Here is a 142,898-nt window from a genome sequence, read left to right as displayed (position 1 = left end):
GTGCCTGGTGCCTGGAATCAATACCTCTTGGCAGCACCCAAGGCCCCCTTGTCTTCCTGCCCCCACCCTGGGCAGCCCTGCCCAGCACCTCGACCTACCTCCCACGCCCACCACAGCAGGCTGGAAGCCAGCACTGAAATCCTCAGGGAGCGCAAACTCATTCCCTCCCCAGCGGCTCGCCTGTGCTGAGCTCACTGTCGGTGGGAGAAAGGAGCCTCTGTTCGAATCCAGACATCTCCCCACACTTGCCACCCCATGGGGGCAGCTCACATGGCCTCCTTGAGCCTCAGTTTCCCTGTGCGACTAAGGGAGGGATGAATCCAACTTACTGGATGGCCATGAGGTTCCACTGTCAAACACAGTGCCTGGCAAACAGCAGGGACTTCATATACACTAAGTCCCTCCTCTCCTTAGTCTGGATGCTTAATAAAGCAAGTTCAGGGCTTGCTTAATAAAGGCAAGTTCAAGTTAACTGTTATCACAGTTAACAGCAACCATGTGAAGGAGGCAGGGGGACCAATGACTCCTCTTTACAGATGGGAAAGTGGAGGTTTGGGGAGGGTAACATGGAAACAGACTTTGAACCCAGCACCTTATGACTTTAAGATGCTGCTCAGGGCTGCATCTCAGCACTTGGGCTGGAGAGCCTCTTATAGAACATGTCACCCAACCCACGCACCTGTTCACAGGTGGGAAAACTATGGCTCAGAAAGGTCAAGGGAGCACTGAAGGTCAGAGAGCTAGTCAAAGACGGGGCTGGGTGTCTACACTCCAAGCCTGCGGGGACTGGAAATCTTCAAAGCCTGTGATCTGGAGAAGGCTGTGGCAGGATGGTTCCTTCTCTGCAGCCACCCACTCGCTTGGCCCCTGTGCATTAGCGGGCAGCTGCCATGTGTCCCTCCAGCGACAGGGCCTGTCCTCAGCACCCTGCCCTGGGGATTGATATCCCTGTATCAGATTTGACCAGGATATCGTGGCTTCTCGAGGCTTCGAAGTGTGTCCCTGCTTCCCAGGCCCCGCCAGCTTCAGAGCATTGGGACAGAGTGTCCTAGGAGGGGCTAAGAGAGGTGAGGCCCTGCACCAGCTGGGGCTGTAAAGTCAACGCAGGTAGCAGAAGGGAGATGAGAGAGGCAGCTCAGCTGCACCTGTTGGTGTTATTATATTGTTTTTGAAAAAAAAAAAATCCAGATTTCTATGTGAAATCTCCTCATTGAATCACTTAAAACACTGAGTCTCAGATAAAACCTCCCTGCAAGCTGAAGAAGGCCCCTCCAGAGAGGGCCCTCATGGACGGAAGGGCGCCTGTGGTGAGGGAGCAGGGAAACTTGGGGATGAGGGAGGGGAATTTGGCCCTAAACCTGGAGCCTCAGTTCCCTGCGCTGTAAAGCGGGTCCATCGGTCCAACCCGGCTGGGTGACTCTGCAAATGCTTCTCGGGCTCTCCAGAATTCCACAGGGCCGGGCTCACCCTGGGCTTTCTCAGGCTTCCTGGTGGGATGGGGTCCCCAAGTGGCCCACTCCTGCTCTCCGCAGGCTGGCACTCAGGCCAAGGACACCCCAGTGTGCACCCTTGGATTTGCAGCCATGGCTGCAGGTTTGGGGCAATTCCTGTGTCTTCACTGACACTTTCCTTTTCTCTCCCCAGCCCAGAAAGCAGGTGGGAAGGCCCGCATGGGAAGGGTGAGAAGGGAGAGCTGGGAACAGGCTCTGGTTCAGAGGTGGGAGCAAAAGGAAACCATTCCCACCTCAAGTCTTATGCATTTCACCCAGGGCACGTCCAACACCACACACCTCTCAGCAGCTGAGACAGCGGACGGGACAGCCACAGGGCTTGCCTGGACTCAGCTACCCACCCTGAGCCATCGGGGCAGCCTGCGGCCGAGAGGAGTCGGGGTTAGAGAGTCCCCATGCCAGCACCGAGTAGGATGAAGCCACTGTGGTAGGAAAATGTTGCATCTCCCCCACGCCCTGCCAAGAAGAAAGGCCACATCCTAATCTCAGGAATATTTTGCAGAGCAAAAGAGACCTTGCAGATGTGGTTTAATCAAGGACGGGGAGATGGGGAGATTACACCAGGCTGCCCAGGTGGGCCCAATGTGATCACAAGGTCCCCATAAGAGGGAAGCAGCACTTTGGGAGGCTGAGGCCAGTGGATTGCCTGAGCTCAGGAGTTCAAGACCAGCCTGGGCAACATGATGAAACCCCATCTCTACTAAAAATACAAAAAATTAGCCGAGCTTGGTGGCACATGCCTGGGACTGATGGACCCGCTTTACAGCTACTCCGGAGGCTGAGGCAAGGAGAATTCCTTGAACCCGGGAGGCAGAGGTGGCAGCAAGCCAAGATCTGCCACTACACTCCAGCCTGGGTGACAGAGTGAGACCCTGTCTCCAAAAAAAAAGATGGGGCAAGGCAGGAGGTCCGAGTGGAAGAGATGGGGTGGCCTCGCTGCTGGCTTTGAGGATGGAGGGAGGGGCCCTGAGCCCAGGAGAGCAGGTGTCTTCCAAAATCTGGAAAGGGCCAGAAAGGGCTTCTCAGAAGGCATGTAGCCCAGGCGACACCTCGATTTTGTCCCATAAAAGCCATTTTGAATGTCTGGCCCTCAGAACCGTCAAAAGAGTAAGTGTGTGTTGTTTTCACCTGCCCCATTTGTGGGAATTTGCTACAAGCCCCATAGCAAAATAATCCAGCCTTGAGTTCATGTCCTTTGTAGGGACATGGATGAAGCTGGAAACCATCATTCTCAGCAAACTATCGCAACGACAAAAAACCAAACACCGCATGTTCTAACTCATAGGCGGGAATTGAAAAATGAGAACACTTGGACACAGGAAGGGGAACATCACACACCGGGGCCTGTTGTGGGGTGGGGGAAGTGGGGAGGGATAGCATTAGGAGGTATACCTAATGTAAATGACGAGTTGATGGGTGCAGCACACCAACATGGCACATGTATACATATGTAACAAACCTGCATGTTGTGCACATGTACCCTAGAACTTAAAGTATAATAATATATATATGTGTGTATATATATATGTGTGTGTGTGTGTGTGTGTGTGTGTGTATATATATACATATATATTAAATAATCCAGCCTGAAGATGGCGTGGGGCAGGAGCAGCTGGGGCATGAGGGAGCCCCAGGCACGCCTCCCACGGGACACTAAGCTACCCCTGGGGAAGACCGCATTCCTAGCGTGGGCACAGCCGTGGGCACGGCGGGGTACTCCCTTTCCCACCACGCCACACACGGGCCGCTAGGAACGGCTAGCCGGGCTACCCAAGGCCAGTCTACGACATCCCGCCCCTTTCTCTCCACGATTGGTCCAGATGAACCAGGTCCAAGCCAATCAGTGCATGGCCTCCTCCTGCCCCCAGAACAGGCATAAAAATGGGCCAATCGGTCCAAAGGCCAGAACCTCTGCTGGCTCTGCGGGAAATCCTGCCAGAGACGCCTGGTACCACTGCAGCAACTTTGCGATCATGAGGGAGTTAAAAACCAGAGGAGGCAGGAGCAAGAGAGTCGCCAGTAAGGGACGATGAGCCCTGAACCAGAACAATGGCTGTGGAGAAGGGCCAAAGGGGGCCAGAACAGGAGGACTCTGGAGAGAACCGGGAAACCTGGAGCTCTGTGGCACTGGGGAAGAGAAGACAGCCTGTGGGGAAACTGAGTCACCACCCTCTATCTCATCTACATTCTCCCCACAGCAGCCAGGAGCACGCCATGTAAACCTAGGTCAGACCACCACCCTCCACTGTTCAGAACCTCCTGACAGGGTCCCCGCCCAAAGTCCTTACCCAGACCAAACTCCATACTGTGGCTTCAAGGTGCTGCACACCATCTGGCCATGTGGCCTCTCTGATCGCCCTGCACCCAGTCTGCTACTCCCTGGCCTTGCACAGTATTCATGCGCACCAGGCCCATGCCTGCCTGGGGGCCTCTGCCTGGGATGTGCCTACCGCCTGGAAGGCCCCTGTCTCAGACGCCTACTTGGCTCACTCCTCCTCTTGCAAATGTTTGCCCAAGAGTCACCTTTCCAGTGAGTCTGTCATTGACCATCGCCTCGCCATCACTCCAACCCCTGACATCTCTCCCACCCCACTTCCTGCTTGGGTTTGTTCCCTAGAGCTTAGTGCAGGCCATTTATTTGCCTATTTGTTTTGTTAATTGACTGTATTAATTGACTCCTGGAGGGCAGAGACTTTTCCTTTGCCCAGGGCCTATGACAGTGTAGGCCCAATCAGATCATGGCCTCCACCTGCCTCCAGAACAGGCATTAAAATGGCCCAACCGCCTAAAGGCCAGAACCTACACAAAGTAGGTACAAAATTCATACTTGACTCAGAACCGGGAGGCCATCAGATGGAAGCTCAGCTCTGACCCTGATAACCCCCTCCGCACCCACTTTGGTGCCTGGAACTTGCTCTGGGGCGCCCTTCACCCCCTAGTCACCCGTCAACGGAGCCAGACCTCTGGAGTCTGCACAGACAACTCTGCCTTAAAAACAGCAGGCATTCCTGGGCGCCCCCCTCCCACCACCCCGGCCCCGGGGCTCTAGTGCACACAGGCACGTGTACGAACAGGCCGGCAGGAGCAGATTCCAGGAGCTGAGGGAGCAGCCTGCGAGCCCAGAGAGGCTGCCCACCAAGGGGCACCAGCAGCCCCCGCCCTGCGACAGCCCCACATCTGCTACCTGTGCTCCTCGGCACACATGCCACACACACACATGCCACATACACACATGCATGCACACATGCCATGCACACATGCCATGCACACACACACACTGTGTTTGGAAATTCCAGAATCTTATAATTTTGAAAACCCATTTATTTCAGCTTAGCCCACATTCTGTTCTTAAAGCCTGGGTCATGGACAACTGTACCTTTCCAGAGCCTCAGAATCTCCAAGACTCAAAGCAGAAGGACCCGACGAGATTGTCCTGTGGCAGAGTCAGCTGGTAGACCCCAGGACAATCCTCCCCTTCTTTCCCTGAATTTCAGCTGGGCTCCCAGAATAAAGCCCTCACTTTCAGCCTCTCTGGCATCTAAGGGTGGCTGTGTGATGAAGCTCTGATCAGTAGGATATAAGCAAAAGTGTCCCACATCAGCTTCCAGGAGCCTTTCCTAAAAGACATCTGATACCCACAGTCTGTCCTTTTTTCTTCTTCCCTCCTACTTAGAACTTAGATGTGATGGCTGGAACTCTGGCAGCCATCTTGGACCACAAGGACCAGATTTCCTCCTTGGTTAGGTGGAGCCAGGAGCTAGAAGGAAGCTGTTCCCCATGCCAGATCTGTACCACCTACCTTGAGGCTTAAATATGAATGAGATAGAAATTTCTCCTTTCTTGAAGCCATTGTTCTTTGGGTTTTTCATTTACAGCCCAACCCTCCTATTGCATAGATGGGGCAAGTGAGGCCTGAGTCAGGCATTGACCCATGCGATGAGTCAGGGCAGAGCCAGGGCAGAACTAACAGCACCTGCCTTGACCTCTTGTGAGCCCCTAGGATACCTTGGTTCTGACTCACCCTTAAGTCTCAGGACTAGAGGTCTTCAAGGGTCCAACAGCCCAACACCTGCCCCTTTCACAGCATTACTGGCAGATGGTCACCCAGGTGCTGCTTGGACATCTCAGGTGACTGGGAGAATGGTTCCTCCCTGCCAGTCCAGCCCAGTCCTGCTGAGTTCCAACTGGGAAACCCGGGCCACACACAGAGCTGGAATTGGCCTCCAGTCCTTGGCCCCAGCCTACCCTCTGGGCTCACACAGGGGCAGAGACCAGGACTCCCTGAGGCTGCTTCTCTCCAATCTCATGGGCATTTGCTGCCCTGCCACTCTCTGAATTCTGCTTTTGGGAAGAAGTTCAAGCAGGAGAGAGCAGGGAAGAAAATACAGACTCACTGGGGCCTTCTCAGACTCTGGGTTTTGATCTCAGTGGATAACAGAGCAGCGGAAGCTCACCCAGGCCTCCCATGTCACAGGAAGGGACCCAGCGCGTGTTGAGCCCTGGCTGTAGACCATGTAGAGCGCTGAGTGCTTTTCATACACTGTCTGCTTCAATTTCCATACAATGCTCTAAGGAAGGCCCAAATATTCACCCCATTTTACAGATAAGGAAACTGAGGTGCAGAGAAAGTTGCCTAGGATGGCCTTGCTAAAACATTCATCTTCCACCCAGGTGTGTCCCACTCCAAGATGTGCACTCTTTCTGGGCCCAACCATGCCCCTCAAACCTGGAGCAGGTCTCAGTGCTGGGTCTGCCACTGGCCCACTGCTCCTCAGCATCCCACGCCCACCCCATGTCCCAGTCAGGACAAGACTCCAACTTGCAGCAGAAATTATGAATAAGGCAAAAGAAAGTTGTCCTGGCCCCTGTGCATGCCTTAAGTATTTAAATTCTTTTTCATAATTATCTCAAATAGTAATTATTGCAGGAGCAATGCGCTTATCGCAGACATGAAACCACCTGCCTTCCCATTTTTGTCAAAAGTGGAAACACTGACATTATTTTTGCGATTCGTTTCAATAGCTGTTTTCACTGTAAATACCACCTTAACCACAAGAAAAATACCCTGGGAGACGCTGGAGGTATTGGAGGTTTCAGAGGAATTATTCCAAGAGGGCTGTGGGTGTCTCCCAAGCACACAGAGAGAAAGGAACGTGGAAAACTGTTTCCTCTCCAAGCCAAGGGGGAAAGTGCACCCCGGGGAAAACTCTCGTGGAAGGGGGCTCACAGGTGCCCTCCAAGTCCCCTTCCTCCTCTCTGCATCCAACTGCCATCCACACTGCCACCTCCACCCACCCTGGGCTGCCCACCTACTGGAAACACCTCATTCCCTCTGAAAAACATCAAAATCAGGAGGCTCCCTCCCAGGCACCATCGGGAACTAGGGGCCGCAGCTCCAATAGGAAGTTCGAAGAATTCAAAGACTAGAAGGGACCAGATTTCCAAGAATGCAGCTTTCCAAGATTACACAGTCTGGCATGGGTGTGGGCGGGGGGAAGTTGGAGAAGAAAAAGGAACATCCGGAGCTGCAGCCTGAGAAACCACCTGCCCTAGAAGGGAGGGCCCCAAGACATGGTTGGATGAGCCGTGAAGGGAAGCAGGCATCTTGGATTCTAGTCCTATGCCTGCCACAGGGTGGCCTTGGCCAGGCTGCCAACCCTCTCCCGACCTCAGCGTCCCCATCTGTCAAATGGACAAAAGTCTTGAGGGGGCCCCTCGGCCTCTCATTCCTGGTGAGTATATGGTGGGCAAACACCTCTTCTTCCCAAGCTTCAATGTTCTCCTCCGAATAGCAGGTCTCTCCCGACTCTAAGCCCCCAGGTCATCAGTGCAATTGTCATGATTACTAGTTATTGTCACTGGGCATTGACTAAGTGCCAGGATCTGTGCATGCATTATGCGTGTGTACCTGGCATACAGAAGATCCCCACACCATAGTCCTACCATCACTTTACGAGGGTGCAAACTGAGACTCAGGGAGTTGCCCAAAGTCACACAGGTAGTTGTGTGAGGCACACATGGTTGCAAGAAGACAACGTTCCCGAGCACTTGCGATGTACCCCCCTAGAGAGGAAACTCTGCTTGCTGCCACTTCACAGATGCAGGCATGGAGTCTTGAAGAGATGAGCCTTCCAGAGCAGTGGAGTGGAGCTGTAATTTCAGCAGGCACTGTTCATGCTGCTTAGGAGGGAGGAACTTTCGAAGAGAGCTGTGATGCTGGGTACAAAGAAGCAGCAAGGGAGGGGTCCTGTCTCCAGCCCCGGCTACCTGGGAGTCCCCAGGGTGCTCAGATTCAGTCCTCACCCTCCGCCCTCGTCCCAGCCGTGTTCTCTGCTGCCTCCGTGTGGTCGCTGGGGTTGACGCAGCCTTCCGGAGCCACGCAGCTCTGGGGCTGTGGAGCTTTGGGGCCGTGGAGCTTTGGGGCTGTGGAGCTCTGGGGCTGTGGAACGGGCTTGAGTAAGGAAGGGGTGACTGTACCGGGCAGAAGGCAAGGGGGCACTGGGGTGCAGGGCACAGTCCTGCCCGGGAGTCTCGCTCACTACACTCCAGCCACGCCTCTTGTCAGCACATTCCCACTTCCCAGCCTTTGCTCCTGCAGGTCCCTCTGCCTGGCGCACTCTTCGCTTCGCTTTTCACATCATCCCATTTCCTGCCCAATGGCAGCCCCGCTGTCTAACCAAGGCCCCTCGCTGGTGCCCTCTGACCCCAGTCCTGCTTTGTTGTTCATCTTCCTACTTGTCTCCATCTAACGTCATACTATCGATTTGTTTATTTGTTGACTGTCAAATTCTCCAGTAAAATAATATCAGCTCCAGTGTCTGGCACACAGTAGGTGCCCGATAAAGACTTTTGGAAAAATAACTGCATGAACATTTCCACTAAATAGCTGTCCCAACTTGTTCACCCCCATACGGCAGCTGTGAGTAAAACTGGGAGACTTCTTCATAAGCTTGGGACCTGTCTTCCCAAGGTCCCGGTCCTGCCCACAGATCTACCAGCTCCTCCTAACCCTTCTGCCCCAGGACAACCCTGCAGAGAATTAGGGACAGCAGTGGGGATCCCCTCCAAGCTGAGCCACCCCATCTCCTAACAGAATGCTGTCTCCAGGGGTTGCTGTTCATCTCAGGGTCCACTGATGTGTCTGGAGCTGAGCATAGGAGCCAGAGAGCTCAGAGAATAAAGCAAAACTGGATGTCCCCTCCCTCGTTGCAAGTATAGACCTTTGGTAATGTGGCCTGACGGACACAGTCATCCACTCAACAAATATATCTTCATGCTGCTCCATGCTGATACAGAGGGGTCTATAGAAATGAATCAGGCATGGACATTGCTCATGCAAGAGACATACGGGCTTGGCCCACTTCGTCCTACACACCTCTGTCTGGCCATGTGGCTTTGGGCAAGTCCCTTATCCTCCTCTGCTTCAGTTCCATGTAGGTACAGTGCGAGGCTACTGAAGATGGTCACAAAGCCCCCATCTCACTGATGTTGAACCTGTCCCTGCTCTGAATCTGTGCCTTCATAAGCACCCACACCTGGTGTGCCCACCTGCCCCCTCTCCTACTACTGTTCACCTCCCACTTGCTGCTCAGGGCATGGAAGCCACAGCAGGAAAGAGGGATGGATGGCTCAGGGGACAACCAGGGGCACCGAGGGCTGCCCTCCACCTGCCCAGCACCTTTCGAGGATGGCCCGACAGCTGTTGTCATCACTCTCTCCTGGGAAGAAGGAGACAGCCGGCCCAGTCTCCCCATGAAAGCCTCCCTTGCTGTGTGACAAAGTAGGGGAGACTCCTCCCCATGTTTGCTAAGCACCTATGTGTGCTACACCCCATCCCTGATGTGCCCCGCATGAGAGGCAGCAGTGCCCATTTTACAGATGGGGAGCCTGGGGCTCAAAGTGTTTTGCAACTGGCCCCTGCCACCTAGCTGGTTTGCATCTCCAAGGCCTCAGTCTTGGCCTGGCACAGACTTCACCACTGTGGCTCAATGTACTGGGGCCTCTCATTTTCCTTTTCTTCCCAGGAAGAGAAAATTTTGGACCAAATACTCCCTGCAGGGTAGATCCTGCTATCTTTCTCAAGACCCTGAATCTCTGTGCTCCAGTGTAAGTCTCTGGGCTCCTGACGCTGTGAGTCCAGTCCACTGTAGCGAGTGATGGTCATCACCACCTTGGGTGCTGTGCTAGAGCTTAACTGCACTGTGTGTCCAGTCCTTGCCACAACCCGATGGGGCTGGTACCATCACCAGCCCCATCTCACAGATGGGAAACCTAGGCCCGGAGAAGTTAGGGGACTTGCCTGGAAAATGGCAGAGCTGGGATCTGAACCCAAGCCATCCGGGTGCCTCATGGCTACACTGTACTGAAACTCTGAGGGCAGGGGTCCTGAATTCTGCCGCTGAGATTCCAAAGCAGCGATATTATAGACACCTAAGACAGTGTCATCTCCTTAATGGGATGTTCCCGGGACTTCCTCCTCCTGCTCTCTGGGAAAGCCTTCAGGCCCAGAAAAGGATGGCACCTGTCTGTGCCTTCCAGAGAGGTGGCCCAAGGCGCCCTGTAGTCTCTGGTTATCTCTGGGCAGCCACTCCCCTCGAAAGTGCGAGGGGGAGGTGGCTCCCTGGAGGAGGGGTCCCCTAGGGTTAGCTTGGCAGGTCCCTCCAACCCAGGTCCCACTCACACAGGCACTAATGGCACTAATGGGGGAAGCCAGGGCGGAGCGTCGAGGGGACCATCACGCACCCCAGGGGCAGTGGGCAGACGCAGCAGGGCAGGCGGCCGGCGCGGATGGGTCTTGGGCGCGCCTGGGAGACCCTCAGGCCTCGCGCGTCCCCGGCGCCGCAGCGGCCCCTGGCGGCGGGCGACCTCCGGCTGAGGCCCTGGCCTTGGGCGCGGGCGGGCCCTTCCTGCTTAGCTGGACGCGCCGGGCGGCCGGGGCGCCGGGAAGAGGAAAGGGCGCTCAAGGCCCGGCCGGGAGCGGCTCGGGGACGGCCGCGGGCGGGCAAGGGCGGAAGGCGGCGGCCGGGCGGCTGCCAGCGGGAAGAACCGGCCCCTTGGCCGGCCGAGCCTCGCCAACTGCTGGAGGGAACCGTCCCCACAGGGGCCTGGCGTCCCGGCCCCAGCCCCGGCCAGGGGCTGCGGGTTGAGCCCGTCGGAGAGCCTGGCGGGCTGGAGAGCGACCACCCGGGATCAGGGACACTCCTGCTGCAGCGCCGTCCTGGGGCTACCTGGGCAAGGAGTTGGCATCCCATCGCCCAGCTGTGCTCACGAGCAGGTCCCCCTTCCTGTATCGCCCGGCCCTAAGGGGGAACCTGAGGCAGATGGGATGTCTCCAGTTGTCGCCACGCCTAGGGCTGCCATGTGTCACTCCCCGCCAAGCCCACATCCTGCCCCAGTGGGCATGGGAGCAGGGAGGTGGGCCAGGCACTGGTTTGATCAAAGCGAAGCTGTGTGCAGAGGGAGTGCCAGGGCTAGGGGCACAGAGGACGATGGGGGAACTGTCTAAAGCCACTTGAGGTGAGGACACACTCCTGCTTCCCGGTGCCCTGGGTCCTGATGCCCCTGACCTTCCACTCCTAACCTGGTACACTCTGCCCTTTCATCATCTGCTTTACAATCTAGTGAAGCAAATTGCAAGCTGGGGGCTGGGAGCAGGACGGCCAGAGTAGGGCCAAGTAGAGGCTACTGGCCCCTCAAGAAGCACAGACTCCTCCACAGAAGGGGGCCCCCCAGAAAGCAGGCCCTGGGTCTAACAAAGGGAGGCGGATGCTGCCTCTGCTGGAGCCTCCTGCCTCTGTTTCCATGGCAACCCCACTTCCAGGACAAAGCAAAGGCTCAGCATTCCCAGGACACGTGAGCGGGCAGGGAGAGAGCCTGGGCCTTATGGAACAGAAGGGGAAACTGAGGCCCAGAAGGGCAGCAACTTGCTCTCAGTCCCCAGGACATGCTCCGGTTTCCCCCATCACAACACCCATCATGCCAGGGTCTGTCTCCCAGGGGCCCCCAGATTATACTCCTGCAACTAAATATATAAAGCAATAGCCACAAGTGAACGTGCCTTGAAGACACTCATACAAGAGTGAGGAGGCGGATGCCAGGCGTTGGGGAGGGTATTGTAGATATGGCAGTCAGGACAGGCCACTCTGACGAGGTGGCATCTGAGGAGAGACCTGAGTGACGGGAGGGAAGGAGCTTTATGAACACTGAAGCCAGCATGTGCCAGGCAGAGGGACCAGCAAGTGCAAAGGCCCCGAGGTGGGAATGGGCTCACTGAGCTGTGGACACGGCAGAGAAAGGGGAGGGAGAGGAGGTTCGGGGGCGGCAGTGCCAGGACTCTGTGGGTCTCACAGGCCGCGGCAAGGAATGTGACTGTATCCTGGTGTGATGGAAACCATGGGGCTGGGAGCTGAGAACAGTCATTAGTCATAATAGCTTAGCCAGCTGTGAGAAGCAAGGTAGTGACAATGGAGGGTGAGGGTGTGGAGAAGAGAGGAGGCAGAGGCCTCCGAGGAGGCGATTGCAGTGACGTCGGTGAGAGACGCAGGTAGTGGAAGCAGGCCGGGGCAGTAGAGGTAGGGGAAGAGGCAGGAAGTGGCGAGTGCTGGAGTGGGTGGGCGGAGGGCTGTGCAAGACTCACCGCTGGCTAGGAGGTGAGGGGACCGGCAGGGGCCAGGCTGTCCAGGTTTCTGACTGAGCAACTGGGTGACCAAAGACACCATCTCCTGCGTATCCCCTGATCCAACTGGCCTTGCGCCTCCTCCCATCTCCAATTCCTTCTGCTGCAACCCCTGGATTCAGATTGCTGCCAGCAAACCCACTAAAACCACCTCTCCCCTTACCTCCTGCCCCTGGAGCCCCAGCCCACGTTTGGGGCCCTTGTTGAGGAAGCGCCCTCTCAAGCCCCAGGTCTGGAGATACAGTGTGCAAAGGATGGCCCAGCAAAGACCATGTGCGTTGGTACTGGCAAGGGGAGCTCCCCAAAAGAAAATGGGGAACACTGCAGGCGGGCACATTAGCTGAGGTTCTGTGGACATGTGCTATCCAAGAGCCCCAAAGGGTGGCTACTAAGGCAATGCCCATTTACAGTTGCGGAAACAGGCCCCAGGAGGCAAGATGTCCCAGCCGATGTCTCTCAGCAGGACAAAGACGCTAGCAGTGTTCACTTGGGACCTAATCTGCAGTTGCCTCCTGCCAACCCCCAACCCCGGCCCACCCCGCACCCCAGCCAGCTCCCAGCCCTCAGGCTTTGCTGGGCCCCTGCAGGGATGGCTCAGCACCAGACCTAGGGCGTGGGCCTGGTGACCAGGTCTGGGGGTGGGAACATCAGGGCATAAATCCTGACCCAGCTGACAGTGCCCCGGGGCAGACACAGAGGCCCTACTGTCACCTTCCTGTCCCCACCCTTCCTGGTATGTTTCACAGGGTCAGAGGTGCTGGGTGGGGTGAACAAGCACATAAACCTTGGCCCCAGCCAGGTCAGCCTTGAGCTTCCGACCTGATAAATGGACAGAGAAGAGGACGAGGCCTGGCCCTGCACTGACCTTTAGGGCCAAGAAAGAGTGAGTCACAGAGGGCCAAGCTGCAGTGGGGATATCCAGGGGCCTGAGTGGAAGCCACAGCCAAGCCCCATCCAGGAGCATGCAGAGAGGGACCTGGAGCTGATACCTCAGGTGTTGGGGTGGGGTGTCCAGCTCACAGGCCCAGCCTGGGCCTCCTAACCCCAAATGCAGCCACCACCACCCCCAGCCTGCTCCTCCCTTCAACTCTGGCTCCAGCCTGGACATTGGACAAACTCCGATTGCCACCTGAGTAGCTGGAAAGGACCCAGCCCTTCTCTCAAGCAGTTCATGAGGAGGGGGGCGGGTGGAGTGTGCACGCACACATTTGCTTATTCATTCGACACGCATTTGTTAGTGCCTGCTTTATGCACGGTGCTAGGTGCTGGGGACTCAGATCATATTTAGCTGCATCAGTCCTGAGAAGGACTACCTGCAGGGATGTGTGAGGGTGGTGGGGGCACACAGCAGGCAGATGCCAACTCTGTGTGGGGTGCTCAGAGCTGAGCATTGCAGGATGCGTAGGAGTTTGCCAGGTACAGAATGGGCAGAGGCGTGGAGATGAGAAGGGTCTTGGAGGGTGCTAGGAAGGGCTGATGGCCAGGGTGGCTGGAGTGCAGGGAGTGGACGGGGAGTGATGGGCAATGAATCTGAAGGGGGCAGGGACCGGAATGTCAGGCCATGGAACTGGGACTTGATGCCGTGGCAATGGGGAGTCATGGTGGGGTTTACACAGGGGAGAGGCCAAAAGCTCAGTGTCCTCTCTGCTAGCTCAGCCCCAAACATCTTCCTCTCACCTCCTGACGCAGCAGATAAGGACAACAAGGCTCAGAAAGGCCAGGTTTCCTGTCCCTCCCCGATCCTCAGCCCCTCATCACCCGTGGCTGGACTCCCTGTGTGGCCTGGGCCAAATATTCAGCTCTTCTGGGCCTCAGTTTCTGTGTCTGTAAAATGGGGATCATCATGGAAGGAAGGATGAGTTTAGTGAGGTAAGAAGGCTACACAAGTAGCCCGCCTGTCTCCCTCAGGGGAGGCAAGACAGACTGGTTCCGGACCATTTGCTACCCCAGGAAATGGCTGGGCAAGGTCTCTCTGAGAGCTGGAATGACCAGGCTGAACACAGGGCTGTAGGTCAGGCATCTGCTAGAACCCAGGTACTAGAGATCAGAATGCCCTATATACACACACACACACACATACACACACCCAGAACAGTGGCAGACACCCCCTCCCCTCCTCAGATGCATTTCACCAGGTTCCCCCACACTCACAGCCACGCGCCTACAGAGATGCAAACTCACACACAGCTCCCGGTGTCCTGCAGGCCTCAGGGTAGCCCTGGTCCCAGTGTGCTAGGGACAGTCCCACCTCATATCCACTGCCTTGGCCTAATTAGCAGTGCCCCTTTCTTATTCATGTCCATGTCCACAATAAACTATCTGATAAACCACTACATAGCGGACACACTGGTGTTGCCTTTCCTCTCCAGAGAGGTTCTCAACCATGCATGTGTGTATGTGTACATACGTGTGTACGTGCAAGAGTGTGTGTGCATGTGTTCATGTGCGTGTCTGCGTGCATGTGTGTCTGCTTGTGTGCATGTTAGTGTGTGTGCGTATGTGTGTGCCAGAGACGCCTTTGGCAGTCTGGGCAAGCCTGTAGGCTCTTAAATGCCAATTAGATTTAAATTATAGTTATCAAAATACTAAAAGGGGTCTGTGTAGTGGCGCTACGTGGGCTTCCTTCTTAACCCAGTGAATGACACGGTCTAGCAGCGGGTCTAATACCCACTGCAATTTCAAAGTACTAAGGAAGGAAAGCGAGATTGCGCCATCTCTGAAATGAGTAGTGCTACTGTAGCTCATTGCGTTCATAATTAAAGGACATGCTATGTTCCAATTAGAGTACAAAAGATGTTATTTCTGCCCATCCACGTTCACGCACCCCCACCTCGATTTCTCTCCAGGTCCTGGAAGCTGCTGTGCGACGCGGTCCTCGGACCCGGCCACCTGCCTCGCCCCGGCCGGGCCTGGCCTGCACTGGCCAGCACCGGCCCGCACCGGTCCGCACCGGTCAGCACCGCCTCGCACCGGTCAGTACCGCCTCTCCGCTGTCCGCTCCTGCGCAGCCGTCCGCAGTTCCGCATGCCACCGCCAGGTGTCGCTGCACACACGCCGTGGCCCCGAGGCTCCTCTGCAAGCCGCTCCGCGAGGCTCTAGGGGGCCCCCAGGGTCCTGTTTCCCGCGGCCCGCAACTTATCTGTGCACGGAGCACCCCCACGCTGCACTAGAAACTTCCGCTGCTCCCCCAACAGCTCACTCCTTGGTGCCTTTGAGCATGCTGCCTGCAGTGCCTGCCCTGATCTCCGGCTGGGTAATTCCTGCTGCACGTCAAAACCCACTGGAGGCAACACCTCCTCCAGGAAGCCTTCTCTGATGCCACTATAGTGGCCCCTCTTGAGTTTCCACATCCCCCTGTGGCTGCCTCATCATTGCAGTGACTGCCAACATGGTTGTGTCTGTTTCTGTGTCTGACTCCCTACTAGAATGTGAGCTTTGGGAGTATGGGGAGGGCCACGCAGTGGGCTGTTTTGTTTTTTAAGTAGACTTAATTTTTTAGAACAGTTTTAGGTTCCCAGGAAAATTGAGCAGAAAGTACAGAGAGTTCCCACACACTCCCTGCCCCTACACGTGCACAACCTCCCCTCTATCAACATCCCCAGCAGAGGGGTGCATGAGGGACCTGCACTGCCACATCAGTGTCACCCACAGCCCATGGTTTACGTGAGGGCTCATTCTTGAAGCTGTACGTTCCATGTGTTTGGACAAACGTACAACGACCCTTATCCACCATTATTGTATCACACAGAATAGTGTCACCGCCCAAAAAATTCTCTAAGCTCCACCCGTAATCCCCTGTGCTCCCTTCCCCCTAACCCCTGGCAACCACAGATCTTTTTACTGTTCCCATAGTTTTGCCTTTTCCAGAATGTTGTATTGTTGGAATCATACAGTGTGTAGCCTTTTCAGATTGGCTTCAGATTGGCTGGGCCACATGGCAAAACCCCGCCTCTACAAAAAATACAAAAATCAGTTGGGCGTGGTGGTGCATGCCTGTAGTCCCAGCTACTCAAGAGGCTGAGGTGGGAGAATCACATGAGCCTGGTAGGTTGAAGCTGCAGTGAGCCATGATTGCTTCACTGCACTCCAGCCTGGGTGACAGAGAAAGACCCTGTCTGAAAAAAAAAAAAAAAACAAAAACAACCAAACTGTTTTCCAAAGTGATTGTGCCATTTGCATTCCCACCAGCAATGAATGTGAGTTCCTGGTGCTCCACATCCTCACCAGCATTTGGTGTGTTAGTGCTTTGGATATGTGCCACTCCAGTAGGTGTGTGGCAGTATCTCATGGTTGGTTTAATTTGCAGTTCCCTAATGATATACCTATGTGGAGCATCTTTCAGGTGCTTATTTGCCATCTGTGTATCTTCTTGAATGAGGTGTCTGTTTAGATCTTCTGCCCACTTTTTAATTGGGTTGTTTTCCTATTATTGAGTGTTAAGAGTTATTTGTAGATTTTGGATAATAGTCATTTATCAGCTATGTCCTTTGCAAATATTTTCTCCCAGTCTGTGGCTTTTCTTCTCATTCTCCTGAGCAATGAGGTTTCCCTTACAGAGTTGAATCCCTGTGTGGCCCTAGGCAAGTCATACACTCTCTCTGAACCTCAGTTTCCACCTCTATAGATGGGGCTGGGAGCCCTCCCTCCAGGTTGTAGGTGGGAACAGGATCTGAGCAACGCAGAGCCTGCCAGCACAGAGCCTGGACACGGCAGGGGCTGCCGGTAGATGCTGGTGGAACTGAGTCACCTCCATTCCCTTGGGGGTGCATTTTGCCCACAGTTCCATCATTAAAGCCCCTAGCTATCAACGATGGTTCCATCCATGGCAGAGCAGGCCAGGCCAAGCCAGCCCACAAATCTGTTTGCAGGAAGATTCCTGTGGTTGGAATCCCTTGGTCTTAGGAATGGGTCAGAGGAGCAGACCCCAGGGAGCCCTTGGGATCATGGACAGACCTACTGTTCAAGGGAGGGGTGGCCACTCTGCCCAAATTCCCTCAAGGACCACCCCTCACTCAGTATCCTATCCTCTCCCCACTTGGTCCCCACAGACCTCTGGCCTCTGCTCCCATCGCACCTTTCCCTCCAGCCACACTGGCTGTGGGAAAGCCTTGCAGCCCTTCCTGCAGTCAGAAACACCTTTCCCCCGTGCCACTTGTCCAAATCCACCCCTCCATTAGTTGCAGGCAGAGCGGCCAGGCTGGGGCTGCAGCCACGAGGGGGCACTGTTGCCCCGCAGCTGCGTCAGAACTCATCCACAAAGCTGGAAGGTGCTTCTGTCCCACCAGCTTGCAGAGCAGCAGGCGAGGAGAATGCCTGTCTCACAAAGCTATGGAAGCTAAACGAGGGGAACGTCAGTGGCCCCATCCCACACCCGGGACCTGCTGGGGCTGCTCTGATACCTCCTGCGATGGGTGCTCACTGCCTCCAGCCAGGCTGCCCAGCCCTTGGCGGGAAAAGTTCTGCCTGGAGAAAGGGCTTTGCAATGGACCCAGTCTATTTTGCAGAAGCCATAAGGTCCTGTGGGGCAACAGGGTCTTCCAAATGAAAACCGTTGAGAAGAACAGATTTACCTTGGGAACCATAAGAAAGAAGCAGTTTGGGGTTTCCAGAGAAGCCCAAAACCTAAAAGGGCACGTGAAATTCCTCAGTGTTGACATGTTGGCTCAAAACTTTTCTAAATATTGTACCCAAGCCAAGCAATGACCCACTTGAGCCTACAGCCCACAGGATGGGATGCTGGTTTTGGGTGTAGCTCAGTGACTCAGAGAAAGCAGAACCCTTAGCGCCCGTGTGCAGAACAGCCGGCAAGCAAGCGCGGCACGCCCCTCCACTTGGCACATCTCAGGAAGTGGGATGATTGATGGGGACGCACAGGCTTTCTGGAGGGCAGCCTGAAAAAATGGGGTCAAAACTGGAGTACAGACACCCATGATCAGCAGTTCGCTCCTTGGTTGCATGTCCAGGGAAGTCCACAAATGGGCCCCCTTCACTGCAGCAGAGTCTGTGGGGTGCGTACCTGGGAGCAGCCTGGACACGTGATCCCAGGGAAAGTGTGGGGTGCCCCTCGGAGGACTCCATAGCAGGCACCAGCAACAGACAAGATGTGCGCCAACAGGAAGTAACACTTAACACTGCTGACTACACAATCAGGGAGCCGAGTGGCATCCGTAACACCAGGCTGCAAAGCAACTGCAAATATGTGCACCGAAGAGTGCACTGCAGCGAGTGGGGAGGAAGAGAAACTTCACAGTGGAGAGAACCAATCAGCACGACCTCAGCCAGGTGGGCAACGCCAGCATCACAGGGGATGCCTCATGTTGACAGCAGCTGCCCTCCATTGGATGTGCTGATCAGGGCACTTTACCTCTGTGATCTTCCTCCCCAGACCCACAGTCCCAGTCTAATCATGAGAAAAGTGTCAGACAAACCCCAGTAGCGGGCATCCTACAATGTATCGGGCCAGTCCTCCTCAACTCTCAAAATCGTCAAAACCAAGGCAAGAGCCAGGCATGGCGGCGTGTACCTGTAGTCCCAGCACTTTGGGAGGCTAAAGTGAGAAGATTGCTGGAGACCAGGAGTTCAAGACCAGCCTGGGCAACACAGAGAGACCCCCCCCCCCATCTCAAAACAAAAGCAAAATCCCAGAGCTAGTCTAAGAAACCGTAATGTGTACCCCAGAGGAGGTCCTGGGACAGAAAAAGGACATTAAATAAAAGCAAAGGAAAGCTAAATAAAGTATGGACTTTAGTTAAGAATGTATCAATATTGATTGACACATATCTCACTGTGCACATATAGTAATGTAAGGTGTTAACAGTAAAGGGAATTAGGTGGGGGACTACTCATAATTATCTTTGTACCTTTTCTAGAAATCAAAAACTATTCTAAAACTAAAACTTTATTTTAAAAAATACATGCCCACTGCACCACAGTACCCATTTTCTAAACCAATTTTCAGCACAGAGATACACAATGAAGGTGTTAGGATGGAGGCCGGCGGGGCAGGGATGGGGATATTGACACAGCCCCCAGGGACAGTGGTGTGGGTGAGTGCCAGCCTTCACCCCCTAGCTCTCCAAAAGTAACCCAACAGGAAGGCCAGGGGCCCCAGGCACTCCCCACATGCCCTCTGCATGCCCTGATGGTGGGGCAGCTGCACAGACCTGCCCATCATGGTGTGCCCATCTCTAGCTGGTCCCAGGCTGGCCATGCCCAGAGAGGACAGGCAGGCTGACCCAGGTGTGGGCCCCACAGGCAGCAGGAAGGCCCTGGCAGGGGAGGCCAGCAGGTGGGCTGGGTGCTGCCCTAACCGTGTGGGACTAACACATATGAGTGTGTCTGGGGTCTGGGGACCTGTGTTCCATTCCACACACCCCTCCTCAGGGCCGGGAGAGCAGCGCACATGCGGGAGGGCGGAGATCATGAACATGGGTGTGAATGTCGCTGCTGTCGCTGAGATGGGTCCGCCAGGCTTGTCCAGTCTGAGATGGGTGAGTCACTGGCTTGTCCCTGAGATAAGAGAGGGGCCCAGGCATGAGATACAGCCCAAATGATACGACTGGCGTCCCAGGACCCCACACCATAGCGTTCCAATATCCCCAGAGGGATCAGCTCCAGCAGGGCCTCCCTTATAATCCGTTCTCCAGCCTACAGCCAGAGGGGTATGGGGAAATGCAGTTCCAAGGCTGTCATCACTGCCCCATGCTCCGGCTGCTCCCAATACTCTGGGGATTTGCTCAGAGCCCTGGTGGAGGCTCGCGGTGCCTTGCTGACCCTGCCTCACCCCACCCCCTCCACCCTCATCCCTCATCCAGTCCTTCCAGGCAAATCAGGCTTCTCCACTTCAGAAGCTTTGCACATGCTGTTCCCTTGGGCTGGCATGCCCTTCCCTGCTTTTCACTGCATCCAGCTGGAGTTTTTTTTTATTATGTTCAACAGAAAATTCACAATCAGGTCTTCGGCCTGCCACTCAGCTCTGCCTGCCCTTCCCCTTCAGGAGATAGGTGCCGCTTTGTGAGCTGCCATAGGCTTTCTGCCTCCCGCTTAGCCGCCAACCTCCAACTCACAGCTCAGACTCTCTCATCCCTCTGCAGGGCAGTGTAACTCAGCAGTCCAATTCCTCTGTCTTTGTAGTCATCATTCCCTCAAATTTTTCCAATGCCTACATCAGCATTCCCAGCCACAGCATTCCCTCTACCAGCATTCCCTGTGAGTGTTCCCGGGCCACCACTGGTGCCATCTTTAGCAATCGTGCTGCCACCTTGTGCTGGGGAATATCTGTGCCCCAACCACCAATGAGCTCCAGTAAAAACTCTGGATACCAAAGGCTCAGATAAACTTCCTTGGTTGTTTATCCTCTTTGTGTATTATCATACATCATGTCTGGGAAGAGGTCACACCATCTGAGACAACCAGAAACTCCATGTTTGGACCCTTCCTGGACTTTGCCCTCTGTGTCTCTCCCCTTGGCTGGCTTGGATCTGTATGCTTTCACTATAATAAAATTATAATAAGTATAGCACTTTCCTGAGTGCTATACTTTTCTTTGAGTCATTCTAGTGAATGGTTGTACCTTAGGGTGGTTACGGGGACCTCTGACTATGTCACCAATTGGTCTGAAGGGAGGGTGATCCTGGAAACCCCACTCTCGGCTGGTGCCTGAAGTAAGAGCAGCCTGGTGGGGACTCCTTCCTTAAACTCTATCATTTGCTAAACTCCTTACAGTTGGTGACAGAGTTGGGACTTTCTAGACCAACCCTGACTCGCTGGAACATGTGGTTTGGGAAGAGTAAAAGGGTAGGAGCTGAGGAAACTTTCATTCCTGGTGGTGGCTGTGCTGCAATCCATTTTTTGTCTTTTTTTTTTTTTTCAAATACACTTGCAGGTAGAACCAATACAATCAATTTTTTGTAAGGTAAAAGTTATCAATGGAATTTAGAAATGAGGGATCCAACTCCTAAGCAGTTGGCTCACTAGAGTATAAGGAAATGCAAAGAAACAACAAAAAGGGAAAATGTGAAATCTCTTAGTTATTGTTATCTGCAGTGGTTAAAAGGTAAGTAAGGGTGAGTGTAGGAAGGGACCCTGGTGCTGAGCCAAGATTCTGGTCAGCCTGGACCACAGCCTCTAGCCTGAAGCCCTACCCAAGGAATGTGTGGGGTAGATTCCGATGCTGGGCCAGGGTACAGTCAGCTGACCCAAGGTGTAGCTACTGGCCTCAGAGCCTCCTCCGAAGGGAAAAGTGTGCCAAGACAACAGATAGTAAAGGTTTTCATAAGAGCATGGACAAAACAAAGGGGTAGGACCAAGGAGAGAGTCAAGGGACTCATCCTAGCAGGGTGGAAGCTTTTAAACAGGTGTTAAGAAATAAGATGAATAAAGTGGATATTGATGAGGACGAAACAACAGCCTCAATGCAGCACTCACAGAAGCTGGATGGACCCTGCCGGCCGCCCAGTGTGAACAGGCCCTAAAAAACCTGCTTTATTCATTCTAGTTCGGAAGATTTTTAAAACCTGGGAGGCCTAAAATGACAGTGAGAATTCTGATCTCGAGTTGCCTGAGGCAGTGGTCTCACAATCTAACCAGGAGAAGGCCTGAGTCTCTCGGCCCACCCCCTAGCTGGGGACCCAAAGCCGTACACACACGGGTGAGTAAAATGGCCGGGGGAGGAGAACAGACTCCGTCTGTGGGAGCCTCTGCTCTGTGATTCCAAACCCTGTCAGCGAAGCCCGAATGGAGGCTCTCGTTCAATGGGGAGGATTTAGAAATGTGATGGTTGATGGAATTAAGGTGGATACTTAGGTGAAAACTGGAATGTTGGAACAAATTCTCTGTGAAGTGCCTGCACCTGCTTTATCGGAGCATATGCTGGGGATAGAGATGGTCTGGCTGGGGAATGCTTCTCCCACCGATTGCTGTAAAATAGAAGGCAGGTAAACCTGCCCTTCTGGCAATAGTGATTGAAGACCAGCATCTGGTCAGCTGATTCAGACTTTGGAGGGTACACACTCCACGTCCAGGAATATTGCAACTCCTTCCCATAAAACTATCCCCAAAAGCGCTGGAGTCCTTACACAGACCAGGCTGTATGGCAAAAGCCTGTTAGTGCCACCCAGGGGTGACCACTGGGATTTGGGACTAGAAAATTTTCATTTGAGAGACAATGATTGGATTTTGACTGAGGCCACCCTTATGATTGAAGGCTATAAAATAATCTAAAAATCTGAAATACACATAATGTTCTGGACGATGTCAAAGAAACACCCTAATGGGGAGAATTTCCTTTTTTTTCTTTTTTTTGTGAGACAAGGTCCAGCTCTGTCACCCAGGCTGGAGTGCAGTGGTGCCATCTCAGCTCACTGCAACCTCCGCCTCTTGGACTCAGGCCATCCTCCCACCTCAGCCTCCTGAGTACCTGAGACTACAGGCGTGCGCCACCATACCTGGCTAATTTTTGGATTTTTTTGTAGAAATGGGTTTTTGCCATGTTGCCTGGGCTGGTCTCAAACTCCTGAGCTCAGGCAATCTACCCGACTTGGTTACAGGTGTGAACCACCACGCCCGGCCCCAGAGTTTCTTAATAAAATGGAAATGGTTTGTGCAGGAATGTGCTGCCTGGGGATGCAAAGGGGTACTTGGTGTAGTCATGAGCAGACAGGCTTTCCCCTAGGGCCAACTTTAGAACCACCCGAGGGGCTGCCAGATCCTACTGTCACTTGGCTGATGCTCTGTGAGTGCTCTTGACTGGCCAGTGTGTATAGATGATGGTTCCAAGGTATGCGGACAGCAGTTTGGAAGGCCAGCCCTCCAATGGAAGAAGGTGAAAATGAATCAGCTCGGTGGGAGGGACTGCGTGCTGTTCAGTTGTGTGTTTGTGTTTTTACTGATTCGTGGGTGACCTTGTCAGACCCTATGGTCAGGCAGGAGGGCAGCGGAAACCTGGCCTATTAAAGGGATACCCGTGTAGAGCACAGCCCTGCAGAATCACCCTGGGAATCTGAGGGGTGCATTAAAGTGGGACATGTTGATGCCCATCAAAGGAACCCCCTTCCAGGATCAAGAAGTGATTGGGATGGCAAGTAGGCGTCCCAGTGTGCTTGCTTCGGGTGGCCCCCTGGGTCCACGAAATGAGTGGACATTGGGGCTGCAGATGAACCTAGACACATTCCTCTTGCACCCCCTAGGCACAGTTCATAAGAGCTGTTCTTTCTGCCAACAGACAGAGAGACAGAGACTGCCGATGGCTGTGTGGCAGAGTCCCATGAGGGAAGGCCTTGCATGGAGCTGGCAAGACAAACCAAACATAGAAGCCCCAGGAGGCCACCAAAGGGCCCTGACAGGGAAAGACAAGACACTGACTCTCGCCTGGGCTTTGCCTCCCTGGCAGCAGACGCTCGAGGTACTATAAAAGTGTGGCGATGGGAGACAGTGCACGAATTTGCACTGCCCACTCACACTTCTCCAGACCAAGGGACACACTTTACAGCCCTGAATGTCCCACGAGGGGCAGAGCACTCTCATCCTTGGCGTAAGGTTGGATAGAGAACCGGAACATGTAATGGATACTGGTTGTCTAAAACAGAGGTGGTGGGGCAGGAAAGAGTGACTTGCACGCCATCACAAGTGTGTGTCCACCCCAAACATGAGAGGGGCCAGGAGAGGGTCCCCGCTAGATAGAGTCCAACGCCTTTTCTTTTCTGTTTTTGTTTTGTTTTGTTTGAGTCTCACTCTGTCGCCCAGGCTGGAGTGCAGTCATGCGATCTCAGATCACTGCAACCTCTACCTCCCGGGTTCAAGCGATTCTCCTGCCTCAGCCTCCCAAGTAGCTGGGATTACAGACATGCACCACCACATCCGGCTAAATTTTTTTTTTTGTATTTTTAGTAGAGACGGGGTTTCACCATATTGGCCAGGCTGGTCTCGAACTCCTGACCTCAAGTGATCCACCCGCCTTGGCCTCCCAAAGTGTTGGGATTACAGGCGTGAGCCACTGTGCCTGGCCTCCTATGCCTTTTCTAAGAGAACGGGGGAAGGGAGGTTGCTGGTAAGACTTTTTTTTTCTTCTCCACATCACCTCGCCTTCCTCCTTTCCTATCTGCTGCAGTGGCCCCAGGACCAGGGCTGCAGCTGCAAGTGCTGAGGTAGCAATGACTCCTAGGCAGGAGGGTGCACCTCTAGCTCCAAAGCTTCATGCCAGAGCTCCTGAGGGCTGATGGAGTGGATGGTGCCTTCACCCCATCCGGAAAAATCAGGGCTGCTAGTGAGGGCAGGCACATTGCCTGGTGGTGGAGACAGCCCACTAGTTCTACACCTGTGAAGCCCCATCCTACACCAACCGGAGTGGACTGTCAGGGAGGCACTTGCTAGGCTGGCATTGCTTCTGACAATCCGGCCCAACAGCATGGCCGAACCTCATGGCCCTTCCAAAGGTGGAAATACCTGGATACAAATGGAGAAAAAGAGGAACCGGAGCTGAGGGTAAAGCAACCAGTACGTGGGTTATGTAGTGAGGGAAATCCTTTTTTTTTTTTTTTTGAGATGGAGTTTCGCTCTTGTTGTCCAGGCTGGAGTGCAATGGCACAATCACAGCTCACCACAACCTCCGCCTCCCTGGTTCAAGCAATTCTCCTGCCTCAGCCTCCTGAGTAGCTGGGATTATAGGCATGTGCCACCACACCCAGCTAATTTTGTATTTTTAGTAGAGATGGGGTTTCTCCATGTCGGTCAGGCTGGTCTTTAACTCCCAACCTCAGGGGATCCGCCCACCTCGGCCTCCCAAAGTGCTGGGATTCCAGGCGTGAGCCACCACACCCGGCCGGGAAATCCAATTTTACGTGAATCCTACATTACAGTACTACCTTAAGAGCGGCGTGGAGGGCATCGTCTCAGCTCAACTACACCAGATGCCTGAAAGGGTGACGCCAAGGCCGCCTCTGCTTTTGGAACTTGACAAGGTCGAATGGCAGCCTGCAAACCTGAGTGGCCTCGCCCTGGAGGACATCTGCTGGTCTGATGTGGTGATGGACTAGATAAACTGCTATGACTGAGGGGGACTCCGGTCTTCCTTTTTAGGTGACATCCACCAGACTGCAATATGGTCCTACCTGGCACGGTTGGTAAGGTTATAACGTTGATGGTGATGGCAAATGTATTGAAACCCTGAGTTCCAGCCTCCTCAGGATGTAGCAACGATGGAGAATGACACCTGCGGAAGAGCTAGGTGGAGCCAACCCCGGGCTAACGCCTGCACACGGTGGTTCTTTACATGCTTCATAGGCACGGGCAGCCCTGCCACAAGGGAGGAAGCAGGCAACGCTGAAGGAGCTGCCCAGACAAACCTGACTATTCCACTGCGAGAACGCTGGGGCCGGGGCCGGGGGTGGCCTGCAGGGTGAGCTCTCGGCCCCCAGAACGTCCTGGCTGGCACTGGAGTACCAGCGTTTCCAGGGGCTTTGCTGCCTCAGTTCTGACCTCTGCGAGGGACTGGAGACTTAGGGCCACCCACGCTGACAGCCAGGTGGTCAAGCTCCCAGACACATCTGGACCCCAAAGGTGCCCTGTTCAGCTCTATTCTGTTGTGCTGCATCCTGAGGACACGGGAGCTCCGTGACTGGGCTCTCCTGGATTCTGCTCTAGAATTCATCAATGACTTTAACCTGCTTCCTTTCACCATAAACTGTCTGAGTCACGCAGGTGAATTAATGAGCCTGAGGGTGGACGTTAAGGACCCCCAAATCTGTAGCCCATTGCTCAGACGTCAGGGTGGTCCTAGGGATGCCTGAGCTTGTTTCTGGTGTGCAGTTCTTGGTCTGCAGTGAGGGTAGTCTTGTAGGGGCTATTCCCTGAAGCTGCAGTTTGCCAAACTTGCCGGCATGGAATTCTAGAATCACCTTAGAAACTCTAAGGTCCAAAGAGAAGTTGTTCTCCAAGACCCTCCGTATGGATGCGCTGGGTGCCAAGTTCATTTTATTGGCTCGATGGCCTGTGCAGGAAGAACAGCTGGAGCCCCTGTTCACAGGGGAGACCAGTGAGGGGAGGCGAAGTCACTTGCCTGAGGTCCCAGAAGGAGTAACCGGGGCTGGGTAGGAGCAGGAACCGCTGCTGCCAGCCAGGGGTGTCCCTAACCTGCCTGTCCTGTTGAATGGAGCCTGTCACCTACTGGTTCCCGCTGGTGGGGACTGTGCACCACAAAGGTGCTGGATCTAGTTTTTCTGAAAATCAGCAAAATAGAAGGAACAGAGACAGCCCGGCCAGGGACAGGGAAGACCTGGCTTCTGCTTCACCCTTGGGGATGGGGGCCAGCGAGGAGCAGGGACAGAGGGCCCCCACCGCAGGCTTCCGGCAAGAGGCTCCCAAACACCTGTCCTTTAGAAGCCTGAACAAGTCGCCACCTCTTAACACTGGGAGAGCTTGTGTTGAGGAATGAGAACATCTGGCCATCCCGGGCCACGCGCCCAGAAGGCGGCCTTGCTGAAGCCAAGTGTAGCCGCCCCCTTCACACAGGGCGTGTGCTCCCCAGTGCGCCCCGACAGGCCTGCTTCCCTCCACCCACAGTGAGAAACACTTTCTACCAAAAGCCAGAGCTAGCGTGCCCACGCATAGGTGCACACGCCCCATGTACTGTGGTTTGGTGAAGCAGTTCTTCTCTTTACAGGGTGTGAAGCACTCATATCTCATCTGCTCTATTCTACGTCATTTTAAAAGTGCTGGCTGCCGCCCCCTATATTTAACTCTAGACCCACGGAGCCCGAGCAGGGTCCTCAGAGCTGGGTCCCGACACCTGCTCTGATGCTCGCTGAGGGCTGGGGGCACATCGCTTCCGCTCTCAGTGCCTCAGTTTCCCAGGTTCCTTCAGGCTCCTGCCCAGGTCTACTGCCTGACCTGACGGCTCAGCAACAGGGGCCAGGACAAGTTCTGGATGACATCCAAGTGACAGGCCATCAGTGGAGGTCTTCATTTGGGGAAGGCAGAGGAGGGAGGAGGGAGGAGGAGGGAGGAGGGAAAGCTGAAGTGGTAAAAGCAGAATAAAGAGCCTGGTCAGTGACTGCTCACACTGGGGTGCCCTCACCCCAAAGTGAACTTCAGGTTCGGGGCTCGTTGAGAAGGACATCAAGGTCTTCATCAATGAATTGACATGCTGGCCAGGCCATAGAGCCCTGTGACATCTGGACAACGTTGTCAAACTCTAAACACTTTACAAAAGTAAAGGGACCAAGAGGCGTTTTCCTCTGTTACTTTATAACCCTTTCATACTAGTTGAACTTTTTTTTTTATAATGTACATGTACTACTTTATAATTAAACAAAAAACTTTAAAATGATTTTTTAAAAAAGAAAAGAATGAATCACAGTGGAACATGAAATGGAATGTCAACTTTGGGGACGGGTCATCCAGAGGAGTCCAAGAGCCCCAACATGGTCGCGTGTCTCTGGTCCTCAGGTCATCACCCAGCCTCACCCACAGGGCACCCGCCACGGCCGTGGCCCACCGTGCAAGCTTCCACTTGGTGCCTGCGTGGGAACGCACCACCTGCCGTGGAACTTCCTCCTGCGGGGCAGAGGAGGGGTCCAGAAGCCCACAGGAGTCAAGTCAGCAAAATTAAGTTAATTTACAAAGTTATAGTAAAAACCACAATAGTGACCCAGTCCCTCCCACGCAGTGTGAGCCCTGGACTGCGCCACACCCGCAGGTGGCCCGTGCTGGCACCTCACAGGGCAAAGGTGGTGAAGAAGATGTGCATCTTGGCCAGGAAGGTGGTGACGGAGCCCTGCCTCCAGAGCTTCATCTCCACGTCCAGGGCAAAGTCCCGGGGCTCCAGCACGGCCCGCTGCAGGTAGACCACACCCGTGTAGGCGTTGAGCCTGCGCGTGCCAAAGTAGCCCTCCTCGTTGCCCTTGATGATGTTGAGGGCGATGGTGTCCCCCGTGAAGGCTGGCGCGGGGCCAATGCGGAAGATATGCGCAGGCACCAGGAGGCCCGTCTGGAAGTTGAGCTGGTAGTGCGTGATGCGCGCTGGCGAGTTCTGGCACTCCAGGAAGTCGTGGCACGTGGTGCGCTCGCACTTCCTGCAGGGAGGATAGGCCAGGTCACCCACAGCTCGCCCACCCCCCTCATCCCCAGACAGGGACACAGATGGCACAGCTCAGCGGCAGGATCAAGGGCCAGCTCTCTCCCTAATGGCCTGGAAGCCTCAGGTAAGTCCCCTTACGTCCCCTGGGTCTCAGTTTCCTTGCCTGCGAGATGAGGTTAATAAAACCTTCACAGGCTCACTGGAATGGGTGAATTTAGCATGGCACTGGCCAGGCTCGTTAACAGCTCTTACCTGTCCCCATGCTCCTTTTTTCCTCCCTCCTGCCATCCTCCCATTCTTCCTTTCTCCTTCCTTTTCCCTCTCCCCTTCCCTTCCTCCTCCTTCTCCCTTCTTCCCAGTGCACCCAGTGTCCCTCCCAGGGTCCCTCCCAAGTGCTGGGCCGTGTGGCTGGTGGCAGAGTAGCGGTCTGTCAGTTCTGAGGTTAAGTGAGGTTAAGGGGCTGCCGCTGGCACTCCTGATACACTGAGCTGGGGAGTGGCATGTCACAAGCAGCCTTGTGGAGGGGTTCATGTGATGCGGAGCTGAGGCCTCCTGCCCAGAGCCACATGAGCAGTGGCAGGACCCCGCACCCTGGACAGGCAGCCCCTGAGATCCTGAGCCAGACCACCTAGCTACACCACTCCCAGGCTCCTAGCCCTCAGACACTGCGTGACAAAGAGTAAGTATCTGTTGTATTCTGGTGCTAAATGTTGGTTGGGATAACTGGTCACACAGCAGTAACTACCATGTGTGTGTATGAGGAAGAGGGCTGGTGTTTTCTGTGTGTCTTTTCCCCTTCCTTCTCTCAACCCTGAACTCTCTAAAAGCTACTTATATTTGTTTTGGTCACCTAGCCCACAGACCCAGCAGTCAGGGGCTGGGAAGAGAGGGAGGTGATCAAGGCAGGCGCCCATCTCTCAGCCTCTCCCTGGATAGTACAGGACCAGGACAGGCTCCCTGGGACTGGGACTGGGGTGGGGACACTCACGTTTTGGAGACTTGGACATAGTTGGGAGGACACTCGAAGCGCAGGCAGCGGAAGCTACCCTGGATGTTGTGGCAGGTCTCAGCCTCGGAACAGTTGTGGGTACCCAGTGCACACTCATCCACGTCTGGGGGAGAAGAGGGGCAATGGCAGGGTCCCCACAGCTGGGGGACCCAGCCTGAAACTCCCCAGCCTGCATGAAAGGCCTGGGCCCCACAGCAGCCGGACCTGTGACAATAGCCCGCGTGCCTCCCTGCACACACATGCCCCATCTCACCTGCTCGGCACCCCGCAGCAGGGGGCCTGGCTCTAAAGTGTCAATCACCTCATGTCATGCCCTCCCAAGGCTTCTCGCGCTCCAGAATAAAGCCCAGCTCCCTCCCCTGGATGCCAAGCCACACAGTGCAAGGCTCTCTGGCCTCTCTAAGCCCCTTCTCTTCCACAGAGGCCACAGTCCTGCTGGACATCCTTGGGCTGCCCCAATAGCCTGACCCTTATCCTACCCAGGGCCTTTGCTGCTGCTGGAACGCTATCCCCAGCTTTTCCTACTGCTGGCGCCTTCTCATCTTTTAACTCTCAGATCTTGAGTCACCCCCTCCAGGATGGCCTCCCTGACCACTCTACAGTGGTCCTCCTGCCCCATCACCCTCCATCCCACCCCATTTTATCATCCTCCTATGGCTCCATGCTCTGCAACACACCGAGGCTGTTTGGTATGGCTGCATGTTTTGTATGTTTCTACCGTCCCCCCTCAACCTGGGCTCCAGGAGGGCAGGGGTGTTTGTCTTTCTCATTCCCATGCTGTCCCCAGTGCCCAGTGGAGTGCCTGCATGGAGCAGCGCTCAATACTTCTTGCTGGATGGAAGTCCAAGACCCATCACTTGCAAGTCCCGACTCCGAGACGCAAAGCTATGAGTCAATGTCCCCCATGAGCAACAGACGTGCTCACACTTCCTGTACATTCAGAAGCAAACATACATATGCAACTCCAACAGGCACATAGGTTCAGCACACACGTGAGCACACGCACACCCCCACAGGTGCACAGAAACAAACACACAGAAGGCCCATTTGGGACAAAGAAACATACACATATAAACGTCAACAGACATATGAATAGATACCATATTCATGGTATTCTCAGAGAAGCAGGGGTGGGGTAGGGGTGTGTGTGGGTGTGGGTGTGTGTGTGTGTGTGTGTAACCCACAGGCACCCTGGAGGACAAAAGGTCTTAGAAATGGGTTCTTGAGAAACTTTGAGGATGAGCTGCTCAGCCCAGAGAGGGCCGCCTCAGGAGGCCTCCAGAAAGTCCCGTGGGGTAGGGGCAGGGGGTGTTCCAGGGGCAACCACAGAGGGCTTCAGTTTTTGTTTTCCAATCCTCCATATTGACACGATTTAGGAATTTGTCCTCACTCAGTCCTCACACCAGCCCTGTGCAGCGAGGGTCACTGGCTTCCTCAGAAAGAGGAGGGTGTGGAGGCTCAGAGAGGGGCAAAGCCTTGCTCAAGGTCACACAGCAGCGAGCGGGGCAGCAAGTCAGGCATGCCTGATGCCAAAATCTGGGACCCAGTCATGATGCCAAGCTGACTCTTAACAATAACAACAACATAATAGTAATAATACCAATAGTCAGCCTGCCTCCAGAGTTTACTGCCTGACATCCCTGTGATGCTTGAGGGACTCTGCACCCACGCCAACCCCACGGGGCAGGTGCAGGTGTCCACAAATGTGCCCAGGGTCACACAGCTGCCAGGGCAAGGCCAGGACTCAATACCCCTGGACCGCCTCAGACTCTGGGCTCTTGGCCACCAGGCTCTCTTGTAGCGGGTCAGCTCACATCTATTTACCTCTCCAGGCCTCACTTCCCTCCCTCCGTAAAATAGGCCCCAGGGTGGCGCAGAGGTGAGTGGGAGAAAACATGGCAAGAGGCCAGGCAGGGTAGAGCCCAACCGGGTGGTCCCAGGCTGCTGATTATTCACTCGTGGACTCCACATGGAGAGGGCCTCCTCCTGCTCCTTGGCCTATGCCCCGGGTGGCCCGCTCCAGTGACCCTGGAGCTTATGTGGGTGGGGCAGGAAGGATGTGGGAGCTTTTTGCTTTGGCTCTGGGCTGCTGCTGATGGAGATGCCCAGAAGGGAAGGGCCAAGAAGGGTGAGCGGCGACAGCCTGGCCTCACCAAGCTCGCGGGAGGCGGTCAGTCGCAGGTCTTCCCTAACGCCCCAGGGCCTCGCCCATCGGCGCTGCCAGGCCCCTGGAGAGCGCAGGCTAACGTGGGAGCTGGACTAGGCCTCGTATCCAGGGCTGCCATCACAGCCTCATCAGAGACAGCCAGGGTCAGCCACAACTCAGATGTGCAAAAGTGGGTGACAGAGCAAAAAGGACGAAACAGGGGAGTCCTACAAAATTCAGCCCCGGAAGAGAGGCTTCCAAGGGCTTCTGAAGGACTTGAGGCCCAGAAGCCCACAAGAGCTCAGGGGCAAGACCGAGAGTGCTGCTCAAAGCTGGCCTGCCCCATCGAGCGGCATGCAGAGATGGGCTCTTACTACACAGAAACGACCGGGACTCAGAGTGACTTTCAGCAGTGTGTGTGTGTGTGTGTGTGTGTGTGTGTGTGTGTGTGTGTGTTTATATCTGCTAAGGGAAAGACTGGAGGGAAATGCATGCAAACATGAGCAGTGGTTCCCTCTCAGCTCAGTCATGGGGTCAACTGCCCAATGAGCACCTACTATGTGCTGGGCATTGCTCTAGATGCTGGTGAGCCGGACAGATAGGGCCCTACCTTCATGGAGTGCGCATGCCAGGTGAGAGGGCTGAGTCTAAATTCCTTCGGATTTTCCTGTCTTTTTCTTTTTTAACTTGGAGAGAGGCTAAAGGCTAACGGAGACATTATCCAACACATTCTTTCCCCCAAGCCAGCCTCCCCCCACCCTGTTTGAGCCGAGAGACCTCAGGGTTTGGCCCGAGCCAGAACAGGAGAAGAGGACAGCCTCTTAGCTCTGAAGGTCAGGAGCTGCAGAAGTGGCTACATGGAGTGACCTGTGAAATGGATGAGGCCGGGGAGCCGGCAGCCCCCACTGTGCCCTCGCCCTCCATGTGAGTCAGAAGGCTCTTCCAGAAGTAAGGTCTGGAGAGCAAGCGAGGGCGGCAGATGTGCAGGTGTGGGGCTCTACCTTGCCCCAACCTCCTGGTGGGGCTGGTGGCACACTGGGGGCCTGCAGAGGGGACCTGGCCTCGCCAGTTCTTCAACACAGAGCAAGTCGTCCGGGCAGAGGAGCAGCCACCCCAAGAAGAGGACGCAGAGACGGGGTGGCGGGCAAGCCCGGGCAGGAGAGAAGCGCTGGGGTCAGGTGCACCCACGATGGGCATATGCCAGGTCCCGGGAAGCCCTCTCTAGTGGCTAGCCAGGCACATGTGGGCATCCAGGTGTCCTGAGCACCCCCAAGGTGTTTGGTGTAGGTCAGAAAATAAACAGCCAGGGAGAGTCTGTCCTCAATGTAGACAGGTTTGCATCCTGAAACTCCTCCAAGAGCAAATGTCACTGCAGTGTCTGATGGGGCTTCCTTGAAGTGGCCACACTTGTGTTCTGCCACCAGGAGGAACAGGGCCTTGGTGTCACATGTGAAATCACAATCCAGAAGGATAAAGTTGTATTTCCTGCCGAGCTGAGCACATGGTGAATAGAATCCTTACCTTTTACGGAGTCCATACCGACTTTTTTTTTTAATTAAAAAGAAGAGGGCTTTGCAGCCAGCAAGACCTAAGCCAGCTTCTGTGGGCCCAGCAGGCCTCCCAGTCAGTGATTTATAGGGTCTTCTCACGGTCTTCTGATTTAACTTATGACTCTGATATGTTTGCATCCACCCACACAAAGGACTCCTTGTGCATTGGGACTAGGTACACACATAAGGGCTGGAACCTAGGGTCACACTGCACTCTGACCTGCCCCATGCCACGCCACTCCACCCTGCCCTATGCTGCTTTCTGTTCTATGCTAATGGAAAGGAGAACACAGACAGCTGGCTGAAGTCTATCGACTTGATCTCAGGATCCACTGACAGGTAGCAACCACCAGCCTGCACTGTGCTGAGCTAACTCCAAACCCTTCTGGGAGCTAACTCTGACCCCTCTGCTTTTGTGGGCCAAGAAGATGCCCAAGGCTGGGCCAGGACCCTGGTCACACCCCGAAAGCTGCACCCCAGGGAACTCCAGGTTCTCAGCTCCATGTGTGGGGAAGACCTGGCCACTGAAGTCAGGAGGAGGTCTGAGCTCTGCGGCGCCAAGGGACCGAGGGGCCAAGGGAGCGAGGGGCCAAGAGGCCATGGGGCTGAGTGGTTGGTTCTCCTGGGGCAATGACCCCTTCTGTGTCCTGGCCCCTCACCTTGCCCTGGTGGCTTACCAGGCCCAGAATCCGGTGGCAAATGGCACTGAACTTAGAATTATGACTCTCTAGCAGAGGAGGAACATTAAATACCACAGAACACGGTCTCTATCCAGGGACACAGTCCCCTCTCTTGCAAATTCCACAGGTGACTGCCCAGCTCTTGTACATCCTCGATAGCAGGGGAGTGGGGGACCCTCCCATTGTGCAGCCCCTCCCAGCTCTACACAGCTCTGATGAGGAGAATGCCTTTCTGTACCAGGGTTGGGAAAAGCCTCCCCATGACACCCTTCTCTACTCCCCAGGATCCCGCCCTACTCTCTGGGTCCACAGACCTGCCTGATCCCCTTGTCCCTGCATAACACTGCAGAGACTCGGGACACTGCCTGGGACCCCCGCGGCTCTTCTGCAGTCTCCTCACTGGGCAGGCTTCATGCCTCCGTAGAACCACCCCATAGTATCCCTGTTCCACTCTCAGGGCAGGGTCCAGAGCTGAGCACAAGCCTGGAAGATTCTAAGCTGGACTGAGCAGCAGCAAGATTGTCACATTCTTCATCCCAGGCACAACCTCAGTTAACATGGCCACTGGTAGCATTGGCCATCCTGCATTTATTCACTGGGTGTGGGGGCTCCAAGTGCATGCAAGCTGTGTGAGCTTTTCTGTGCCTGCTTGGAGCCTGCCCAAGGCCCTGATGGAGGCGGGGGCGTGTGGGGGGACTTGCTCACCCTTGCAGGACCTCCCGTTGGCCGTCATGGTATAGCCCTGCTCAGGGCATGCACACTGGTAGCTCCCTGGCACGTTGAGACAGCGGAAGGTGCAGAGGATGCCGGCGCCTTGAGCACACTCATCGATGTCTGTCAGAGAGAGGTTCAGCCCCTGGTGAACCTCGTCCACCCACAGAGCCCAGCCACTGACAGTCAGCCTGTCCCTGTCACAGCCATAGAGCTTAGGGGCCCATTTTTTAAATGAAGACAAGGGGACTGAGAGAGTAGAAGAGAGTTGCCCAAGGCCACGAAGCGAAACAGGACTCCCACTCCAGTGCTTATGCCCTAGGGCTGCTCCGTGACTGCTACTACCAGCTGAGGGGACAATCAGATGCCAGTCATGGGCACCTATGTAAACTTAGGTCTTCATCCCCCTGAAGTCAGGACCATTCTTCCCATTTTACAGTGGAGGAGACTGAGGTCAGAGTGGAGAGGCAATCTGCCCAAGGTCACACAGCCAGGAAACTGCAGGGCTGGGGCTTGAACTCAGATCTGATGCTAAAACCTTTCTGTGTCCATGGCCCAGGAGGGACTCTCGGGGAGCCTGGCACAAGGGAAAGGAGTGACTCTCTGGAAGGGGGCCCTTGGACAGGGGAGAGGTACCTGTGCAGGTGTGCCCATCCTCAGCCAGCTGGTAGCCCTGGCGGCAGTAGCACTGGTAGGAGCCGTAGATGTTGGCACACTCCTGGCTGCAGCGCTGGGCCTCACACTCATTCACGTCTGCAGGGACACCAGCAGGCAGTCATGGCAGGGCCCAAATCTGCCTTGGAGAGCCCATCCAAATGCTGTCTGACAGCCAGGCCCACCAAGCTCCCCGGCCTGGACTGGGGTTGACCTATGCGAGGGCCAGCTCTCCTGCCAGGCCTGGTGACTGGGAAGGGATCCATGGCCTCCCAGGGGTCTCAGCCAACTCACCTCACCAGGAGAAAATGAGGAAATTGCCTCCAGGCTGGGGAGGGGCTGGGAAAGACCGTGCCAGGTAAATGGGGCCAAGACCCCATGGCCTTCTGGCTTGGCCCCTCGCCCCCTCACTGAGCAGCCTGGTGGCCTTACTCCACACCAGTCCCCACTGAGCTGGGGCCAACAGCACCATGAACACACATGGGAATAATGTTACAGCCCCTCCCTCAGCCACAGGCGCGTCCCGTACAGGTAGGTACACAGACCTTGGATGCCTCAGATACCCTATTTGTGGGTACAGATGACACAGAGACTCAGCCTCTCTGGACTGAGGGAGCTGGGGCCCCAGGACCTCAGCAGGGGAATTCAGGGCAGAAAACAACAGAAGGAAGGTGAGAGTGGAGGCCAGAGAGGGTTGGGCCAGACAGAGGAGGAAGGAAGGGCCAGCATGGGTGAAGGTGTGAGGGTGAAGGTGTAAGGGTGAAGGGTCACAGAAGGCTCTGGGCCTTCCACGGCGGGTCTGCCCACTACAGATACCAGGTGGCATAGGGTCAGAGATGAGGGCCAGCCTACCTTCACAGCGCTTGCCGTCCGCTGCTAGCAGGAACCCGGAGGCGCAGGAACAGCGGTAGGAGCCGAGTGTGTTCTCACACGTGTGCTGGCACAGGCGGCCTGGCGAGGCCCAGCACTCATTCACGTCTGTGGGAGGGCAGGCAGCAGGTACAGGCTAGGTGGCCCTAAAGCCAGCTCCCTCCACCCCCAAGGGCCATCCAGGGCCGAAGGGGAGGCTAAGTGGGAGAGGGACCCAGAAGGAAAGACAGGGAGAGGCCAGGACAGGGAAAGAGAGAGGCAAAGAGACCAGGTGGCAGGGAGGCAGCAAGGGTATTGGAGGAAGGCGAGAGGAAGAGGCCAGAGGGACAGACACAGGCAAAGCAACAGACAAGAAGAGAAGGTGACAGAGACCGAGGGAAGCAGGAAAGACCAGAGTAAGAGGGGCAGAGGCACAGAGATGAGACAGGAGGGACTGAGAAGGTGGGGGCGGGGGCCAGAGCCAGGCCCTGGCAGGCCCAGCAGGAGGATGAGGCCAGCTGGAAGGCGACCTTGTGGGCTCCAGCAGGTGGGCCCCACTCAGGCAGTGGAGGTGCTGGGCATGGGGAGGTGGAGTGCACAGAGGGCAGGGGCCCAGCCAGGTGTTCCCCAGGGGTCCTGGCCACCAGCCTACCTACCGATGCAGCCCCGGCCGAAGGCATCCCGCTGAAAGCCGGCTTTGCAGTCACAGCGGTAGGAGCCAGGGAGGTTGTGGCACACCTGGCCCTCACCGCAACGGTGCACACCCGTCTCACACTCATTCACATCTGTGGGGGGTGAGCAGGATACCTTGAGGCCTGGGGCTCCCTCCACACACACCTCCCAGGGGTGGGGAAGCGGGCAGGCCGGGCTGGCTGGCAGGGCGGAGGCGGCTGGCCTTACCCACACACTTGGCCCCATCATCGCTGGCGTGGTAGCCGCGTGCGCAGATCAGCGGGTTCCTCTGGCATGTGTAGGAGCCCACTGTGTTGATGCAGCTGAAGCCTGGCCGACATGGCTCGGACAGTGACGTGCACTCGTTGATGTCTGCAGAGGGAGGTGTAGGTGACAGGGAGCCCGGCATGGTGTCCTCCCAGGCCCCAGCCCCTCCCAGGGCCACACTGGGAGGGGGTCGGTCCTGGGCTCCAGACCTGCCCTGGTCAGAGTTGCAGGGCCAGACTGTCCTACCCCTGTGCCCCACTACCCAAGGGATACACCTCCCAGAACCCAAGCACCTGATGGCTGGCCCTACGCCCTCTCACATCTGCCCAACAGAGCAGCTGGAGGCAGGGCGGGATCGAGGCTGAGTGCTAGGATAACTACACCAACCACGTGCCAGGGGTCTAGCTGCCCGGGAAGCACAGCACATTAACAAGAAGTTTTAGAGGCACAGAGACTAAGCAAACCCTTTTTTGGAAGGAGTTGATGGGGGGCGCAGAGCAGGTAGAATCTCAGACCCACTTGGGGACTAGGCCAGCATCTGTAAAACTGTTAAGTCTCAACCCTCGAGTACGGCATGGAATCACTCTAGGAGGTCTCACTAGCATTCTCTGAAAATGGGAAATTTCAGTGGGTGTCACATGCAGTACTGTGTGGGGACACTGGTGTTGCAGTTCTTCCTGGATGTGTGTAGATGTCTGTGCCAGGTCATGATCTATCACATAGCCACTGCTGACTGGTTAAAAAAACGGGATACTCATTCACATCCAGTCCAACCCCACAGATAGCTTCACAGAGGCCACTGAATAATAACTCAGCCAAGGTTTCACAGCTCAAGGTAACAGGAGCAGCTACACTTTGGGGACAGTGGTGCCTCCAGGGTTGAACACTTGACATGCCCATTCACAGGTAGGGACAAGGGGGCTGGGAGAGGAATGGAGCAGCAAGCCAGGCCTCCCTGGTCTCTAAAGCCCTCAAAGCCCCCACAGTGCCTCCAGTAGAGCCCTAGGCTGGAGATCCCCAGCCCTGCAGCCCCCGCTCACCCACACAGTTGCCTTCAGGATCCTGCAGGAAGCCATCCATGCAGCGCTGCCGGGCCTGGCAGTAGAAGGAGCCCTTGGTGTTCTGGCACAAGAAGCCCGGCTGGCAGGTGTGCGTGCCCATCGCACACTCATCCATGTCTGCAGCGGAGAGGCTGGGTGTCAAGGGCTGGGGGGCAGGTCCTGCCTTTACACTCAGCAGCCCTGCCCACACATCCCCGCCCTCAGACCCATGACCCTGATGGCCACAAAGATCTCCCTGGGAAGCTGGCACAGCCACATTGTTGCCGGCATGGCCTTTGTCCCAGGAGTAATAACAACGTGACCATGTTTACTGCGCTTCTCTTTGGTCCCACCATTGTTCTGAGCACTCCGAGATGGATTTATTTCCTTAATCCCCACACAGCCCTAAGAAGTAGATGTCATGACAAGCCCCATCTCACAAAGAGGGAAGCTGAGGCAGAGACAAGGCTCTACCGCTGGGGAGCACTGCACCAGGACCAGAACCCGGGGGACTGGCTCCCAAGCCTGCTTTGTTAGCCGCTGTCCCACACTTGCAGGGGGCGGAAGTGGGGATATCCCCACCGTGAGCCTAAATCTCTAAGGTAAGGTCATGTGTTCACACTTTAGGGAGGTAGCACAGGTAGCAAGAAGGCTCCAACCCCGGAGACTGTCTTTCTGTTTCTGGAACATGCCAAGAGTGCTTCCTCCCCACACCCAACAGGCCTTGAACCCTGCCTGAACACCCTCCCCAGGAGCTTCTCATTCAGGTCTCAACTCCAACATCACCTCCTCCAGGGGCCTCCTTGAACCCACCACTTACAGGGGCCCCCAGCCCCCAGTCACTCTGCCATCTCTGTTTGCCTGTGTGGACCCCGCTGCCCCAACCACAAGGTCAGAGAAGGGCCACAGCACCCCACCCTGGATCCCTGGTACCCAGGACCCAGCAGGCACATAAGAGCAGCTCAAGAAGTACTTGTTGAAAGGGTTGGATGAAACCCCTCCCTCTGCTTAGAAGGCTGGAATTTTCCAGTGAAAGGGACAGAGTGAGCCCTCTGTGGGCTCCACCTCAGTGTACAAACCAGGCCACAGCACGGGGGATAACTGGCACCCAGACACCAGCAGGCAGGAGCAAAGCCGGGGTGGACCTAGCCTGCCCTCACCCTGCCTCAGACTCCCATCTCCGCCCCAAACACCACCATTGTGGGGTCTTCCCACCAGCAGGAAACCCAACTAAGGGGAGCTTGCTAGAAAGGAGGGGATGGAGAGGGGCATGGCCAGGCCTAAGCGTGGCCAGGGCAGGACAGGGGTGGGACCAGGGAGAGGCGGGGCAAAACTGGCCATGGGGCGGGGCCTCCAGTTGGTCCTTCTGGGCCCTTCTCACCTTCGCACTCGCCATCCTTGAGGGCATAGCCTGGCTCACAGGTGAGTGCCTTGTCGCAGTGGAAGGAGCCCAGTGTGTTCACACAATGCTCACCCCGGCTGCACGTGTGCAGGTCCGTCACACACTCGTTGATGTCTGCAGGGAAAGCGAGGCCATCAGAGGCTGCAGAGTCCCCAGGACAGTGGCTGAGTGCAGCCAGCAGACCTTGGGCCACCAGGAGGGAGAGAGCTCCAGGCCCTGCCCTCAGGGAGCTCACCATTCAGAGATGTGGCTGATGTCTCGGCACCCAAACATCCCTTCATTCAACAAAGATTTATTGAGCACCTGCTACGCACCAAGCACTGTTCTTGGCACTGGGTGTACATCAGTGACCAAGACAGAAATCCCTGCCCTTGTGGGGCAGACACTCAAGGGGAGAGGACACAATAAATACATAAACAAACATAAATGGAGGTGGTGATGAGTGCTATGGATAAAACAGAGCAGGACGCAGGAGACAGGGAGTGCCCAGGTACAGCGGGGGGCGCTGGGCGGGATGGGTCAGGGATGGATTCTCAGAAAAGAAGACATCTGAGCAAAGATGTGACAAGATGACAGACTGGGCCATGCAGACAGTCCAGGCAGAGGGGTCAGGGATGTAAAGGCCCTGAGAAGGAAGCCAGCTGTGCAGGTTCAAGGGCCCACCAGGAGGTGGGTGTGCTGCAGGGGAGAGAAGGGAGAAAGAGGGTGAGCAGGAGGAATGGAGGGAGCCATAGAGAGTTCCAAGCAGAAGAGAAAGTGGTCTTATTTATTTGGAGCAAGGATCCCTGGCAGGGGCTGGAGAATAGGGGTGAGGATCCAGGCAGGAGATTCAGTGGCTCGGACTACCTTCAATGGGCTGGGAGAAGCGGCTGGATTCTGAAGTATTGTGAAGCTGGAACCAACAAAACCCACTGATGGATGAGATGAAGGTGAGGCAGGAAGAGGGGCCCAGAGCTTCTGGCCAAGCAGCTGGACAGGTGGCAGTGAGGGCCGGCTGTGAGGTGTAGGCTGTGGGGGAAGGTGGGAGCCCTGCTGGCCATGAGAGTTTGAGGGTGAAGAGGCAGCTGAGGACATGCCTTGGAGTTCACACAAGGGGTCTGAGTGGGAATACTAACTTGAGAATGGTCAGATGGCTGAGGCCACCCAGGGGAGAGATCACACGGAGAGGAGGCCAAGAACCAGCTCCTGGGAGATTCCAGGGATAAGCAGTTGGGGAGAGAAGAAGCCAGTGAAGGAGAGAGAGGACGCATAAAGGAGGTGGGGAGCCACAGAGGCTCAGAAACTGTCCCCGGGCCACAGAGGTCACCAACTCAGAAACCACCCCCAGGCCACAGAGGCCACCAACTCAGAAACCACCTCCAGGCCACAGAGGCCACCAACTCAGAAACCACCCCCAGGCCACAGAGGCCACCAACTCATAAACCACCCCCAGGCCACAGAGGCCGCCAACTCAGAAACCGCCCCAGGGCCACAGAGGCCACCAACTCAGAAACTGCCCCGGGGCCACAGAGGCCACCAACTCAGAAACCACCCCCAGGCCACAGAGGCCACCAACTCAGAAACCACCCCCGGGCCACAGAGGCCACCAACTCAGAAACTGCCCCAGGGCCACAGAGGCCACCAACTCAGAAACCACCCCCAGGGCCACAGAGGCTACCAACTCAGAAACCACCCCAGGGCCACAGTGGCCACAGAAGCCACCAACTCAGGAACTGCTCAGGGGCCACAGAGGCCACCAACTCAGAAACCATCCCAAGGCCACAGTGGCCACAGAAGCCACCAACTCAGGAACTGCCCAGGGGCCACAGAGGCCACCAACTCAGAAACCACCCCAAGGCCAGCGCTAAGCCAGTGTGGAAGGCTGACCCATTTACCCCCTCCTGGTGCTGCACCTTGTGGCGGCGGTCAGGTGCACTAGTCCCCTGCTTATCCATCCATTCCACACACATAACTCTGTGCTAGGCTCCTGTAACCAAGTGGGTGTGTTGGCCCCAGCCCCGGCCCTCAAGGACAGGCAGGTGGAGGCTTGGGGGCTCTGGCCAGAGAACTGCCTGCTGTGGTCTGGACCATCAGAGCCACTTCTCAGGAGTGGTGACATTCGAGCTGAGTCTACAAGGGTGACTAGAGGACCAGGTGGAGAGGTGGAGGCCAAGGCCCTGGGGAAAGAGACCCTCCCAAACTCACAGGTGAACCAAACAGTGTCCAGGCCAGGCAGACCCGGGGATGGCTGGGAATGGGGAGGAGGGAAAGGGAAAGCTCTGGGCCAGTGGTTTCCAAGGAAGGCTTGGCTGGGCAAGATAAAGATTTCTGATTTACAGGCTGGACTTACAGAGGGAGACCATTCCCAGGACCCCAGAAATGCCCATAACCCAAGAGCCTCCCACAGCCTGGAGGAATTATGGTAATAACAGCAGCACCATGAGCGGAGGCTCACCAGGGTCAGGTGGTTTAGAGGACATGGTTCTGCAAGCCCCATTTCTCAGAGGAGGAAATCAGCCTCCCAGTAGTGCTGTGACTGGACCAGAGTCACACGGACAGCCATGTGGCAGATCAAGAACGGAAGCCAGAGTGCCTGGCCCAGAGCTGTACCCTTGTACCCATCATTCAAGCACTGCTGCAGCACCACTTCATGGGGGGTTCAGAGCTGGGGGCTGCCTCCCTCACATCTTGCAGCCTGGACCACCTGCAACACTTTTCCCTGTGCCCAAGACAGTCTTCAAAGTACAGACCACAAAAGGCAAACGGTAAACACAGGGGAGTCCTTGGCACAGGTCACACCCAATACTGTCCCACTTTGATTTACATACCTCCAGTGATGGGGAGCTTACTACCTCTGCAGGTTGCCTCAGTGAAACATTGGTTGAATCATAACAATGATGTCACAAGAGTAGCAACTTCTTTAAATGGACTAATTCATTTAATCCCCACAATGACTCTTTGAGGTAGGTGCTGTTATCTCATTCACAGATGAGGAAACTGAGGCTCAGAGAGTTTAACCAACTGGTTTAAGGTCTTATGATTAAAAATTGAAAGAGCCAGGATTTCAGCACAGGCAGGCAGGCTGGCTGCAAAGGCCACACTCTGGATCCTAGCATGAGCCTCGCATCTCACCTGCCTGGGTTAATAAACAAGTGCAGAGCAAACAAATGAACTGCAGGAGAGCCCAGTGGACATTTGTGGATGTACAAATGACGGAAAGAACGCGCAGCAGGTACTAACACGACGGGATGAACACGTGTGCGAGGGGCATGGAAGGATGAAGAAGAGGTGCTGACGGGTTTGTACAGGATGAACAAGGAGGGAAAGAAATAAAGGAATGCGTGTGAGCTCATCAATTTTGCTGAATGGAATGTGCCCTTGCTCTTTCATTCCCAGAACCCACTTTGCAGCTGCCTGGGGATCCCTTTTAGTATGTTTTATCTCCAGGCAGCTAGACAAGCCTGCGTACTCAGGCACCGCGAGAGGGCAGGGCATCATGGGAGGGGTGCTCGTGGGCCCTGGTGGGATCCGCCTTCCCAGACGTACACACACGGACCCAACCCAGACAGGAAGAGCTGGCTGGCTGCTGGCAAGCAGGGTCAGGAGGCGCATGTTGTGCCGACGGCTAGAGGCCTAGGGCAAACATGTCTGCAGCAGGCATTCAGCCCAGCACCATGGGCCCGTGTGCCCAGTGCTGAAAGGCGAGGAAGGAAGGGGATATGTCCAGGCTGGACATGGTCCCCAAGCACAGAGAAGACAAACGGGGCTCTGGTCACATGCCCTGAACGCACTATGTTCTGATCCTACTTCTATACCTTTATTTGAGCTGTTCCTTCTACCCTGCATGCCCTTACGGATTTCCAAATGCTAACCCGATGCCACCAGCTGGAATGACCTCGCCCTCTGCGCGTGTCTCTGTGATGGCATTTACCACAGTCTGCCCTGAGTTCCAGCTACTTTGGGTCTATCTCCGTTTGGGACCACAAACTGGAGGACGCAAGGGTTTACAGTTCTCTGAAAACATCAGAGGCTGCAGACATGTACGCACAGAGCACTCCCACAGCCACGGCGCCTGGCCCACATGGGGCCTAAGAGAGGAGAAGGAAGAGGCATCACTGAGCACCAACCCGGGCGATGTGCAGGCCAGGTGCCGGGTATGAGCCCTCACCCAGTCCTCTGGCCCCACGGTCAGAGGGGAGGAAAGGCAGGCTCAGAGAGGAGAGCTCCGCTGCTCAAGGTCACATAGCAAAGGAACGCCAAGCTGGTATGCGAGGCGGGCTCTGCTGGACCCCATCCTCCATCCACCAGCCTCTGCGGCGGACCCTGGGGAAGGCATGTAGCTGTTGTAGCATGCTCACGGTGCCCAGGCTCTGTGCTACCCCACATACATGTCACACAACCGTCAAAAGAGGATCAACAGCCTCCTTACTACAGATGAGAAAACCACAGCTGGGGGAAGACAAGTCATTCATCCAAGGCCACGGAGCTTCTGGGGGTCCTGCTTGGCTAGGCCTCCTGCCTCCAGACCCCACACGTGCTATCCTGCTCCCAGCATGTCTGACCCCCTCATTTTCCTGCAGCCCAGGTGGGGTCCCTGATCCACCAGGCCACACATCCAGTTCCCTGACACATAGACATATCCCTGGGGAAAGCAGCCTCCAGGTGGAGCTGGCAGCCAAGCGGGACAAGACGCCAGGACACAAGGGCACGACATAGAGCACGGAGATGCCGGCTGTGCTGAGAGCTCACATGCAAAGGGCAGGCCCTTTGGCATGTGGCCACAGTGTGGTGGGCTTGGCGTGGAGCAGAGCGGAGAGCTGTGACGGCGGGCGGCAGGCGGGGCCCTGGCTTACCCACGCACTTCCTGTGCGCATTGAGGATATAGCCATCGGCACAGAGCACTGTGTGGTTGACACAGTAGAAGGATCCCAGGGTGTTCACACAGAACTGTCGCCGGCTACAATCGTGAGCACCCATCAGGCACTCGTCTTGGTCTAGTGGCAGCCGCAGGAGGAAAAACAGAAGGACTGTTAGAGGGACATGGGCTGCCACGGAGCATCCAGTGACAGGAGAATGAGACCCAGCAAGGGGCAGGGGCCTGTCTGGGGCCTCCCCGCCTGACTGTGTGTAGCTGGGCCTTGGGCCCAAGTGTGAGTGTGCAGAGCTGGTCCCCACTGCCCCAGTAAGGACGGTGGTGAGGTGAGACTCAGAGAGGGTGGGTGGCTGCCCACGGTCACAGTGGGGACAGGACCAGAGGCTGCCTCCCGTACGCACTCGATACTTCCCACATCCACAGCCGCCAAGAGAACCATGCCACCGAGAGCTTGCAAAGTCCAGTACTTAGGGGACCAGGCCAGCCACATAAACCAGGGAAGGGCCCACAGGGGCTCCAGGACACTGAGTGTCTGTGCTCCATCCAAAAGGGGACAGGGGTGTGGGCCCCTTGTATGCAGATTTCACACCAAGAGAAACCTAAAATCTGGAAGTGTTTTAATCATTCTTGTGCTCAACACGTTTGGAACTCACTTGATTATTTCCAATGCAGCAGAGTTGAGCAGCGCTCCTCCGCAGAGCAGGTGCCTCTCTGAATGCCCATGGCAACCTGGACCCCAGCTTTCACTGCCAGGGCTTCCAGAGGAGGAAGGGGGTCCTGGGGATGCGCAGACATGGGCTAGGCTGCATGACCAGCACAGGCAGAGGGGCCTCACAGGGCTGGGCCCAAAGGAGGCCTGCCCCAGAAAAGATGCAGCCCTTACATCTTCAGGGCCCTGGGAGATGGGGGGCGGGGCCCAGAGAACCCAGCACCACCTGGACCGAGAGCTGCCCCCAGCATCGGAGAGGAAGGCCTGCCGGTCACTGCCACGTCATGTACCCTGGGCAAATCGACTGTCCTCTCTGGGCTCGTAGGACGGTGTTTGTCCACATCAGAACAGTCTTGGCTGGGGATGGACACGGGCTTTCAGCTTCTGGGAGGGATGTGGGTATTCACCCAGGCAGACTTGACTCTATTCTCCCCCAGACACCCACCAGGGTCTCATCTCTGAGCCAGAACAGCCATACTTCCTAGACTCTGCATACTCCATTTCTGTCCTGCCCCCAGGCAGGAGGTAGAGTCTTGAGACCTCTCAGCTTGGTTCTTCAGAAGCCATTCACTGTGGGAACCAACCCAGCAGGTGCTGGATCCAATGGCCTCATTTTACAGTGGGGGGTCCTGGCCCACAGAGGCCCCACAAAGACAAGACCCAGACCTAGGCAGGGCCACGGGGGTGGAAGGAATGTGATCCTTGGACAGCTAATCATCACCAGTGTCCTTCATTTGGGAACAGATTCAGCCAGGCATTCCTGCTGTCCAGCCTCCCTCCCACTCCCCATCGGGGACACTTCTGGCTGCCCTTAAAACAACCGGCATTGCTTCCCCTTCCCCCTCTCCACCCAGGCCTGGACATGGCTGCACAGACCAGGGCAACCCTCAAGGGCAAGGTGAGTGGAGGTGGTCTCCACGGACCAGCAGCATCCATTATCACCTTATCAGAAGCACAAATTCTCAGGCCCACCCACCCAGACCTATTGACTCGATCTTTGGGGATTCGGCAGAATCTCAGGACTGCCTGTTTGACCCAGGCCTCCAAGGACTCAGGTGCACACTCGGCAGGAGAAGCACTGCTCCAGGAAATGCGGAGCAATACCATGCGAGGACCCCGGGCCCCGTTCCTATGCAGCCACACTGCAGGCCCACCCTGGAGTGCATGTATACACCGCACGTACGGTGAGAGGGAGTGACTGTTTAACCTGCTCCACTAGGGGTGCTCATCATAGCAGCCAAGACTTTTCCTGCACAAACTCAGCAAGTTTTAAGTCTTAGCCACCCCCACCTGGAGGCCCCCATCACAGGCCAACTCAGGTTTGCACAGGTAGGAGGGCACCCCAAGGCACTCACCTTCACAGGACACGCCATCCGCCATGATGGCATAGCCGGGAAAACAGGAGCATATGGCTGAGCCCCCAACAGTGCTGCACACCTGCTTGCAGGGTCCATTGTCTGGAGGAAACCACACAGAAATCAGAGACCACCAGGCCCTGGCCTTGGTCCACACTGGCTCATTCCCCATCCCTGGCTCTAACCTACTAGTGAGACACAGAAACAAGGCCCCTAGAAGGCAGGGAGGCTGGGAGACAAGGAACGCCACTCCTGGTCCTTTTCACAGGTTCATCCATTAAGTCTGCTCCAACACCGCCTGGCGTCGGGGACAACGTTCTGGGTCTACCTCCCCCACCACTCGGATCCCAGCCCATGCCTTGAGTGACAGCAAGAACAGTGGGGAGATGGAGGAGAAGAGAGAAGGAGGAAGAGAAAGGGAAGGGGGCAGGGAAAAAAGCAGGGGAAGGGAATGAGGAGAAGAACAACAAACAAGAGGACTTTCTACACAGTGCTGAACACAGCCTCCACAACAGGTCGGCAAACCAGGATTTGACTACCTCAACATTACAAGAATGGAGACAAAAAGCAGCTAACTGGCTGGTTTGGGGTCACACACCAGGCCCTAGGCTGTCCCCACACCACATCTCCCCAGTGACTTCCTCAGCTCCTCACTCAGCCCCGGGTAAGCCCATCATCCCCAAAACAGAAGCACACACTTTGGCAGGGCCATCTTGCACATACCCAGCACCAGACAGCTCACCACTTGCAAGCAGCCCAGACCCACCCCCTGGACCCTGGGCCCTGTCCTGGAGACACCACCCACACTGCTTACCTTTGCAGGTATTAGGCTGAGGCAGTGGCAGCGGGATGGTGTTAGAGGCCACTTGGGAAAATTCTGACTTCAGTGCAGGCTCCTGTGGGGCTTCTGGCTGTGGAGGGTGACCCTCTGTCATGGGTAGAGCAGAGTGGGGGTTGCAGGGAGGTCTCAGGTCTTCAGCCAAGCCTCAGGCACTTCCAGGCACCTGCCCTTCTCATGCAGGGCACTGACATTTAATCCCCCACCCCATTTCACGGGAGAGGAAAATGAGGTTTGGAGTGTGCATATACCTTGGGAAAGATCAGTCTCAGCTACTGGGGGCAGAGGGGGTAGAAGGAAAGGAGGCAAGGAAGAAGAGAGGGGGGAAAGGAAAAAGAGTGTCTGGATTAAAAACCAATCAATTCTGGGACCAGCGGCTGGGAGGAAATCCCTCAGGATCACCATAGGCCCAGCATTGGGGAGATAGCTGGGTTTTGGTGAGAGCCTCTGTGGCCTGAGCCTGTCCCTGCGCTCGAATATGGGACAAGGTGCTGGGGCCAGGTCCCTGCAGATGGAGCCCCAGGAAGAAAGCTTCTATTTTTCCTGCCTTACAAATCCCCTATCACTGGAAGCTTCAGGCTTCTGTGGGTTCCAACGTGTGGGGTAGCAAGAAGTGAAGGACCCCACAGTGTGCACCCCAGGAATGCCACACCCCCTGGCAAGATCAGCCTTTCCCATAGCCCCTGCCCTGGCCATCAGGGCCCTTACCTGGGCGGCAAGTGCGGCCATCATCCTGCAGTGAGAAGCCAGGAAAGCAGGCACAGTGGTAAGAGCCCACAGTATTGATGCAAAGGTGCTGGCACAGCTCTCCCGGGAGGAGAAGGCACTCATCCTGGTCATCGCCCGGCAGGCTGTTTGGCAGCTCGGCCTCTGTGCCCAGTGACAGGGCCTCTCGGCCCGCCATCTCTGCCTCTGAAACTAGGACAGGGGTTAGAGCTCAAGACAGAGCCAGCTTGGTCAGAGTAGGTGGCTGAGACAACCAGCTTTGGGAAACTAGTGCAGGTCCTCATCAAGACCTCTGTGTGCCCAGCAGACAGCAAGGATGGATGAAGCAGGATGGATGGATGGGTGGGTGGGTGGATGGGTGGATAGATGGATGGATAGATGGGTGGGTGGGCAGGTAAATAGATAGATGGATGGGTATAGATGGATGGGTAGATGGATGGGTGGATGGATGGGTGGGTGAGTGGATGGGTGGGTGGATGGGTAGATGGATGGGTAGATGGATGGGTGGGTGGATGGGTAGGTGAATGAATGGGTGGGGGGGTGGAGGGGGTGGATGAATGGATGGATGGATGGATGGTTAGATGGATGGGTGGGTGGATGGGTGGGTAGATGGGTGGGTGAATGAATGGGTGGGTGGATGGATTGGTGGGTGGATGGGTGGATGGGTGGATGGGTGGATGGGTGGATGGATGGATGGATGGGTGGATGGGTTGTAACTGGATGGGTGGATGAATGAAGGAGGATGGATGGGTAGATGGAAGGATGGGTGGATAGATGGATACATGGGTAGACGGATGAATGAGTATTTGGCTGAATGGATGGATGGGTGGGTGGATGGATAGATGGATGGGTAGATGAATGGATGAGTAGATGGATAGATGGATGGGTGAGTGGGTGGATGGGTGGATGAGTGAATGGAAGGATGGGTAGGTGGATGGATACGTGAATGGATGGATGAATGGGTGTGGGGCTGAATGGATGGATGAATGGGTAGATGAAAGAGTGGATGAGTGGATGGGTAGATGGACGGGTGGACAGACAGATGAACAGATGGATGGATGGATTGGTAGGTAGGTAGATGGATGGATGGATGGATGGATGGATAGATGGATAGATGGATGGATGGATGGATAGATGGATGGATGGATGGATGGATGGGCAAATGAATGAACAGACCTCAAGCAGTAAGAATGAACCCATCAGAGCCAGGTCCAAGTCTTCATCACTGAGTCCTCTACAATAGGACAGGGTCAGATCCACAAAGAAGCTCTCACTAAAGTGTTACAATGGATTCAGACCCCTGACCTCAGTGACATCAAGGAGGACCATCCTTAGCAGCAGAAAGGGCTCCAAATCTGGGCTCTATTGGATCAGATGTGACCACTGACCTGGGCCTTCCCTAGCTGGGTCAACTTGGGCAGCACTAGGCCTCTCTGTGCCTCCAGATTCTGGAATAAACCCATCTCCCAGGGTTGTGCTGGGGAGCAGGTGAGAGTGGAAAAGAAGGCTCCTGAGGCTGAGCTGCCTTGGGAAGCTCTTTGTATGACAACTGTGGGGAAAGCATGCAGCCAGGACTTCAGGGGGAGGCCTTCAGCCCCTCTAAGCTCTGTGCCAGCCCAGGGCCTCCTTCCCACCCCACCCAGGCAGCAGAGCCCACAGAGAGAGTAGCTGCATGAAGTCACGTCTGAGGAACGTGTTTCATACGGAGGGTGTTTACATTAAGCTGCAGCCCAATCAGTCCCAGCCGGTGCCTCCAGGCAGGGCCATGATGGCTGGCGGTCTGGTCCTGCAGAGACTCAGCACTGCAGGCAGGCGGCGGACAGACCTGGACCCAGGGCTCCTCCTAGCACACCACAGGCTAGACAGTACCTCCAGGATTCAGGCTCAGCTCACCCTCACCAGCATCTTCCTCACAGGAGGAAGCATGGATCTCTGGCCAGGATCGTGCCTGGCTCTGTTGCCCACCTACTCCCTTCCACCCACCTGCCTTTGACTTTTGAAGCCGGACTTCCTCCCAAACTCTACCTTCAGCCAGACTCTTCTGGGTACTAACCTGGCCTTCACACCAGTACTCAACCATTCCCCTTAGAGCCAATCTCAGCAAGTAGCACTTCCTTGGACTGGACTTACTCTCTGTACCCACATTGGATTGGCAAGGGTGGTTGGTACATCTGTTTTGGTTGATCTGCCCAGGTCTGGCCTGGTCCAACCCCCACACACTCACCCCTGCCTCTGCCTCACCCTGATGGGAGATCCAGGTATCTGTTCTCCCACCTGTACCACACAGGATATGAGCTCTTCCTGTAGGATCTCCTGAGCCCTGGCACCTGTGGACAGCAGGCATCTTAACCCCTACGCACAGACTTCTGCCATCTTGCATTATAGTGACAGAGATCTGGGTCAATCGGAACCAAGGCTGACTGGGTCTAGATAAAACTCAGGGCATCAGGAAGGCTGGGGCAGAAGTGGGAGTCATTAGAGCCAAGGTGTCCAGTCCTGGCTGTGCCAAAGACCCGGCATGTGCCTGGGGCAAGATCCTGCCCTTCTCTGGGCCTCATCTTCCCCCTCTGAGCTGCTGAAGCACGGCAACGGTAACAGCAACAGTGGTGGCAATGCTGAATGCATCACTAGGCACTGCCAAAAGCCCTTGACAGGCATCCTATCATTCATCCTTGCACTGAACAAGGTAAAGAATACAAGACCATTTGACAGATGCCACAGTGAAGGCTCTGAGAAGGAGCCTTCCTTCTGTGTGACCTGCCCCAGGTAAGCAAAGGAACTAGGATTCCAACCAAGTCTGCCTGACTCCAGAGGCCAAGAGTTTAATCTTGATACCAGGACCTCATCTGTGGCTTTAATTCCCACTCCATGAAGTGCCCAGGACAAATCCACAGGGGCCCCAGATGACGGTCCATAGGAACAGCGAAAAAACTGGGCTGATGGTTCTGGAACCCACCTGGACATCTGGTCTCCAACCAGTTGAGGCTGAACATGTGGACACCAACAAAGCAGGCCTGCCAGGACTCTCACGGCACCAGCCCCAGGGCCACCAAGGCCCATGTACAAAAAGGACACCTGCTGACTCACTGGGGCACCCTCATCAGGCTCCTGCAGACCCACCAGGCACAGAGGAGGCTAATGGTCATGGGTCCAGGAGACAGCCCTGGCTAGGGGACAGGGACTGGACATGGCAACTGGAACAGTGACTACAGCACAAGAAGGGAAGAAGAAGGGGGTGACACCAAGGACAACGAGGATGGATGCATGGATGGATGGATGGATAAGCAGATGGATGAACAGACGGATGGGTGGGTGGGTGGATGGATGGATGGATGGATGGATGGATGGATGGATAGATGAATAGATGATCAGACAGATGGATAGATGGACAGATGGACAGATGAATGAATGAATGGATGGGTAGGTAGATGGATAAATGGATGGATGGATGAGGGATGGATGGATGGATGGATAAACAAACGGATGGATGAGTGGACAGTGGATAGGTAGATAGATACATGGATGAATGGATGGATGGATGGATAGATGGATGGGTGGGTGAGTGAATGGGTGGATGGGTGGGTAGGTGGGTGGATGGGTGGATGGGTGGATGGGTGGATGGGTGGATGGATGGATGGATGGACAGATGATGGGATAGAGGATGAATGAGGGAGTGAATGAATGAATGGATGGAGAGATGGACAAGAGGATGGGAGGATGGGTGGGAGACAAGTGCAATGGATGGAAAAGGAGCAAACTGATAAGTGGGTAGGGAGGAAGATGTATAGACAAAGTAGACAGGGAGGAAGATGTAGAGACAAAGAGAGGGGAGGGTGGTGAGTGGACAGTGAAAGGGTGATGGGTGGTAGTTGGTGGTTAAGTTGGTGGAGTGGGTAGTCCACAGAAAACAATGAAATCACCATCCTCAGAACTCTGTTTAGAGCAGAACTTGTGTCTCAAGCCACAGGTGATGATGGACCCAGGGTCCCCACAGAAGGCCAGAGGTCAACCAGCCTTCGCCCCATATGCCGCAGCCAGGGAAGAGCAGCACTCACCTCTCCGTGGTGCAGCTGCGGGCTCTGGAGGTCGGCGAACCTCAGGTACTATGAGAGGCTCTTCACCCTCACAGCAGGAGAGCATGACATGATTGCAGGGATAGCCCAGGTTAGGATTGGACTCACACGACTGGCCCTCGGCCCGCACGCGGAGGCCCAGGCCACAGCAGTCACAGCATTGCTGCAGGGAGAGACAGTTATCACTGCCCAATCTCTGGCCCCAGCCTGGAGCTAGGCTCAGGGGAGGGACTGATAAATGGAGATGAATTCACCATTATCTTATCTCCTCTGCCAGACTATGCGCTCTCCCAGGGCAGAGGGGTCCTCTGCCTCTATTTCCCAAGTCTGGCACAGGTAGGACTAATGTAAGTCTTTTGAAACAGATAACAAGTAAATGGCCTTTTGTTGAAGGAACTATAACCCCCCAGCCACACTCATTATCCCCTCATGTTTACTAGCAAACCCCAATTCTATTCAAGTCAGTTAAAAGATGGCATTTCCCAGGGGCCTTTGCAGTTAGAGATAGATTCACTCAGCGGAGCCTTCAGGAGGGCTTTAAACTGGGGATGACTCTACTTGAATCAAGTACATCATTTTTGCTCCCCCTCTTTCTCCTTCTTGGAGCACATATGTGATGGCTGGAGCTTTAGCAGCCAACTTGGGCCATGAAGTGACCCTGAAGATGGAAGCTACAAGTTAAAGATAATTAAACATAAAAATAGAAGACTAGGTTCCTAAAGATGTAGCTCTACCCTAGCCCAGGCTGCTTTTCTTCAAAAATAAATTGGTTTTATTTATTTTAAAATACAGTAGTATTTTGGTTGCAATAACAGCAACAATTATTCAATCTTTTCTGTGTTCACTGTCTTTGCAATGTGATATTGCAGCTGCTTCTATTAAGAGAAAGTGTGTATTTCCCAACCTCTTGGTTGTGCCTTCTGTCTTGCTTTGGCCAATAGAATGAGATACACATGATGGTGTGCCAGTTCTTAGCCTAGGCCTCAAAAGACCTTGAATGCTTCTATTTATTTTCTTGGAACTCTGCACATCCACTAACTGAACAGGCCCATGCTAGCCTGCTGGGGGTTGAGACACTGCAGGGAGCAGAAACAAGTCATCCCAGTCAAGGCCATCCTAGGTCATCTAGCTCCAGTGGAGCCGTCAGCTGACAGCAGCCACATAAGCAAGCACTCACCCCCGCCCCCAGGATCAGCTGAGCATGGCTCAGGTCAGCAGAAGTACTCAGCTGACCACAAATTCATGCATTAAGCCAGCAACAGGCCACTAGGTTTTGGATGGTATGTTACCCAGCAACAGCTAACTGATACTCTATTCTTGCATCTCTCAGTGTTGAACACTTCCCACTAATGAAGGCCCACCGCATACTTAACACTTAGTTTGCATTATCTCTGATCCCCACAACCACCCAAAAAGACATAGATTATTATCCTCATTTTATAGATAGAAAAGCTGAGGCTCAGAAAAGAGAACTGGCCGGGCATGGTGGCTCATGCCTGTAATCCCAGCACTTTGGGAGGCCGAGGTGGGTGGATCACGAGGTCAGGAGATCGAGACCATTCTGGCTAATACGGTGAAACCCCGTCTCTACTAAAAATACAAAAAAATCAGCTGGGCATGGTGGCGGGCACCTGTAGTCCCACCTACTTGGGAGGCTGAGGCAGGAGAATGGCATGAACCTGGGAGGCGGAGCTTGCAGTGAGCTGAGATGGCGTCACTGCACTCCAGCCTAGGCGACAGAGCGAGACTCCGTCAAGAAAGAAAGACAGACAGACAGAGAGACGGACAGACAGACAGAAAGAAAAAGAAAGAAAGAAAGAAAGAAAGGAAAATAAAAGAAAAGAAAAGGCAAATAAAAGAAAAAAGAAAAGAAAAGAAAAGAGAACAGTCCAGGGTCAAACATAAAGACAGAAAAGGGGATACTAAACATTTCTAGACCCTGTCAACAGGATCCTCTCACTAATACTAGTTGTTTTAAGGAAAAAATTGACCCCAAGATGACCAAAATTGAAGTCAAAATCCTCTCCCAAATGCCAGAACCATCCAGCAGTCTGTCACCATCACCCAGGCTTGAGACCTTGGGCTTCTTCAATTCCTTCTCCCGCTCCTCAGTCAGGATGAGGTCCCTTCTGGAAGGTTTCCTGAAACTGTGCCACTGTCGTAGTTTGCCCTCACCTCTGCTGGAGACAGCCAGCTATCCATCCCAATGTCTGTTTCCCTTTTTTCTCATGTTCATTGGGGCACCTGACCTCCCAGAATAAAGACACTACATTCCCTAGTCTTCCTTGCAGCTAGATGTAGCCAGGAGATGAAGCTCCAGCCAATGAAATCTAAGCAGAACTACAGTCTGCCCTCAAAAAAGGGAGCTCTTCTGCTGCTCATGTTCACAGCAGCATTACTATTCGCAATAGCCAAAAGGTGGAAGCAACCCAAGTGTCCATCGATGAATGGACAGATACAGAAAATGTGGTCTGTCCACACAATGGAATATTATTGCACCTCAGAAAGGAAGGAAACACTTACATTTGCTACACATGGCATGGATGAACCTTGAAGACATTATGCCAAGTGAAATAAGCCAGACACAAAAGATCAAACACTGTATAATTCCACTTACATGAGTTCCCTAGAGAAGTCAAACCCACAGAGACAGAAAGCGGAATGGTGGTTACCAGGAGCTACAGGGAGAGGGAATGGGAGTTAGTGTTTAATGGGAACAGTTTCAGCTTGAGAAGATAAGAAAGTTCCTTGGGTGCTTGGTGGTGACGGCTGGGCAACCGTGTGAATGTGCTTCATGCCACTGAGCTGTGCGCTTACAAATGGTTCAGACGATCAATTTTACATCATGTGTATTTCACCATGATCAAAACTAATTTCAGCTGGACGCAGTGGCTCATGCCTGTAATCCCAGCACTTTGGGAGGCCAAGGTGGGTGGATCATTTGAGGTCAGGAGTTCGAGACCAACCTGGCCAATGTGGTGAAACCCCATCTCTAGTAAAAATACAAAACCAAGCATAGTGGCGTATGCCTATAATCCCAGCTACTCGGGAGGCTGAGGCAGGAGAATTGCTTGAACCCGGGAGGTGGAGTTGCAGTGAGCCGAGATCGTACCACTGCACTCCAGCCTGGGTGACAGAGATTCTGTCTCAAAATAATAATAATAATAATTTAAAACAAGGGGGCTCTCCTGCCCCTTTCTGGAGTTCATCCTGGACCAAGAGGTGGCAAATGAGAGCTGGCAGGGCAAGACCACTATGCCTGTGTCCCATTCCTGATGACCATGGAGCCTGTCACTCCTCTAACTCAGCCCCGCCTTCCTCCAGCCTGCAGCATATGAGAGAAAAACCAGTGTTCCAGGAAGTTTTCCATTACTTGTAGCCAAACTGACACCCTGTCCCCCAGTGGCCACCATGAGCTCTAGTAGACAAACTGATCTCCTGCTGCAAATCCCTCCCACGGCTTTACAGACACTCTGCTTGAAGCCCAAAGCTCTCAGCACTTACTGTCCTTTATGGTCCAGCCTGAGGACTCCCGGTGGCCTGTCTCTACTGCTGCCAGACCACTGGACCACACACCCCATTTCCCAACGTGCTCGCCTGTGTGTTAGTTCACACTGTTCTCTGCACCACTGCTGCCTGGTGGGGTTTTACCCCATCCCAATCCCACCTCCCATGTGAGAGAAACACCCTCAATAACTGGTCCCCACAACTGCCAGAAGAGACCCTCAAACTCTCCATGGGGTCCACCTCACCCACAGTCAAACCACAGTCCTTCCGATGATGGCCAGGAGCCCTGTCATCTCTCTGGGCTCAGCTCCACCTGCCCCCTGTCACTCGATGCACTCCAGCCACACAGCCTAGACATGCCAAGCAGGCTCTGACCCCAGGGCCTTTGCACGTGCTGCACTCTGCCTGAAAGCATTTCACAGACGTCCCCCACCCCGGGCATTGCACAAATGTCCCCTCCTCAGTGAGGCTGTCCCTGGCCACTGTCAGCTGATACTGCAGTCCCTCCCCAGCCCTGACACTACTTATCCCGCCTCTCCTTAAGTTTTTCTCCTTAGCACAATCGCCTGCAACCACGCCAGGTGCTAACATATTCATCGTGACCTTCCTCTGTCTTCCTGGCCAGAAAGAAATCCCTGGGAGGGCGGGAATTGCCATCTGTGTTACTCATTGCTACATCCCTGATGCCCAGGGCACACAGTGGTGCTCTACAAATATTCTGTGAATTAATTGGTCAATATAATAACTGATGATGTTTCCTGCGCAGATTGAGAGTCTTTCCACCCCAGGCGTGAGGGTCACTCCCAGGAGGAGCCCCAAGGACAGCCTAACTTCTTGGCCCACGAGGACCTTCAGGCCCAGGCCAGCCTCCCGCCCCGCCCCACCCCACCCTGCCTTGAAGGCCACAGGTCAGGCTTGCCTTGTACAGGGAGATGCCGCAGCTGTCGTTGTCCTCAGCCCCACAGGTCTCACCCTCCTTGGCTCCCAGGACGCCAGCCATGCAGCTCTTCTCCTGCAAGTAGGAGACACAGCAGTGCCTCTGGGCTGTCCTGAAACAGAGGGGGTAACTTAGCCCCCAATCGCCCACCTCATCCTCCCAGAGTGGAAAGTGAGTGAGGCTCAGAGGAGGGAAGCTCTGCCCAAGGTCCACAGCAAGGGAGCCGGTGCAGGTGGCAGAGCTGGCACAACCTCCACTGGGTTGCATGGGTTTCATTTCTTGGCTTAACCATGAAGATGCAGGCCTGGGTCCCACTAGACTCGGAGATGTGTGTTCATGACCTCTGAGAGAGAGGGGTTGGCATCAGAGTCCCCACCCCCACAACGGTCGGGGAGGACAGAGAGACCTAATCCCAGAAAAGGCTGGCAGGTCAGCCTGGAGGAGCACAGCCTCCGGGTCCCTGGTCACTGCCTGCCAGTCACTGTTGGGCTGCCTGGGGCAGAGGTGGCTGACAAATCAGCTGCAGAGACCAGAGCCAGGACAGGGCCGCGGGGATTACGGGGGACAGGGCTCAGCACCCCCTGAAGTGGGACACGTCCACAAGACGGATGCAAGCATGCACTAGGACCGCTTAGCCCCAAACTCCAGGGGTCCCAGTGCTGCATGCTCTAACTCCTAAGTTGCCCCATATTGGTAGAATGGCTGAAGGGAAAGACAAGGTTAGAACATAAATTTTTTTTATAGGAAGCAGAGTGGTCTGGACATTGGGAAACATGGGGTCTAATCCCAGCCATGCTGCCAGTGAGCTGTGTAGTTTTGAGTGAATCACACTGCCTCTCTGAACTTAATCTTTCTTATTTGGAAAAATGAGTAGGTTAGACGGGGTCCCTGGAAAAAAACAAAGCATGAGCAGCTGACCAAGAGCTCTCCTGGGCCTGGAAAAGGGAAGGCATGGGGATAAAGGATTGCTTTGCTGTGGTATCAAAGTCAGAAGAAACAACCAGCACAGCAGCAAGGGAGCACAGTGAGAGGCCAGCCTCCTGAAGACCCAAGGGTAGCAAAGCAGAGAAAGGAAGAGGGCAGAGGAGAGAAAGCCCGAGTGGCATGAGTGTGGCAGCAACTGCAGAATGTGGTGAGGGGAGCACCCGACTATTCCTAGGGGACAGCACTCCTTTAAAACTTGTTTCAAATTGTACATTCCTCGGATCTTGCTCACTAGGCCAGCTACCAATTTATGTGGCTGGTTTGTTCCTAGGACCAGTCTTGGACTTTCCACCCCTGGAGAAAGCCTGGCCAGATGGCGCACGGCAGCCACACCCAATCACCCTCATGCCCCAGAGGCATGTGAAGGTGCACTCTCTCTGGGCTGCCTGGAGCCTGGGGTCCTAGGCAAGCAGGGTTCTGAAGAAGGCAAATGGGCAGCTCCGCCTGCTCCAGGGAGCCCACCCTACCTGCAGACGTTGTCCTCAGTGCCACTCTCAGGGATCTCCAGGCACTCGTCATTGTCGATGGCCCACTGCTGTCCGGCTGCACAGCAAGTCTCGATCAGGTCCTTGGTGGAGCCTGTGGATAGCAACATGAGGCAGAGTCACCATTCATAAGTCACCAAGTCCAGCAGATATGCAGGGGCCTGTCCAGGTCTCCTTTACTGGGCAGGCAAACTCATCCACCCCTGCTGCTGTGCATGCTGGTCGCTAACAGCTCACAACACAACTGTCTTTGGTGAACTGTCTGCGAGGTGGAGTCCTCCCTATGGGGGCTGGGAGGAGCCCAGCCAATAACAGGCTAACATGGGGCTAGAGCTCAGCCCCCACTCTCAAAGCAGCCAGTTCTATGGGGGCCACTCACACTCTAGAGCTCCCACAGGGTCAGACCTCACGTGGGCCACAGCTTTGTCCACCTCTCATCCCTCACTCCTCAGAGTTTCTCCTGAGAGGTCTCCCCAAATGAACCAACACATGCACAAGACCCCCCAACTCAGGCTCTGCTTCTAAGGAACCCAACCTAAGATGCTAAGACAGGACAAGAGATACGAAAACAGCAGCAGTGGCAGCAAGGGAAGTTTAAGTTCATCCAGGAAATTCACGGAAGTTTTATGTTGAATACACACTTGACCCCTGGAACAACACAGCAGTTTCTTCCACCTCTGCAACCCCTAAGACAGCAAGACCAGCCCCTCCTCCTCCTCCTGAGCCTACTCAGCCTGAAGACAGTGAGGATGAAGACCTTTATGATGGTCCACTTCCACTGTATGAATAGTAAACATATTTTCTCTTATGATTTTCTTAATAACATTTTTTTTTCTCAAGCTTACTTTAAGAATACAGAATATAGGCTGGGTGCGGTGGCTCATGCCTGTTATCCCAGCACTTTGAGAGGCTGAGGCGGGCAGATCACGAGGTCAGGAGTTCAAGACCAGCCTGGCCAACAGGGTGAAACCCTGTCTCTACTAAAAATACAAAAATTAGCCAGGCACGGTGGCAGGCACCTGTAATCCCAGCTACTCAGGAGGCTGAGGCAGGAGAATTGCTTGAACCCGGGAGGCAGAGGTTGTAGTGAGCCGAGATTGTGCCACTGCACTCCAGCCTGGGTGACAGAGCAAGACTCCGTCCCGGGGAAAAAACAAACAAACAAACAACAACAAGAAAAGAATACAGAATATAGTCAGCCGGGCACGGTGGCTCATGCCTGTAATCCCAGCACTTTGGGAGGCCTAGGCAGGAGGATCACCTGAGTTCAGGAGTCTGAGACCAGCCTGACCAACATGGAGAAACTCCGTCTCTACTAAAAATACAAAAAATCAGCCAGGCATGGTGGCGCATGCCTGTAAACCCAGCTACTCGGGAGGCTGAGGCAGGAGAATCACTGGAACCTGGGAGGCGGAGGTTGTGGTGAGCCGAGATCACTCCATTGCACTTCAGCCTGGGCAATAAGAGTGAAACTCCATCTCAAAAAAAAAAATACAGTATATAATATATATAACATATAAAATATGTGTTAATTGACTATTTGTGCTATCAGTAAGGCTTCCTGTCAACAGTCAGCTATTAGTTAAGTTTTTGAGGAGTCAAAAGTTACATGTGGATTCTTGACTGTTAGTCGGGTCAGCACCCCTCACTCCTGAGTTGTTCAAGGTTCAACTGTATTTGTGACTGGGGAGGCTGGAAGGAGTCAAGGGTAGGGGAGAATGTCTTAAAACTCAAAGGCACAGGCTATAGGTTACAAAAATTAATGAATTTGATTACCTCAAAATTCCAATATGTATAACAAAGAACTCCATGTACACATATAATAGACTGCTGACATATTAAGAAATGTTTCTGGAATGTCCAAAACTGACAAGGAATTGCCATCTACAAAACATAATAAACTCCTGAAAATTAACAAGAGAAAAAAGAACTCCAAAGTAAAATACTCCTTAGGCCAGATGTGGTGGTTCACGCCTGTATCCCAGCATTTTGGGAGGCTAAGGTGGGTTCATCACTTGAGCTCAGGAGTTCGAGACCAGCCTGGACAACATGGCGAAACTCCAACTCCACAAAAAGTTAGCCCAGCTACTCGGGAAGCTGGGGTGGGAGGATTGCTTGAGCCCAGGGATGGGGAGGGGGGTTGGAGGTTGCAGTGAGCTGAGATGGAGCCACTGCACTCCAGCCTGGGTGACAGAATGAGACTCTGTCTCAAAAAATAATAATAAAATATCCATTAAACTAGAAATATGAGTAAGAGTGAGAAATGCCACACAGAGGTGGGGACCCCCTTTTCTCCCTTAGTGCTGTATTCCTCTACACTGCTGCATGTCCGTGTGTCTGGGGTGGGAGTGGAGACTGCGGCCAGCTGGAGAGATGTGGCACCACTTATACAGTTAAGCACACGCAACATCAAGGACCCAGATGCTCTTCTCCTGGTGTCTGTGCCAGGGAAGTCCTCATGACAGCCCGTAACACAACCAGTACAAGGATGCCCATGTCAAGTGTTATTTGTGTAAGGGGGTTGCAGACAGCCTGGGTGTCCGTCACTGGGGGGGAAGATGAGGAAAATCTGGGGCCATGCTACATGCAGGAGCTGTCAGAAACAACAGACTGGATACACACACAGCAGCGTGAACTGGACACACAGACACACAGAAGTGTGGAGGAACACAGCACTAAGGAAGAAAAGGAAGAAGCCAAATCAGTTCTACTATACAAATTTAAACTATCACACATAAAATAACAATGCATACTTTGCAAGAACACATGACAGCAAAAAACACACTGATGAGATGAAACTGTCAGCTATGCAGATGGAGGTGGTGGATGGGAATGGAGAAAGAAGATGAAAGGAAATAAAATATTAATAAATAAATAAAACAAGAGCCTTGCAAAGAGGATAATAAGAGCCATGCCAAGAAATGAGACGTGTAATTAACCCAAGCGTTTGCCCCGGAGGTCTAAAGTGACATTCCTAAGTCAAGTTTATACAGAATGCCTAGACATTCGTGCTGAGGGCAACAAGTAACAGATGAGTGCCTCTGAGCCTGATGGGCCTGGGTCCACATCTCAGCGTTACCACTGACAGCCGCTTCTCCTCCCTACAGACTCAGTGTCCTTCTCTGTATGAGGACTGAATGGCTGTGTAGGTGCTAAGGCCCACAAAGCCCTCTAAATGTCCTGAGCAGTTCACGTAAGGGCACAGGGCTGAGGGATAGATGCCGTGAAGGATGGCACCTGCACACTCCAGCCGGAGCAAGAGCTCACTGAGGGTCATCGGCTGCGTCGCCTTAGCAGGCACGGCAAGTTACCAAGCTTTCCTAAGTTTTCATTCCTTTTCTGTAAAACAGGGAAAACAGCTTCCATCACAACCTGTTACTGTTCTGCTCTGAGGCACCGAGAGGAATGAGAACTGGTGTCTACCAGAAGCACATAGCAAACATCATACTCAATGGGGGAACATTAGACACATCCCTCGCTGAATTATTAAATATTACAAAAATAATGCCCACGGGCCATGCTACTATATAGCATTGTCCTGGAGATACTAGCAAATGCAGTAAAACAAGAAAAAAGGAGGCCGGCTCAGAAATAATACCACACATCTACAACCATCTGATCTTTGACAAACCTGACAAAAACAAGAAATGGGAAAACGATTCCCTATTTAATAAACGGTGCTGGGAAAACTGGCTAGCCATATGTAGAAAGCTGAAACTGGATCCCTTCCTTACACCTTATACAAAAATTAATTCAAGATGGATTAAAGACTTAAATGTTAGACCTAAAACCATAAAAACCCTAGAAGAAAACCTAGGCAATACCATTCAGGACATAGGCATGGGCAAGGACTTCATGTCTAAAACACCAAAAGCAAGGGTAACAAAAGCCAAAATTGACAAATGGGATCTAATTAAACTAAAGAGCTTCTGCACAGCAAAAGAAACTACCATCAGAGTGAACAGGCAACCTACAGAATGGGAGAAAATTTTTGCAATCTACCCATCTGACAAAGGGCTAATATCCAGAATCTACAAAGAACTTAAACAAATTTACAAGAAAAAATCAAACAACCCCATCAAAAAGTGGGCGAAGGATATGAACAGACACTTCTCAAAAGAAGACATTTATGCAGCCAACAGACACATGAAAAAATGCTCATCATCACTGGCCATCAGAGAATGCAAATCAAAACCACAATGAGATACCATCTCACACCAGTTAGAATGGTAATCATTAAAAAGTCAGGAAACAACAGGTGCTGGAGAGGATGTGGAGAAATAGGAACGCTTTTACACTGTTGGTGGGACTGTAAACTAGTTCAACCATTGTGGAAGACAGTATGGCGATTCCTCAGGGATCTAGAACTAGAAATACCATTTGACCCAGCCATCCCATTACTGGGTATATACCCAAAGGATTATAAATCATGCTGCTATAAAGACACATGCACACATATATTTATTGCAGCACTATTCACAATAGCAAAGACTTGGAACCAACCCAAACGTCCATCAATGATAGACTGGATTAAGAAAATGTGGCACATATACACCAGGGACTACTATGCAGCCATAAAAAAGGACGAGTTCATGTCCTTTGTAGGGACATGGATGAAGCTGGAAACCATCATTCTGAGCAAATTATTGCAAGGACAGAAAACCAACACTGCATGTTCTCACTCATAGGTGGGAATTGAACAATGAGCACACTTGGACACAGGATGGGGAACATCACACACTGGGGCCTGTCGTGGGGTGGGGGGAGGGGGGAAGGATAGCATTAGGAGAAATACCTAATGTAAATGACGAGTTAACAGGTGCAGCACACCTGTTACATGTAACATGGCACATGTATACATATGTAACAAACCTGCACATTATGCACATGTACCCTAGAACTTAAAGTATAATTAAAAAAAAAAAAACTTAAAAAAAAGAAAGAAAAAAAGGAGGCCAGGCGTAGTGGCTCACACCTGTAATGCCAGCACTTTGAGAGGCTGAGGAATGCGGATCACGAGGTCAGGAGTTCAAGACCAGCCTAGCCAACACAATGAAACCTCGTCTCTGCTAAAAATACAAAAAAATTAGCCAGGCTTGGTGGCGTGCACCTGTAATCCCAGCTACTCGGGAGGCTGAGGGACAAAAATTGCTTGAACCCAGGAGGCGGAGGTTGCAGTGAGCCAAGATCGCACCACTGCACTCCAGCCTGGGCGACAGAGCAAGACTCGTCTTGGGAAAAAAAAAAGAAAGAAAGAAAGAAAAAAGGGCCAAAGAAATAATAGAAAGAAGAAACAACAGTCGTTATTGGCAGATGTTATGGTTTCATCTTCCTAGACAATCCAAGAGACTCAAAACTCACAAAGTATTAGAATTAATACAATTAACAATAATGACTATAATACAATAGCCAAAACAAAAAAAACACACTCAAATTAGTGGCTTTCCTATACCCCCATAACAATTAAATAGAAAAGTTAATAGGAAAAAATTCCCATTCAAAAGAGAAACAAACCTAGAAATAAATCTACAGTGAACATGCTTGATTCACATGAAGACGAAAATTTGATTGTCTAATGGGTATAACATACACTTTATTCAAAATACATACCATGTATCTAATATGTACCTTAAAGATGTCAATTCTCCTCTACTTACTCTACAACTTCAATGCGATTCCAACCAAAGCAAAGTGTAACTGTCACAGAATTTGTCGTGTTAATTCTAAAATTCATCCAAAAAATGAAATGCTTAAGAATACCCGAGAACATTTCTGAAAAATAAGAACAGAGAAGGTAGACTTTCTCTAACGGTATCAGAATACACTTCAAAGTTCTAATAATTAAAACAAGAAGACAAGGCGCTCAATGGAAGAGAAAAGACTTCAGAAACAGACCTATGTGCATACGGGAATTGAATACATGATGAAGGTGGCATTCAAACTTTGCAGGGAAAGAATTTATGATGCTGGGACCCACATCACACCATACACGAAAGTAACTTCCAAATCTATAAAGGCAGGATTAGAATAAAATTTACAAAGATAATTTTAGAAAAAAGAGAATCTTCTTCAGAAACAAAATCCATAGCCTGTAATCCCAGAACTCTGGGAGGCTGAAGCAGGAGGATCACTTGAGGCCAGTAGTTTGAGACCAGCCTGAGAAACATAGTGTGACTGTCTCTTAAAAAGAAAAAATTTAACCAGGCATGGTGGTACATGCCTGCATTTCCAGCTATTCAGGAGCCTGAGGGGAAGGGATTGCTTGAGCCCAGGAGATGGAGGCTTCAGTGAGCCATGCTTGTGCCACTGCACTTCAACTTGGGTGACAAAGACCTTGTCTCAAAGAAACAAATAAATAACCCTCTCACAGCAGTCAGCACTGTGAGATCCTCTTGTGGATGAGTTTACTTTCTCAGTCCTCTGTTTCCTCCTTTGCAATGTCAGCTCCCAGAGGGTAGGTCTCTTATCTATCTTCCTCATAGCCATATCTCAGCCCCCTGGCACATGGTGGGTGTTCAATGAGTATTTGCTGAATGAATCTAGGAGACCCTGGGCAACTGAGAGGCGCTGTGTCGGAGGCCGGGATCAGTGCTCACCATCTGAATGGAACATGGCTCCGACATGTCTGTCCCAGGACTCAGGAGCACTAGGTGCCAGGCAGAGTCCTGCCTCCACCTCCCAGGATGCCAGAGTCCTGACTTCAGTCTCTGTGGCCACTGAGAGTGACGCCACCATTCAATGTCTCGTCCCCTCTTGTTATACTCTGGGCATGTGGGAGACTCTCCTTATTTGAATACTTCTGGTGACAGGAGACGACTCTGCCCAGGCGGTTTATCCTCTCTTCTGCACAGCTCAGACTCACAACATTTTTCTACAGGACCGAATCCTTCCTCCCTAAACCTCTTCCAAGATTGCCTTACAGAGATTATAGTCCCTGGCTCTTAGCCAGATGACATCAGTGGGATGCCCAATGAGGATAACAGTAACAGCTGAAATACAGCAGTGCTAGCAACCAGCCAGGCAGGGTCCCAGCACAGGAACCTCACAGTTACTAAGAGTGAGAACTGTCAGCATTCCTATTTCACAGATGAGCTGGGGAGTTAGAAATCCCGAGCAGAGTGACTACCCTTAACAAAAATGCACGGTAGTCAGGTGATGGACACCCTCAACACCCTGATGTGATCACTGTGAATCACACACACGTCACAGAATTTCACATGTACCTGCCCCATAAATGTGTACAAATGGCCAGGTGCAGTGGCTCACGCCTGTAATCCCAGCACTTTGGGAGGCCGAGGTGGGCAGATCACCTGAGGTCAGGAGTTTGAGACCAACCTGGCCAGCATGGCGAAAACCCATCTCTACTAAAAGTACAAAAATTAGCTGGGCATGGTGGTGGGCACCTGTAATCCCAGCTACTCGGGAGGCTGAGGCAGGAGAATCACTTGAACCCGTGAGGCGGAGGTTGCAGTGAGCCGAGATGGCGCCACTGCACTCCAGCCTGGGTGACAAGAGCAAGACTCCGTCTCAAAAAAAAAAAAAGTGTACAAAATTAAAAAAGAAGTCGCAAGCTTCAATTTCCCCTCTTACTCTCCCTTCTCCAGGCCTGAGCATCCCCATGTCTGTTGCACAGGTGACCTAATGCAGCCGATCCTGAAGGTCGTCTCTGGGACTCTAACCATCACCAGCTCGAGAGGTGGCTCTGCTTTCGTGGGTGTTGAATGGCGCTCTCTGCCTGCTCCTCCTTGATCAGGTGCCAGGTTTCCCCCCATTCTCTCCTGGCCACCTTCCTTCTCAAACAAAGCTCAGGAGCTGTGACCCTTATGCTGGGAGGGCCACCCAGTTGCAGCAGGAGGGGAAATTGTGCAGGTGCCATGAGTAGCATTGCCAGGTGCCATCCAAAATGTGGGAGGCAGAGCCAGGCAAAGCCCAGCACGATGAGTGAGTACCCTCATCTCATGTCCAGAGGCCCCCGCCCTCCACCCTGATTCTCCAAGGCTCCGCCCAGCAGCCACCTCCTCTCCTCTAGGTCTCCTTCTGAGACCACCTCTCACAGGTCCCCTAGCCCCTGCCTGGCGCTCTCTCTCTCTCGCTCTCTCTCTCTCTCTCTCTCTCTCTGTCGTGTTTTTTAACTTCCTGAGCACCAGACTTTTGGAGTCTCAGCACTGGGGCTTCTTCTCTTCTCCAACACACCCTGGCCTGGCTGATCTCATCTCTAAGCTTCCGATGCCACCTTCCTCTTGCCCCCGCCCCCCATGTCACATGCACATGCCCACAGCTGGCCAAGAAACCACCCCAGATGTCTCCCTGGCACTTCCCCAGCTGGAATTTGCTCAGCTCCGGATTTTCCCAAGCCACCCCCTCCCTGGGTCTTCCTGTGTCAACAAAGGCCCTACCATCCTCAGGTCGCTCCCAGGCCAATCCCCCATCTCCCGCCTCCCTCCAGTCTATCACTCACAGGGCCACCTCCAAAGGCATCTCAGTCCACCAGCCACCCCCTCCTCCACCACCCCCTCCTGCCCTCCTTGCTTCCACTTCTGTCACCCTCCAGCCCATCACCCACAGGGCTATAGAATGACTGTCCACAAATACAAATCAGATTGGATCACTCCTGCGCCTATGGCCCCCCGTGGTCTCCACTTTCCTTACAAAGTCCTACACGGTGGGGTCCTGCCCACTTCCCCTCCTGACCTCCTTTCTCTGACTCACTCTCCCACTCACTCTCTCTACTCAGGAGCTCCTCAGACTCAGTCCTGCCCCAAGGCCTTGGCATTTGCAATGCTGCCTGCCTGGAATCTTCCACCTCTCCCTGTGCCATCTGCTGCCCCCACTCTCTATGGGACAGGCTCCTTCTCTTTCTGGGGGTCTCTCCTCCTCAGAGAGGGTCTCCCTAACTTCCATATCTAAACTAACTCCTACTCAACCCTCATCACATCATCTTACCTGGTCGTCCTCACAATGCCCTGGCCTTCCACATCCCTGAGTCATCTTGGGGAGCCTTGGGGCTCCACAGATCCCACAGAAAAGCCACTGCCCCACAGGATAAAGTGCCTCTCTCTGGAGTGAGACTCAGGGCCTTCACAGCACAGCCCAGACTCAGCTCCCAGCCACATACACCTTCTCTTGTTCTACGCCTTTGCACACGCTGTTCCATGCTAGGATGCCCTTCTTCTACCTTGGCCAACTGGCGAGTATCCAACTACCCATCCCTCATGAGCCAGTCCAAATGTGACTCCCTGCCTGTCTGTGCATCCAGCAGGCTCTGTCTAGCACCCAGGAAAAGCAGCTCCCTCCTCTGACTTCACTCATGTCCTTCGACCATGATGTCCCTGTCGGGTGGCAGGCTGTCCCAACCACCAGATTGGGAGGGTCTCATGGGCCAAGAATCAGCCTAATCATTTCAGGGTCTCCAGTGCCCAGCACACAGCACAGACCAGGTCCCTGGTAAAATCTGGGGCTGGATGAAATACTTCAGGCTCTTGGTGTATATCATCTCATGTAAAGCTCACATCAACAACAAGAGGTCGGTGGGATGATCTCCCTGCCCCAGAGGTGTAAAAAGAGGTTCTAAGAGTTTAAGAGAGGGAGCCCAGGGGCACAGCCTTAGGGAAATGACAAGGAAGAATGCAAACCCTTACTGGCCACCTCCCCTTACACCACTTCTATGTAGCAGATGCTACCAGGGTCACAAGATGAGCACAGGCATGTCCTTCCACCGCTGGAAGCACAGGTGTGTGGCTGGGCTACCACTCACTGGCTGGGGCACTTGGGTGAGTCACTCGGCTTCTGAGCCTCCATTTCCTTGCTTGTAAAATGGGCAAGTAACTCTCCCCACCCAAATTTCACAAGTGGGAACGTAAGACTCATTGCATGGCAAATAGCTGGTACTCAGTAAACACAGCCTCCTGTCTCCTGGCACATATAAGATGCTTGGTGACTACTTTCCAAGTTAATTAACAAAGGGGCAGACAAATCCATGGAAGGATTAGCAACCATCCCTTCAGCAGCAGAAGCTGGTGCAGCCTTCAGCCACGCCTACCCTGCCTCCTCTTTCCTCTGGCTTTTCGAGAATTCTCCATTTCTGTCCACTTTGCTGCTTTGCTGGAGCTCAGGCCGAGGGGGAGCAATGCCTTCCCCACCTGCCAGTTCTCAGCAGCACTGTGGAAAGAGAGACGCAGGTGCTCTCCCACTCTGACAGCCCAGCCTCAACTCAGAGATTCTCTCTGGCCTCCTGGGATTGGCAGTGACATGGCCCAGCAACATCCCAGTTTCAGAACACACTGCCACGGTTGACTTCACGGCATCAGGGCTCCGGGCCTGGCAGCAGGGTGAGCACAACCCTTGCCCAGCAGGAACCCCGCTGTTCCCACGCCGAGTGGCACAGAGCAGGTCCATTCTGGAAAACCACTCACTGTCCCCTGGTAAAGCAAAAGGCAACACACCCACGACCCTGAGTATTCCGGTGGTCTCCAGGTGGTTTCCAAGTGCCCACAAATGAGAGAAAGGGTCCATAGGCTGCAGTGTGACCACATGATGCCAGCCACCTCACTGCCACCACGTGCAATAACCCACAAGGAGCACACCAACACTGCACCAGGGAAAGAGGCAGGTCACAGAGGAATACTGCACACAGCCTTTCATGTGAGACTCAACAACAGAGAAGAATGAAGCAAGATTGTTCGGGGGTAAAATTATAAGGAAAAGGAGGGAACTCTTGCTGACTGCCATCAGGACGGTGGTAACTGGAGTGGGGTGTCAGGGGCGACCCTATGGTTTCTGTCCTGCTGCCCATGTGGACACTTCCTGAACTGCTCTCCTCCCAAACAAAGACAGTACTGAAAAAGGTAGTATGATCAGAAAACTCTAAGACTAAAGCCTAAAAGAGTCTTTTAAAAATAGATCCAGGCCAGATGCAGTGGCTCACGCCTATAATACCAGCATTTTGGGAGGCTGAAGCAGGAGGGTTGCCTGAGGCTAGGAGTTCAAGACCAGCCTGGGAAACATAGCCAGACTCCATCTCTACAAAAAATTTAAAAATTAGCCAGGCATGATGGTGTGTGCCTATAGTCCCAGCTACTTGAGAGGCTAAGGGAGGAGGATCACTTCAGCCCGGGAGGTCAAGGCTGCAGTGAGCTATGATCGTGCCACCGCACTTCAGCCTGGGCAACAGAGCAAGACCTTATCTAAAATAAATAAATAAATAAACAAATTTATTTTTTAAATTTAAATAATAAAAAACAAATTTATTTTTTAAATTTAAATAATAAATTTAAAAAATAAAATCAAGGTAAGTGAAACAAGCCAGATACACAAGGATAAAGACTATGATTCCACTTGTATGGGGTCCTTAGAGTAGTCAATCCATAGAGACAGAAAATGGAATGGTGGGTGCCAAGGGCTGGGAGTGGGGATATAGGGAGTTAGGGTTTAATGGAGACAGAGTTTCAGTTTGAGAAGATGAAAAATTTCTGGAGGTGGATGGTGGTGACAGCTGCACAACGAGGTGGATGTAATTTATGCCTTGGAAGAGCACAACTAAAAATGGAAAATGTCATGTTATGTGATTTAAAAAATAATAAAAATGCATTGCAGTGTAAAAAATTTGTGACCCTGCAATTCTCCTTGTAGGGATCTAATCTGCTGATAGATGAGATGCTCCCATGAAAACAAACAGGAGCATCACAGATTCTGATGCACCTGCATTTGTGACAGCAAAGATCCAGAAACAACCTAAATCCCATCTGCAGGGCAGTGATTAAATAACTGATGCTGACCAGCCTAGGTAACACAGTGAGCCTCCATCTCCCAACAAAATTTTAAAAATTAGCCAGGCATGGTGGCATGCACCTGTGGTCCCCACTACTTGGGAGGCTGAGGCAGGAGGATGCCTTGAGCCCAGGAGGTCTAGGCTGCAGGGAGCAGTGATCACGCCACTGCACTCCAGCCTGGAGACAGAGCAAGACCTTATCTCAAAACAAAGCAAAACTGATGCTATATCCATCTAATCGTATGCAGCTGTTAAAAAGCGTTAGATCTGCATGCACTTACATGAAAGAATTTCCACATGTACTATGAAGAATTTTTTAAGGGTCAATCCTGAATAGTATCTCTAATAAGCTACCATTTGTCTTCCTAAAAAGATACATGGATATGCATGGATTATTTCTGGAAGGATACCCAAGAAACTGGTAACTGTGGCTATCTTGGGGAGGGACTCAGCCCTGGGGAGGGAGGAAGGAAACTGTTTACCCCTTTTGTAATTTGTATTTGTTTCTTATCTTATGCAGGTATTACCCATTTTCTGAGGATTCTAAGCTCCTTTGATCATAGGACAATGGGTTCCCTGAACAATCCAGTGCAGAGGTCATGACCGCTCTAGCCAGTCCCCGTCCCTTGACATTAAAGCCTTAAAGAATTCCGGCTTTGAAAATGCTGCAGAGAAGTTTCCACACCTGGCAGGAGGGTGGTGACAGGGCCATCTCTGCCAGGCCCCTGTTTGGACAGGATGTTTGTGGGGCCTGAGCAAACAGCACAGAGAAGGCTGCAGCCCTGATGTTCCCGCCAGCCTTGGTGTTCTCCTGGGGGTGTGGAGGGACAGGGTGGGAGGGTTACCTGAAGGTCTGTGGAGGCGCCTTGAGTTTTTTTTATGAGGACTGTAAAATGGACAGACAGAAAGGGTTTCTGAACCTGGGTCTGCCTTCCTCCCCGGGATCACAGAAACCAGCAGGGGATGGCTAAGAAACAGCAGGAGCGGCCAGGCAGCGGGGTCTGCCTGAGCTCACCCAACTCAGCCTGAGGGATGCCTTCCTCAGCAGGCAGAGCAGCCCCAGCCAGCCCCCTCAGCACCGGCTTCTGCAACCCCACTGCTCTCTGTGGCCCTCACATCACCTTCTCCTCTGTGGGTGTTTACTGTCTGGACACCCCAGCCTGGCCAGTCCAGCCAACCGGCCGGATCTCAGGCTTGGCAGAGCTGCCTGCTGAACCCCAGCCTGCACCCACGGTATCTTCCCTCTGGCTCTAGAAGGAACGTCCCAGCCTCAGCCCCCATTTTGCAGACCAGCAGACAGCTGTGGAAAGAGAAGGCACAGCTTGCCCCAGACCACACACCCAGCCAGGGCAGCCGCAGGATCTCACCCCAGCTGCATGGCTCCAGAGTGCAGGCTCCTGAGCCAAGCATCAAAGAAAGGAAAGAAGGGAACGGAAGTTCAAGTCCCCATCTTCATCAGTTCTTCCAAGGGAAGCAAGGCCCTCCCTGCCACCCCTCTGGCCCCTTCCCCAAGCCCACTCTCACAGCAGGCTCTCAGCTGGGCACCATCCTGCATAGGGTCTGGACCTGGGAGCCCGGGCTCTGGGGTCCCTCTGTGTCCCCAGCTGAGTGTCACCTGAAAGCCAGCTTGACCATTCAGCTCTGCCAGCTTGAGAAGCCTGGCAAAAGCTGTTTCCTGGGCCCAGGTCAGGGGCTAGGGCTCCCCCTCCCTCCAGAGCCCACGGAGCCAGGATCACTTTAGTAACAGCCACCACCCAGCTGGGAAAACCAAGACCCAGGGAGGCAGAGTGATGTGCCCAAGGGTTTAAACATACAGGGTTTAAACGACAGGCTTACTTTGTGAGGTTATCCCCAATCCCCAGGACAGGAATCAAAGCTGCCCAAGCTGCAGGTCCCCTGAGCCCAGGAATGGTGAGAGACGGGGTCTGAGCACAGAGAGAAGCCCATCACAGCAGGGACCTCTGCCCCGCCCAGAGAGAAGCCCATCATAGCAGGGACCTCTGCCCCACCCAGCACCACCCCCAGCCCATCAAGCCCGGGCAAGTGGGTCTCTGAGCGACGGAACTCTGCCCATGTTTCAACACGCAGCCCCCAAACGTCAAGGAGGGTGGGTTTAACCGCACCCTCAGTATCCTACCCACCCACTGGGGTCTATGAGCTTTCCAAAAGTCTCCAGAAAAAATGCTTGACTCCTGTGCCTGGGAAGAAAATATAATGGCTCCAAAATCTAAAGAGACAACCACAGAAAAGAACTGGGAAAATGTTCACTTAAAAGTCTATACATTTTACAAGATACCAGCTTGTCAACTGTAGCTCAGCTCAACTCTGAAGTGGAGGTAAAATGAGTGTTATAAAAGCTTGCAGTGTCAGGGGCACAGGAAGACGAGGTACACTGGCTTAAGACCGGCTGCTTCCAGGGCTGAGAGAAGAAGAATTCATACTTGCTAATGGTTACAGCCGCCGGCGCTGGGGACTTCTGAATATGTCACCCACTTAATTCTCCCCACAACCCTGCAGGCTAGGGGCAATTATCTTCCACTTTTTTTTTTTTTTTTTGAGATAGAGTCTCACTCTGTTGCCCAGGCTGGAATGCAGTGGCGCGATCTCAGCTCACTGTAACCTCTGCCTCTCAGGTTCAAGCAATTCTCCCGCCTCAGCCTCCCGAGTAGCTGGGACTACAGGGGCACACCACCACGCCCGGCTAATTTTTGTATTTTTAGTAGAGACGGGGTTTCACCATGTTGGCCAAGCTGGCCTTGAACTCCTGACCTCGTGATCCACCCACCTCAGCCTCCTAAAGTGCTGGGATTACAGGTATGAGCCACTGCGCCCAGCCAATTACCTTCCCCTTAAAGGTGAAGAAAGTGACTGTACTAAGATTGGAATGCAGCTCTGCCTGTCCCCAAAGCCCAGGCTGTTGTCTACCAGAGACAAACTTGAAAACATTTCCTTATGTTTATATCACAATGTGAGTGTGCAGATTAACTTTAACCCATGCCCGGGTAGTTAACATGTGCAGGACTCCAATGAAGATCCAACCCTCCAGAGGTGCCTGCTAAATTCAGTGTGAATATTGCCATCCTATCTGTGATGACTGCAGAAATCACCTCAATGCTTTGCAGTTCCTCCCATTGAGAAGTGGCATCTATTTCCCCACCTGTTGAATCTGGGCTGACCTCGTGACTATGTTGCCCTGGACAACAGGATATGGCACATGTGAAATCCAAAGGGGCCTTGTGGCTTCTGCTGTCTCTCCTGGGACTCTGTAGTCCGGGCTGGGCTGATGGAGGATGAGAGAGCATAGACAACCATCCCAGCAGAGGCCATCCCAGACCAGCTATCTCCCAGCTGAGCTCCCAGCTGACCACAAACACCTGAGCGAGCTCAGCCACACCTGGCCCCCATCAGCAGAGCCCAGCCCAAATTCCCAACTCACAGAAAGAGCTAAATAAACTGTTGCCAAAGCAAACTAATATAAGCCACAAATACTTAGAAAATAAAGGGTTAAAATCAATACAATTTGCAATAGTATTAAAAACATCAATTAGCTAAGAATACATCTAATTAAAGATATACAAGAACTCTACACTAAAAATGACAAAACACTCCCAAAAGAAAATAAAAACAACCTAAATAAATAGGGGGATATATCATGTTCATGGGCTGGAAACTTAATATTGAGATGTCAATTCTGTCAAATCTGAGCTACAGATTCAATACAATACCAATTGAGATGCTAGCAGCCTTTTAAAAGGGCTAATTCCAAATTTCAATGGAAATGCAAAGGACCCAGAACAGCTGAAACAATCTTGAAAAAGAAGAACAACGCTGGAAAACTCTCACTAGCAGATATTAAAAATTACTACAAGGCTACAGTAATCAAGACAGAGTGGTAATGGTGCAAAGATAGATAATGGAACAGAAAGGAGAGGCCAGAAAACATTGGCCGGGTGTGGTGGCTCACGCCTGTAACCCCAGCACGTTGGGAGGCTGAGGTAGGTGGATCACTTGAGGTCAGGAGTTCAAGGGCAGCCTGGCCAACATGGTGAAACCCCATGTGAGATGTCTAGGGGCCATTTGTTAATACAAAATGTACTAACATAAATATATAGATCAATAGATGATACTTCATTCCAATTTGGAACTTGTGTTCCTCGGATGACAACATTTGCAATGAATTCATCAGAAAGTTTTATTAAGAGAATAAAAAGGCAAGTCATAAAATGAGATCACCTATGTGGAATCCAACAAGAGACTCATAACCAGAACATATTTTTAAAACCCCTATGAATCAATAAGACAAAGAAACTTAATTTTAAAATAGGCAAATGACAACAAAATAGCCAAGAGTAATATGAAAATGTAGACAACATCATAACTTGTAAGAGAAGGCAAATAAAGGCCACAGTGAGCTATTACTGCACATCCTCCAGACTGGCCAAAATTACAAAGAATGGCAACCGCCAGAGTTGGCAGAAATGTGGAGCAGATGGAACTCTCATGCATGGCTGGTAGGGATGCAAATTGGCAATGTACTTTGGAAAACCATTTGGCGGTATCTGCTAACGTTAAACATAACCTTTGATGCAGCAACTCCAGTCCTCAGTATGTATCCAACAGACATGGATGCCTAAGTCTTCCAAAGACGCAGACGAGAATGCTCACAGCAACAGTGTGCAGCATGGAACCCAAATGTCCATCAACACTAAAACTGATTTTTAAAACTATGATTTATTCCTACAATGGAATCATAAGCAGTAATTTTCTAAAAATGAACTACTGCTATATGCACCAACATGCATGAGTCTCAAATACTTTACCTTGAGCTAAAGAAGCCAAACACAAGCAAGATCACGCTGTATGTTCCCATCATTCAAAATAAATTCAAGAACAGAAAACAAAACAGGGCTGGGCATGGTGGCTCACGCCTGTAATCCCAGCACTTTGGGAGGCTGAGGCAGGTGGATCATTTGAGGTCAGGAGTTCAAGACCAGCCTGGCCAACATGGTGAAACCCCGTCTCTACTAAAAATACAAAAATTAGCCAGGCATCGTGGTGGGCACCTGTAGTCCCAGCTACTTGGGAGGCTGAGGCATGAGAATCACTGGAACCTGGGAAGCGGAGGTTGCAGTGAGCCAAGATGGCACCTCTGCACTCCAGCCTGGGCAACAGAGTGAGACTCTGTCTCGATAAATAAATAAATTAAAGACTAGGCAAGAGTTAGGCCAGGCATGGTGGCTCCTGCCTATAATCCCAGCACTTCGGGAGGGTGAGGCAGGAGGATTGCTTGAGGCCAGGAGTTTGAGACCCACCTGGGCAACATAGGTAGAACCCATCTCTACAAAAAAATAAAAAATAATTGGCAAGAGTAATAGATGGTGATAAAAGTCAAAATAATGGTTTCCAGCAGCAATGGGGTTAAGAACTGAGAAAGGGCACCAGGAAAACTCTGGGGTGCTTGAAATGCTTTCTATCTTGACTGTGGAATGCCTGGGTTTACACATAAGAAGAAACTTGCTGGGCTGTTCTATTAAGGCTTGTTGCTTTACTGTCTATACATTTTACTCTAATAAAAACCTCTAAGACGAGTACTGTTACATTAATCTGGATTAAAAGACACTCAAGAGCATGTACATTATGCTTCAATAGAAACTTTAAGAAAGAAGGAAACTCAGGAGACATAACAACCAAAAATAAACCAAATATCTAATCATCCTTGATTAGACATTGCTTTTATAAAACGAGCTATACGGTACCCTTTGGGAAGAAGAAGAGAGAGATTAATATAGTTGGAGTATTAGAAGGCATTAGGGAATTGGTAATTGTGTGAAGTATAGGGTCATGGTATGTGATAATATTAGAGGATATCGCTATTTTTTAGAGTTGCAAGATACAGTGTCAAGACTGAAATATCCGTGTGTGTGTGTGTCCCAAATGAAAGAGAGCACTGGACAATGATGAGGCTGAGCCCCTTCTTCACTGAGCCCCCTTGCCCCTCAAATAGCCCCACTGAAAGTCTGTCCCAGCTGCTTAGTGTGGACTGGGGTTCCAGGTGGAACCGTGGGATGTTAGTGAGCTGCGGCTGGGAGAGTCACAGTTACCAAAGGGGGCTTGATGGTGGGCTTCAACAACATGGGTGGGAGGGGCTGTGAGACCCCACAGTATTTGACTTCCAGCTGCTCCTTAGAAAGCTCTGGAAAGTGGTATATTCGCAGTCAGATGACCCATGGACAAGCCTCACCCTTCCACAGCCTTCCAGGGAACCAGTGATGTGTGCGACTGTCATCCGCATTTTCATGGGTTATTTTTGTTGCGATGTCTAGGGGCCAACTCCATGCAAAAGAGAGAAAAGTATCTTGCACAACTCTTGGCTGCCCTGATTCAGGAGAAGCACAGAAATTCTTGACAAGTTTAACTCTGTTTAAAAAGAATGTGTGGAACTTGCAAGACACTAAAAGTGTGCACTGTCCCTTCTCAGAAAGAACTATGAATTCCCTCTTTCATTATTATTTAAGGAACTGCTATTACCTAAGAGACTATACTTCTGCTCAAACTGAAGTTTGATGTAATTCTGATTCTTAGAATGATGTTTTGTGTTACTTATAGATGAATCTTATAAATGATTTAATTCTGTTGTTTTTTCTTTCTCGCTTAATTTCCAGCCCATCATACGTACAGTTTAATAAGAGATATTTAACTACATAGCAATTTTGGTGTTCCCACGCCAGTATTTACTATGAGAAATGTAAACATACCTTTTTAGAAACATAAATAATGATTGATAAAAAATAAAAGTAAAAATATCACATAATATAAACTGGATCTTTTTTTCTCTTAGAAGTAAACAGGCAGTGGGGCACCAGCACTGTCCAGCGTGGTCTTCTGCAAAGCCTCAGGTGATCTGTGCTGACCGGGGAGGCGTTGACTCAGAAGTCCTGCCTGGAGAAGAGGCAGCAGGCACCCTGGGAGCAGCCACCAGCCGTGCTCTGCCAGAGCAAAGCCAAGGTGGTCTGGGACCTGGAGCTCAGGGTTCCCAATGAGAAGCCACAGGGCCAGGCTGGGGCCCTTCCAGAACCAAATGCCCCGTGCCTCCGCCTGGCAGCTTTCCATTTCCCTTCACCCCACACAATCATGCGTCACTTAACGAAGGGGTCACGTTCTGAGAAATGCGTGGTTAGGTGGTGTCGTCATCGTGTGAGGACATAAGAGTGTCCTTACCCACACCTAAGTGTCATAGACTACTACACACCTGGGCTGCATGATATAGCCTTGCTCCTAGGCGACACACCTGTCCAGAACATGACTGTACTGAGTACTACAGGCAACTGGAACACAATGGTAAGTATTTGTGAATCTAAACAAAGCTAGACACAGAAAAGGCACAGTAAGAGTATGATATAAAAGATAAAAAGTGGTTCGCCTGTATAGGGCCTGCAGACCCAGAAAATCTGAGACAGGTCTCAGTTAATTCAGAAAGTATTTTGCCAAGGTTGAGGATACATGCCCAAGACACAACCTCAGGAAGTCCTGACCACTTGTGCCCAAGGTGGTTGGAGTGCAGCTTGGTTTTGTACATTTTAGGGAGGCATGAGACATCAATCAAGTACATTTAAGAAACACATTAGTTTGGTCCAGAAAGGCAGGACAACTCAAAGCAAGATTGGGGGGCGCCTCCAGGCCATAGGTAAATTTAAACATTTTCTGGTTGACAATTGGTTGAGTTTGTCTAAAGACCTGGGATCAATAGAAAGGAATGATGTTTGGGTTGGGATAAGAGGTTGTGCATGGTGTAGTTTTATCAAGCAGATGAAGCTTTTAGCTAGGCTGTAAAATGTTTCTTATCAGACTTAAAGTATGTGCTGATGTTAATGTGAGAGGTATAATGAGGCCTCTGTGACCCCCACTTCCCTTCATGGCCTGAACCAGTCTTTCAAGTTAAATTTTAAGAGCGCCTGCTGAGAAGGAAGTCCAGTTAGACGGTTGGTGGCAGGGGCCTTAGAATTTTATTTTTGGTTTATAGGGCCCTTACCATGCATGGAGCTTGCAGGACTGGATGCTGCCCTGGGTGACTCAATGAGTGAGTGGTGAGTGCATTTGAAGACCTAGGGCACTACTGTGCATTACTGCAGATTTTAGAAACACTGGACACTTCAGCTACACTAAATTTAGCTTAAAATATTTTTCTTTCTTCAATAATAAATTCATCTTAGCTTACTGTAATGTTTTTACTTTATAAACTTTAATTTTTTACCCTTTTGTAATAACGCTTACCTTAAAACATAAATGCCCTCATTGTACAGCTATAGAAAAATATTTCTTTATATCCTTACTCTATATGTGTTTTTATTTTTTTTTAATTATTTATTTTATTTATTTTTTTTTTTTTTGAGATGGAGTCTCGCTGTGTCACCCCGGCTGGAATGCAGTGGCCCGACCTGGGCTCACTACAAACTCCGCCTCTCGGGCTCAAGCGATTCTCCTACCTCAGCCTCCTGAGTAGCTAGGATTACAGCCCTGCGCCACTGTGACCGGCTAATTTTTGTATTTTTAGTAGAGATGGGGTTTCACCATGTTGGCCAAGCTGGTCTCAAACTCCTGACCTCAGGTGATCCGCCCTCAGCCTCCCAAAGTGCTGGGATTACAGGCATAAGCCACCGCACCCAGCCTATTTTCAATTTTTTTTTTTAACTTTTAAATCTTTTTTCTTAAAAACTAAGACATAGGCCGGGTGCGGTGGCTCCATCCCATAATCCCAGCACTTTGGGAGGCTGAGACAGGCGGATTGCCTGAGCTCAGGAGTTAGCAACCAGCCTGGGCAACATGGTAAAACCCGTCTCTACTAAAATACAAAAAAAAAAAAAAAAAATTAGCTGGGCGTGGCACCATGCGCCTGTAGTCCCAGCTACTCAGGAGGCTGAGGCAAGAGAATTGCTTGAACCCCAGGGGTGGAGGTTGCAGTGAGCCAAGATCACGCCACTGCACTCCAGCCTGGGTGACAGAGCAAGACTCCATTTCAATAAAAAAAAAAAAAAAAAAAAAAAAACTAAGACATAGGCCAGGCGTGGTGGCTCATGCCTGTAATCCCAACCCTTTGAGAGGCCTAGGCAGGCGGATCACGAGGTCAGGAGTTCACGACCAGCCTGACCAACATGGTGTAACCCCGTCTCTACTAAAAATACAAAAATTAGCCTGGCGTGGTGGCAGGCACCTGTAATCCCAGCTACTCAGGAGGCTGAAGCAGAATAGCTTGAACCCAGGAGGCAGAGGTTGCAGTGAGCTGAGATCACGCCACTGCACTCCAGCCTAGGGGACAGAGCGAGAATCCATCTCAAAAAAAGAAAAAAAGAAACTAAGACATAAACACACACACTAGCCTAGGCCTACACAGGGTCAGGATCATCAATATTACTGCCTTCCACCTCCACATCTTATCCTGCTGGGACGTCTTAAGGGGCAGTAACATGCAGGGAGCTGTCATCTCCTATGATAGCAATGCCTTCTCCTGGATACCTCCCAAAGGACCTACCAGAGGCTGTTTTATAGTTAACTATTTTTCAAATAAGTAGAAAGCCAAATAACACACTAGCGCACAGTAGTGCCCTAGGCCTACCAAAATAACAACAAAAACATAGTAAATACATAAACTGGTAACACAGACATTCATTATCAAGTATGATGCACTGTAACTAACTACACGTGCTAGGCTTTTTGTTTTGTTTTGCTTTTTTGAGACAGAGTTTCACTCTTGTTGCCCAGGCTGGACTGCAATGGTGCGATCTTGGCTCATTGCAACCTCCGCCTCCTGGGTTCAAGCGATTCTCCTGCCTTGGCCTCCCAAAGTGCTGGGATTACAGGCATAAGCCACCACGCCCAGCCCATGTGCTAGGCTTTTGTACTATTGGCAGTGCAGTAGGTTTGCTTATACCAGCATCACCACAAACACGAGTAATGGCTACGCTGTCACTAGGCAAAAGGCATTTTTCAGCTGCTTCAGCTTCACCATAATCGTATGGGACCATCACATATAGAGTATATCATTGATGGAAATGTCATTATGCAGCACTTGACTGTACCACCAGGCCCGCCTTCCTAGAACCTGACCAGGCACTGATTGATCTGATTCCCCCATGCACACCCCCAACTAAAATACATCCTTCCTCTGTCTAGTTGCTCCTGCAGAATAACTGGCCACTCTGCACACTCAAAGTGAAGCAATCAGCACTGATCAAAGGTGCCTAGGAGAGGTCAGGGTAACACGCTCACCAGCCTCACGCCAAGCAGGAAACACTTCTATCCTGATGGCCACGGCTGGTGGGGGGTGTGAGGCACAAAGCCAGGAAGCCAGAGAGCTCCACTCAAAGCCCAGCCATGCCCCCACCAGCCAAGCAACCTCTGGCAAGACCCTTGGCCTCCCTGCTCCTGCATCCGGGCTCCAGGGGCCACACGGTGACAGATGAGGAATTGTGAGGTCGTCCTCCATCACTCACCCACCACCAACCCAGCCCCAACTGCCAGGTGGGCCAGCTTGGTGGGGAAGGGACAGAAGCACAGCCATTCTCTGATCAGCTTCCACCTCCAGCTTAGACCTGTGCCCTGAGCTCCATGCTCAAGTTCCCACCGCCAACATGGCATCTCGACCTGGGCATCTGAGCTCACTCTAACTCCTCCCGTGTGAGCACGTGAGGAGCACACAGAGATGAGCTTGAGGCTGCTCATCTCACGCCCATGCCTGTGTGGTGGCATTGCGGACAGTCCCTGATTCCCAACCACCACACCCGCATGGCCATCCTCCCCAAAGCCTACTGCCCACTCCCTATCTGCCCTAGACCCACCTTCCACCAGTCAGCCCTGCTCTTTCTTGAGGGAGGCTGGCCTGGAGGGTGGCATCCTGGGGTCCCCATACAGGCACAGTTGCCTCTACCTATGGCCACGGCTACTCCCTGGAGCCTCGGCTCTCACCAGTCTCCCCTGCAGGCCAGGGGTGGAGCTCCCACTGTTGCTGGTCCAGGTACTGCACAGTAACCTGCAGGTCCCTGCCCTCAGCCCTCCATGTAGCCTCACCGTGACACTGATCCCACCAGCTCTGACTCAGCTGGGATGGGAGGTCTGGGCAGAGAGAGCCTGGGTTGGAGTCAGGGCTCCTGGGCCCCCATCCTCTGCACCTGCAGAGCTCTCAGCCAGCTCCTCACCCAGCACTGGACCTCTGTGTCATCCTAGTGGTGTCAGGAGGGGTGGCAGAGGGAGAGTCCAAGCTATGGCAGCAAGCAGGTGCCTGTAGTGTACTTTGTGGGTGCTTTAAAAATATGTGAACAAATTGCTAATATTTACAAATTGGGAGCTGTCATATGAAGTTCCAGATCCCAGGCTTCTTGTAGAAAATCCAAAATCTTGGACCATGCCAGGCCTCCACGGCCCCAGGGCAACAGCAGGAGCGACTGCCCTTGTGTTCTAGGTACAGTCTCTGGTCCCCACGGCCCCCACTTTCCAACAAGCTGTTTCACTCCCAGACTTCTAGTGCTGCTTCTCCATTGCATGCATTCTAAAGGCCGGCTGGCCACAGTCGCTGGAGTTAACAGCAGGGACCCTCATCTCTAAGGGTCTTCACCTTTGTGGTTCCTGCTGAATCTCTGGCACCCAAAGGGTGAGGGGGGCAGGCGAGAGGATGGGGCTGGAAGCAGGAGAGAAAGCCTCTCACTCCCTCTCTACCTACTCCGCCACCCCCAGGTTCTGGGCCCTCTGTGCCGGGCAGGCTTGCCTACCTGCTAATCCCACCGTTATATATGGGGTCTATCACTGACCAAAACGTCCTTATGTGGCCCTTGACTATACTTGGAACCACAGTCCCACCAGGTCCACCGGCCTAGACCTTGACCAGGAAGGTACCAGGGAGAGGCCTGAGGGGTTGGGGCAGGGGGGCGAGTGCAGAGCCTGAGGCCTGCCAGCTTGCCCTGGGCTCAGCTTTGCCCCTTGAGGGCCAGCCATCCAGACAGTCCTGAAGCCTCAGTCTGCCCACAACAGGGAAATGCCTGCTCACACTGGGCAGCCAGGCAAACTCAGGGAGGCAGCAGGCAGGAGGTGGAAGTGCCCGGTGCAGGGGGCCAAGTCAGGGGTTGGCAAACATCTACTTCACTGGTTTCAGGAACCATGGACAATTCACTTAACCTGCCTGGGCCTCAGTCACCTCGTCTACAAAATGGACATAATGATGACATCCCCTCACAGGGGGGTCACGACACATAATGGACTGATACGCGTCCAGTGATTAACACAGTGCCTGGCACATAATAAATGCTCCACTGATGCAGGGTGACCTGTGAGGGTGGCAAAGAGGGCCCCGCATGCAGACTCAGTAGAGGAGGGTGCCCCTCCCCTTGTCTGTGGGAAGCCAGCCTTGCAGCCAGGCTCTATGGCTGAAGGAGGGGTCTCGCAGCTCGCGCGTTTGCTGACGCAGTTGGCAGGGGCCGAAACAAGAGTGCAGCATGGGAGGGAGACAGCCAGTGAGGAACACGCTGCTGCACATCTGGAGGCAGCTGGAGTGGCGAACACAGCAGCTGAACGGCCCCTGCCCAACCCTGCCAGGCCTGGCTCCTCTGCTCTTTTGCCAGAGGGGACAACTTCTGGCCACCAGAAGATACACATCTACATCTGTTTGAAGAAACAAGAACACAAAGCCCTCTTCTCATCCCTCCCCCGCCACCCCAGTTCCTGCAGAACCTCTGGCAGGACGAGACAGGGAGCCCGTGGCCCGGAGCAGCACTCTGTGCTGGCTGCCGTTAGCCCGCCTGCTCCTCTCAGTAATCCTGAGACTAACAGGACCGCCCCATTGTACAGATGCAGAAACTGAGGCTCAGAGAGGGTGAGTCGCTTGCCTGAGGTCACACAGCCACGAGCGGCAGAGGCAGGAATTCACTCTCTGAGGGCCAAAGCAGGCTCAATCTCACTGCAACTTGGCCCCAAGCCCACTTTCCCAGCATGGAGGCCTAGGAGTGGACAAGGGGGTGGAGGTCCCACCAGAGCCCCAGCCCACACAATTCTGATCTCAACCAGAAGCTTTGCCTCAAAGCCCCGGATGCTGCAGGCCAGAGGTCCTAGAGGCCCACAGCCTGGCCTAGCCTCGAGGAGGTGCTGGCAGGTAGAGGATGCCGACATTGCCCGCAGGGAAACTCGCAGCACAGATCCTGAACTCCAGCTCACTGAGGCCGCCAGGATTCTGGAAGGCTCAGGAGGCCAAGGACTCCTAGGCATGGTTCAGCCTCAGGAAAGCCGCATCTGCTGCCTTGGCCTGGGTGCGTGAACAGGATGCAGCCCAGGGCTCGAAGGCCGCCACCCTCTCAGCAGGGCCTCAGGACTTGGAACCACAGCATCTGGGACGCCAGCCATGAGTGGAGCTCTGCTCTGTGGCAGGCCTCCCCTGCACCTGGTGTCCACTGCAGGCTTTCTTCCCATTGAGAACACAGCTCTGGGAGGAAGCCATCAGTAAGCCCCTTTTACAGATGAGAAATCTTGAGGCCCAGGACAGTTAAGCAATTTGCCTGAGGTCACACAGCTAGTGAAGGGTCGAGCCAGCCTCTAACCTGGGGAGCCCTGTGCCAGGACCCAAGCAGAAAACACAGAGATGCCTTTTATGTCAACAGATCTGGGTTCAGAGCTGGGCTCAACACTTCCTCGCCCTAGGCCATGGCCAGGCACAGGTTGACACCACGGTGGGAAGGGACTCGTAATCCCTTTGCTGTAGGGTCACTATGGGAACTAAATGAGAGGAGGCACGTGAAGCACTGGCACGGGGTCTGGGGCTTGGTGCTCAGGCACGGGGGCACCCACTGAACTGACCGCCTGCATTCTCCCCCTCCTTAATCCCCACCATGGCAGCAGGACTCTGCAGTGACTCTCGTGGCCAGGAGCCTTGACCCTGGGCTGGCCTCCTGACTGGCTGACAACACAATGTGGCAAAAGCAGCGGCCCTGCTAGTTCTGAGCCCAGGTGCAAGAGTCTGTGGGTGTTGAGGTTTACGGCACACGTACTACCTCAGCCTCCATGTCTGATTGGCCACCTAACTTAGATGATAAATTCCTGCTGTCTTTCCTCTACTTCAGCCCAGAGAGCTCCCTCCCTAAACCCACACCTGACCTCCAGGCCAGCGGGATTCCAAAATAACACCTCCGTCCAGGAAAGGACTTTGCATTGGTTTGTTTCAAATCTCAGGCCTGCTTGCTTTAAAGTGCCCAACCACTACCGGACTTTCATGTTCCCCATCCTGGACCCCAGTGAAAGCCAGTGCCCCAGGCCCACACCTCCCCCCCCACCCCCCACCTGCCGCCCCTGACTTCCCCGCGTGTGTGTGGCCCCCAGGTGCACCACGTATCCCCCAGGAAGTAATAAAATCTCAATCTCCATCTCAAGTCTATCTTAATCATTGAAGGAGTGCTCTCCATCTTCAAGATCCTAAATTAAAACACCTGTGTGTTTCTAATCTTTCTCTTGGACCTCTGTTTCCACAATGAGAACACGCCAGAGCTAACCAGCTGGAGACCACGTGGCACAGACATGAGCCATCCTGGCTGAGGCCATCCCAGACCAGCTGAGCTGCCAGGTGACCACAGACACACGTTCAGGCCCAGCTGGTGTCAGCCACGCCTGGCCAGGTTAGCAGGACTGCCCAACTGGCCCGTGGACTTGGGAGCAATAATAAATGTGCACTGTGTGGGCTACGGAGGAGCTGTGGTTGCCTCACTTGCATTCCTGTGACAATGGGTAATTTATACATGGCCGAGGTGTGTCCAAGGAGGAAAGACTAACATTGATTTAGCGAGAATGGCAGGAAGGCCACCCCACAGCAGTGTTGGTGGGAGTGTGACCAGTGAGACTCACTGGGGAACCCTCAGACGAGGTGGGTGGAGAGCTACGCACACACAAACTAAAACCACCAGGAGAGGCTGCTCCCCACCTCTCAAACTGGCAAAGGCCAGAACCTGCTTAATTTCCTCTTTAGCACTTTCACCATCTAACGTGCCAGATTTCAGATGTTCATTTTGTTGACTGTGGGAATCCCCACCCCACGACTGGCAGCTCCAGTCTTGTCTGTTTTGCTCACCCTGTCTCCCCAGCTCCTGCAACGGTGAGAGAGGCACTCAGTAAATACTTGTCGCATGAATAGAACGAGGAAAGAGACATTCTCATGACTGCAGGTGTTAAGTAAACTCCAGTACACCCTCCAGGGCGAACAAGTGAACAACGTCTACCAGGGCTATAAAAATACATCCATATAAAAAAAAATACATCCATATCTCCTAGAGCTGAGCCAGCCAGCACCTCTCAACTGAAATGCACAGGCATAAGGACCAGAAGCCTGGCAGAGAAAGCTCATGGCCTCCACTGGAAACAACCCCAATGCCCCCAACCGGGGAACAACAAGCTAGGCAGGGTCGATCCCTACAACGGAACACTATGCAACAATCAAAAAGACCCCCTGCCGATACACACAATGGCACGGTCGTTCATTTATAAAAGTTTAAGAGCAGGAAAACTAACCTCTGCCATTAGAAGTCAAGAGAGGTGGTTTCCTAGGAGGGGCACAAAGGAGGCTTCCTAGGGCCTGCTCTTGTCTCATGATCTGAGGGTCAGCTTCACAGGTGTGTTCACTTGGGAAAATTCATTTGAGTTGTGTGCTTCTGACAGGTTCTAGTGGTTATGTGTCAATGAACAGCGTACAAAGAAAAAAAGCACAGATACATCGACCTCACAATTCCACACTGGGGCATGGTGTAGAGATGCTCACAGCAGCATCGCTTTTTAAGAGCAAAAGACTGGAACCAACCTGAATATCCATCAGTAAGGGAACTGGTAAATCAAAGATGGGGTCTGCATGCTGTGGGGCACCACGGCCATCAAACACAGAAAGGGGACTTTCCATGCAGTGACAGGGAAAAGCTCCAAGATCCATTGTTATTTGAAAAAGGCACAGAACAGAACGCTGTGCATCCTATGTTAGTGCTTGTGAAAATACGTGCACGCACCTACATGCTTGTAGTTGCACTGACCAGTGGTTCTCAAGTGTGGTCCTGGCCCTATAGGGTCTCCAAGACCCTTTCAGGGATCCATAAGGTCAAAATTATGTTTGTCATAACATTAGGACATCGGTTGCCTTCTTCATACACTCTCCCCCAGAGCACAGTGTATAGCGGACTTCTCCGGAGACTACATGACAGTGTGATGATGTCATCACTTTGAGGTTAATGGGATGTGTGCTTGCGTATTCTAGAAGTTTCTAGAGCAATCTCATGAACACATGCTCAGCATCATTAGTCATCAGGGAATTGCAATCTAAACCACGATGAGATGCTATTTCATACACACTAGGATGGCTATAACAACTGGTGAGGATGTGGAGAAACTGGAACCCTTGTGCACTGCCGGTGGGAATGTAAAATGGTGCAGTCGCTCTGGAAAACAGTCTGATAGTTCTCTTTCTTTGAGACGGAGTTTCACTCTTGCTGCCCAGGCTGGAGTGCAAAGGCGTGATCGTGGCTCACCACAACCTCCGCCTCCTAGGTTCAAGCGATTCTCCTGCCTCAACCTCCCAAGCAGCTGGGATTATAGGCATGCGCCACCACACCCGGCTAATTTTTTTATTTTTAGTAGAAACGGGGTTTCTCCATGTTGGTCAGGCTGGTCTTGAACTCCCGACCTCAGGAGATCTGTCTGCCTCAGCCTCCCAAAGTGCTGGGATTACAGGTGTGAGCCACCACACCCGGCCTCAGGCTGGTAGTTCTTCTAAGGGTTAAACACAGAGTTACCATGTGGCCCAGCAATGCCACTCCTAGATATGTTCCCAAGATGAATGAAAACATGTGTCCGTATAAAAACTTACACATGAATATATATAGCTGCATTACTCATAATACTGAAAAGCTGGAAGAATAATGTCCATCAACAGATGAACAGATTCTTGAAATGTGGTATATTCATACAACATTATTCAACCACGAAAAGGAATTAATGACACATGCTACCACATGAAATGGACCCTGAAAACATCGTGCTAAGTGAAAGAGTCACACACTAGAAACCACATAGTGCATGATTCCCAGAGAGTCCAGGGGTATCCAGAATATGCAAATCCATAGACTCAGAAGGAAGATTCCTGGCTACCGGGGACTGGGAGAAAGAGGGAATGGAAAGTGACCGCTACAGATGTGGGTGTCTTTCTGGAGTGCTCTGAGATTAGATTCTGGGGATGTCTGCACAACTCCAAATCTACTAAAACCCACTAGATTCTGCTCCCTCAAAGTGGGGACTTTATGACATGCAAATAATATCTCAATAAAGTGGTTTTATTTGCATAAACTAACAGAGTTAGTTTTTAAAATTAAAGAAACCCACCGCAGGCCTAGCCTTGGCCCCAGACCCTCAAGATGGGTTGGGTCCAGCTGTGAAATGCACGCATTTTGCCCAGGCAGGCAAACACAGGGAGCACCCAGCTACCAGCCACCTAGACCCACTTGTACCTCTAGGTCCCCCATGGGAACCACAAGCCCTCCTCCTCCACTGGGAGACTGGGGCCCCCTGCTACAGCCCCAAGATGACAGTTTTCTCTTCCATGAAATGGGATGTCCACGCAGAGTATCTCCAGGTTGCCACAGGGTGAAACTTGCTGTTTCTGACAGATGCCCCTGAGCAGAGGGCCTGAACCCAGCTGCCCCCGGGCTGGTGGCAATGAGACCTGGGGAGCTGGCCTGGAGGGGACTGCAGCAAATGCAGGGCACCTGTCCAGCCACGGAGCTCTGTGGACCTGGGGCAGCCACCTGCTCCCATTCTCTCCGGCAGAGCCTCTATGCACAGCTGTGCTCTGGGTCTCTGTACTGACAACAGAGAGGATGTGTTCCCTTTCGGGAGCTCCTTGTGAGGGCCCTGTACCAACTCTGCCACTCCTCCTAGCCAGGGATCCTGTTAACACATAAGTTGGCCAGTGTCACCCCTTTGCTCAACACCCTGCTGTAGCTCTCACCTCAGAGTAGAAGCCAAAGTCCTCATGGTGGCCACAGGCCCTGGACAGCCTGCCCCAGTGACCTCCCAGATCTCCTATCCCCCTCCCTCTCCCCCACTTATCTCGGCTCCACTGGCCTCCTGTCCAGGCACCTTCCTGCCCTGGGGCCTTTGCACTCGCCGCTCCCTCTTTCAGGTGCTCCCTCTTTCAGGTGCACGCGTGGCTCGCTCCTCCCCTCCTTTCAGCTCTCTGCTCAGGTCACCGCCCCAGGGAGGACTCCCCTGTCCACCCACCCTTCCTCTCACTGTGCTTTTTTTTTCTTTTTTTTTGAGACGGAGTCTGGCTCTGTCACCCAGGCTGGAGTGCAGTGGCGCAATCTCGGCTCACTGCAACCTCTGCCTCCCGGGTTCAAGCGATTCTCCTGCCTCAGCCTCCTGAGTAGCTGGGATTACAGGTGCCTACCACCACACCCAGCTAATTTTTGTATTTTTAGTAGAGACAGGGGTTTCACCATGTTGGCCAGGATGGTCTTGAACTCCTGACCTCAGGTGATCCATCCACCCACCTCGGCCTCCCAAAGTGCTGGGATTACAGGTGTGAGCCGCCTCACCTTGCTTTAATTTCTCTTAGCAATACCTGACATTACAGCAGATAATTCCCATGGACTTGTTTACTGTTTTCTTCCCCAACAGAATGTCAGCACTGTGAGGTGAGGGTGGGGACCATACCTCTCATATTCTCTGCAGAGCCCAAGGGCCTCTAGCAGGGCCTGCACACAGTTGGAGCTCTATAAATACTGGGTGGATAAATGAGTGAACCGGGGGGGGGGGATCCCCCTGACCACCCTTTCTCTCAGTAATTCCTCCTCACCCTAGTTCTCCTGCCATCCTGAGCATTCCGACCTCTCTCCCCTCTGTTCCAAGCATTTGCTTACACTGTTCCTGGCCAGCTCAGATAGCACCTCCCCTGGGAAGCCTTCCTGAATCTTTGTGCCTTCACTCAGCCCCCTCCCCCAGCTCCAGCTCTACTTTCTTCCTGTCTCCCTTCTGAGGTTTCTAGAGATCTGTCCCCACAGTTGGATGCCTGTGTCTTGTTCAATCCCATATCATTTACTCTACAGCCTTCATCAGGTGTCAGCTCTGAGCATGTCCTGGCGTCCCTGGGAAGGCAGAGATGAACCAGTATGGACTTGGTTCACACACTGGGGGCTGTGAGGAAGAGAGGCCTGTGTGATATCTGGGAAGGCTTACTGAAGGAGGGGGCATGAGGGGCTCTGCAGTGTCAGCAGTGTTCCCATCTACTCATTCTGCTGCCCATAGCTGTGGCCTTGGGCAAGGCTCTTAACCAGCTTGGATCCTGTTTTCCCATCTCCCAAGTCCTCCCACAGCACTTGCTGGGCATGGACCATGTGCAAAGCACATGCACATGCAATGAGGGTGAAACTGGGGTCTCTGTGGGTTCCTCCAGGCCTACCAGCTGCCACCCCTGCCAACTCTGCTTCCAGCCTGCTTATGGTGGGCAGGGCACAGAACTCGCCCTTGCCGAGCACCTCCTGGGTGCCCGGCTCTTGTTTCTGTGATATGATCCTCCCAACAAGCTGGGGAGGTAGGCTCCATCTCCCTATTCTCAGCAGAGCACAGTCCAAGAGGTGTGGCTAGCAGCACCAGGTCACAGGCGGGACCTGGTGGTGGGAGGTGGTGGGCTGGGATGGGGGAGGAGGGGAACATGCATGTTGTGGGTGGAGTGTGTAATGAAGTGCACGTGTGCCAGGGAGGGCATGCAGCCAGGCTCAGGAGCATGGTGCATGCAGTGCAGCTTCCAGGGTTTCTGAAATAGAAGCAGCCCCACCCCTGGCCCCTAGTCCTGCCTCTTGATGCCCAAGGCCTCTCTGTGGTCTGGGCTGTGGGATCCTAGAGAGCAGCTTTGTTATCAGGAGCCCCAGTTTTCCCCTCTGCCCTGAGCTTTCTCAAATAGATTTTTTAGGTGTGGGCTTTGATGAGGCCTGCTGGCTGTGAGGCCCCCAACTGAGTCCCCCTTATCTTGTCTGACGGCTGATCTGGCAGGGGACCCAGCAAACGCAAAGGCCCAGAGACCAGAATTAGGGCAGGGACAGGCAGCTGCAGCGTTTGGTGTGCAGGGAATGGAAGGTTTAAGGACCCAGGGGTAGAGGATGAATTCAAAGGGGACCCAGAAGCTCAGGCCTGGCCAGATAAACATCCACAGCCGCACCCCAACTCTCACCCTTCTGCCCACCCATGGCCCACTTGTCATCACGAATTCATGGGCTCTGGCTCAACCCACAGAATCTGAGCATGCGGCTTATGGTTTTGTGCCTCAGTTTTTCCATCTGTAAGCAGCAGGGAAGTCCCTGCATCATGGGGCTGCTTTGAGGATTAAATGAGCTAATTTGTGTCCAACGCTCAGCTGAGGACTTGCTGAGCAATTAGAAATGTGACGATGATTAGTCACCGTCTGTCCTCAGCCCACCCGCTGATATCTTCAACAGATACTCACAGAGCACCCTCACTGAGCCAAGGCTGCGACAGTGAGCAAGGCAGACGCAACCTCGCCCTCGTTTAGAGTCTAATGGGGGAGGAGGGCGTTACAGGGGTGTACACAGGCAGGTTTATCCCTGGTCACGGCCATGTGCACGCAGCATGGGAGGGGTGGGAGATGGAAGCCCAGCGGGTGGGGGATCGGGCTGCCCAACTGAGCCTCTTGGGGGAAGTGGGGTTTGGACCCTAGCGCCCCTGGCTGCTGTTGTTGGGGGAGGCCTTGGGGGATCTAGATGATGGAGCAGCCCTTGGTGAGGAGAAGCTGGGGAGGTGGCTTTGCCCTGCTCAGCCCTGGGCCCTGCAGAAAGGGAGGTAATGGGGCCGGAAGTGACCCCTCCAGCCACGTTGCCATGGCAGCCCTGGGGCCTAGAGAAGGGGTTTCCAGCCAGTGCCCCAGGCCTGGCTGGGCTGGGGGTCCTGTCTTTGAGCTGGAGCCCTGCCAGGGATCCAGACTGCCTCGGCCAGGCCGTCCCTGCCTCTGAGCATGTCCAGATGTGGCCTAATGGAAGCCACATGCCCGGCTCCCTGGGCTGGGAAGAAGGGGTCTGACGTCTGTTGTCACTCAAGGGGCTTCGTGAAGGCGGCTTTTCCCGCAGGGCTGGCACAATGGAGGGCCACACGGAGGAACCCTCGGGCACGGCGGCCCTCAGGAGGTCGGAGGTTCCCAGAGCAGCTGGGGGCAGCCCCTGACCTGCAGAAGGCCTCTCAGCACAGCCTGTGGCCCCAGGAATGCATGGCAGGAAAGGGGCCCCTTCCTCAGGGCCTCACACACGCAGGTTCTGCAGGGCAGGAGTATCTGAATGCTGTGATGCTCTGGCTAACAGGGAAACCCTAAAACTCAAATGACTGCTGCTGTCCACTGCAGACGCCCCTCAACACGGTGACTCTGTTAGGCACCGTGCTCAGCGCTCTGTGATTACTGAGCCGCGTAGTCCTCACAACAGCCCTCTTAGTTTACAGGAGTGGAGAGTGGGCTACAGGGAGCTCAGGCACCTGTGGACACAGGGGCAGAAAGTGGTGGAAGCAGGCTTCTCTTCTGCCTTCTTCAGCTCTTCAACCTCTCACAGTGGTTCCCTTTTTTTTTTTTTTTTTTTTTTTTTTTTGAGTTTCACTCTTGTCGCCCAGACTGGAGTGCAATGGCACAATCTTGGCTCACTGCAACCTCTGCCTCCCAGGTGGTGATTCTCCTGCCTCAGCCGCCCAAGTAGCTGGGATTACGGGCACCTGCCACCACGCCAGACTAATTTTGTATTTTTAGTAGATTTGAGGTTTCACCACGTTGGCCAGGCTGGTCTCGAACTCCTGACCTCTGGTGATCTACCCACCTTGGCCTCCCAAAGTGCTGGGATTACAGGCGTGAGCCACCACGCCCGGCCCACCCTCTGACAGTGGCTTCTGAGTGCCCAGCATGTGCACAGGAGCCGGTAAGATGCTGAATGTACAGGGTTCACAAAACCCAGCAGAGACCCTGACCTTGGGGAGCTTGGGGCTTTGAGGAGGAGATAGAGACCCCAGCACTCACAGAGGTGTGATGTTCTGAGCAGTGATATGAGCTGAGGAGTGAAGTGGTGAGCCTCACTCAGGGGATCTGACTCCTCCTGGGGGTCAGGGAAGGCTCCCTGCAGGGAGTCTTGAGCTTCCACTTGAGCTGCAATGTAGAGGATGAGGTGATAAGTGGGCAGTGGTGAGAAGGGGGTGCTCCAGGCAGGGGAAACAGCACGTGCAAAGGCCCCGTAGCCAGATGGAATTGAACTTGATTGAAAGGAAGCTCTGACTGGTGTGAGAAGAGGCTGGGGAGGGGCAGGAGGGAGCCATATAGGGCAGAAGGTGGCATGATCTGATTTGTGTTTGAGGTGCTCCCCCCAGGTGCGGGGCTGTCCCCTCTCACACTGAGGGAGCTCTGGGCCTTTCCAATGTCTATGGGTCTGTGAGGCCCCCAGATTCCCTAGGCTGTGGCAGCACAGGGTTATCCACCCAGATTAACCTGTTTGCTAGAGGACTCCTGAAGCCTCTCCTCTCCAGTGTTGGCCCACGGGGGTTTCAAACCTGCGTGGGGTCTTAGGAGCATCACCCCAGGTCCCCATGGAAGCTAGACTAGGCTTCCGGATCTGCAAGCCCCCAGCTGATGTGACAGAATCACCCCCTGCAGGAGTTCAAGGCTCCTAGAGTAAGCAGGAAGGGGTTGGCCTCGTGGGGGCTGTGGCCCCTGTTTAGCAGCAGCGCCCTTTGAGGACGGTTCTTAGGTGGGCTCAGCGGACCATTCCCCTTCTCGCCACAGCTCATGGGGTCTTCAAATGGGGTGTCTGACTGTGCTGGGCTATGGAGGACCTGCTGGGAGCAGGCATGGATGGGCAAGAAGAGGCCTGGGCCGCCTACCAGCCTCTGCACAGCCTTGGGCCGGTCCCCATCTGAAGCCTGGGTGCCCTGGTCCTGGCTGCCTGCTCTGATGTGCCCGATGGAGTGTATTGAACTCTGTGTCAGGTGGCTTGGAGGATATAGGGTCAGGAGTGCAGGCTCCAGGGCCTTCCAGGCCCACTGCTCACTGGTTGTGTGACCTGAGCCTCCAGCACCACCCTCGAGCCCCAGTTGCCTCAAGGGTGAAACAGCGTACATGGTTGTAAGCACTCGGTGCTGCTGGAAGGACTGATGGGAAGCTGCCTGACCAGCTCGGAGAGGGGCCTCCATGGAGTGAGAGTACAGCTGGTGTGGCCCCACCACCTCCACTGGCCCAGCATGGCCAGCGCCCCTGCTCAAATGGCCCACCCACCTCGCCTCTGTCCACGAGTTCACTTCTTTCTACAACACATGCTTGTGAGATTAGAATTTGCTGCAGACACTTAGAAATGGGAAGATGTCACATAAAATTCAGTTTTCTGGCTGACATTTGTTGAAAAATTGGCAGAGGTGGCCATGCTAGGCTCCTAGGCCACAGGCCAGCCACCGGGGCAGCTGAGAAGAGACCGCCCTTCGCATTTCCTGCCAGGACACGTGGGGGCCTACCGGGCTGAGGCAGGAACCCTCCTCAGGGCCCCCAGCTCTGAAGATGTGCACCTTCTGGACCCTTGACCACTACCGCAGCCCTACCAGGGGGCCCAGCACCTCCCACAACAGGAACCCCACTCCCACCCACCCATCCCATCCCAAGAGCTGGGCCTGGGAGAAGGTGCACTCTCACAGCCTCCTGCTCACACCAAGGGCCTGGGGTGGCCACCCTAGGCCTGGCCCCACAGTCCAGCATCCCCAGCCCCAGGCAGAGACCTGGGGCAGCGGCCAGAGCCCGAGGCTGCCCTTCCCACACAAAGTGCCCTGAAGGAACCAGGACAGGGTCTTACCTTCAGGGCTACTTCTGGGGATAGAATGGACAGAGTTGGGGTCTGTGTCCTCCTCCACGTGGGAATGGGGCAGAACTTGCGGCTTCCTGGGCACTTCCCGGGTGGGTGGGATCCAGGCTGCATCAGGCAGTGATGTGGACAGGATGGTGTGGGGGCTGGGCTTGACTGGGTCCCTGGGAGAGCCAGGCACGGCCTCAGTTGGGACGAGAGCAGCCTTGCCCAGGCCCGGTGCATGAGTCACGCCCTCCGGCCCAGTGCTGCGGGACGTAGCTTGGGCATCCGGGATGAGGTTCTCTTCAGGCCTTGCCCCAGCTTCTGCCCTTGCCCCAGCTTCTGCCCTCTCCTCCTGGATAGGAAGACTGGGTCCAGCTGGGGCTGTAGTGGGCAGCCCATCCAGCCCCCTGTGGCCACCTGCTGCCAGCTGCTCAGTGACAGCCATTTCCTCTCTCTCCTCCTCCTCCTCTTCTTCCTCCTCACTGTCCTCGGTCACTCTCCTAGCTTTGGCCTGCACTGGGGCTGGGGGACCCAGGGCAGCAGCCGCTGTGGGCCTGGGGAGGGCAGCTGGCCAGGGGGGTGCCTGGATGGTGGACAGTGGCTGACTCTCACCTCCCAGAGCAGCTGGGGGGCCCCCTGCGCCTGCCTGGACTGCACCCGCCTGGACCTCGCCCCCCAGGGCTGCTGCTGCTTCCACCTCGGCCACCTCCTGGTCATAGCTGTAGGGGTCTTCATAGTGTCGCTCGGGGTCACCCTCCTCGGCATCTGAGAAGTTCCCGTGGCAACTGGGGAGCTGGTAGCAGATGAGCTCTCCACCGGCGTCAGGGCAGTGGCAGGCCCGGCAGGGTGGCAGGTGAACAGTGTGGCCAGCGGCGTACTTGCGGCCCGCGTGGACGCAGCCCACCTGGCCACACTGTGGGCAGCTGTCAGCCACCACTACAGCCTCGATGCAGTTGGGCGGCAGCTCCGGGCACAGCATGAACTGGCAGCTGATCTTGCCGCCGCCTGGTGGGCAGGAGCACTCAGTGCTCCCGAAGTCCACAAAATAGGACTGACCGGCGGGCACGCGGCCGCGCACGAAGCCACCCTGTAGGCAGTCATAGTACTGGTAGCCCTCGCAGGCGCAGCCCTGCTGCACACACGTGGCGCAGCAGGCACCCGGCTCCAGCGCCTCCTCAATGCAATTCTCCAGCGGCGGGCACTCCACGCCCGTGCAGTCCTGCCGAGGGGCAGCTGCGGCCACGCTGGGGCCCAGGGCCAGGGCCAGGCCCAGAGCAAGCCAGGCTCCTGCAGGCTCCCAGAGCAGCACCATGGTCCAGGCCAGCCCAGGACGGTCCCCTCTCCTGTAAGACCCTGGGGGAATCAGAAAGGAAGCCTGTCAGTACTGGGTGTGCATACACAGACACGGTGCACACCGGCACGCACGCGGGCAGGGGGCCCAGCCTCAGCCACCTCACACGCATGCTCTCATCCCCAGGAGCACACTAAGGACTGCCTCACACACACACACAGGCTCCGCCACACATGGGTCAGATCACACACAGGTGAGTGTCTAGTCGCTGGGTGCCACAGGTGTTGACCTGGAGTCACTGACAGCCCCACATGTGTTTGCTGGGCCACTCCATCCTCCATCCTCACCTGCATTCTGAGGCAGGTCCTCTGAGTGAGCCCTCGTGCCCACACACACACATGCACAGCCCCACACCCACTCGGTCACACTCACCAGGGCACGTCAGGCAATATGCCCCATAATCCTCTATGCAGTCACACACGCTGTCTCACCCACAGCATGCCCACGTGCCAGTACACACCCTGGGCGGTCTCACACGCACAGTCCCACGCACACACCCGACCAATCCCTCCCCCCAGATCCTTGACTCAGTCCCCAGCCACGCACCACAGCTGCTGGCCAGAAAATACAGTCAGTGGGGAAATGCTGGGCAAGAACAAGACCCCCTCTACAGCCCCAGCCCGCAGACCCTAGGACTCAGGAACACACCTCTGAGACCCTCGGGACTGCAGGCTTAGCCCCAGGGGACGCTCCTGTCCCCCTCCCCAGTAGCACTGGCAAATGCATCCTGATGCCTTGCTGTCCCTAACACCCCACCAACTCCCCCAGTCATGTCCATTCTCCCCGCAATCTGTCTCCACTCCCTCCCCGCAATCTGTCTCCACTCCCTCCCCACGGTCTCTACCCCTTCCTTCCATCTCTAGGCCCTGTCCCCACTCCAGTCTCAGCTCTGATCTCCACTGGAACAGCCCCGCCACCTCCCTGCCCACCACTCCTCCCCTTTCCCAGGGAACCCAGTCTGGCCTGAGAGCAGCTGGCCCCGACATGCCACGGCCCCACAGCCCGCCCCAGTTTCCCATGGCCAGAAAGGAAAGGTCTGGATTCCCAGCTGAGCCTGGCACTCAAGGCCCTGCAGGAGCCATCCCAACCCGACCCTCCCACAGGCCCTTGGGCCTGAACACCCCCAAGGGCTCTCTTCTCCCCTCTCATCTTGCACAGGCCACTCAAATGCCACCTTCTCACCAGTCCTCATGCCTCCTCCCTCCTCCACCCTGGCCCAAGTCCCCAGTGCCTGTAGCCCCACTTGTGACCCAGTGGCCGTACCTGCCTCTTATAGACAGCGTGCTCCCCAAAGTCACAGGCAAGAGCTCCTTCTCCGACTCCCAGCCTAAAGTGCAGCCCCATAGGGCAGTGACAGAGGGACAGCAGGACTCGTTACCACAGCAGTGGTCCCCAGGCCTGCCCCATTTCTAAAGGAACGCCTCCTCTGCACCCAGCCCCTCTAGGAACCAGGGGTTTATCAGCCAGCAAGACAGGTTCCCAGCATCCTCACAGCACTGACACCCCTCAGGGGTGGAGGGGCAGATAATAAACCCAAGAGCAAATCTGCAGAGAACTGAACGCCAGGCAGGCATGAGCCCCATGATGAAATAAATGAAGGGAATCAAGGAGACGGAAGGAGGACGTGGCAGTGTCAGGGGAGCCCGTGTCAGTCCGGCGGAAGAGGAGGGCTTCTCTGAGGAGGGCGTCAGGCAGGGAGTGGCAGGGCCAAGGGGCTGAGGCCGGACCAGCAGCAGGAAGGTGAAGGACAGAGAGGGCCCCCAGGGCTGAGCCACATCAGCACACGGGTGGTAACTGCGGAGCAATGGGCTTCCAGCCTGCTGTGAGGGCCTCTGGGCGTGCCTGCAAGCGCTAGAGCCTGGGACTCTCCAGTGCAAGGGACCCACCCAGCTGCCCACTGTGCTGAGACACGGGAGCCAGCAGGGAGCAGGTGAGAGAGCCCAGGGCAGTGAGTGAAGAGAGGCAGGAGATGGTGGCACAGGGGATCTATTTTGAAGGTAGGACCCACAGGATTTGCTGATGGATAGGATGCAGCGGACAGAAGACAGAAGTCCAGGAGCGCCTGGAAGGGGGAGTTGTGTGACCGAGGCAGGGAAGGCTGCGGTGGAGGGCCATGGACAGGCAGGGAGATGGAAGCCCATGCCCAGACCAGGCTCAGGGCCGGTGGAGTGCTAGGGAGCCTCTGGGGCCTCAAGGGCTGACGCCCCTGCCCTCACGCTGAGGTGCCACCTCAGGAAGCTGGAGGACTCCGTAAAGCCACTGACATTAGGAATGGGCCCCTGGGAGAATCAGGGCCTTTACTCCCAGTCAGCAAAAGCAAGGACCCTCCAGACTGCAAGGGAGAGGCCCTCAGGTCCACTCTCAACAGTTCTTTCTGTGTTTGTTTTTAGAGACAGGGTCTTACTCTGTTGTCCAGGCTAGAGCACAGTTGTGTGATCATAGCTCATCGCAGCCTCAACCTCCCGAGCTCAAGCGATCTTCCCACCTCAGCCTTCTCAGTAGGTGGAACTACAGGCGCACACCACTACACCCAGCTAATTTTTTTTAACAGGGGTCTCACTGTGTTGCCCAGGTTGGTCTTGAACTCTTGACCTCAAGCGACCCTCCCGCCTCAGCCTCCTACAGTGCTGGGATTACAGGCATGAGCCACCGTGCCAGCTGACAGTGTCTTTTAAGAAAGGAAATCTTTGGCCAGGCGAGGTGGCTCACGCCTGTAATCCCAGCACTTTGGGAGGCCAAGACAGGCGGATCACTTGAGGTCAGGAGTTCGAGACCAGCCTGGCCAACGTGGTGAAACCCTGTCTCTACCAGAAATACAAAAATTAGCCAGGCATGATGGCGTGTGCCTGTAATCCCAGCAACTCAGGAGGATGAGGCAGGAGAACTGCTTGAACCCCGGAGGCGGAGGTTGGAGTGAGCCGAGATCGTGCCACTGCACTCCATCCTGGGGAACAGAGGGAGACCCCGTCTCAAAACAAAAGGAAATCTTTGGTGAACTGAGACCCAAGCTCCCTGCCCTCCTGCCTTCAGGTGCATCACACACCTAGGCATGAACGTTGTGTCCTGAGAGGACAGTACCCCAGCCACAGGGCACAGGGCTGTCCTAGAACTTCTTCCAGAAGAACTTCCTTCCCAGCCCACCCTGCCCCACCACCCGGTCCACCAAGTCCATCCCCTTGCTCTGCTCACCGGCACAGCCCCCAGGGTGAGCTGGCCCCTTGGCCCCCCAGGCCCCCAGCATCACATTCTGTCCATGCTCAAGCAATCCCAAACCTCGGGCTTGCCCATCTCCCCACTCCAGGCCCAGGGCAATGATAAAGAACATCAGGCCCAAGCCTGACTCTGCATTTTCCACATTTGCTGCGCAACCCCAGGCACGGCCCTGGCCCTCTCTGAGCCCTGGTTCTGCATCCACCCAGTGAACGTGCTCCACCATACCTCAGGTCATAGTCGGGGGCCCACCAGCATTATCTGGCCCATAAGTGCCTTTCGTTTGGCTCACACAGTGGGTTTCTCATTTTAAATTGGTTACCAGCATGCATACATTGAAAACGTTCACATAAAAATTCAGGTTTCCAACTCCTGTTTCAAGCCACAGAGCTCTGGCCACCCTGAGATGTCACATGGGGTGTGAGCTCCCAGGTTCCCCAAGTCATCTGGGCCCCCCCAAAGGCATGCAGCTCAGAGTATCCTGGTGCTGTCTGATGGTTGTATGTCCACTCAGGAGGGGAAAGGACCATCTGGGATGTGTCGAGAGGGAGTGGCCCACGTGGTGAGGGGGCCCAGGCCCCTTGGGGTGGCTCACCTGGGAGAATAGCAGACCTCACTGTCCTCACATCTCCACAGCTGCTTCCAATGGGTCGTGTATGTGTGGGGCGGGAGGTGGGGGCATGGAGGAGATGGCAGATGTCAGCTCCAAGTGGAGAACGCTCCCTCCAGGGCAGGGACTGACCAGGCTGCTGGGAAGGAGTGAGCTCCCTATCTATTGCCAGAGATAAGCAAGCAGGGCTGGGGACACTCGTACAAGAGAGAAGCAGGAGGGCACAGTCTCTACACTGCAGGGTCACAGAATCAAACATGCCCCTCCTGGGAGCTCCAGCTGAGTTTTCCCACAACCCCGGCTTCTGCAGACAGCTCCCACCCCTCAGCAACCTGAAAAAAGAAGCCCCTGGAGATGGGGTGGGGAAGGAGGCCTGACCTCCCTGCGGGGGGACAGTCCCAGCAGTCAGAGCCTGGCCAGCAAACAAAGCCCCTGGGACTGGCTGCGGTGGCCAGCCAGGCAGTCACACTGCACCAAGCCAGCCCTCCCGGGTGGGGACGCAAGAAACAACAAGATACAAAGTAAAACCACTGCAGCCTCTCCCTTGCACCCATCAGGAAGGCAAACACTAGGATAGTGGTATTATTATCATTCTTATGCCACTGGCCGAAGTGTCACCTGGAGCAGCCTCTTTGCAAGGCAGTACCCATGTGAGAATTCAGCACATGCACTCCATGACCCTGTGCTTCTGACGCCCAGTGTGCGACTCAGAGACATCTGTACCAGGTCCATATGGCCCCTGGTGGTCACCGGGCTGCCATCTGGGGACAGGAAAGGTTGGCAGGTGGAGGCCACCGGGCCAGTCACTGTCTAGGCTGGCCTCAGGCTGCAACCCTAGGAGGGGTGAGGGTTGGCAACTGCTGGCATTTTTAAAAGATGAATGCTTTACGTATCATGTGCGTAACATATATCACGGCATTAAAAAATAGGCAGGAGACAGGATCTTGCTCTGCTGCCCAGACTGGTCTCAAACTCCTAGCCTCAAGCAATCACCCTGTCTCGGCCTCCCAAAGTGCTGGGATCACAAGCGTGAGCCTCTGTGCCTAGCCATTCCTCTGTATTTGGCGGCCCATTCTTCACAGGAAGAGCCAAAATGACAATGGACATTTAGGTGACAATGAGGACGTCAAGCCACCATGAAGTGGCACTCAGCACTTAGCATCTGGGAGTGCATCCAGCACGGTGAGCAAGGCTTTGCCACCGGAGTGGAGACACAAGAGCAGGCTCCAGACAGGACCAGCGGCAGGTGGGGCTATCACAGCTTTGGTCTTTGTTGATCAAATCCCTGCTGTGGGTGGGGGGACCAGGGTATTCTAAAGTGGCAGCAGGGTTCACACCTGGGGTTACGTACTCAGGGCCATCACTTGGACGTGCACAGGGCAATGTGGGGGCGGGGAGACATTCAGCCAGGGTCTCCCCAGGGAGTGTCCAGCAGGGACCGGTGACTCAGCACGCAGTGTGAGTCTCCTAGAGACCTGCCCACTCCTCACAAGGCACCTGGGGCCGGCAGGATGGGGAGGGAGGGCTCCGGCACATCAGAGTCAGAAGTGCCTCAGGATGCGGCTCAGGCCCCAGCTGCCTCTCTCACCTGGCCACAAGCTCCTCGCTCTGCTGTCCTGATAGGGCTGGGCCCCAACCTACCACAAAAACAAACACGCATCCTATAGTAAAGCGACACTGCCTCCTTTGATAAATTAACCTTCACATTCATCCACAGCAGGCCCCAGATGAAACCTCTCCGGGCTGGCAAGGACACTGGAAGGTCAAGGCCACCTGGGGGGACATCCCCAGTGCTGCCACTGTGGAAAGGAGGGGGGGGTCCCACCTTAGTGAGCACACAGGCCACAGGATACGACGCTGGATCAGGAAGGAAAGGTCTTCCCACCTCCAGTTCTGACCCTTCTGGCTCTGATGAGATCCAGCAAATACAGATCTGGGATGTGCACAGGCATCTCAGAGAAATGATGGAGAACTGTCTAGCATTTAAGGATGTCCTGTACAGTATTTGGCACACATCTGTCACTTATCTGAAATTCCAACTTAACTGGGCAACCTCCATTTGATGAGGCAACTGTAGATAAGAACAAAGTCTCAGGTTGGCGCCAGTATGGCTTTAAAATTTTTTAAATATTTGCAGGGGATCTCTTTTAAAAAAATAATAAGCAGCTATATCAAAACACTGGGACTTGCAAACTGGGACTGCTGGGGATGGCAGCAGGGAAATAAACACACAAGACACAGACAAGACAGTGACAAAGAAACCCATAATCAGTACCACCTGGCCCACTGGCTGTGCCCACACGGCTGCCCCCGGGCCCAAGTCCAAGCAGAGAGCAGGCACAAACCAGCCACCCAGCCTGTTCACACACAGATGTGTTTGTGGGGCCCACATGGTGCTTTTTAAATTAGCTGCCAATATTACTCATTGATAATTAGTTTAAAATGATAACATTTAATGTCAGGACACTTGACACTGAAGCTGTGGGGCTCAGCAACAGGGCTTCCCTGGGCTAATTTGGATCCACACTCCCTTCCCATTGGCATCGTTGGGCTTCCTGAGTCATCTCTACCAGCCTGAACACTCCAAGGCCTGAGCGTCTCTTGTCCACACCAGGAGGAGAGAGGCCTGGATAAGGTGGGAGCTCCTGCCCCTCCAACCACCCCGCCCCAGGGTCGCCTCCAGAATAGCTTGGTTTCCTGGGTTAGGACCTGCCTCTTCTATATGTGATAGATGCTGGGAGTTCTCACCCTCTTCCAAGGAGACCACCTCTAGCCACATGGTGTAGTTGGCCTCAGTAGGTCAGCTGCATCAGAATCCAACCCAACGCCCACAGTAATGCAAGACCCACAGTGCTCAGAGGGATATGTGAGCTGCGCACTGTCTTAGACGGGGCTCCCCAGAAGCAGAGTCCGAGGCAGGGACGCTTGAGGGCATGGTCTGTTGGGGGAGAGCGCTCAGGAGAAGGGCAAAGGAAAGCAGGCAGAGCCAGGGGGAGCTGGGCAAGACTGCATCTCAGCTGGAGTCCAGTGACCCACGAGAAGCCATGCAGTGTGGGGGGCACCCCGGGTGCATCCCACTCAGAGGCATGTCAGTCACTGGCCAAAGACCATGGAGAGTGACCTCCCAGGCACTTCACGGGGAAGTGACACCTGCCAGCAAAGGGCAGGCAGCTGGAGAAGGCACAGGTGTGAGCCATCAGCAGCCAGCACCTGTGGCCGCTGGGAGACATGTGCACCTCCAGGTGAGAGACCTGGGTGGGCACCCACAGTGGCCATGGAGTTTACTGAGCACAGACACACAGCCACACACCAGGCAGAGGCAGGGAAGACAGCCTGATCCTAGAAACTGTCCAAAAATCTACCCTTAATTTATCAGTGGGCCTGAGACCACCTGAGGCCCAGAAAGTAATTTTTTAAAAATAATATTTGCGCATCCAAGTTCACTACAGTGTTATTCATGATAGACTCGAGTCACACGGATCAACCCAAGTGACCATCAATGGATGGATGGATCAACAAAATATTCCATACAATGCAACATTATCAGCCTTGAAAGGAGGGGCATTCTGACCTGTGCTGCAACACAGATGAACCCTGAGGACACTGTGCTAGGTGAATAAGCCAGACACCAAAGGACAAATCCTGTGTGATTCCACTTCTATGAGATATCTACAGTCATCAAATTCAGAGACAGAAAGTAGAATGGTGGGTGCAGGGGCTGGAGGTGGGAAGCAGGAGGAGTTCCTGCTTAATGGGGACAGAGTTTCTGTTCAGGATAATGAAAAAGTTCTGGAAATAGATAGTGGTAACGGCTGCACAACGTGAACTTCCATGATGCCACTGAACTGTGCACTCAAGCAGGTTAAAATGGTAAATCGCAGCCGGGCGCGGCCTGCAACAGCAGCACTTTGGGAGGCCAAGGCAGGTGGATCACGAGGTCAGGAGATAGAGGCCATCCTGGCCAACATGGTGAAACGCCATCTCTATTAAAAATACAAAAATTTCCAGGTGTGGTGGCATATACCTATAATTCCAGCTACTTGGGAGGCTGAGGCACGAGAATTGCTTGAACCCAGGAGGTGGAGGTTGCAGTGAGCCAAGATCGCTCCACTGCACTCCAGCCTGGGCGACACGGCAAGACTCCGTCACAAAAAAAAAAAAAAAAAAGTAAACTTCATGTTACGTATATTTTACCAAAATAAAGGACAATAATCACACATGTGCACTGTAGAGCCAAACGTAAATAACCAAAGAACAGGGAGAAGAAAGGGAAGAAGAACTGCACTGAAGATGGACAGGAAGTAAGGGCTGCTCCTGAGACCTCCCCTTAGCAGTATGCTTCCTGGCAGCCAAAGCCAAAAGGGAAATTAGAGGGTGACCCGGTGCTCCTTCTCTGATAAGAGGAAGTCATCTAGTTCACTGGGAAAAATAAACTTGCTCTTGGCACAAAGCATCAAGTAGGGATTTTAGCTGTTAATCAAGTTCGTGTCTAACTATCACTTCCTCAGTGCCAACACAATGCCAATCACTGGACTGTGAGCTTCCAGGGATATTTATTTTCCTTAACCATTTAATACCTACAAATGAGGAAACTGAGGCCCAGACAGAGTAAATGATCTGTCCAAGGCCACATAAGTAGTAAAAGGTGTGGGGATTTGAACAGGTCTGTCTGGCCGAGAAAGTTGAGCTAGAGTCCTTTAGTTTGCAGCTATTCATCAAACAGTTGCTACCGGCCAGCCCACTGCAGGTGCTGGGATATGGCAGCCAACAAGATGAAAGAAAGTCCTACCCGCATGCAGCCAATGTTCTGATGGGGGGAAGAGATAAGGGCGTTGTGACAGAGACAGACCGCATGCTCCTTTGGCAAGAATGGTCAGACGAGGAGGCCTAGGAGGCAACCTACTTGCTGATATCATGCAAAAATGTGGTGGCCATGCAAAGATCTGGGGAATGGTATCCTAAGCAGCACTAACAGTATGTGCAAAAGCCCTGAGGCAGAAACCAGCCTGACACACTGCAGCCGGCATGCAGGGAAGGAGGAAGAGAGTGGTCGCTGGGAAGTGAGCAGCACAAAGAAAAATGATAGAGGTGGCGGGGGGGTGGAGACACACATCAAGGAAGAAGAGATGCCAAGGAGAGGGCGATCAGTCACTCACTGAATCCGGGGCCCAGGGACCTCAGCAAAACATCTGGTACATTTAGTGGACATTGTCCCAACAGGGTGGCAGGGCCACCACTAGGTCACAGCACACTGGGAATTCAAGAACAGACTGTAGACACCCCTTTCGAGAAATCTGGGACAGATTCCAGTCATAAAGTACAAAACCTGGTGAAATCTAAGCTACATCATTTAGGGACTGCAAATGTAGGAACCAGAACTAGAAAGTCAAGCAGGAGTTGTCACCATCAAAGCCTAGTGGCCAGTAAGGGAAATCAGAGGACCTATGGGGGCGGGCAGTATCCTCTTGCTTTGCCCAGGTGGTGGTTATCCAAGAACTTCCTCTACCACCCTACACCGACTTTTAGGTACTCTTTTGTATGTTTGGTTTTTTTTCCCTTCAAAGAGACTCTGTATCTAGCTACTTGGGAGGCTGAGGCGGGAGGATTACTGGAGCCCAGGAGTTGGAGGCTGCATTGAGCTATAATCACACCACTGCACTCCAGCCTGGGTGACAGAGCAAAACCCCATATCTAAAAGACAGAGAGAGAAAGAGAGACTTTTTAAAGAAAATAAAAAAAGAACCATTGCAGTAATCCAGAAAAAGGAAACAAAAGCCAGAGAAGGTGTTGGCAGGAGAAACAGAAAGAAGGGAAATGATTCGAAACTCACAAATTATCAGAGCAAAGTAATCAAGTTGGCTTCAATCTTGAAAACTACAGTTGCCTTCATTTCCTCGTGGGCAAATGTCTTAATAATAGCACGATGTGCAAAAGACCAGAAGCTTGGCGGCAAGGAAAGGGCTACCGGGCCAGGAGGATGAGGAGAGGTCTGTGGTCCTTTCTGTTGAACAGGTGAGGCTGATGACACAGGTGGGTGGTGTGAGACCCCAAGGAGGAGGAGGGAGACAGCAGGTCCAGGGCAAGCCCTACACGTGAAGTACAGACCAAGCTGTGGGCCGCAGGTGGGGCTTAGGGTACCAGGTGCCCCATGCTCCTCACACGCTCACTGGTCACTGGGCCTTCCTTCAACAGGGTGAGCTCATGAAAACCCTGGGAAAAATAATCTTTCAAGTGGAACAGCCAGGGTTTTCTCCCCTCCCTTCCCTCTCCTCCCTAAAAAAAAAAGAAAAAACAAGAAATGAATAAAAAGCTCCCTAAATTTTAGGTAAGAGCTGACCCTACATACACAATCACTAATCTCATTACCAACGTAAGCACGTGAAAAATTACAAAGATTAATGTCCGTGACTTTTAATCAACCTTTGAGAAAAGAAAATGTTGCTTTTGGCATTGAAGGGAGCTGGTATTTTCCTTCCCCACAAGTTACTCCTCTGCAAAGAGGAAACACTCCCAGGGTGGGAGCGATGAGAAATGAGGCTGCCCATGGCCAAGGCTGAGATCACCGCCCTCCCCACCTGGCGCTCCACACACCCTCCACCCGACCCTAGAAGGAGGCACACCCATGCCCCGCCTGGGGCGGGGGGAGTCCTAATCCCCAGGCATGCTCCACATGGTCTGCTCCTGGACCGAGATCCTGCATCCAGGGACTGCTCATCACCTCTCATCCCTGCTCCAAACCCTGAATGGTTCTCCATCAGCTCTGGGCCCCTGGAGAATGTGCAAAAAGCTATGGATAATACACACCCAGCTCCACCAAAAAAAGCACATAATGAACCAAGCTCTGCAGCGACACTGGGTGGTTTCTGACCACCTGGCACATATTCAGCCTCTTTCCAAGAACAGCCCCTAGATTTCGTTCTGTGGCCCTATCACCCTGCTGGAGCTCCAATCAGCACTTCCCATTCCCCTTGCAACAGCACCTGACTCAGAGATGGACACCAGGACAATTAGAGACTATAAGACCCACCTCAGGTAAAACACTGGGCAAACAGCTTCTCTCTTTCCTACTGTATTAGACTAAGATGATTTAACATCAAGGGTACCTGAAGCCATCTTGTCATCAAGTGGAGACCATCAGAGGCTGGCACCTGCTCATAAAACACACAAAAGCCAAGAAATCCAAGAAAGAGAAACAGGGTCATAGTGATAGCTGCCTGGCACCTGGATCCAGCCATGCCTGAAGCTAACTGAAAAACTGAACTTCACAATGACATGAACCCCTTTTGATTAACCTAACTTGGACCAGGTTTTCTGTCCCTTGCAACCAAGAGCCTTAACAGACATATGGGCACATACCTAAAACTGCTATGTGAGGGAGTTTCATAGACTCCCTGCAGTCCACTCACAGACCCCTGGCTGAAGTCCTGTGGCCCAAGGATAAAGAAAAAACTCCTAACGGAGACATTCAAAGCCCTTCACCAACTAACCCCACCTAGCTTTCCTAACCCATCCCCCTCTGTTGTCCTTCACAAACCCAACTCCTGCTAAACTGGAAAACTCTCTCTAGTTCCCAACCCCTTATCTTTCTCTCATCATTAGCTCAACCTGCGATGCCCTCTCTCCTGAAACTCTCCTAGAACCCTGAACACCCAAATCCCACCCCATGCTTTAAAGCCAAGCCCTGAGGGTGGGATAAGTAGGTAGATGGATGAATGGGTAGGTAGGTAAGTGGGTGGGTGGATGGGTGGATGGGTGGATGGATGGATGGATGGATGGACGAGTGAATGGATGCGTGGCTAAAAAAGTAGGTAGGTGGGTGGATGGGTGAACAGATGGGTGGGTGGGCGGGTGGATGGATGGGTGTGTGGGTATATGGATGGGTGGGTGAGTGGAGAGGGGTAGATTAATTAATCCGTATGGCCCGAGCACAGGGCTGGCAGAGAGGATGGGATGAATTATGAATGTGAGTATCCCAGAAGGGCCTTCAGAAACAGAAAAGGCTTCCCTGAAGTCACCTGGCTAGTCACTGGCTAAGTGACCTAAACAACCAAGGTACGTGTCCACCTTTCATACAGAGGCACTTTCACTCCTGTGTCCGCCTTTTAGTCTCACAAAGGGCTGAGATCCTAGACTTGGGTGGCGGGGTGGGGGGAGTGGTGCCAGCAAAAGACAGGCAGAGAGAGACACAGAGACTGACAGAGACAAGGAAAGAGATCCATTAGTGAGACAGAAAGAGACCAAGACAGAGATGGAGAGAAGCACAGACCGAAAGCCAAGCAGACAGCCAGAGACAGACAGCGATGGAGACAGGCAGGCGGGGCCGGCCTACGGCAGAACCAGGCTCCCTTGGCCACCACAGCATCTGGAATGAGGCAGCAGCCAGGGGAGCGGGCAGCCCAGTCTCTCTGCGACTCCCTCAGGCCTTTGCTGTGCCCAATTTATTTGCACGGCCCTGAAATTTAGGAATTTCTCAGGGCTGCCAGTGAGGCGGCCAGTGTACAACCAACAGCGGGGTCTGGCCCAGTCTGTGGTATAACCGTTGGGCTCAAGAGCCTTGGAGGCCCCCAAGGCAGTCAGCCCCTGCTGCCAAAGCCAAGGGAGACAGCCAGCAGGACCAAGCTCTGGACTCCCAGAGATCAAAGCTCAAATTTGAACCTAGCCCTGCCACTAGGCTGCTGGGCACCTCGGAGCATGTGACCCTCTGAGCAGCAATGCTTTCGTCTGCACAGTGGGTCTAATCACTGCAGCCTTTTTCCTCTGGGGAACCCCCCTTCACACTTCAGGCTACGTGGACTGCTGGATGGCCAATGAGAGGAGTCCCTGCCCCATCCACAGTGACAGGTCAGAGCAGTCACACGACCCAGTCACATGGCCCATGCTGATGCTCCTGGGAGGAGGCTGCCTTGCTCCAGAGCTTCTGAGCTCGAGGGTGAGCCTGGAGCTGCTGGGGCACCTGACCACCACACGGCAGAGCCTGCCTGGGAGTATGGAACACGGAGAACAGCAGAGCAAGAGACGGAGACCCGGTCCTGATGGCATCTGCAGAGGCCCTGGATACAGCCATGCCTGAAGCTACACCCTGTACTTTTTTAGTTCCATGACTTTTTTGCTGAAATTGTACTTTCTATCACCTGTAACCAAAATTATCCTGACATTTGTGAAAACAAAGAAAGAAGAACCACCTTCTTGTATTCATGGCTGACTTAACCCCAAAATGTCTGAGTTGCTGGGGTTATGTGTCCCTGCGGTAGACTAGACCCCTCCTAGGGCAGCAGGCTGCCTTGCTCAGTCCCCAGGCTCAGGGAATGGCTCCAGACATGCGCCTGGGGCCACATCAACGCATGACCTCCTGACCCTCCCCAGCCACAGCTGACTGGCCCAGGGCAGATGTTCTTCCCAGGCTGGGCTGGTCACAGCTCCTCCCTGAGCTCTTGAAGTGGAAATAAAAGAAAGCACAGACCACCTGCAGGGGAAGAAACAGCAAGTTCTGAAGGTGGGCACATTTCCTGCCATGTGGCGGGCATCATTTCGAGAGAATCAACCAGGCTCACAGAGAAAGGCAGAGACAAAAGAAAGATGGGGCGTGAGGGGGTCCTGGTGGCTGCAACTTGACCCAGGGCTGACGGATCACTAGTCCTTCCATGAGGATGTAGTGGGGCCCCTACGTCTCCTGAATAGCCTCAGACACAGAGAAGCCTGTGCAAAGGGGCCCCTGCTTCCAGCAATGGGCAGGCCAACTTCCGAAGTCACTGTGGGGGACCAAGCCCAGGTCACAGGTGGGCTACAGTGTCATGTGCTGATGCCCAACCAGACCCTGGGAACCCCAATGTCTAGGGCCAAAGAGGGGTCACTCCTCCCATCCCATGCACAGGAAGCCATGGCCTCCCCACCACACCCTGCCTTGGGGTCACACAGGGACCAGCAGCTGGTGTTACAGTGTTTCCATCCTCAGCAGTTCATTAAACCAGTCTGTTACAGGCTGAACATCTGTGTCCTCCCCACATTCCTATGTGAAAGCCCTGACCCCAGTGGGATGGTATCAGGGGGTGGGGCCCCCCATTAGGAGGTTTAGATGAGGTTACATGGGTGGAGCCCCCATGTGTGGATTAGTGTCCTTACAGAAAGAAAGACCAGAGCTCACTAGCTCTCCCTCCCTCCCTCCCTCTCTTCCCTTCTGTCTCTCTCTCCCTCCGCCGCTTCCCACCCCCCACCTTGTGAGGACACAGCAAGAAGGCAGCCACGTGCATGCCGGGAAGAAAACTCTCACCAGGAACGAAATCTAGGGCTTAGACTTCCAGCCTCCACAACTGAGAAATAAATGTCCATCTTCAATCTCCTCCCCGACTCATCTGTGACATTTGTTATAGCAGCCGGAACCCGCCAGGACAGTCTTAGGGCACGGAGCTGGGGGCACAGAGGACATGGCCACTCCCTGAGAGCCAGACACTTGGTCTCAGAGAAGACATTCCTGCTAGAGGGCTGGGGCCTCCTCCATCAACCCCAGCCTAGCACGAAACATGCCAAGGCAGCCCCAGGAGATGTGAGGTATGTGATGCCCCCACCACAGGGGACTTCCCGGGCAGGGATAGAGATGACTGTGCAGGGACAGCTGATTTCAGGGACAAGCACCAACGCTCGGTGATCTTGTGAGGAAATGTCCCCGCGAATCCCTCTGAACCAATCTGGCTATTGGAGACCGTCTCTGGGCAGCACGGGTGTGCCTCCCACACCTCTCAGACGCTTGCCAACCATTCTTTTTAAAAACCAGGGTGCTGGGCACAGTGGCTCACGCCCGTAATCCCAGCACTTTGAGAGGCCAAGGCGGGTGGATCATGAGGTCAGGAGATCGAGACCATCCTGGCTAACACGGTGAAACTCCCTCTCTACTAAAAATACAAAAAATTAGCCAGGCATGGTGGCGGGCGCCTGTAGTCCCAGCTACTCGGGAGGCTGAGGCAGGAGAATGGTGTGAACCTGGGAGGCGGAGCTTGCAGTGAGCCGAGATGGCGCCACTGCACTCCAGCCTGGGCAACATAGCGAGACTCCATCTCAAAAAATAAATAAATAAATAAAAATAAAAATAAATTAAAAAAAACCAGGGAACACTCACTCGGGCTCAAGGCTGTGGCAGGGCATACAAGGTGGCTAAGGTGCTAAGCACTGTATTTTTCGTGCTATATTTATTTTTATGGGTATTGCTGGTTTAGGACAAGTGATCCTGATTTCTGTCTACAGTTGTGATCAAAGGTTTCCTTTAAAAGTAAGTATAAGCAGCCAGGCGCAGTGGCTCACGCCTGTAATCCCAGCACTTTGGGAGGCCAAGACTGGTGGATCACCTGAGGTCAGGAGTTTGAGACCAGCCTGGCCAACATGGTGAAACCCCATCTCTACTAAAAATACAAAATTAACCCAGTGTGGTGGCATGCACCTGTAGTCCCAGCTACTCAGGAGGCTGAGGCAGGAAAATCACTGGAACCTGGGAGGCAGAGGTTGCAGTGAGCCGGAATAGCACCACTGCACTCCAGCCTGGGTGACAGAGTGAAATTCAGTATTTAAAAAAAAAAAAAAAAAAGTAAATATAAGCAAAACAGGGAAGGGATTTTTTAAAATAACATTAAGTTATTAAGTATGATGTCAAGGACAGGAGGTAGGAGGATGCAGCCGAAAACACGGTGGTGAAACTCATCCTCACTCTGTCAGAAAGGAAGCTGACACCCTCTGGCTTATTCCCCAAGAAAGTGCACAGGTCCCCGTAGAAGCCCTCTGCCTCTACCAGCCCCATAATCAGACAACAGCCATCAGGGCCCCTGGGATGCCCATGGGCCAAAACGGTGAAATTAATTTGTTTCCACAGCCATGCAGGGGAGCAGAGATGAGGGAGGACATTGAGATGCTCAGCCAACACCAACCACCACGAGGATAGTGAGTGTCTCTGCTCCAAGGACTAGGGAAGATATCTAAGAAACCACAGTGATGAGCGAGATCTTCAGAGACAGACAAGAGACAGAGAGAAAGAGAGAACGTGTGTGTGGGCACGCGCATGCGTGCTCATCAATGTTTTTTGACGATGTGTTTTCATTTTGAAGAGACTCTAAGAAGAACAGAACTTTCTGGATCATCTAAAAGCTCAACTTGGGACCAAGGTTGGGGCTGGGAATTCAGGGCCAGGATGGGGGTCCCAGGCTAAGGAGGGAAGAACTCTGGGAGGCTTATCAAGCACTGGGGTACCCCGATCACAAGCCCAAGGGCTGGCCCCGACACAGATGATGGTGTCTCCGTGGCCAGAAGACAGAAGCCACGGGAGACACGGGTGGCTGCACTCAGCCACACTCAAGAACCAGCTACGGCCAGCAGCACTGTCTGCCTCCCCAGAGTGGGCCTGGGGCTCTCCATTCATCCTTCAGCCTTCACACCAACCCTACTGGGGGCCCCTACCACCAGGCCCATTTTCCAGATTGAGAAGCTAAGGATAGGAGACAAATCCCTCATGATGCAGGCTCCGGGGGCTCAGGCCCAGGCAACGCTCAACTCCCACGGTGCTCCCCATGCGCCCAGCTGGGCCTCATCACACTTCAGAGCCCTCCTCCCGTTTCAGGCTCTTCCTGGGCAACAATGTCAGCATAGCCAGGGGGGCGCCCCCGATTCACAGATGAGCAACCAGAAGCCCGACAAGGTGTGAGACCTGGGACCGGCAGGTTCTGCCTGAGCACATGGGTGCTCCCCTCCACATCCCTGGCCCGGCGCAGGTGGGTGGCACCACTTCCTCACCAGCACACAGACCTGGGCGGGACGCACTGGCCGCCTACAATACAGCCCCTCTCAGGAAAGCCAGGCTCCCCACCCTCGAGGAAGGAAATAACCTTTCCCCAAACCAGCACTTGCTTTGCAACAATCTCCATATATGAGGGGAGAGAGAGGCATTTCTGCAACGTTTCCAAATTCCAATAACTGAAGACAATGGCACAAAATGACGCACGGCTTGACCCACGAGGGGCCCTGGGAAAGGACGTGCCCAGATGAGGCGAGTTTGTGGTGTGGGCGTGCAGTGGTGCCCCGTACGCGAGGGCAGCTCGCCAGGCAGGACCTGGAGGTGGACAGAGCTGGCTCCCGTCCCAGCTCTTCCTCCTCAGTCGCTATGTGACTGCAGGCAAGCACGCCCCACTCTGCGCCTCAGTTTCCCGGCCCTGTCACTCTCACAGGCCTCCCACCTGCCGCCTTGTCCTCTCCAGGCCCACCCCTACAGCTGGGCTGCAGAGGGACCCTTCAACCTCACAGTCTGGCCGCGCCTCCTCTGCTCGGAACGCCCTGAGGCTGCCTGTTGCTCGCTCGCAGACCAGGACTGGAGGGCCTCCGTTTTCAGGGTCTAGTTGGCCTTGCCAGCCTTACTTCCCACTCTTCCTCCAAGCCCCCACTCTGAAAGAAGCCAGGCTTTCTCCTGTCCCCAGGTGCCCCTCACCCCTCTACCTTCATATCACAGTGCCTGCACCACCTCCAGGAAGCCCTCCCTGACCACCCAGGCTCAGCTAGATGCCTCCTCAGTTCCCATGGCTTCAGCGTTCTCCTCCAGGATGGCCCCGACAAAGCATTTCAGAGCAACCCATGCAGGCACCCCTGGGGATGACCTTAAAAGGGGCCCTGTGTTCCGCTCCTCTGTACACCAGCCCCTGGCACAACGTTGGCCCACACCAGAGGCTACTGCCAGCACTGTGGGGTGATGAAGAGAATCCAAGGCCCTGGGCACACTCCCTGGCAAAGGGTTTCATAGAGCTGCTAAAGCAGGAACGCCAACTCCAGGGAGCCCCTCCCTGGCCGCCCCCACACAACACCCAGTCACGGCTCCCGGCCCTCCTGAGGTGAAGCCACAAACCCCCTGCTCCCATCACCCTATAATGCCTGGCTGGAGGCACAGCCCTGTGGTCCCCTTTGCCCCTGCAGCATACAGGAGCAGCGCCTCTGTCTGGTCTATTGGGAGGGTAGACCTCTGCAGCCCCAGCATTCAGAAGGAGCCCTGGAGGCAGAGCTGCCTGCAGCCACACGGACACCTGCACCGCCCACACTCGGGGACCTGGGGAAGGAAACTGGATGACAGAGGGCTGCTAAGGACCAGAAGCCATGCATGGTGTTTACGTCCACCACGGGGCAGGACAGCCAGCCTCACCCTGGCCTCCCCTTTCACTCACTCCACTTCCAATCCATCAAGAAATCCTGGCAGCCCCACCTGCAAAGTCAGTCCAAATCTGACCACTCTCACCTCCAATGCTGCCACCGCCCTAATCCAAGCCCCAACTTCTCTCACCTGGATGCTGCTGCATGGATCCCCACAGCTGCCCTCCAGCCTGCTCCCTGCCAGCAGCAGTGTAGGGGAAGGGACCTTTAGGATCTCAATTAGACTCCACCCCTCCCCAAACCAGAATCCACCAGCAGCTCCTCATCACACCCAATCACCTGCACCTGCTGTGAGTGAGGATCACTTGAGGCCAAGAGTTCAAGATCAGCCTGAGTAACAAAGTGAAACCTCATCTCTACAAAAAATAGAAAATTAGCTGGCTGGTGTGCGCCTGTAGTCCCAACTACTTGGGAGGCTGAGGCTGGAGGATCACTTGAGCCCAGGAGTTTGAGGCTGCAGTGAGCTGTGATCACACCACTGCACTCCAGCCTGAGAGAGAGGACGAGATCCTGTCTTTACAAAAAAAAAAAAAAAAGGAGGGGCCGGGCACGGTGGCTCACACCTGTAATCCCAGCACTTTGGGAGACTGAGGCGGGCGGATCATGAGGTCAAGAGATGGAGGTCAAGTGGCTGTGCAATCTTCACCTTAGGCCCGAATTTGCTGCAGAGAACCCAGTTTCACTTACCATCAGCATGCCCCAAGCATTTACGAAGCACCTATTGAGTGTCAGGTGTGGATGGGCTCAGGGCACTCCCCCCACGGCCAAGGAGACCAAGTCCTCCCACTAGTGGCTCAGTAAGAGGGGCAAAGAGCTTTGCTTTGGAGGGAAAAGATCCTGGGCTGAACCCCAGCTCTCCCCCTTGCCTGCTGGGAGGCCCTTTCTCTACCTCCCCTTCCCCGTCTCTTAAATAGGTGCAAGAGTTCCACCCTGCAGGAGGGGTGGCAGGATCTGGGAAGAAAAGTGATGAATAAAGCCTGCCTCGGAGAATGCTCTCTGGCATGAGCTCTTGCTTCACGGGGTCCCCATACCACCGTCCCCCACAGCCTAGCAGGAAGTGTCTGCCACCACCACAAAGATGCCCTGTGGCCCAGGGCCCTGGGCGCCACTCATTGCTTCAACGACTAAGGCCTCGAAGGGTAGGAGGCCCGCCCAGGGCTTCCCCAGCCATGCATGGAGGACCAGCCTGGGCCTATGCTTGAGGCGGGCAATGGAGCAAAATCAGCCCAATGCATGCAGCAGTCACAGCCGCACAAAGGCCACGCAGGCCAGGCAGGAGCTGAGAAGGCATGAGAGGGCCAGGTGGGGACGGGGACCAAACAGCGCCCCTGCCCCATCCCCTCGGTTGGGGGTGGGCAGCACCAGCCAGGAGATGCAGATCCTGAACTACCAGACCTTGTGATTTTTCAAGAGAAGACGGAAATCCGGACTTTTACGTGAAAACTGCCAATTTGTAAATGCTGGCAGCTAATTAATTTTTTAAAATAATAATAACATGGTGAGAGCCAAACAAAACATGCAGGGCCAGCCACAGCCGGGGCTGGCAGGTTTGTGCCTCCGGAATAAGATTCTTTGACTTCATCCCCTGCTCACCCCCATCACACAGCTCAGCTGCAGGAGGGGAGGGCGGGAAGTCAAGGGTGCACCCCAGGGGAGTAGCTCCCCCTCCCTCTCTTCCTCCTGCTGGGGAGTCTTCACCCCATTTGGCATATGGGGAAGTTAAGGCCCAGAGCCCCGATCAGCCACAAACACACACCAGCTCCCAATCCATGCCAGGCTGAGGGAACACTTCTCAGCTGCCACCCAATTCATCAGGGCTCCCTCCGCGAGGGCCCAGACCAGCATCTCAGGGGCATCAGGGTAGACACAAGCACCCAAACCATCCTGTTTGACTTCCCTTTTTCTCTTTTTGGCCTGTCAGGGGACGCCTGCTGGCTCAGGCCTGCTTGGGACTGGCCCAAGTGGTCACTGCAAAGCTGATATGGGCAACTCCTTGTGGCAGCAAAAAAGGGAGGAAGGGCACCCCTATTTCGGAGACTGGAGCAGGGGAAGGGAGAGAGGATGCACGGAGGTGAGGAGTCAGGCCCAGCCTGAGGCTGAGCCACCCCCATGCTCCCCACAGCCACCCAGGTCCCATGGTAAGCAGCCTCTCTGTCAGGAGGAACCACCTCCCTCCTCCAACATCGGCTCCCCACCCCCTAGGACAGGGGAGGACTGCCCATGGAGTGCCAGGGGGGCTGGGACTGTGAAGTCGTGGGGGTCTGTGACTCGTATGTGAGACTCACAGTGTGTGGCACTCCCAGTGTTTGTGATTCCAGGTATTTGAGGAGCACACGCATGTGAGAGACACATGTGTGATACATATGATGGAGATATGCATGTGATAGCTACCCCTGTGTGGCGGACGTGTGTGCGTGTCAGAGGGCAGTAAGGGCACATGTGTTTATCAGAGACACAACTGTCTGCTAGAGGCATGCCTCGGAGGGGTGCCAATGTGCAAGGCGTGTGTGTGTGGAGCATTGTGTGCTAAGGGGACGTGAGATGAGTGTAAGAGATTCTGGCCTGGGGGAGCTGGCGGGGTGAGCATGGGGCTGGGAGAGGGAGGATGTGGTGACAGGGAGGGTGGGTGCGCCAATGCAGAGCGTGCAGAAACTTCTGCTGGTGTGAGTGCGTGTGTGGCGGTGAGTGTGACTTGGGGGTGATGGAGGGGGTAGTGTTAGACCAGGGACTCTAGTCTTCTTTCCCCGAGGGTGTTGACCCGGCCCTCTGGAATGGAGGGGAGGCAGGGTCCTGCGGTCGGGGTAGGGGTGGGCAGTGGGACCAGAGGGGATGACTGGTGGGAGCTGGCCCAGGGGGGAGAAGTGAAACCCAGAGCGGAGGAAGCTGCGGACCTGGGGTGGGGGAACCCGCCCGCGGACCCCTGGTCCCCACCCCGCGCCGGCCTCTGTGCCCGCATCTGTACACTGGGTCGCGGCGCTCGCGGGCCGTCCCGGCGCTGGGACCGGGAGAGCGAGACCCGGTAGGACCGGCGGCGCGGGTGGAGGCGCGGGCAGCCCGCGAGGCGCGTCCGAGGGTCCGCCGAGCCGTCGGTGCGTCCGAGCGCCCCCGAGTCCTGAGCTGTGAGGCGCGGACCGACGGGGATGAGTCCGGGCGGGAGGGGCCGCGTGCACTCACCGCGGGGCACTGCGCTCGGCGTCCGTCCGTCCGTCCGCCCGGCCGTCGGCGCGTCGAGAGCCCGGGCGGCCCCTGGCTGTGTGCGCGCGGGGCGGGGCGGAGGCGCGAGAGGCGGGACCAGCCGGCCGGCCCCCTCCCCTGACTCCGCCTCCGCCTCCGGGGCGGGGTCTCGGCCGCCCGCCGGAGAGGGGGCCGGGCCGGCGCGGCTCGCTCAGAGCCCAGACTCGCTGACCCGGCTCCTAGAGGCCGCCCGGCGCGCTCGCTGCGGAGCCCGCACCCTCCCTGCGCCCGGCCTAACCTCTGAGTGCCAGACCTGGCACTGCTGCCCACAGGGCAGGGCCAGGGGTTGGGGTCCGGCCGCCTCAGCCAGCCTGAACCTCAGTGATCACCCCTGGAAGATGGGCCCAGCAGCCTTGGGCACATTGTGAGGGCCTGAGGGGCCCGGCTACAAAACTGCCCAGAGGCCAGGCCCTGCCTCCCACCCGCCTTGCTTCCTACCCTGGGGGCCTGGCTGCAGCCCCACTGCTGCTGCACGTGCCTGGGCAGGCGGTACTGAGCCCCCAGCTTTGGAACAGGTTCAGTTTGTCCTTTTCCTCAGCCCAGCTCGGATGCCTGTGACCACTGTGTGACCCCCGGGGTGTCTCTTCCCCCAGCCCACACCGATCCCTTTCTGGGTCTCTTTCGGGGTCTCCATCTCTGATCTAATGTCATCTCTCTGTCTGTCCCTCTTGGTCTCTGCATCTCCCTCTGACTTTATCTCTTGGTCTCTCTGAGTCTCTCCCATCCCTGTCCAGAGACATATGGCCTGGTGGTCACCACCTCACATCTGAGCAGCAGCCATGGGCCCAAAGTGTGCCCGCCCCCACCCCCAGGGGTCTCCCTGCAGCCCAGGACAGGGGTGAGGCAGCCAAGAGCAAAGGCACAGGGCAGGGCAGCTGCCTGCCCAGGGCCGCACAGCAGAGAGGAGGTGGAGCCAGGAAGGGCCCATTGGCTTAGATGGGGCCACCCACAGAGGAGCCAGGAGCGGATGGAGGGGCCAAAGCCTGAGCTGGCAGCCTGGGCCTGGCCTGCCCCAACTTCTGTCTAACCCCAGGCAGGTGCCTTCCCTCTGGGCCCGTTTCCCCATTGGAGCTCTGTGCTTGTTGTTCCCTCAGGGCCTTTGCCATTGCTGTTCCCTCTGCCTGGGATGCTCTTCCCCAGATCCACCGTGGCTGACTCATCCCTGCATTAAGATGCAGCTGAAATCCCACCACCCCCAGAGAAGCCCTCCCTGAGACCCCAGCAGAGGTAGCAACTACCACTCTCCACCCTGGGACTCGGCCGCACTCTTATTACAGTACTTGTCACTGACTGATTTCTCTTATTCATTTATAAATGACTATAGGTAGGATCACCTGGTCATTAAGAAAGTCACCACACACCAGCTGTGTGACCTTGGGCAAGTTACTTCACCTCTCTGGGCTTTATTTCCTCAACTGTAAAATGAACATAACGACATCAAAGCCTATCTTATAATGTTATTGGAAAGATCAAATGAACCGAAATGAGCCAAACCGAAAGTACAGATGCTCCTCGATTATAATGGGATCGTGTCCCCATAAACCCATCGTAAATCGAAAATATAGTAAGTTGAAAATGCATTTCATCCACCTAACCTACAGAACATCATAGCTCAGCCAAGCCTACCTTAAATGTGCTCAGAACACTTCCATTACTGGCCTACAGGTGGGCAAAATCATCTAATACAAAGCCTATTTTATAATGAAGCATTGAATATCTCATGTAACTCATTGAATACTGCACAGAAAGTGAAAAACAGAATGATTGCCTGGGGATTCCAAGTAGGGTTTCTCCTGGGTGTGTACCGCTTTCTCAACATCCTAAATTCAAAAAATCCTAAATCGAACCATCGTAATTCAGGGATTATCTGTACTTTGGATGGGACTTGACCCAAGGGAGTGCTCAGTAAATATCTGATGAGTAAATGACAGATTGAATCCTTCCTCCTGTGGGGGAAGGAGGGGCAGTGGCCTGGGGTGATAGAGACCCTGGGCAACTGCTAATGAGGCTCCCTTCCCCGACAGGGCCCAGGCCTGGGAGGAGAGGCACTGAGCCAGACGCAGCTCACTGTGCAGCCCAGGGAGCCCAAGGCCTGGCCCGCCTTCCACAAGATAAAGTGGAGACACTTCTCCCGTCCTGTTATCTGAGCCGGAGATGCGGCCAAAGCGGCCGTCCCTTCAGAGCCCTTCCAAGACTGTTATCGCAGACAGAGCACGCATCACCCACCAGGAATTTGGGGCCCAGGGCCTGGCTGAGACATGGTTGGAGGAAGTTTCAGGCTGATAAGGCCTAGACAGAATGATCACAGTGGGCAGCGAAGTTATTTACATCAGTGACAATCTCACCAGCTCCCTGGGCACTGAGGCGCCAGGGCCAGCAGGCATGAGGCTCACTTGTCCCACCTGTGCAGCCTGGATTGGGAAGAGAAGCCTTGCTGAGCTTCCTGGGTCTGCATCCTCACTGGGTAGCCTTGGGGAGGCTGCCTACGTTGGAGCATGGGTTCTGGGACCCAGTGGCTTTGATTTAAATCCACATCCTCCCTGTATGACCTTCAGCAGGTGGCTTCAACCCTCTGGCCTCAGTGTCCTAGCCTATAAAGAAGTTCCTGCCTTATAGGATTGTTTTGAAGTTAAGATGCTTACAGCAGTGTCTGGTATATCATAAGCCCTCCATTAAATGTTTGTTGTTGTTAATCACAAACAACATAAACTAACTTGAGCTGTTTGGATGAGAAAAGAAATTTGTGATCACAGTGTGCCTGGAAACCAAGCTTCGGGGAGAAAGGCCCAGTGACGGGGCCCAAAATCTCGCTGCCCACCTGGGTGCAGACAGCGTGAGGGCTGCCCACTCCTTGAATGGTGGGCCCCGGACTCCCCGCCAGGACTTCTCCCCAGCTCCCTCCAAGGGTCACAGTGCCTCTCCTTCCCCAGCAGTGGGTTCGGCCCTGAGCCTGCTTAGTCATCTCTCCCGCCTCCCATTTGACAGCAGCTGCAGCCACAGTGGGGGCAGTGTGGGTCTCCCATCTGTCCCCAGTTGCAAGAGATACTAGGAAAGTCAGTGTCCAGGCCCCCCAAGACCCTCGAGGGGAAGAATTCCACACGATAGGAAAGATATCTAGACATAGGCCCACCTCCCCCAGGGGACAGCCCCACCTGCCATCCTGCTGCCCAACAAAGACCCAGGACACCACACCCGCTCCCAGGCTTTCGAACAAGGCTTCTCAGACCTGGCAGTGCATCTGAATCACCTGGGGAATTTCTCTTTTTTGTTTTTGTTGTTGTTGTTGTTGTTGTTGTTTTGGAAATACCACTGTCTAGACTCTACTCCAGAACAATTAAATCCCAGTCTCCAGAGGGTGGAGTTGGGCATCAGTACTTTTTTTTTTTTTTTTTTTTTGTAATCCCCAGTAGGTTGTAAGATGCTGCCAGATTTGAAAAACACCACTTGGGGTACCTCCCTCTAGCCTTCCTCTTCCAGCTTTGTCCCTCCTCAGAGTGAAGAGTCTAAGAGAACAATGAGATGTGCCTGCCAGGAGTCCCTGATGACCCCGTACTCCTTTCCAGATCATATGCCAGTGCCCGGAAGTCCCTGCTGAAATGGCCCTGACCCCCAAAGCCTGCACAAGTCTCTTCCCATCTTCCCTCCTCCCAAGAGTGGACTGCACACCAGTCTATACACCCCAGGCCCAGGCCCGAGGGCAGCTGCCAGCAGGTAGCATGAGCAGAGCATGGACATGTGGGCACACAGTCACTCCTGGGAGCCGGACACAGTCACTCCTGGGAGCCGAGTTCAAGCTCTCTCTGGTCTGGATCCCCACTGCATCTCCAGCCCTTCACCCACCTACACCCCGTCCTTACATCCCAGAGCCCTACTCCTCACCCAATGAAAAGCTGATTTCTTCTCTTACACCAGGAACTTCCCCACCTCTCTGCCTGTCCATCCCACTGTGAATGCTGTTCCACCTACCCAGATCCTTCCTACCCTGTGGCAGAAACCCTCATCGGCCCCCACCATTCATGTAAGAAACATAACTATAGAAATTTTAGATGGCTTTCTGGCTGAAGATTTCACTCCCACCCTCCCTGGCAGCCAGGTGGGACCACAAACATGTCGTGCTGTTGAATTGGGGCAGAGTAATGTGGACAATTTCTGGCTCACGGCCTTAAAGGAAAAAATGATACAGCCACTTGGTATTACCAGGTGAGAGTCACATTTGCATGGAAGGAGTCCCTGGGCAGCAGAGGAGCACCACACCTGGCCTGTACCTTCACATGAGTCTTTTATAGCCTTGCTATAGCTAACAGCCTAACCTACACCCAACTAACAACCACCCCTCCCACTTCAATATCGAGCTCAAATGCTCTACTGAGAAGTCATAGACGAGCTGTGTTCTCTAGTCTCCCACCAAAGCTCATGACTCAGAGCCTTCCAAGAAGACTTGTGCAGTCTACATCTTTGGTTTCTGCCCATCCCCATCCCCTGCTCCAGCTGCCAGCCCCTGAGGCTCCTCTGCAGAGCCTTCTTGGCTCCGTTCTGGGTTGATGTGGTTCATTCGGTTGATGTGGTGTGGCCCACTGGGGAATCCCCTCCCCAGCCACGGTGGTTGGCTCAGGGAAGGGTATGTGGCCCTAGTGAGGGGCATCTGTATGTAAGGCAGATTGTGCCTGCCCTGGAGCCAGGGGAGGGAATGATGTTTCTGCCCTATTGCCCAGCTGGGGGTGTGAGCCAGTAGCTTGGAGACCACCTCTTAGGGGAACTTGCTGAGAATGAAACCAGCTCAGAGGTAAGGGCTGAGAGGAGGGGAAGGAGAGAGAGGCTTTCTGATGGTATGATGTTTAAGCACCTGGTTATAGCTCGGCCTGAAGCCACCTTGCCCTTGGATCTTTCAGTTACAGGGGTCAATAAATGCTCTTTGGGGCTTCAGCCAATTTGAATAGGGGTTTTGTTTTTGAGTTGGTTTAGTTGGGGTTTCTTGCACCTGAGATTTGGTGTGCTCACTTCTATCACCCAAGAGCCTTGGCTAATGGAATTCATCTCACCGAGACAAATTACCCACCAAGTCCAGCACCTGCACTTCCCAGGCCCCTTTGAACACTGGTATTTGCCATTGAGGTTCCGTTTTTTATGATGTCTAGGCTCTCTCCAAAGGTGGTTTGCCTTAAATAAAGGGGGCAGCGATTGTGATGAAAAATAAACTCATGTCTGTTAACCATATACTGTGTACTAAGCATTTTAACAGGCACCTTACACGGATTAGTTCATTTAATCCTCTACACAATTCTAGAGGTACTAGATATTTCCCCCATTTTACAAATAAACTGAGGCTCAGCATCATAGCTAGGGCCCCCACCTGGAGCAGCCCAATTCCAGAGTCCGCACGCTTTTCCCTGCCCTTCTAGAGGAAGAGGGAGAACATCGTAGTGAGGTAGTGGGGAGCTGGGGTGTGCGGACAAGGACTGGGTGACCCCTTGGCAGAGTGGCAAAAAGGGCTGAAGTGCATAGAATAGAGTGTCTGGGGAGAGGAGTAGGGGAGAGGCATTACAACTTTTATTCCACTCTGGGATTTCTCTGCACTTTCCCAAGCAGTCTACTTATTCCAGGAAAGCCGCCTGGCCTCACAACTCCCGTCTGGGAATGGTCAGCCCCTACCTCCTATGGCGCGGCTCGCTCGTGACTCATGCTGGCCCATTCCTTTGCCTGGTGTGATGAAATTTGGCCCAGCCTTGCTGTTGGGGCCAACTCTTCAGGCAGGGGGAAGGGTGAGGAGGCAGGGTGCTGGTCTCAGAGGCTGGGACCTCCCTAGCAGGCTGGAAAAATAGGCTGAGCAGCCTCAGAGCCCCTTCCCCACTGCAGCCAGCCAGAGAGGGAAGAGACTTGCCTAAGGCCACACTATGAAATCCTAAGGGGCTGAAGGGGGCCCGCAGGACAGCGAAGGCAGCCCAGAGACAGGGGGCCTGGTCCCAGAAAGGCTCTTGCCCACTCTCAACCTCAGTTTCCCCATTTGTTAAATGAGAGAGACTGGCTCTGATTTTAATATCTAAGTTAGAAACTACATATAATAAAACATTCAATATTGGGAGATTCTATCTTCCCAAGAGAATCTCATCCAACCGCTTTTGTTTTGCTTTGTTTTGTTTTTTTGGTGGGTTTTTTGTTTTGTTTTGGTTTGGTTTGGTTTTTTTTGAGACAGAGTCTCACTCTGTCGCCCAGCCTGGAGTGCAGTGGAGCAATCTCAGCTCACTGCAACCTCCAACTCCCAGGTTCAAGCAATTCTCCTGCCTCAGCCTCCCAAGCAGCTGGAGATATGCTACCACACCCAGCTAAATTTTGTATTTTTAGTAGAGACGGGGGTTTCACCATTTTGACCAGGCTGGTCTCGAACTCCTGACCTCAAGTGATCTGCCCACCTCGGCCTCCCAAAGTGCTGGGATTACAGGCATAAGCCATTGCATCCAGCCCCAACTGCTTTTGTTTTATACATATACATGAATGTATGTATGTATGCCTGCCCACAGCTTCTAATAAATATTTTCCATCATGTGATATATTATGGTCATTTTTCTATCAATAACAGATATCAATAACAAATATCCAAAGATATCAATAACAGAAATCTTTGGAATCACTGTCAATAGCTGTCCAGTATTCTATCAGAATTAGCTTAGACTGTGCAGTCCAATTCTAGTCAATAGGGGAACGACACTGCAGTAGGGGCTACCTGTGTTAGGGATAAGAACCCCTTCCCCTCCCTTGTGTGCTCTCACCTTTGCTCCATCTGCAAGATGCACCCTTCTATAGAAGTAAAATTGCCTTGCTGAGAAAATTCACGTTTGAGTGCTATTTCTTTTGCAGCACCGAAAATTTATTTCTAACACCTGTAATGCCAACTACTTGGTAGGCAGAGATGGGAGAGTGCAGTGAGCCATGATTGACCACTGAACTCCAGTCTGGGAGACAGAGTGAGACCCTATTTCTAAAAAAAAAAAGAAAGAAAAAGAAAAAGAAAAAAACATAAATCTCTATATTTTGGAACACTTGTTTATGTCCAAGAAGTTGCAAGGACAAAGGGCATATATACTATGGAGGTGTCCATCTTGGTCGTAGTAACTGATAAGCATTTTTTGTATAGCAGGAGTGCCAACCTATTTTCTGCCAAGCACATGCTGCAGACTCCTCTAGTTTAGCTTTGGTTATATACTTTTTTACACATAGAATTTTAAAAATTTGATGTAGACAGACCTACCAGTATTTTTCTTTGTGGTCTATGGTTTTGGGGTTGTGCTTGGAAAGCCTTCCTCTATTCCAAGATAGAAATAGAATAGTAAGCTACCTATATTCTATTCCAGTTCTTTTTTTCATCCATCCATGAAACCTTCATTTATTGCTGCCCTTGAATCTAACCCCGAGCCCCTCTGGCTGCCCGTCCCATGCAGCTGATGGCTGGTCCTCCAGCAGGTTGCCTTGTTATGGGGCAAGAATGTCCAGTTATACCTGGAAACCTCCCCTTCTAGGAATGTGAAGAAGGGAAACACATCTCTGTTTAAATAACAAACTTTGGCCTCTGAGGCTCCAAATAACCTCTGGTTACCTGGCAGGACTTGACCCAACCCACCTTGGGTATAGACGGGTTTTGGATAATTAGGATTATGGTGGCCCTGAAGATGTATCACTCAGATCTCCACTTATCTCTGCAGCATAGGTCACTGACTGCTCCTCCACACCTGCCGTCACATTTGCACTGAGGCCACTGTGAGCTGCTCCCAACCAACGACAGAGCACAGAGCTAGGAATGGGAATGCAGCAATATCCCAGAGAGACCCAGGACTCCTTGCACTCACCTGCTGGAAAAGTTCCCAGGCCCAATCATCATCCTAGCTGAAGCTTTTTGGAATTGCATCACATTCCAAGACTCCTCCTGCCCAATCCTTCTTCCCCTTCTCCCAGCACAAGTGTCAGAATTGTGCTGCCCTCTGAACCTCTCTCTGCCTTCTCCTGCTCCCTCCCTGCAAAATTTCCTTGCACATCTAATCCTGTCTTGCTTGGCAAAATCACTTTGGGCTTCTTAACAGACCGAAACTAATCCAATGATAGAAATGGTGATTGAAATCGTCACTGCATTATACATTTTATGAAGCTCAGACACAGCTGCCTCTCTTGCATGTCCTCCACCCGCTGAAGGTTAAACACTGGGTGTCTCCACGTCACAGATAACAAAACTGAGACAGCTCAGAGGCAGCTGAGCTTGGGTCCCCCCAGGCAGCATGAGTGAGTCACACAGCCCCCTGGAGTCCCAGGCTCTTCTGTCTAGGCCTCTCAACCCAGAGCCTGTGCCTGGGGCCACGGCCCAGCAGGCTCTGTGTTTCCTCATCCGGCCCTAAGGCCCTGGGGCCCCAATGGGCCACCGGAATGCCAGGAAAGACAAAGCCTGGAACCCCCTTCCTTGGGTGGAAAGAGCCCAGGTGCCCCTGCCCCAGCTGAACCCAGAGGAAGGAGCCAGGAACTGAGCTATGGGGTGGGAGGGCAACACCCTCTCTTCTTGAGCAACTCTGGATGTTGAGAGAAAAGTCATCCTTGCACAGAGAGGTGACCCTCTTCTGGGTTCTGGCCCCACCCTCTGGTCCTCTTGGCCTGTCTGCTTCTCCTCAGCCAAAGCCTCAAGGCTGCTCTTCTGCAGGCTGAGCCACCCCAGCTGCTCTAGTATCCTGGGGCCAATTCAGCCATCCCTCTTCCAGGACTATTCCAGGGACTGAGCACAGGTCCTTAGGGTGGTCTGCACGGCCCATAGAGAACTTTCACTTTCCACATTCCAGCCTTCAGGCCATGTGACCTAAACTGGCAGTAGTTATTCGGGGTGATGTATTAAGCTGCCAACACACTCTGACTCCAGGGTCCCTTGACCTCCTAGCTGAAGGTCCAGAGCTGCTTGGCCATGGGCAGGTCTGTCCCTCTGTCCTGGGTATCTTCACTGAGTTGCCCTCTGGTCTCTTCCCATCCCTCCCGCTTTCCCCCAGGTGCTTCAACCCCTCCTTTCTCCAGGCCTCTTCACCAGGGCCCTGATGAGGGAGCAGATGGGAGACCCACATCCTCTGGACCACACTGGCCAGCTGGCCAAGCCCCTGGAAGTAGAGAAGACCCCCGCAAGGTGTGCCTTGATCCTTCATTTCCATCTGTCGTTCCTGGCCTCCCGACATGTTCGGGACATGGGCCCAGTCTCGGCTCCATGCCCCTGATCTCCACTCACCCTGACCCCCAGCAGGAACATAGCTTCAGTGTCCATCCAGCCATCTGTGCAGCCATCCGCCCACACAGGGATGACGTAGCACGTGGTTACCAGGTCAGACTCTGGAGCCAGGCTGCCTGGGTTTGAAGCCCAGCTCTGCTGCTTAGTAGCCATGGGACCTGGGAGAAGTTGCCTCTCTGTGTCTCAGGGTCCCAACTATAAAATAACTGCCTACCTCGGCATGCTGTTGTGAGGACTGAGTTATATGCTTAGGAGTGCTTAGGAGGTGGTTTGCATGTGGTAAGTGCTCAATAAGTATTAGCTAATATTACTCAACAAACCTTTCCAGGGCACCCACTCTGTGCCAGGTACTGTGCATCCTACCAGGGCTCTGGCCATGAGTAGGGCTGACTCGCCCCTGACCACATGGAGCTCACATTCCAGTGGGAGACAGATACAAATCCAACAACCTCACACCAACACAATAAGAAGCGCCTTGAGGCAGTGCTGCAGGGGAGGTGGTGCGGACAGTGTCAGCTGGAGCCCGGCTGCCTGGCTGTGTGCTAACTCAGACTTGGGAGGCTCCTAACCACTTGGGCTTCCTGTCCTCTTCCATAAAATAGGAATAGCAGCTCCTACATCGCCAGGCTTTGGGAGGGCTCCATGAGTTAACCAGTGGGAAGGATCAGACAGGGCCTGGCACACAGGAAGTGCTCAAGGACAGTTAAGTGGGCTCTGGGAAAGGGATCCGGAAGCTGAGGAGTCCACTGAAGGGATAGTTGGGGAGACGAGAAGGTGGCAGGGTCAGGCCTCACGGGGGAGCCTGTGGGCATGGGAAGAAGCTCCATGTTTATTCTGAGAGTGGTGGGAAGCCACTGGAGGAGGCTGGTGCAAGAGTCCAGGTGGGAGATGATGGGGTTCAGACAGGGCTGGTGGCATTGGGGCAATGGTAGGATTGGAGAGACACTGTGGGGAGAGGACACAGACTGGTGTGATGCTGGGAGCCAGAGAAAGGGAGGGGCAGGCTCACACACACACGCACACACACACACACACAGGTTTCTGGCTCAGGAGGTGTGAATGACAAGTTGGGAAAGGGTGCCAGTCTGGACTTACTGCTGCAAGTCACAGTATACTTGACTCAAAGAGGCTAAGTCAATAGTTCCCTTCAGTACCGACAGAGTACAAGGGTGGACTTCAAGCACAGCTTGATCCAGTCTCTCAAACATGTTACCAGGAGCAAGTTTCTCCCCTCTTGTCACTCAACTCATAACCCTTCAAGTCCAGCTAGAATGCAGCACTTTTGCACTGGTCTTAAGGTTCTCCCCAAATGGAGGGACTCAATTCAGGTGCCCAGGCCTGAACCAGTCACTGCAGTGGGGATGGGCTGTGCTGATTGGCTCTGCCCAGGTCATATATGTGCCCAGAGGCCTGAGCAGGTGGGAGGAATCTCCACGTGGAAACTGAGGGCTGTTCCCAGATGCTGGAGAGCGATCCATGAATGGCCCCAAAAGGGTAGGTAAATTTGCAGCCTTGAGTTTCGGTCAATTTCTTGGACATTAAATTCAGACACTGTCAGATATGTATTTAGCACACATTTTTAAAATATGTTCTCTCTAAAGTTTTCAACAGACAGAAGGGGACTTCATCAAGCTCCTCAGTGATTGGCTCTCAAGTCGTGGAAGCCCCTGTGATCCAGCCAATGAGAGCCCAGAGATACCCAGAAATACCCAGATCTCATAGGGTCATTGGCTCCTACTAGGTTGGGAACCGAAGGCCAAGCACACTGCGAGGGTCTGATGGAAAAGCAAGTCGCCTGCGGTTGGTGACTAATAATAAAACAAGCAGGTTACACCCATTGCAAAAATGTTAGCCAGCAGGAGAGAATGTGACACGAGCCCAGGGGCTGATTCGGGTTATGTGCAAACACTAGAAAGGGGTCCTGTGAAAAGCATGGGCTTCTTGACCCAGAAATCCTCTCTGGGGCCCCTTCCCAGTCACACTAACTCCCAGAGTTTCCTTAAAAGTGTTCCCACTTCTGTATGCACCCCTAATCTGTTCAATTAGGGCTGTTTTTGAACTTGATATAAAGAGACTCATACTTTAAGTGTTCCTCATTGCACTGAGGAGATGAGATGCATCCATCAGTGCCTACAGGTGGTCTTCATTCCTTTTCAGTGCTGTATAGTATTCTACTGACCAGCTCTTGCATACCGAATGATCCTCTGTCTATGGATATTTAGATTGCTTTCTGGTTTTTGTCATGTTTTGTTTTTCCTGTTACAAATAATGCTGCTATAACCGCCTTGTGCCTGTCTCCCTGTGACATTTGTAGACATTTGTATGAGTCCTTTAGGGCAGACGTACAGCTAGGTCATGGGACATGCACATATTTAGGCTCATCAGCTCATGCCAAATACTTGCTGCAGAGTGTTTGTGCCCATGTATATTTCCACCAGTTGCTGCCAAGCGTGCCACCTCCTCACCAACTCTTGTGTGCCTGTGTAGTAGGTGTGAAATGGTACCTTGGTGTGGTTTTAGTCCACATGTCCCTTGTTACTAATGAGGATGAACATCTTGCCATGTTCGTCATCCATCTGCATTTTCTTTTTTGTGAAATTTCTGCTCATGGCTTTTGCCCCTTAAAACATTGCTTTCTTCTTTGCAATCACTAATTTCTAAAGCACAATCTGGCCATGGGACTCCCTGATTTTAAGCCCTCCGGTGGCTCCCTGTGGGCCTCGGAGTCAAGCCCATACTCGGCAGCCTGGCCGGCAAGGTCCTAAAGTGGTTTGGCTCCAGTCTGTGTCTCCGTTTTTGATGGGAGCTGTTTCCTGTTTCCGCTCACGGTCTCCCCTCCCCCGACTCCTGCTTCCTCCACTGGCTTACCCACTCTCTGCTCTCTGCAACCTCCCAGCTCCTGCTTGTGCTGTGCCACCTGCCAGGAGCACCCTGCCCCTCCCCCAGGGCACCACATTCTTTCCTGGCTGCTTCTTTGTCAGCCTTCAGGTCTTAACTGAAACCTCACCTCCTCCCAGGAGCTCTCCTGGCTCACTCTCACCCCCTGGACTATGCAGCCACAGCACCTGTGAGCGCCTGTCTCGGGGCACTACTCCTGTGACATCAATGTCAGTGGGTTCGTCAGGCTTTGCCCCTGGATGGCAAGCTCCCTGAGGGCCAAGATCATGACTGTTTTGTTTACACTTCTATTCCTGGTAGCTGGGAGTGTGGCTGCACAGAGCCACACTCTAAAACTCTAAAACTCTCAGTGGAAGGACAGGAAGGAGGGAAGGATGGGCTGGAGGAGTGGGGGTTGTTAAAGAAGAGTGGCTACACCAACACAAACAAACTCTATGAGGGACCCAGGGACTTCTGGGAACCCATCTTAGGGTGGAGAAGGGAGAACACTGGATTGGGAAGCAGAGAGCTAGTCCTGCCTCCACTGCTGTCAAACTGAGCTCTCTGGACCAGTCTCTTGCTCTCTCTGCCTCAGTTTCCTCATCTAACAGAGGGTGACCCCGGCCTCCTCCATCACAGACAGTGCCCCTAGATGGCCAGCCTGAGGTCTGACCCATAATTCCAGGCCTAGGGAGCAGGCAGACCCCAGACCAGACAAAGGGGCCTTGTTCCCCGGGCTCTCTGGAGGAAACTTCCCCCCACAGCTTGGCTCCTGCTGAACAAAACCATATGCCAACATGTGGGAGGAGGGGCAGGTGGGCGGCCAGCATCCCAGCATCCCAGCACCCTTCTCAATGTCTGGGCCCCTGCCCAGAATGCCAGATGCCACGGACTTCAAGGAGAACTCCCTTCCACCCCTGCCCCAACCCCGGCTGCACCAGGCCCTCATCTGAGTCTTCCATGGGGCTGCGGGAGCCAGGCAAAGCATACACCCTTCCTGTCTCATGCCAACCTGCCAGGCAGGCCCTGCTTTCAGGCCCGTTTTACAGATGAGAAATGCAGGATGCTTGGAGGTGGTGGTGTAAGCCCTTGGGCTCAGCCAGGAGGGGCAGAGGCAGCCTGACTCCCACAGTACGGCCACCCCCAAGGCTCCTGCCTGAGACCACAGTGTCTTCTAAAGCACACAGCAAGTGCCAAATCCCATATTGACCTTCCCTCTAGAAGAGTGGGCACAGTGCAGCCTCTCTGCAGCAAGCCCGAGAATGGGCAGGGAGAGATGTCACCATACGGCCTGCCAGACAACTTCAAGGAAGAGGCGGCTCTCAACCCCACAGCCAACTTCACGCAGCCGAAATCAGCTCCACGCTCCTCCAGGCTCCCCCTACCACCTGCATCCCTCCGGAGAGACTTCAGTCTCCATCCTGCCACCCACAGGGTGTGTGACGTGGAGTAAGGAACTCCTTCCCCTCACCTTTGTGTTCTCACCTGTGAAATATGAACAAGGGTGGCTGGCGGGAGGATGGAAAAGCTGTGGCTCCACCCGACTGGAATTGTGGAAGAGGCAAGAAACTCAGAAAATAACAACTGTGGACAAAGAAGGGAAACCACTGGAATGTTTATCCGCCAGCGGGAGTTTCGGATGGCGCGACCATTGTGGGAAACCGTTTGGCAGAAGGGACCAAAACAGAACATATGTGCGTGCTGTGACCCAGAAATCTCCCTCCTCAGTTTCCACTCAGGACAGCGTGTGTCCTCCAGGCAGGAGGCACAAACGAGAAGATCCCCAGCAGGGCTGGCCATAGCTCCCCAAACCGGAGGCCACTCCTCACCCACTGACAGTGGAGATGGGCAGGTGCATCATGGGGCCACCACACAATTGAATACCCACAATTCACAACTACACACAGCAAGGTGGATGTAGCTCACAGACATAGCTCAGAGCCAAAGAAATTAGACACAAAGGAGTACACAAGTATGGCATACGCACTTTGTACATTTTGTGTGAAGTTCCAGAACAGGCAACACTCATCTATGCTGTTAAAAGTGAAGAGCAGGGGCTGGGCGCGGTGGCTCACGCCTGTAATCCCAGCACGTGGGGAAGCCGAGGCAGATGGATCACGAGGTCAGGAGATCAAGACCAGCCTGGCCAACATGGTGAAACCCTGTCTCTACTAAAAATACAAAAATTAGCCGGGCATGGTGGCAGGCACCTGTAGTCCCAGCTACTCAGGAGGCTGAAGCAGGAGAATCGCTTGAGCCCAGGAGGCAGAGGTTGTAGTGAGCTGAGATGGCGCCACTGCACTCCAGCCTGGGCGACAGAGTGAGACTCCATCTCAAAAAAAAGAAAAAAAAAAGTTGGGAGCAGGTACCCTTTGGGTGGTTGTGCCTGTAAAGGGGCATAAAAGGGATTGGGGGCGCTGGTCAGGTTCTGCTTCTTGAGCTGTGTGCCAGTTCCACAAGTATGTTCAATTTGTGAAAAGCCAGGGTGCACACATTTATGATACAGGCGTCGGTAGCTGATGAAAGACAGGGCTGTGGTGCACTGTTCCCCCAGGGATGTTTATTTTGTTGCTGGTCTCTAAAGGCATGGCTAGAGTAGTTCAGTGCAGACAACATCCTGCCTATAGTCCTTCAGCTGGTGCTGGAGGTCACCTGCAGCCTCATGGTTGGCTCCTGCATATACAGATGACTTGTCACCTACACCACTGCTTGCAAGAGCTCATCTGGCCCACGTTGACTGGGCAGCCCAGGCATGTCCTGAGTTAGTGCCTCCAGGAGCCCCTCTCAAGCAATGGGGGACAGGGCAGGAGGTCTCTTGCTGGGACAATTCTGAGCTGTGCTCTGCACTGTCGCTTTGGATCCTGGCTGGACTGAGCTCCAGCGGCTCCCAGTGATGACATTCATTAACATGCCTTTTCCCATTTAGAGACAGGATCTCACTCTGTCCCTAGGCTGGAGTGCAATGGCGCAATCATAGCTCACTGCCACCTCAAATTCCTGGCCTCAAGCGATCTTCTTGCTTTGGCCTCTCAAAGTGCTGGGATCACAGGCGTGGCCCCTGTGCCAGACCTAACACACCCTTTGTGGGCTTCCTCCTTTCCCTGCCTCACACCCTCACTGTGCTCTCTGGGATAATCTTCCAAATAAACTACTTGCACCCAAATCCTTGCCCCAGGTCTTCTTTTATGTCCTCAGATGTTAAGACAAGAGGGATTGTTCATATCTGGGAATCAGGAGGTGGTAATGCCAGTCTCCGAAGGAATCAGAACATACCACAGGGCCTTAGACAGGTCACCAGCCTTGCCTGAGCCTCCTACAGGAGAACGAGGTGCTGAGGAGCCCTTTCCTTTTGCAGGAATTAGTGGCCAGGACCCAAAACTCAGGACAAAGAAGCAACCAGACGCCCACATTTTAAAGAGAGCCAGCAGCCCTTGCCAACACCCCAAGATCCTCTCCTCAGCCAGCCCTACCAGCCTAAATATGCCGACATCCAGGAAGAAAAAAGGAGCTCAGAAATCACCAGGCTTGTGAACTGTTGCTATGGGGCAGGAGTGGCACTTCCCTTCTTGCTCCAAAAAAAGCCAAAGGAAAGCCCAAAGCCAAATCTCTAGGAGACTGAAGGCACCTGCAAGGTGGGGAGACAGGCACCTCCCTCTCAGCCTGGGTGTCATCTCATGCAGCAGACTGGCAGTGCTGTGTCCTGGGCCCATCGGCACAGGGAGAGGAGAACTGGAGAGAGCCGCAGGACAAGGGGGGGTGGCAGGGTTGGTCCCATGAGTTTCTGAAAGTCAAATGTCACCACAGTAGGGAGCCTGACATGGGCTGTCTCCTTGGTTCCACACCAGAGAGGGATGCCTGGCCATAGGGGGACCACAGCAGCAGGGGACCCTGATGGGAGTAGGAACTGAGCTGGTGGGATGGGGTCCAGCAGAAGCCAAATGCAGAGAGGGCCTCCCCCAATAACACTTCTGGAAGAATCACAAAAGCTCTGGTGGACAAAGGCCATACCAAAGGCATTGTTGGCGTTGGTGACTGGTCAGTGCAGCCAGGAGGCACAGAGACAGAAATTGGCCAGTAGAGTCAAACTCGGCCTCCTCCCCAATGTCTCCAGCCTCAGGGAAAGACAGACCACACCCTCCCCACCCCATCCCTGGTGCCTCAGGCCACATCCATCCAAACCCAGTGGGGAGGGGGGAGCGTGGAAGTTGACAGAAGCCTGATGGGGATTTTCAATCTGAGTGTGCAGGGATGTCCCACAGATGGAGATTACGGCACACCAGAATCCATAGAGCCCAGGAGGACAGCACCGATGGAGGGAAAAGAGAATTCTTTCCCTTCAGAGAGTTCAGGCTGCCCCAAAACTGGTGGTGCTTGGATTGGGAAGCTTCCCTTCATGAAGGAGGAATGGGAGGAGAGCCAGGGATGTGGGGGTTATGGGGAAGGGGAGTCTGGCTAAGGCTCAGCCACAGGAGCCCCCCACTTACCCACGCACCATGATGGCCACTCTCCAGGCTAAGGGAAGTCTCCATCACCCTCGGTGACTATGTCCCAGTGGCCACCGGCCTCGTGCCCAGGATCATTAACTCCCCTCCCCAGAGGCCCCCCCAGCTCATCCCCACCCAGGGCCCAGGAAGCTTCGCCCCACAGCCCCGGCCAAGCTCTTGGTCTCGGTGTCTGGTCCAGCTCAGATGGCTGAGCTGGTGAACATGGCCAAGGGTTGGGTGGGGAGCAGGGTGGGGGTGATTGAGCAATAGGAGGTCGTAAGTTTGAGAAAAGGAAAGCACAGGCCAGCCTCATGCAGAGACAGAGATGCAGCACCCGATAGTACAAACACTAACAAACCCGGGGCAGCCGCTTCTGAAGGCAGTTCATCACCCGCCAGCAGGAGGTATCCAGGAAGGCAAATTTGGCTTAACCCTAGAAGAGCAAGGCATTTGGCTTACCAAGGTAAAGGAGGAAAGTGATATGATCACCTCAGTAGAGACAGGGAAATGTATATAATAAAGGCAACACCAGGCTGGGCACGGTGGCTCATGCTTGTAATCCCAGCACTTTGGGAGGCCAAGGCGAGCAGATCACCTGAGGTCAGGAGTTCGAGACCAGCCTGGCCAACATGGCAAAACCCATCTCTACTAAAAATACAAAGATTAGCTGGGCAAGGTGGCGGGCGTCTGTAATCTCAGCTACTTGGGAGGCTGAGGCGGGAGAATTGCTTGAGCCTGGGAGGTGGAGGCTGCAGTGAGCTGTGATCATGCCACTGCACTCCAGCCTGGGTGACAGAGTGAAACCCCATCTCAAAAAAAAAAAAAAAAAAAACAGAAGGCAACACCTTACAAGCTACAGTGGAAAGAACTGCCTTAGTATCATAAAGTATATTTAAATATTTCATTTTCTACAGAAAATTAAAGATAGGGCCAGATGAGTGTACAGGTCCTATTTCAAGACCAGTTTGCTCTTGCAGGCAATTGTCCCTCAACACCTCTCATGCCAGGCCCATCACACAGAAGTAGCAAGGGGCCCCACCCTGGTGGAACTAAATGTACCTGTCCAGCCTCAACGAGGCCTTATCTTGTTACAGAGGTGGCCATCCCTGGAGTTGGGGAGCAAGGCAGAGCTGACTCAGTGCCACACACCAGTTTCCTGGCCTGCCTTTCCCTTCCTCACATGAACCTCTGCTACTTTTCTTTAAAAATTGTGGTAAAATACACACAGCATAAAATGTAGCATGATAACCATTTTTAAATGTACATTTCAGTGGCATGAAGTACATTCACATTGCTGTGCAACCATCACCACCATCGGGCTCCAGAACTTTTTCCTCTTCCCAAACTGAAACTCTGTCCCCATTAAACACTGACTACCGTTCCCCCTTCCCCTGCCTCTGGCACCCACAGCCACCATTCTACTTTCTGACTCCATGAATTTGACTCCTCTAGGGATCTCACGTAAGTGGAATTATACAGTATTTGTTCTTTTGTGACTTGGATTATTCCACTGAGCATAATGTCCTCAAGGCTCATCCATGTTGCAGCATGGGTCAGAATTTCCTTCCTTTTTAAGGCTGAATAATATTCCATTGTATGAATAGACCATATATTTTCTTTATCCATTCATCCGTCGATGGGTACTTGGGTTGCTTCCATTTTTTGCTGTTGTGAGTAATGCTGCTGTGAACATAGGGGAACAAATATCTATTCAAGTTCCTGCTTGCAATTATGTCAAACCATAGGAGCACTGGCTCCTCTCTCACTAGCTCAGACACTGAGATTGGGGAGATTTGCTGCAGAAGGACTGCTTTCAGTCCTTCTGAGGCTTGTTTTTAAGAAGGGGAGGGATGTGGGCGGGCAGAAGAGTCAGGGGCTGCATTTGTTGGCATCATCCACACGTGCAGCCTCAGCTTATCTTCACAGCAACCCCGATCTGGGCCACAAAAGCATTTTGTTTGCCAGGATACTTTAAAACTCACGACAGTTCAAGAATCTGTATTTCTTGCTTTCTGTATTGAAAAGCCAGCGGGTCTGGTTTGGCCTGCATTCCCACAGCTGGAGCCACGTCGTGGCCCCTTAGCCAGGGCCTGGCCTGCCGCTCCCTGCCCTTCCCTGTACTCCTCCATGCTGAGCGGAGGGCCAAATACTGCTGGCCCTCCTGGACTCGTTCTCCCTCTCTCGGAGACCCTGTGAGCAATGGAGCTTGTGAGCCTTTAGCTGAGGCTGGGGGAGTGGAGGACATCATCTTCCCATTTTTACAGCTGAGAAAACTGAGGCAGAAAGGTTAAGGAAGTGGCTGAATCAGGACTTGAACCCAGGACTCTCAGGCTACAAGCAGACACCAAATGAAAACCTGACTGTGGAAGTTGGGACTAGATGCTCAGAGAGAAATGTACTGACTCATCCACAGGCCCTCACCTGCATCCCAAACTGCTCTCTAGTTTGCATCCCAGACTGTGGCCAGGAAGGGCCTTCTGGAGGCATGCACCTGCCTACATTATTCCCCTGCCCAGAAGCCTTCCTGGGCCCCCACCACCTTCAGGATGGAGTCTGAATGCATCAGCCTGGCCTTCAAGGTCCCTGTGAGCAAGCTCAGCTGCTCTGCCTCCCCATTTCCTAACATCTGCCCCTCCAGCCAGACCACATCATTCACACCTCTGCCTTTGCAGATACTCTTCTCTCTGTCTTGATGCCTTGCACTCACTCTTTCTCCTGGTAAACTCCTACTCACCCTACAGAGCCCGGTTTAGGCATTGCTCTCTGCCCCGGGCTTTCTCCATTAGATGTATTCCTACTACCCTTCTCTCATGAGACTGAGCTCTGCAAGGGCAAGGACCATGTCTGAATCAGGCCTCAGCCCCCATGCCCAAGCCAGAGCCTGGCACAAAGTGGGAAAAATTGAATAAATAAATGGATAAAGGGAGGGATGGAGGAAGGGAAGGATGAGAAGAGATGGGTGGCTGGAGGAAGGGAAGAATGGATGGATACAGGGAGACAGGGCTGGATAGAGAGAGGGATAGAAGGATGGATGGGTGCAGGAATGGAAGTAGGGAGAGAAGAATAGGTAGATGAAGGGAGAGAGGGAGAAATGGATGGATGATGGGTTGAAAGAAGGAAGGATGGCTCAATGGAAGGAGGGCAGGAGGGATGGAGGGAAAAGGGTATGGATGGTTGGTTGGATGGATGGATGGATGGATGGATGGAGAAAGAGATGAATAGAGGAAGGAAGGGGAGGACAGAGGGAGATATAGAAGGATGGATGGATGCGGAAACAGAGGGAGAGATAGGTGGAGGGATGGGATAAGAGGGATTTCCTTACCCCACTGTGTGGTGAGGCCCTTGGAGAGGCAATGAGGTCTTCATTTTACCCAGGGGTCCTCCTTGGAGCACAGAGGTGGCTGCACAGCAGGAGCTGCGTGGAGTGAGGAGTAGCTGGAGCAGGGGTGAGCTGGAAGTGTCATTGGGAGTGGAGAGAGTAGCCTAAGTGATGGTGGTGACCAGCCTAGGGAAGGGGCTGGGGTCCAGGGAGGAGTGGCCAGGGCATCAAGGATGAAAAGACGGGGGTCATGGGGACTGGAGCTGTGCTTGGGGGTTCTAACAGAGAGAGGGGAAGGGAACAAGTGGGATTTAGGGAAATGTCCAGATATCGGTGGAAAAAGCCAGAGGATAAGGCAAAACCTTGGGGACAGGAGAGTGAAGCCAGCCAGGAAGGAAGCCAAGAGAAAGGGGTGGGGATGGAGTAAAGGGGTGGGGAGGGGGGAAAGGGGTGGGGAAGCCCAGGAGAAGCCCAGGCCACAAGGGGCTGCAGAGAGGGCATTCAGTCAGAGTTCCTTCCCTTCCCTTAGGCCTCCTCTTCCATCCAGTTCTGCCCTTGTGGTCAAACAAAAGATTGCAGAGAAAGGATGAAGGAGGTGAGGCATGGGCAGAATAGCTGTTATTTGCAGCTCCAGGGCGGCCGGGCTGTCTGCCAGCAGAAGCAGCCAAGGGTCCTGTTAACAGAGATGCGACGTGCAGAAAGTGGGAGTGGGGTGGCTCCTGGCAGACTCCTCCACCCTGGCCTGTTGTGGCACTCCAGCCTCTGTTTGGCCCTCTTTCCCACCCCTACTTCAGCTGTGCCTTCAGCACCCCCTCCCCGGCCCTGCCTTGCCTCCCCGCCCAGACCTGGGGTTCAGAGTGACCTTCTGCCAGGCATACCTCAGGGTCTTGCACCCCATCCGGGTTCTCTCTGTGGTTACTCTGGCCCAGTGGCAGACATAGCACATCGGACACTCAGAGCAGGTCACTTTTACAGTTATTCTTGGTAGTAATCACAAAGTGAAAACATTGTATGGATGAACTAAAATGTGCACTAGCCAAGCAAAACCATTTCACTCTGTTTGCATTTGTTTCACTGTTTTAAATGTTAAACCCGAATAAAAACTCCATGTGGGCACAGAGAAAGAACTGAAATAACTCAATTTTTGTTTCTTTGTTTTTCTTTCTTTCTTTTTTTTTTTTTTTTTTTTTTTTTTAGACCGGGTTTTGCTCTTTTTGCCCAGGCTGGAATGCAGTGGCTCGATCTCGGCTCACCGCAACCTCTGCCTCCCAGGTTCAAGCGATTCTCCTGCCTCACACTCCCGAGTAGTTGCAGGTATGCACCACCACACCTGGCTAATTTTGTATTTTCAGTAGAGACGGGGTTTCCCCATGTTGGTCAGGCTGGTCTCAAACTCCCGACCTCAGGTGATTTACCCGCCTCGGCCTCCCGAAGTGCTGGGATTACAGGCATGAGCCACCAGGCTCAGCCATGTTTCTTTTTCTAATCACTGCACAGTCACTGATTATTTCAAACCCACTTCCTAAATGCAAGAGTAGGTAGCTGCACCAGGAACTAGAGACACAAGTTTATATTAAGCTGCTCAAATGATCCTAAATCACCACAAACAGACTCTCCAAACACATGCTTGTCATTGAATGGGCATGTTTCGGGGCTGACTGCATAACTGAGTTCTCCATGCTTATTAAAACAAAAGTCGGCCGGGCGCAGGCTCACGCCTGTAATCCCAGCATTCTGGGAGGCCGAGGTGGGAGGATCACCTGCGAACAGAAGTTCGAGACCAGCCTGACCAACATGGAGAAACCCCATCTCTACTAAAAATACAAAATTAGCCAGGCATGGTGGAGCATGCCTATAATTCCAGCTACTTGGGAGGCTGAGGCAGGAGAATTGCTTGAACCCAGGAGGCGGAGATTGTGGTGAGCCAAGATGGTGCCATTGCACTCCAGCCTGGGTGACAAGAGTGAAACTCCATCTCAAAAAAAAAAAAAAAAAAAGTCACCAGAATATGCTAATGTGAGCATACATATATGTTAGTAAAACTTAACAGTATCTACAGCAATTGTTTAGCACAAGGAGCAATATTCTATCATTCACCTTTTTTTAGATTTTTCAGAGCATGGTGATAATAAAAAGCAGCCTGGCTTTTGGCCGGGTTCATTACTGATTCACATCACGTGCAGCCAATGCACCCCTTACTGGCTGTCCCAGGACAGACGGTTCCTGCCTCTCACCTTAGCCTGCCACACCCCTGGCACTTCATTAGCTGTGAGGAAGGGTCCTGCCTGACGCCCCCAGGCCTAACCCTCTGACCTAACCCACAGATCCTGTGGCTGGAAACTGTTGCATATACCCTGGCCCCCACCTGGAGACACCAGACCACCTCGGTCCTCACCCTGACTATGTCCTGCCTGGGCAACCACCACCCCTGGTCTAAGTAGTGGCAGGGTTGACCCGAGGAGGAGGTCTCTGGGGATGAGGACATTTCTGGCTCTGCCCTGTGACCCCAGAGGGACACTCGTCAGGGTCCCTCTCACTTTCCCAGCCCAGATGGCTATAAGTCCACCCATCGCAGATGTGCCGCAGCAGCCAAGCCCCACACCAGCAGGGACGCCGTGCCCGGCAGGCAGCCTGGGTCAGCCCGTGCCTGCCCACCAGACTGGTGACCCTAATCCTGTGTGCAGACAGGGCCAGCCCGAAACCCTCCCTTGCACAAAAGGCCTTTGTTCTGCTGCCCTTCCTCCCTGCCCCCCATGGCTGCCTTTTCTTCAGCCAGGGAGGAAGGAAGCTCCCTGCCGAGCACACCACCTCCAGGCCCGGTGCCAGCCGTCTCTTCCCATCCTCATCCCTGTCCGCAGCTGAGAAGAAACTAGAAAGGCCAGGCATGGGCTTTGTGTCAAGCCTGAGAGGGTTTGCTCCTGATGCCACGCACTAGCTTCGCAAGTCTGGGCTTGTTCCTGCCTCTCTGCAAGCCCACTTCTTGGACATAGAGGTGTCCTCCTTCCTGGAGCAGATTTGAGCGCAACAGGAGACCACATCTCCCTCCCTCCTTGCTGTGTCTCCGGCTCCCCAAGCCCCATCCAGACTCCAGGCCCTGACCCTCACCAAGCCCCGAACCAGAGCCCTCCTCCCCGTGTGGCTGGCCCCGATGACACGGGCCCTGATCACGCGGAACACTCTAAATTCTTACCCAATTTATTTTTCTTCCCAACCAGCAGTTCTCAAATATGTTGCTCTCAGGATCCCTTTAGTAGGATCACTGGGTTTACTACATAAATAACAGTACAGAATGCCCAGTTCAATTTGAATTGCAAATAAATAACAAATAATTTTTTTAGAACAACTACTTCCCAAATATTGCACAGGACACACTTCCATTGTATCTGGCAAGCCTATTTTCCATACTCTTAAAAATTATCAAGGACTTCAAAGAGCTGTAGTTCATGTGAGTTATGAAAACTGATATTTACTGTATTCAAAACTAAGACAGATGAATTATTAGAATATTTATCAAAGTATAAGAGAATATTTTTAAAAGAAATAATACATGTTCACATAATGCATTTTTATGAAAAAGCTACATTTTTCAAAACAAAGAAATCAGTGGGAAAAGTGGTGTTGTTTTGCACTTTTGCAAATCCTTTTAATGTCTGACTTAATTGAAGACAGCTGGATTTTCATAGCTGTTTCTTCATTCAGTTCGTTGCGATATGTGGTTTTCATTGAACTATGTGAACGAAATCTGGCCTTGCACAGATATGCAGTTAGAAAAGGGAGGAGCATTTTAATAGACTTTTCAGATCTTTGTGAATATTTTTCTTTGCTATAACACCAAAACTCAACGAGTGTTAATTTCTTAAACTTTATTCATGATGCAGAATTTGGAACCATATGAAGAGCTTTTCATACTTGGTTACACGAAAATCCATCTGTCTTTTTTTTTTGTTTGGAGACCAGGTCTCACTCTGTCACCCGGGTAGGAATGCAGTGGCGCAATCTCAGCTCACTGCAACCTCTGCCTCCCAGGCTCAAGAGATTCTCCTGCCTCAACCTCCCGAGTAGCTGGGATTACAGGCGTGTGCCACTCCCGCCAGCTAATTTTTGACTTTTTGGTAGAGATGGGATTTCACCATGTTGGCCAGGCTGGTCTTGAAATCCTGACCTCAAATGATCCACCTGCCTTGGCCTCCCAAAAGTGCTGGGATTACAGGCATGAGCCACTGCGCCTGGAGTTTTGTTTTGTTTTTTAAGATTGAGTCGCACTCTGACACCCAGGCTGGAGTGCAACGGTGCGATCTCGGCTTACTGCAGCCCCCACCTCCTGGGTGCAAGAGATTCTTGTGCCTCAGCCTCCCAAGTAGCTGGGACTATAGGCACACACCATCATGCCTGGCTAATTTTTGTATTTTTAGTAGAGATGGGATTTCAACATGTTGGCCAGGCTGGTCTTGAACCCCTGACCTCAAATGATCCACCTGCCTGGGCCTCCCAAAGTGCTGGGATTACAGGAGTGAGCCACCTCGCCCAGCCTGTCTATCTTGTTCTTTGAATGGCTTTTTTTTTTTTAACCTTCACACATATTGTAACAACATGGGTTGATCATTTAAAGAATATTGGTTCACTCACCTTCCAAATGTTGACATATCTTATTATTCAATAAGTAAACATCACAGTTTGCTGATATCCCTGCCAATCTCATCAGAAAAGTCTGTAAATATTGGCTCCTGGTGCTGGTACAAGTTTTTGTTTGTTTTTTTGTTTTGACACAAGGTCTCGCTCTGTCACCCAGGCTAGAGTGCAGTGGCCCAATCACAGCTCACTGCAGGCATCCACACCAACATGCCCAGCTAATTTTTATATTTTTAGTAGAGATGGGGTCTTGTTATGTTGCCCAGTCTGGTCTCAAACTCCTGGGCTCAGGCAATCTTCCCAAAGTGCTGGGATTACAGGTGTGAGCCACCATACCTGGCCAGTTTTCTAACATTCTAATTTTCACTTGAAAGCTGGAATCTTTTCACTGGCAACAATTCCTGTCAGTTGTTTTCCTCGAAGCGACAGTTCATTTTGATCATTTTCAAGAAAATATCTGCCACGATACCAAGTCTGAATAACCATAGTTTGCCATTTTTATGAAACCCTTGGCTTCTATATAAACGTGGCTATTTGGGCTGACAACTCAAACATCTCACGTGTGCCTTTTTTCTGAGAACCATCACACTTGGGCTTGCTTTATGTGCACTTCCCACTTTGTCATGAAGAATATTCAGAAGATGTGCACTCAAGGGTCAGGCTCAACACCACTGCTAGTCTGTGCTCTTAGCAAGGACGTGACCCAGGTGTGCTGGTGAAGACTCTAGGGGCCACCAACAGGTGCACCACGGCCCCGACTGTGCTTTTCTCCTCATCTTCTGCATCATTCGAGCAAATGTCAGTGAGGGAAAGGGGCTAATGATCTTAGGATCATTATGAAAACCATTTGACCCTGTGGATCTTCTAAGAGAGCCTTGGGATTCCTGGGGGTCTGCGGACCACACTTTGGGAACCTCTGTGTTGCATGGATTTATTTGTGCCTCTGCCACTGAACTGTTGGCCCCACGAAGGTCAGGGTCTTTGTCCCCCATTTTCTGCTGTGGCCCAGCCCCTTGAACAGTTGCCTGCCTCTCCTTAGAACACAGAATGGACAATCAGGGCTTCTCCTCCCTGCCCAGAGAGACCCACGGTCATGAGTTTTGGTGTCTATGCTTCCAGGTATTTTTCAAGGGGTTTCCATGCATGGTTACTCCTCCAGGAAATAAATGACATTAATGCAAGACATACTTGCTGAGTGCTGACCATGCACACAGGGGCCCCAGCAGGCAATAAGGCGCACAGATCTCTGCTGGCCTGGGGCTGACCACTGTGTGGGGAGACCACCAGCAGGCCCATCAGTAAGCCAACATGCAGAAGGTCAGCTGGTGACACGGGAAGCAGGGGGAAGCTGGGCGGGGCTGGCACGAGGGGAGGGTAAATATGAGGCACATCAGGCAAGGCCTCCCTGAGAAGGTGATAGGTAAGCAAAGAACTGCATAAAATGAGAGAGCAAATCATGTGGATACTTACTGAAAGAACAGCAAGTGCAAAGGCCCTGAGGCAGGAACACGCTAGCTCCCTGTCCTGGCCAACGACACCTGGGATACATTCCACACTCCAGAGACATTTCCAAGCATTGGCCATGTGCCCGGTGCTGCCTGAGACCCTCATGGGGCTCATTCCAGGGAGAGGAGAAAGGCAATAAAAACAAATAGGTAAACAAACACATCTGTGTCCAGAAGTGGCAAGTGAAAAAAAAAATACAATGGGGAAAAAGAAGAGGGAGTAGCAGGATGGCTGTTTTTAAAACAGGGCCCAGGGGAGGCTTCTCTGAGGAGGGGACATAAGGAAGAGGTGGGGGAGCTCTGCTGGCTTCATTCCCATTTCACAGATGGGGAAACTGAGCTTCCGGAGCTCACCAGCCTGCCCAAAGGCACACAGCTGTGCAGGACACAGTCAGGAGAGGACCCAAGTCTCTCAGGTACTACCGATAGATACCTGCTGTCTCATGGCAGCAGGGCCCCAACTCAGGGTGAAATCTGCCAGAGCTGGGCAGGGCCTCCCTGCACAGCCCAACAAGGATAACATCGACAATAACAGTAAGAGCTGTGGCAGCCCGGACTGCTTCCCCCTCTGAATCCTCACAAGCGCCCTGTGAGAGAAGTGCTAGTATTATCCCCACTTTACAGATGAGGAGACTGAGGCTCAGGGAGGGTGTCTCACACCTAGGGCCACAGGCACACTGACTCCAAGACCATAATTTTTATTTTCACAATTTCCAATACAAAACACCTTATAGTTGAATACTGGCATACTCACATTAACACATAAAGTACATATCTTTTTAAAGACCTCTTTATTCATATATAACTCACATATCATATAATTCACCCATTTAAAGTGTATAATATGGTTCGGCTGTGTACCCACCCAAATCTCATCTTAAATTGTAGCTCCCATAATTCTCACGTGTGGTGGGAGGGATCTGGTGGGAGGTAATTG

At 53.4% G+C, this 142,898-nt stretch overlaps 1 protein-coding gene across 2 annotated transcripts; it reads right to left on the bottom strand.

Annotated features, from left to right (window-relative positions):
- Positions 1 to 27,409: 27,409 nt before the first annotated feature.
- On the bottom strand, positions 27,410 to 115,986 carry FBLN2 (fibulin 2). Of its 2 annotated transcripts, XM_003826238.5 has the most exons (18): positions 115,847 to 115,959; positions 93,342 to 94,688; positions 57,687 to 57,798; positions 56,218 to 56,347; positions 51,774 to 51,954; positions 47,701 to 47,910; positions 46,969 to 47,082; positions 46,155 to 46,256; positions 44,071 to 44,211; positions 39,218 to 39,352; positions 37,837 to 37,974; positions 36,758 to 36,901; positions 36,514 to 36,642; positions 35,861 to 35,986; positions 34,991 to 35,107; positions 34,349 to 34,477; positions 29,247 to 29,370; positions 27,410 to 28,253 (listed from the first exon to the last, which is right to left on the bottom strand). In XM_003826238.5, exons 2-18 carry the CDS (start codon positions 94,645 to 94,647, stop codon positions 27,896 to 27,898), a joined length of 3,696 nt encoding a protein of 1,231 aa, XP_003826286.3. In that variant the 5' UTR covers positions 94,648 to 94,688; positions 115,847 to 115,959; the 3' UTR covers positions 27,410 to 27,895. The 2 variants fall into 2 exon arrangements, with proteins under 2 accessions (XP_003826286.3, XP_003826285.3); XM_003826237.5 differs by lacking the exon at positions 44,071 to 44,211 and having other exon boundaries at positions 115,847 to 115,986.
- Between the last annotated feature and the right edge of the window lie 26,912 nt (positions 115,987 to 142,898).

Source organism: Pan paniscus, chromosome 2, assembly GCF_029289425.2.
Source record: "Pan paniscus chromosome 2, NHGRI_mPanPan1-v2.0_pri, whole genome shotgun sequence".
Taxonomy (NCBI): Eukaryota; Metazoa; Chordata; class Mammalia; order Primates; family Hominidae; genus Pan; species Pan paniscus.
The sequence above is the reverse complement of the archived record's forward strand: the minus strand, read 5'-3'. Positions and strand labels throughout refer to the sequence as shown.

Bases quoted from the DNA above. Each gene is read 5' to 3' on its own strand.
- FBLN2 (XM_003826238.5), bottom strand. From the start codon at position 94,647: ATGGTGCTGCTCTGGGAGCCTGCAGGAGCCTGGCTTGCTCTGGGCCTG. The intron at 39,353-44,070 runs GTAAGCCAGGGC...CTTTCCCTGCAG, and splicing joins TGCGCACAGGAAGTGCGTGG to ACATCAACGAGTGTGTGACG. The intron at 37,975-39,217 runs GTGAGAAGGGCC...TCTCCGCTGCAG, and splicing joins CAAGGATGGCGAGTGCGAAG to ACATGGATGAGTGTGCGATG.